The following is a 144179-nucleotide window of genomic DNA, read 5'->3' as shown; positions in this document are numbered from 1 at the left end:
GGCTGCAAAGTGAAGCATACAGCCAGCTCCCAACACATTAAAAGAATTGAAAAACACATAGCAGCAACTTACCTCCAACCCCACCCGAAGAGCTTGCCGGTCTGGTCTGGTCCCTCTCTCTCTCTCTCTCTCTCTCTCTCTCTCTCTCTCTCTCTCTCTCTCTCTCTCTCTCTCTCTCTCTCTCTCTCTCTCTCTCTCTCTCTGTGTGAACCAGGGAACGAGAATGGGACCGGACAAGAATAGGACCAGACAGCCTTCGGGCGGGTTTGGAGATAAGTTGCTGCTATGTGTTTTTCAATTCTTTCACTGTCTGGGCATCTGCTGCGCCGGTTTCCTTAACTATGGGAAGATTTTTCTGGAGAGGCCACATACGCTGGCCTAATCAGAACTGGAGTAACTCTCAGCTGGCCAAACTTCCCAAAATGGCCAGAAGTGGTGCAGGTGGCTGGTTACGCCCTCTTTGGCTGAAAAAAAACTGACTTAAAAAAATCGCTGAGTTACATTGATTGGGGAAACTGGTTTTTCAACTTGGGCCAAAAAGAGCAGCTTGCCCCAAGAAAACGGTGCCAATCACTGGGGAAAATTGAGCACAGTATTTTAAACATTTCAATCCTATCATCCCTTAATCTGCAATGGTCTAATGAAGATAAAGACCCATGGGTAGAAATTGGCCCCCGCCGGAAACGGAGCACCCACACCCTGTTTCAATGGTTCGTACCGCACCTGCGGTTCAGGTCACCCTTGAGCAACATTCGGCTCTTTGGTTTTTTTTTGATCCAGAAGTCGGTCTCAATGGGTGCGGTGACAACACCTGAGACGCAGAAACACGGTGGTGACAGCAACTGAGAGGCGGAAGTTGGGGGTGGTACAGAGTGACCGCCGCGATGACATCATCATCTCGCCACATCACCACCACTCTCCCTTCACTTAAAGGGAAGAGCCTCCGCGCATTTAAAACTTTGGTCCACTGGGCCACCAGGGAGGGTTCTGGCTGGGCAAGAGGGGGTGTCAGGCTGCCTGTTGGTGGCCCGGCCGAACCTGGGGGCATTAATGTCAGGCCGACATAGCAGTTGGGCGACAAAAAAAAACATGGCAGCAGCGGCAGTAGGCCCTGCCCTTTAAGGGAAGCTGCACCGCCGCTGCAGAAGGCCACAGCCTCACTGGACCACCCGGAAAAACAGGTTTTGGCACCGCTGGGCCGGCTGAAGATTTTCTGAGGGGAATGTCACCGTCGGGGGTTTTGACCGGCGGTGCGCACGGTGATGACGTGCTTACCGTGGATCGGCAGCAGCAGAGCGCTAAGGGGGACTTGGAGTTCCGCTGGGAAAACTCGGGAGGGTAATTGGGCTAGCAGTGGCCAGTCCAGAAAAATTGGCAGTCACTCCACTCCGCAGCGTGGCTGACGATTTTCGGAGATAACAGGCTTTAGGAAAGGGACAATTTCAGCCCCCCTATTTTCAAGCCTTTTCTCATATTTGTATTTACTCATGCCAGGCGACATCCCAATGAAACTGCATTGGACCTTCTATAAAGCCTCAATATCCTTACAATAGTGTGGATCCCAATACTGCATACAAGACTCTGAGGTCTCATTAAAGTTTTATATTGGCTCATCATTATCTCTTGACTTTTATATTCAACCTTTGAACAAACTTTGAATTTCATTAGCTTCTTTTATAGCCTGATCAACCTGAGGTGTTGCTTTTAATGTCCGATGAATTTCTGCCCCCAAATCCCTCTGAATTCCAGTTGCCACTTTTTAGCCCGTTGCTCCATCTTGTATAAATCTCTTTGCAGCTTTCTTTAGTTATCTGAAGAATTATCTATTCCTCCTAATTTGCTTTCATCTGCAAATTTGGATGCAACTCTCTTTCGGCCTATGTCCAAATTATTGATATGCACAATGAAGAGAAATAACACCAGAACTGAACCCTGTAGAAAGTCACGAGCAAATTTTAACCACTCTGAAAAACCGTTCATAACTCAGCATTGTCAAATGCTTTCCTAAAGTCCATGTACACTAAATCCTCCGCATTTCCCTCATCGACCATGCCTGCTACCTTCTCAAAGAATTCGAGGAGGTTTGTCAGCCATGTTAGCTTGTCTATAATTACCCGGATGGGATCGGGCTCCCTATTTAAACATTGGGTGCAGTCTGCACCGCTTACAGCGGGCGTGTTCGTGTGAATGTGATTTGCCTGGCATAAGCCATGGCCAGTATAGCACATGCACAGTCTATGGATCGTATGAGTGTCCCTGTGCCGGCAGCCTCGGGGCCCGCTGCTAATACCCGGCACCACACAGCCGGTCAGCACCACCCCGCTTCTCTCCTTCACTCACCTGTGTCCTACCCACCATTGAATTATGTAGTGTATGTCAAGATGGCCGCCGGGGTAGTAGGACCCTCGGAAGCTCCCCCGCTCCAAACAACTCCCAACAGATCTCGGCAACTTTCCCCCCCCCACAACCTCCCCCCCCTCCCGCTGTCTAAAACTCCCCTAACCAAATAGACCCTGATAGGGGGTCTAAGCACGTAAACCCAAACCTTTACCCCTTACCCTAGTCCCAATCCTGCGAGTCCCACCAGTTCAAGCCACTCGGACCTACCTCAGGCATCCTACCTAATCGCCGATCGACAAACTCCGACAACCTCCGGCAACACCCGACGACCTCCGGCGAGTCCCATGAGTTCGGGCCATTCGGGCCTACCGCAGGCTTCCCACCACATCACCCCTCGACGTTCCCCGACAACCTCCAACGACCACCGGCATCCCCCGGCGACCTCCGACAACCTCCTGCGTCCCCCGGCGACCTCCGATGACCTCCAGCATCTCCCGGCGACCTTCGACGTCCCCCGGCGACCTCCGGAAGCGGCGCCCTTGACCTGCACCTGGCTATCGGGCTTCCACCTCCCCCCCTCCAGTGACTGGAAAATCTCCAGCAGATGGGCCTCCTCGACGACGGCTGGACCTCCCGTGGCGACAGATGACCTTCTCAACGACAACCGGGTCCCCCTCTCCCACATCGGTGACTGGCCTCCCCTCCTTCTTCAGCGACGACCGGAGCTCTCCTTCCCCACCGGCAACTTGGCCTCTTCTCCTCCTCCAACACATGATGAGTTCCATGGCTGTGATCCCCCTGCCATCCCACCCTGAAACCCGGTGGGCCACTAACCCTCCCCAACTAGGCCTCGGATCACCTACCACCAAGGGTGCTACCAGTGGCGAACATCTCGTCGCAGGCAACCAGGCCCATATAGCAGTGCCTGGTCTCCAGTCATCTTGGACCCCCTTGCCAATGGATCAAGACCTCGCTCAGCTAAGCCCATGTGGTAACCAGTGTGCAACGACCACCCCACATTAAAAGAACTTGCGCACAGGCATCTTCCACTCCGTTAACATGAAGTTTGGGACCTGCAATGTCAGGACTCTCATGGACAACCCCAACAGTGACAGGCCGGAACGCCGCACCGCCATAGTTGCCCAGGAACTTAGACGCTTTGATATCGACATCGCCGCCCTAAGCGAGACCCGGCGGGCAGGGGAAGGCCAGCTCAAGGAACAAGGTGGAGGTTACACCTTCTTCTGGAAAGGGAAACCAGAAGAAGAACGCCACCTCCACGGAGTCGGCTTCGCCATCAAAAACGAGCTGGTGACCGCCTCAAAGACTCCCCCTGCAGGGCTAACAAATGCCTCATGACTCTTCGACTCACCCTATCGCAGAACCAGTGCACCACAGTCATCAGTGCGTACACCCCGACACTCGATGCAACAGAGGAGGCCAGAGAGCGTTTTTACTCCAACCTCGAAAAATCCCTGTCCTGCGTCCCCGCGGGCAACAAACTGATCCTCCTCGGTGACTTCAACGCCAGAGTTGGCAAGGACACAGACCTCTGGGGGGGGGTGTGATTGGCAGAGAGGGGGTAGGGAAAGACAACTCCAGTGGTACCCTACTCCGACAAAATGTCTAGAGCACGAACTTGTCATCGCCAAGACCTTGTTCCGCCAGAGAGACAAATACAAGGCATCGTGGTAACACCCTCGCTCCAAGCACTGGCACCTGCTCGACTATGTCATCGTCCGAGCCAGGGATTGCAAGGATGTGCGCATCACCCGCGCCATGACGGAAGCCGACGACTGCTGAACGGACCACCGCCTAATCCGATCCATCATCGACATCAACATAGCCCCAAAGCGGAGGGGGCAGCAGAAACAGTGTCCCAATAAAGTCAATGCCGGGGCACATAAGGACCCAGCTAAGAGAGCCCTATATCGCCAGCGCCTCACATCTAACCTGGCGTGCCTTGACAACCCCAAGACGCAGAATGCCCACAGCGCTTGGTCTGCCCTTCAGGTCTCCATAACCAGTGCCTGCGAAGAGACACTTGGTTACTCAATCAGGAAACACCAGGACTAGTTTGATGAGAATGATCAGGAGATCCATGAGCTAATAGATCACAAGCGCAGGGCATTTCTGAGCCATAAACAATAACCCAATGCGGGAGCAGCAAAACAGCATTAGAGATGGCTCAAGGCTGAGGTCCAACAAAAAACCCGGGACCTAAAGCACAGGTGGCAGTTGAAGAAAGCACAGGAGATACAGCAGCTGGCCGACAACCATGATGTGCGAGGATTCTGCATCGCAGTCAAGACCACCTACGCACCCAATACACAAGGCCCCACCTCAAGAACGGGGAAACACTCATCAAGGACGCCGAGGCAGTCAGGGCCCACTGGAAGGAGCACTTCGAAGATCGCCTCAATCGAGACTCTGCTTTTTACTCGAGTTTTCTCGACTCCATCCTGCAGCATGCTACCCGCCACCACCTCAGTGAGACCCCAACACTGCACGAGGTAGAAAAAGCCATAAGACAGCTCAAAAACAAGGCTACAGGTGCAGATGGAATCCCTGCTGAGGCATTGACGTGTGGCAGAGAGGCACTGCTGGCGCGAATACACAACCTCATCTCTCTCATCTGGAGGGAGGAGAGCATGCAGGGAGATCTCAGAGATGCAGTAATCGTGACCATCTTTAAAAAAGGGGACAAATCTGACTGCGGCAACTACAGAGGAATCTCCCTGCTATCAGTCACTGGGAAAGTTGTCACTGAGTCCTACTTAACCATCTTCTTTCCATGGCTGAAGAACTCGTCCCGGAGTCACAGTGCGGATTTTGTCCCCTCTGGCCGACAACAGACATGATTTTTGCAGCACAACAGCTAGAGGAAAAATGCAGGGAACAGCACCAGCCCTTATACATGGCCTTCTTCAAACTTACAAAGGCCTTTGACACTGTCACCGCGAGGGTCTATGGTGTGTCCTCCTCCGTTTTGGATGCCTCCAAAAGTTCATCACCATCCTCCACCTGCTCCACGACGACATGCAAGCCGTGATCCTTACCAACAGATCCATCACAGACCCAATCCATGTCCGGACTGGGGTCAAACAGGTCATTGCCCCAACCCTCTTCCCAATCTTTCTCGCCGCCATGCTCCACCTCATAGTCAATAAGCTCCCCACTGGAGTGGAACTAAACTACAGAACCAATGGAAAGCTGTTCAACATGCGACTTCTCCAGGCCAGATCAAAGACCACCCCGACCTCTTTCATCGAGCTACAGTACGCAGACGATGCCTGCGTCTGCGCACATACAGAGGCTGCACTACAGGACAGAGTCGACGTATTTACTGAGGCGTACGATAGCATAGTCCTTACGCTAAACATCCGTAAGACAAAGATCCTCCACCAGCCTGTCCTCATCGCACAGCACTGCCCACCAGTCATCAACATCCACGGCACGGCCCTGGACACCGTGGACCACTTCCCATATCTCATGAGTCTCCTATCAACAAGAGCAGGCATCGACGATGAGTGCACCAGTGCAGCCTTCGGTTGCCTGAGGAAAAGAGTGTTTGAAGACCAGGCCCTCAAAACTGCCACCAAGCTCATGGTCTACAGAGCTGTAGTAATACCTGACCTCCTGTATGGCTCACAGACATGGACCATATACAGTAGACATCTCAAGTTGCTGGAGAGATATCACCAACGATGTCTCCGCAAGATCCTATAAATCCCCTGGAAAGACAGGCGCACCAACATCAGCGTCCTTATTCAGGCTAACATCCCCAGCATTGAAGCACTGACCACACTCGATCAGCTCCGCTGGGCCGGCCACATAGTCCGCATGCCAGACACAAGACTCCGAAAGGAACTGCTCTACTCGGAGCTCCTTCATGGCAAACAAGCCAAAGGTGGGTAGCGGAAACGCTACAAGGACACACTCAAAGCTGTTGTATATCTGTAAAGCATGCACTCCCTTGTTCCACCACCAGAGAGCTCATCCACTGAAGTCCCAAGGGATCCCAGCATTCCTTGGGAGCACTCTACATAAGCCGGCCCCTAAGGCCTGTTCCTCACTCTGGAGTGTCTTATTAAAGACTGAGGCCACTGTTACTTTAACCTCCCTGTGTGCAGCCTCATCTGTGTTAGGAACACAATAACTGGCGACGAGAATACGAATCCAAAGCAAAGATGCAGCAAACTGTGGGCATCCTGGAGAAGTTCTCAGAGGGTGAGGACTGGGAATCCTATGTCGAACGGCTAGACCAGTACTTTGTAGCCAACGAGCTGGACGGAGAAGGAAGCACTGCAAAAAGGTGAGCGGTCCTCCTCATAGTCTGCGGGGCAACGACCTACAGCCTCATGAAGAATCTTCCGGCTCCAGTGAAATCCACAGATAAGCTGTATGAGGATCTGTGTACACTGGTTCGGGAGCATCTTAACCTGAGGGAGAGCGTGCTGATGGCGAGGTATCGGTTCTACACGTGCCAGCGATTTGAAGGTCAGGAAGTGGCGAGCTACGTCGGTGAGCTAAGGCGACTTGCAGGACAATGTGAATTTGATGGCTACCTGGAGCAAATGCCCAGAGACTTTTTTGTACTGGGCATTGGCCACGAGACCATCCACGAAAATCTTTGACTGCAGAGACACCGACCCTCAGTAAGGCCATTGCGAAAGCGCAGGCGTTTATGTCCATAAGGGATAACACCAAACAAATCTCTCAGCACACAAGTGCGAGCAATGTTCATAAATGAACTGGAACTGTGTTTGCAAACAGAAATGTACAGGGCAGAAACCACGAGTCTGCAACTGCCAGCAGGCCTCAGGTGACCCAGATGACTTGGAGTTCCAAACAAAGGATGAATGCAAGGCAATTCACACCTTGTTGGCGCTGTGGAGGCTTCCATTCAGCCTATTCATGCCGCTTCAAAGGGTATGTTTGCAAGAGCTGTGGAAAAATGGGGCACCTCCAATGAACTTGCAAACGAGCTGCAAGCTCTGCAAAACCTGCTAACCACCACGTGGCAGAGGAAGATCGGTCCATGGTAGACCAAAGCAATTTCAAGCCTCAGAGAGAGGAGGCAAATGCTGAAGTACATGGGGTGCACACATTTTCGATGAAATGTCCACCTATAATGCTGAACCTAAAATTGAATGGCTTACCCGTAGCCATGGAACTGGACACTGGCGCTAGCCAATCCATCATGAGTAAAAAGATGTTTCAGAGACTGTGGTGCAACAAGGCATTCAGACCTGCCCTGAGTCCCATTCACACAAAACTGAGAACGTACACCAAAGAGCTTAGCACTGTCCTGGGCAGCGCCATGGTCAAGGTCACCTACGAGGGCATGGTGCACGAACTGCCACTCTGGATTGTCCCAGGTGATGGCCCCACACTGGCTGGGAAAAATCTGCTGGAACTGGGATGACATCCGAGCACGATCACATGTCGATGAGGCCTCATGTACCCAGGTTCTTAACAAATTTCCATCCCTTTTTGAGCCAGGCATTGGAAACTTTTCCGGGGTGAAGGTGTGGATCCACTTGGTCCCAGAAGCACGACCCATTCACCACAAGGCTCGAGCGGTACCTCGCATGATGAGGGAGAGAGTGGAAATCAAGCTGGACAGGCTGCAATGCGAGGGCATCATCTCCCCAGTGGAATTCAGTGAGTGGGCCAGCCCGATTGTTCCAGTACTCAAAAGTGATAGCACGGTCAGGATTTGCGGCGATTTTAAAGTAATGATTAATCGTTGCTCTCTACAGGACCAATACCCGCTACCTAAGGCAGACGACCTATTTGCGACGCTGGCAGGAGGCAAGACGTTCAGCAAGTTCGACCTGACTTCGGCCTACATGACATAGGAGCTGGAGGAGTCTTCGAAGGGCCTCACCTGCATCAACACGCACAAGGGACTGTTCATCTACAACAGATGCCCATTTGGAACTTGGTCGGCTGCAGCGATCTTCCAGAGAAATATGGAGAGCCTACTCAAGTTGGTACCACATATGGTGGTCTTTCAGGACGACACATTGGTCATGGGCCGGGACACCGCCGAGCACCTACAAAACCTGGAGGAGGTCCTCCAGCGACTGGATCGTGTCGGGCTGTGGCTGAAGAGGTGGAAATGCGTCTTCATGGCAACAGAAGTGGAGTTTTTGGGGAGAAAGATCGCGGAGGACGGCATTCCGCCCAAAGACGCCAAGACAGAGGCTATCATGAACGCGTCCAGGCCACAGAATGTCATGGAGCTGCGGTCGTTCCTGGGACTCCTCAACTATTTTGGTAAGTTCCTACCAGCGTTAAGCACCCTTTTAGAATCCCTACATGTGTTATTGCGCAAAGGTGAGAAATGGATATGGGGAAAAAACAAGTAATTGCTTTTGAGAAAGCCAGAAACATTTTATGCTCCAACAAGCTGCTTGTATTGTATAACCCGTGTAAAAGACTTGTGCTAGTATGTGACGTGTCGTCGTACAGAGTCGGGTGTGTATTATAACAAACTAACGTTGCGTGGAAGTTGCAACCTGTCACCTATGTTTCCAGGAGCTTGTCTAAGGCAAGAGGGCCTACAGCATGATTGAGAATGAGGTATTAGCGTGTTTGTTCGGGGTAAAGAAAATGCATCAGTACCTGTTTGGCCTCAAATTTGAGCTGGAAACCGATCACAAACCCGTCACATCCCTGTTCGCTGAAAACAAGGGGTTAAATACTAATGCCTCAGCCCGCAGAGAAAGGTGGGCACTCGCGCTATCAGTGTATAACTATACCATCCGCCACAGGCCAGGCACCGAGAACTGTGCGGATGCTCACAGTCGGCTACCATTGCCCACCACGGGGGTGAAAATGGCGCAGCGTTTGAAAAAGATAAATCACCTGTCACGGCCTGCCAGATTAGGACTTGGACCAGCCAAGATCCTCTGCTGTCCCTTGTAAAAAACTGTGTACTGCATGGGAGCTGGGCCAGCATCCCCGTTGAAATGCAAAAGCCAATCAAGCCGTTCTAACGGCGAAAAGACGAGCTGTCCATTCAGGCAGACTGCCTGTTGTGGGGTAACCGCGTAGTGCTACCAAAAAAGGGCAGGGAGACGTTCATCTCGGATCTCCACAGCACACACCCGGGTATAGTAATGATGAAAGCGATAGCCAGATCCCACGTGTGGTGGCCCAGCATCGACTCTGACTTAGAGTCCTGTGTCCTGCACTGCAGCTTATGTGCTCAGTTCAGCAACGTTCCCAGAGAAGCACCACTAAGCTTGTGGTCCTGGCCCTCCAGACCATGGTCGAGGAGCCATGTCAACTATGTGGGCCCGTTTCTCGGTAAAATGTTCCTGGTAGTGGTGGATGCCTTTTCAAAATGGATTGAATGTGAAATAATGTCAGGAAGCACCGCCACCACCACCATTGAAAGCCTGAGGGCCATTTTAGCAACACACAGCCTGGCTGTCATACTGGTCATTGACAACGGGCCATGTTTCATCAGTGCCGAATTTAAAGAATTCATGAACGGCAATGGGATCAAGCGTGTCACCTCGGCCCCATTTAAACCAGCCTCCAATGGGCAGGTAGAGCGGGCAGTACAAACCATCAAACTGAGCCTTAAATAAGTCACAGAAGGCTCACTCCAAACCCGCCTGTCCCGAGTACTGCTCAGCTATCGCACGAGACCCCACTCGCTCACAGGGGTGCCCCCGGCTGAGCTACTCATGAAAAGGACACTTAAAACCAGACTCTCGCTGGTTCACCCCAATCTGCATGATCAGGTAGAGAGCAGGCGGCAGCAACAAAATGTAAACGATGGTCGTGCCACTGTGTCACGGGAAATTGATCTGAATGACCCTGTGTATGTGCTAAACTATGGACATGGTCCCAAGTGGATCGCGGGCACTGTGATAGCTAAAGAAGGGGATAGCGTTTTTGTAGTCAAACTAGACAATGGACAAATTTGCAAAAAGCCCTGGACCAAACGAGGCTGCGGTTCACAGACTGCCCTGAACAACCCACAGCAGACACCACCTTTTTCGAGCCCACAACACACACCCAAAGGATCAACGACACCACGCTGGACCAGGAAATCGAACCCATCACGCCTAACAGCCCAGCAAGGCCAGGCTCACCTAGCAGCCCTGCAACAGTACGCCAGCCCAGCGAGGGTACAGCCAACACACCAGAACAGACATTTGTACTGAGGCGATCCACCAGGGAAAGAAAGGCTCCCGTTCGCCTCATCATGTAAATAGTATTCACTTTGACTTTGGGGCGGGAGTGATGTTGTGTATCTGTAAAGCATGCACTCCCATGTTCCACCACCAGGGAGCTCATCCCCTGAAGTCCCAAGGGATCCAAGAATCGGCCCCTAATGCCTGCTCCTCACTCTGGAGGGTCTTATTAAAGACTGAGGTCACTGTTACTTTAACCTCACTGTATGCAGCCTCATCTGTCTTAGGAACACAATAAAAGCCTCCCTGATAAAGTGCTGCATCCCCACTGACATCTGGGAGTCCCTGGCCCAAGACCGCCCTAAGTGGAGGAAGTGCATCCAAGAGGGCGCTGAGCACCTCGAGTCTCAATGCCGAGAGCATGCAGAAATCAAGCACAGACAGTGGAAATAGCGTGCGGCAAATCAGTCCCACCCATCCCTTCCTTCAACGTCTATCTGTCCTACCTGTGACAGAGTCTGTGGCTCTCATATTGGACTGTTCAACCACCAAAGAACTCACTTCAGGAGTGGAAGCAAGTCTTCCTCGATTCCGAGGGACTGCCTATGATGATGAGGTATGTAGAATCCAGCCCATTGAATACTTTACTCGCTTCATTCCTCATTGAAGGTTGAATAAATGTCCCTGGACATTGACAGCAGATTACACGATTGCTACAAGAATTTCTCCCTGAGATAATACACTGCCTGATTTGTCCTTCAGTTTTTGGTGATTCGGTCAGCTTCTCCCAGTCAACTGTTTAAAAGCCAATACGTATTGTGCATGGTGTGTTCTTTTTGTTAAATATAAATATATTTAAATTAACATGCATCACTTTTTCATGCATACTTCATTCATACAATATCACAGGTGAGTAAGCATGGCAGTTTCTGCCGAAATAAACAAAGGATTTAAGAGGCTACAATTGGCAACTTTGGAATTGACATTAATGCAAATCACTGATGGTTATTGGGGTTTTGGCCAATATAAGCATTTGTCCACTTTAAACATGGATGTTTTAAGTCGGCCATTCAGCCCCAAGAGCCACGATTCAATTAGATCAGGTCTGATCTCTACTTCAACTCCATTTACCTGCCTTTTCTCCATCCCGCTGATAACCTAAGCTGACAAAAATCTATCAATCTCCTTTTGAAAACCTCAGTTGACCCCCAGTATCTGCAGCCTCTTGAGGAAGAGAATTCCAGAGTTCTCATACCCTTTGTGTGAAAAGGTGCTTCTTGATTTTATATCTAAATGGCCTAGCTCTAATTTTAAGATTATATCCCCTTGTTCTGTAATCTCTCACCAAAGGAAATAGCTTTTCTGTATCTACCCTATTGATTTCCTTTATCATTTTAAACACCTCAATTAGATCACCCTTCGACCTCTATACTCATGGGAATAGAAAGCCAAATTTATGCAAGATGTCCTGTTAATTGTGAGTGTTGTACAACTTTCTTGCTCTTTTCGCTTAGTTGCTTTAAACATGGAATTACACACACACTCAGTTGTAGTAAATGGCAGGATCAGGTCTTTTATTTAGACATTCATACTGTACAAACCAAGTATGAAAGTTACTGAGACACTTCACAAAGGCAGCTCTCTGCTTGTTCCGATATCCGTGGCTGCTTGTGATACATACAACTTCCGAGTTTCCAGTGCCTAATGTGTGGTGTCTCAAAGAGCCTTCCCTTCATCTTTAAACCAAAAAAGCCTTTGAACTCTCATTTCCTTGCATAGTACATACAGATAATTAACACAGACAATGCCATGAATTACTGTGCACAAACTAGATTGTTTATCACATAATAACAAATGGTACATTCAAATAATTAACATACAGACGATGTAGATTCAAATGGCATGGTCCTGAAATCACGACAAACTGCTTTCTGAATTACTACACAAACCAGATTGTTTCCTCACATAGTAACAAATGGTACATTCAAATACTTAACATACAGATGATGTCATGAATTACTGTACACAAATCAGATCGTTTCCTTGCATAGTAATCAGAAACAGAGGAGTTTCTTTGATTCCATGCACAGATACATTATCACCATCATAAGCAGTTCCTCGGAATCGATGAAGACTTGCTTCCACTCGAAAAATGAGCTCTTAGGTGGCTGAACATTCCAAGACGAGAAACACAGTCCCTTTCCCTCATTGAGGGAAAGGTTGGGTGGGACTGGTTTGTCGCATGCTCCTTCCGCTGCCTGTACTTGATTTCTGCATACTCTCGACGATAAGACGTGAGATGCTCAGCGCTCTCCCAGATGCACTTCCTCCACTTAGGGCTGTCTTTGGCCAGGGACTCCCAGGTGTTGGTGGGGATGTTGCACTTTATCAGGGAGGCTTTGAGGGTGTCCTTGAAACTTGTCCTCTGCCCACCTTTGGCTCGTTTGCCATGAAGGAGTTCCGAGTAGAGCGCTTGCTTTGGGAGTCTCATGTCAGGCATGCGATCAATGTGACCTGCCCAGCAGAGCTGATCGAGTGTAGTCAGTGCTTCAATGCTGGGGATGTTTGGCCTGGTCGACGATGCCAATGTTGGTGCATCTGTCCTCACAGGGGATTTGCAGGATCTTGCAGAGACATCGTTGGTGGTATTTCTCCAGCGACTTGAGGTGTCGACTGTACAAGGTCCATGTTTCTGAGCCATACAGGAGGGCGGATATTACTACAGCCCTGTAGATCATGAGCTCGGTGGCAGATTTGAGGGCCTGATTTTCAAACACTCTTTTCCTCAGGCAACCGAAGGCTGCACTGGCGCACTGGAGGCGGTGTTGAATCTTGTCGTCAATATCTGTTCTTGTTGATAAGAGGCTTCCGAGTTATGGGAAATGGTCTACATTGTCCAGGGTTGCGCATAGATACATACAGATAAATGACCAGCTACTCATTAACCTGAAGTCACATCTCACTGCCATAAATCGACTCCCACCATGAAGTACTGTAAACACACAGGTGATCAGAGAGACACATTTCAATGGCTGAATGGCTCCATATCGTGTAGCAGCCTGTTTTAATCCAAACTTCAATCTCCAACTTTTAACCCTTTCAATATCTCCAGATTGCGCTGAAACAAAGCGTTGCAGAAATGCGGGCTGACACTCCCACAGGAAGTATAGTTAATAATGAAGAAGACTACAACAAGATACAAGAAGATATTAATAACTTGCAGAATGGTCGTGTAATTGGCAAATTAATTTCAATATAGATAAGTATGAGGTGGTGCATTTTTGTAGGAAGAATAAGGAGGCAACAGACGCCTTTGAAAATAAGAGTCGAACTAAGACAGAGGAGCAAAGGGCTGTAGCCATACTGATACACACAACAGTAAAAGTAGTGACAGGTTAATGAGGCAAAAAAACAAAGCATTGGGGATCATTCTAAAATTGAAAAGCAGAGTAGTTATGTTGTAGTTGTATAGAGCCTTGGTTGGACCACCCTTAGAGAACTGTGCACAGTTCTAGTCTCCATATTATAAAACGGATATAGAGACACTTTGAGAAGATTATAGCTATCAGGAAAGATTGAACAGACTGAGGACTTTTCTCTAAAAAAGAGAAGGTTGAGGGATTCTCTTTAAGTTTGTGAAAGAGTATGATAGGGTAGACATAAAGAAGATGTTTCCACTTGTGGGGAGACCAAAACTAGGGGCCATAAATATAAGATAGTCACTAATAAATCAAATAGGGAATTTAAGAGAAACTTCTTGATCCAAAGAGTGGTTAGAATGTGGAACTCACTACCACAAGTAGTGATTGAGGCGAACAACATAGATACATTTAAGGAGACGCTAGATAAAGACATGAGGGAGAAAGGAATAGAAAGTTATGCTGATAGGGTTAGGTGAAAAGGGGTGAGAGGAGACTTATATGGAGCATAACCACTGGTGTGGACAAGTTGGGGCGAATGGAGGGTAGCTAATGTCACCCCATTTTTTTAAAAAGGAGGGAGAGAGAAAACAGAGAATTATAGACCAGTTAGCCTGACATCGGTGGTGGGAAAAATGCTGGAATCAATTATTAAAGATGTAATAGCAGCGCATCTGGAAAGCAGTGACAGGATCGATCCAAGTCAGCATGGATTTGTGAAAGGGAAATCATGTTTGACAAATCTTCTAGAGTTTTTTGAAGATGTAACTAGTAGAGTGGATAAGGGAGAACCAGTGGATGTGGTGTATTTGAACTTTCAAAAGGCTTTTGACAAGGTCCCACACAAGAGATATGTGTGCAAAATTAAGGCACATGGTATTAGGGGTAATCTACTGCTGTGGATAGAGAACTAGTTGGCAGACAGGAAGCAAAGAGTGGGAATAAACGGGTCCTTTTCAGAATGGCAGGCAGTGACTAGTGGGGTGCCACATGGCACATGGTTCTGTACTGGAACCCCAGCTATTTCCAATATGCATTAATAATTTAGATGAAGGAATTGAGTGTAATATCTCCAAGTTTGCAGATGATACTAAGTTGGGTGGCAGTGCCAGCTGTGAGGAGGATGCTAAGAGGCTGCAGGGGGACTTTGATAGGTTAGCTGAATGGGCAAATGCATGGCCGATGCAGTATAAAGTGGATCAATGTGAGGTTATCCACAAAAACAAGAAGGCAGATTATTATCTGAATGGTGACAGATTAGTAAAAGAGGAGGTGCAAAGAGACCTGGGTGTCATGGTACATCAGTCATTGAAGGTAGGCATGCAGGTACAGCAGGCAGTAAAGGAAGCAAATGGCATGCTGGCCTTCAGAGCAAGGGAATTTGCGTATAGGAGCAGGGAGGTCTTACTGCAGTTGTACAGGGTGTTGGTGAGACCACACCCTTGAGTACTGTGTGCAATTTTTGTCTCCTAATCTGAGGAAGAACGTGTTTGCTATTGCGGGAGTGTATCAAAGTTTCACCATACTGATTTCCAGGATGGCAGGACTGACATATGGGGAAAGACTGGATCGGCTCGGCTTATACTCACTGGAATTTAGAAGAATGAGAGGGGATCTCATAGAAACTTATAAAATTCAGACGGGACTGGACAGGTTAGATGCAGGTAGATTGTTCACGATGTTGGGGAAGTCCAGAACCAGGGGTCACAGTCTAAAGATAAGGGGTAAGCCACATAGGACCGAGATGAGGAGAAATGTTTTCACCCAGAGAGTTGTGAACCTGTGGAATTCTCTGCTGCAGAAAGTTGTTGAGTCTAGTTTGTTGAACATATTCAAAAGGGAGTTAGATGTGGCCCTTACGGCTAAAGGGATCAAGGGGTATGGAGAGAATGCACGGGTGGGGTACTGAGGTTGCATGATCAGCCATAATCTTATTGAATGGTGGTGCAGGCTCGAAGGGCCGAATGGCCTGCTCCTGCACCTATTTTCTATGTTTCTATGTTTCTGTGCTGGACATTCTATGTAATTCTATGTAACCATCTACTTCTTGGTATCATCCTAGTGGATTTGTGTTGTATATCGTCAAGGTCAATATATCGTTCCTGGTGCCCAAAACCATAGGCAGTACTCCAAATGAGATCTGACAAAGGCTCCATACAACAGAAGCATAACCTTCACTTATCCATTCCAATGCTCCTTGAGATAAAGGCCAACATTGCATTAATCTTTTTGATTACTTTTTGTACCTGTGCATTTCTTTTTGATCATGTTCTTCAATTTGACAATGCTCTCCTCTCAGGGATCCTGCCTCACTTCTTACTGATATATTTGTAAAATATTTTACTATTCCTTTTGTTGTCTTTTGAATTATTTTTTTTCATACTTCTTGGGCTGAATTTTTAGCTCATTTGCGCCCCATTTAGCACCTCGGCAGGACACAAAAACAATTTTTTGGGGTCATGAAACGAGGCGCACAAGATTTAGTGCCCGGGTGGAATTTTCACGAATGGTTTTGCGGTGGTGCTAAAATATAGCGCCCCACCACTGTTTTGACCGTTTGGATGATGTAAATCGTCGTGCGTTGCTGTGCTAGCGCCCCGGGCGGAACTTTCGAGCAATTCGCCCGATTTAGCATCCGCCCGAGAATCCTCCCAGAAAAAACTGTTGGTCCCAGGGTGCACCAGGCGCTAATGGCGCCATGTTGAAAATGGAGCAGAAAGTCGCTGTTGTGAGTGATTAAAAGGATTGGGAAAAGAACGCTGCGTTACTGCATACTTTTGATTGTGAAGTTTATGTGAGTTTCTAGTTTGTTTTATAAAGGACATTTAAGGACATTTTAAAGGATGGGGGCCATGCTAGGTCGGGAGCCAGTAATCCTGGCTGCTATATTCATACGGCTTCGTGCTGGAAGAAGGGTTATTGATGATCATTTGCAACGTAATCAAAGAGTTGCAGATGTATGGGGAGGAGGCCTTACCCCCCACGAGTTTACAGGGAACATCGCTCATACCTGCAGCGCTCTGAGGCACAGTGCGTTAGAAGGCAGCGCTTCCAAAAAGAACTGCTGACAGAGATATGCCAGGTCCTACAGGCAGAACTACAGCCAACCAACGGCAACAGGACTGCACTGCCCGTCAAGGTGAAGGTGACTGTGGCACTTGCATTCTATGCCTCTGTCTCCTTTCAGGCATATGCTCCATCTCGCAGCATGCTACACATTGCTGCATTCACCAGGTGACTAATGCATTGTACGCATGCAGAATGGATTTCATAAACTTTCCAATGACCAAGAAGACCCAAAATGAGAGGGCTGTAGGTTTTGGATGATTTGCTGGCTTTCCCAAGGTTCCGCATGCCCTTGACTGTATGCACATCGCCCTGCGAGCACCTTTGCAAAATGCTGAGGTTTTCTGAAACTGAAAGGGATTCCACTCCATGAACATACAGATCTGCGACCATTTTCAGCGCATCATGGCAGTCAATGTCCAATATCCAGGGAGCATCCATGATGCTTTCATCTTGTTTGAGAGCACTGTCTCAGGCATGCTCCAGCGTCAACCATAAGGCCAGAACTGGATGCTCGGGGACAAAGGTTACAGCCTCGCCACCTGGCTCATGAACCCCCTCCGGAACCCTCAGACAAAAGCTGAGCATCGCTATAAAGAACAGACAATTGGACTGCTCAAGCAGCGCTTCCAATGCCTGGACCACTCAGGAGGCTGCTTACATTGTGGTGTGCTGCATACTACACAACTTAGCCTTCATGAGGACACAGGAATTGTCAATGGGGATCGCAGGACCACCTCAGGAGAGAGGGGATCAGGAGGAGGAGGAAGATGAAGATGAGGAAGAGGAGCCTGGTGAGAAACCCATGCCACCACTATCACCACTCCCACCACAACTACAGGGGAGGCATCATGGAAATTTCACCGCTGCAAAAGCCTTATATCGACAGCTCATAATTGAACACTTTGCTTGAAGAGTGAACGGTTTGACCATTGCCTGGCCACTCGATCCCACCAGGTTGACTGAATATTCCCCCTCTTATTCTTCAAATATGACAATGCACAGGAATGGTTAAGGTGAACAGAAGAATTTATTAGACATTGTAACATTTGAAACTTTGTAATGAAACCTTCATTGTGAAACTTTAATAAAATAACATAAAATGATTAGCTGCATCCAGCAGTGTGATCATTCAACAACATTATCAATAACATAATCCAGAACATCATAATATGTGACATTAAACATACGATGCATCCAGCATCAACAACATAATGCTGCAACATAATATCCTGCCCCACTAATTTTTCCCACTGATTTTTGCCCTCCTTCCCCTTATCATCCTCTCTGCTGTTCTTAACCAAAGTGTCACCAAGATGGCGTGCAGCAAGTTTGCGAGAGCATTGCTGTGTTGGGGGGGGGGGGGGAGAGAGACAATGGAGACGGCGCCTGGGGACGCACTGGAGCAGCTCGTGGCATGGAAGGCCCGGCTTCTGGCTGGCGAGTCTCTTCATCGGTGTTGCCAGTCACAGGTGGTTTGGGTGTGACAGTGGGGAACACAGAGAGTATGGCAGGAGTGTTTATGGGCTGCATCACCTGCCCAAGCTGAAGTAGAACCTGTGCCTGTGATGCGCCATATTCCGCAAGGGTTCGCACTACATTCTCTGGGACTCCACTGTCAATGCTGGAGGCCACCAGCCTCGTGTGGGCACTGATGGCCTCGCAGGTATCATGGCTTGCACCGACAATCTGCGACCCTACCTCTGTATTGGTCACTTTGAGACTGTCGATGCTTGCAGGAATCCTACCCAAGACATCAAGGAGCTGACAGCTGACCTGGATGCTCTCCTTGGACATTCCTAATATGTCCACTTCCACGTCTGCCTGTCTGTCAGCAGACCGACTTTGCCGACTCACTCTCTGGAGCGATGGCATACGGGATTCGACCTCAGAACTGCGTTGCTGCACGCCACGAGTCCCATGAGCCCCGGAGTTCTCAAACCCCAAGAACGTCACGTCGTCCTCAGAGGTGAGTGCCGGTGGTAAAAGAGGGGTGCATTGCTGCTGCGCTGGAGTCAGCTCATCGGTATCCTCCTCCTCTTCCTCCTCCTCCAGACGATGGCCTGACGTGGACTGTTCCCTTGAGGGATGCTGGGCCTGTGACTGATCCTCTGGGAGTAGACAAATGGTTAGCAGCAGGGGTGAGGGCAGGGTGACATGAGGAAGGTCGCATAGCGCAGGCTCATTTGAAGGACCACGGCTACACCATTATATCTAGTCCAGAGACACTGTATCACATTGTCCCAACCCTAGTCCAGAGACACTGCATCACATTGTCCCAACCCTAGTCCACAGACACTGCATCACATTGCCCCAACCCAGCCCAGGGAGTGTGCAGGACTTACCCTCAGTTTCCGAGAGGGGATCAGCACCCCTACTTGCAGTTGCTCGACCTGAGACTCCGATGAGGCGAGCCACTGGCTCCTTGATGTCGGTGAGTGGCAGAGTCTGAGGCGGACCACCGCCTGTCCGCACCTGTTCGCGCCGATTGTGAGACTTCTTGGCCTGCAAAGATGGAAATGGAAATGGTTACAAGATTGTCCATCTGCTGTTGTGGCACACACATATAGCCTCCAAAGCACTTATACCATCATCATTATAGGCAGTCTCTCGGAATCGAGGAAGACTTGTTTCCACTCTTAAAATGAGTCCTTAGGTGACTCAACAGTCCAATATGAGAACCACAGTCCCTGTCACAGGTGGGACAGATAGTTGTTGAGGGAAAGGGTGGGTGGGACAGGTTTGCCGCACACTCCTTCCGCTGCCTACGCTTGATTTCTGCATGCTCTTGGCTATGAGACTCAAGATGCTCAGCGCCCTCCTGGACGCACTTCCTCCACTAAGGGCGGTCTTTGGCCAGGGACTCCCAGGTGTCGGTGGGGATGTTGCACTTTATCAGGGAGGCTTTGAGGGTGTCCTTGTAACGTTTCCTCTGCCCACCATTGGCATTTGCCATGAAGGAGTTCCGAGTGGAGCGCTTGCTTTGGGAGTCTCGTATCTGGCATGCGAACAATATGGCCTGCCCAGCGGAGCTGATCAAGTGTGGTCAGTGCTTCAATGCTGGGGATGTTGGCCTGGTTGAGGATACTAATGTTGGTGCGTCTGTCGTCACAGGGAATTTGTAGGATCTTGCGGAGACGTCGTTGGTGGTATTTCTCCAGCGACTTGAGGTGTCAACTAGACATGGTCCATGTCTCTGAGCTATGCAGGAGAGTGGGTATTACTACAGCCCTGTAGACCATGAGCTTGGTGGTAGAGTTGAGGGCCTGGTCTTCAAACACTCTTTTCGTCAGGCGGCCGAAGGCTGCACTGGCGCACTGGAGGCGGTGTTGAATTTCGTCGTCAATGTCTGCTCTTGTTGATAAGAGACTCCCGAGGTATGGGAAATGCTCCACATTGTCCAGGGCCATGCCATGGATCTTGATGACTGGAGAGCAGTGCTGTACGGTGAGGACAGGCTGGTGGAGGACCTTTGTCTTACGGATGTTTAGCGTAAGGCCCATGCTTTTGTTCGCCTCAGTAAATACGTTAACTATGTCCTGGAGTTCAGTCTCTGTATGTGCACAGACGCAGGCATCATCTGCATATTGTAGCTTGACGACAGAGGTTGGGATGGTCTTGGACCTGATCTGGAGACGACGAAGGTTGAACAGGTTCCCACTGATTTTGTAGTTCAACTCCAGCGGGCAGCTTGTTGACTGTGAGTTGGAGCATGGCAGCAAGGAAGATTGAGAAGAGGTTTGGGGCGATGAGCCTCGATGTCGATGAGTGGCAGGGTCGGAGTTGGACCGCCACCTGTCCGCACCTATTCGTGCCGATTGTGAGATTTCTTGGCCTGCAAAGATAAAAATGGGAATGGTTACAAGATTGTCCATCTGCTGTTGTAGCACACACACATAGCCTCCAAAGCATTTATACCATACTGTCTGAATGTAATACAGTCCTTTGTTTAATGGCCTTGGAAGTTGCATGTGGTCTTCAGGAAGACATCGAAGTGCGGAGCCATCTTATGAGATCTCAGAAAGCAATCTTAATAATGTGTAAAGATCATTCATGGCAAATAGACTGCCAAACTAAGCCTACCGATGTGTCATGCATTTTAGGAGGTAACCCACAAAGTGCTGAGAGGCACCAAAAGCTTGTGAACAAATAGTGTGTCAGATTTTATAATTGAATTAATAAAGGAGTGCATGAATTAAAATTGTACTCACTCTAATGACCCTTGAAAGATCATTAAACTTCTTTCAGCACTGTGTGCCAGTCCTGATCACAGTGTCTGAGGCAGAGACCTCCTCAGCGATTTCCCTCCAAATCCTTATAAAAATGGATGGCAGTGGTCTAGATACCCCCCCCCTATGTAGCAACTCCTGCCACCTTCTCTCCACAGCCCCCACTAGAGTTTCATTAGCATTCTGGCTGAATCGCCTGGCGCGCTGTCTAGAATCGTCATCCTCCATCATCAAAATACAAATGTAAAATGTCTGATTCAGCCCCGGGTGTACTGTGCATGTGCGCGTCCGCGTCCTGCATTAGTGTTTACGAACGGACAGCAGACCAGAAGCGCGGGAAGAAAAAAAAATTGCCGCATGAGCAGAATGGCTGAATTTTGTAGGGCCGGAGCTTTAGGCTCCGGTGCACAAATTGTGTGGTGCAACGCCAGAGTTAATGTTAACGCTCCTCGTGAACTTTCATTTGGCGAAATTTGCTCGCTCTGGCGCTAATGTTAATCCGGCGCTAAATTTTTGAATTCGCCACGAATTGTGCCCGACAACGGTCGAAAATGCAAAAAGCCGAAAATCCAGGCCCTTGTCTTTCCTTATCCCACTCAAACTCTTTTCTTATTTTCTCATTTTATCCATTCGTTTTTTCATCATTAATATTCTTATAGTCCTCACAGATTTGCTTCTTCACCTTCATTGGTATCTAAACTCTTCATTCCTGACATCCTAAAACTGCTGGTAGTTTCCTCCTTTTCTAATGGAATGTACTTTTCCGTCAACATTCATGATTAGATTGGATGGGTGGATGAAAGGAAAAGGGTGAAAGGGAGATTTACAAACTTCAATCAAAAAGGCTGATGGAATGTTGGCCTTTATCAAAAGGGAGGAAGTGATGCTTCAGTTGTACCGAGCCTTGATCAGATCCAACCTGGAGCACTGCGTTCCGTTCTGGGCACCGCCCCTCAGGAAGGAAATGCTGGCCTTGGAGCGGCTGCAGTGCAGATTAACCAGAATGATACTTATGGGGCTAAATTATTAGAGCAGGCTGCATAAGCCCGTCTCGTATTCCCTTGAGTATAGGAGATTGAGCGGTGATCTGATCGAGGTGTTTAAAATGTTAAAAGGATTTGCTAGGGTTGACATAGAGAAACTATTCCCTTTGGTGGGGGAATCAATAACAAGGGGATGTAATCTTACAATTAGAGTCGGGGTGGAGTGCGGGGGGGCGAAATTCAGTGTCGACAGAAAGCTGCTGCACTTACCACCTTTTTCTCGTGATTACTGCCACTGGTTGCGGCAGGCAGTGGATCGATTTTCACCTTTCAAATAAAAATGACCTCCGGCGTTAATTGCCCTTCCGAATTGGTATTTGCAGCAGTGTGGGGGGGTTGATTGGGTGCTATTCACATGGGGAAATTCACCCTTTTGGTGATTTGTAGCCAACGAGCCAGCCGTCCTTGGCCTTCTTACAGGCCAGGGTTTGCAGCTAGGCCCTGAGGAGGGAAGGTCGTGCAGTGAGGGTCATGGCTGGTGCTGCTGTGGGAAGGAGAGCAATGCCATTTTCCGATGCGGAGCTGGAAACCCTCATTCAGGGTATCGAGGGAAGGAGTCGAGTCCTGTATCTGTACTCGGGGAGACCAACTTACCAAGTCTTCAGTAATGCCTGGAGGGAGATGGCAGTAGATGTGTCCGGGACCTCCATCTGTAATCGGACGGCGATCCAATGCAGGAAAAGGCTGAACGACGTCAATCGTTTGATGAAAGTGAGTACCTGTTTCACCAACTGCTCACCTTCCATCTGCGAGCCTCTCCTTCATCCTTCTCTTATTTCCCACCTTCACTCTTTGGTCACTGAAGCAGCATTTTATTACTGATGCCTCTATTTTTATATGTGTGTGTTCTCGCAATTGACCCTTTCATCTCACAGTTACAGCTGCATGTCAGGGACACCCACTTGGGCTTTTATTTCTGATGCGTCTTGCAGGCCAAAGTAACTCATAATGGCCTGGAGCAAAGGAGGACGGGTGGTGGTGAGGCCAACATTCAAATCCTCACATCCTTCGACGCGAGGGTCGGGGCACTCGTCGGCAGACATGGTGCCTTCCCTGTGCCCACGGCACTGCCGATGCTGATTTGGGTAAGTGAAGGCCCTCCTTTAAAGCTATCTCTCCCTGAATACTCCAGCACCTACTGTGCCTTTCCCTCTGAAATTGTATTAGTTGTAGCCTCCATGTGTAAATTCCCCACCTCCCCCTCACGGCAACCCTTCTCCCATTTATGCTTGCAGATGAGCGGCCGAGTGGCAGCTGAGGCGAGGGAGAGGATCCTCCTGAATCACCGTCGCGAGGCCTGGAGGGGACCCTTGCTGACATTGATGGAGATCTACATCCTGGCAGCATTGATGACATTAAGGGACCCAGCATTGCTGACACCCTGGATCTCACTCCAGCTTTTGGGGACCTGTCCCATGAGGAAGAGGAAGAGGAGGAAACTGCTGGCAGCACCATGCCACACGCACCAGCTCAGATACTGGGAGTATCGGTCCTATCTAGTTCAGATAGTACAGGGCTCTGCACTGGGTGTTGCACTGGGGCCTAGCAGGCTGCAGCATGGTGACTGGGCGAGGCAACCTCAGGTGCCATCTCTCCGGGGAACAAGTTCGACCGGAGTTCTGCTGAGGAGGACTCAGACGAGCCCATCAATGTTGTGGCTTACGAGGGAAGGGTGGAGGCCATGCATTCCCAGATGTTGGGGGCAGTGACAAAGGTGCCAGAGAGGCTGTCGGAAGTGGTGTGGAACGTGGAGGAGTCCGCCTCCCGCATTGTCGACAGCTCTGCGCGTTCCATGGAGCCCATCATTACCAATGTGGAGGTGATGGTGGACTCCCAGAGAGACTGTGTGGATCCAGATGTGAGGCCGCAACTCGCAGATGATGTGGCAGCTGCCATTTCAGCACAGGCGCAAGGGAACAAACGTATCGGTGCTGGTTTGGAGAGGATGGCCGCGGCCCTGGAAGCTCAGAATGCTCGTATGTACTCTGTGCAACAGGCCGCGGAGCGTCTAAGTGCTGTCATATGTGGTGGCTTTGAGACTTTGGCTGCTCTCATGCAGTCTCAGCTGGATGCCACCCGACACCTCAGTGTTGCCAATGTGGCTGGGTCCATCACGGGCCACGGGGAACCTTCTGTTGTGGTGCCACAGCACCAACCTGAGCTCCCTCAGATTGGTGGTGGTGATTTCGTGCCGCCCCCGGTGAGTGAATCAGGCTCCTCGGACCAGGATAGGGATGATGTGCTCCCTCAGGATCACAGCATTCCTGGCCCCAGGTCTGTCACTCTGCCAATGTCTACACTCATGGCCTCGCCAGAGCCAAACCAGACTTAACCCTCCCAGGAGGGTGCTGACCAGTCTGCAGTCGAGCCTTCCAGGCCCAAAGCTGCTTGAGGGCGTCCTAAAAGGACATCTGGAGCTTCCACACAGGGAAAACAGCAGCCTTCCCAGACCCATGAGGCAGCCACAGGAGAGACACTGAGGCGCAGTGGTAGGGTAGGCATGTGTAAGAGGGGTTATAAGGAGTTGCACAAGGGTGAGAAATGATGCATAGATATTACTTTTCTGCACTGTTTTTTTTGTTGTGTTAGTTGTTTGGAGTGATTTTGATGATGTATTAAATCTTTATATTTTGCACCTATATCTGGGCAGGTGTATAATGTGACGGGGGCAATTTTGTATCAAGGCACTCATTGGGATAACCATAGAAAGTAGAAGCTGAGGCTCATGTGGGGATGAAGTTGTCTGAATCTAGCAGCAATCAGACATGTCTGCGCTTCCCTTGCAGGTTTGGGATGGCGACGAAACCTCCTGGGTGGCTCGCTACACGCATCCTAGTTCTCCTCCTCCTGCTCCTCCACCTCCTCCTCCTGCACTTCCTCTTGCTGCTGTGCATCCTCCTGTTGCTGTACCTCCTCCTGCGATGGTACTGCTGGATCAACCTCCAGCTGCTGTCCCCTCATGACAGCCAGATTATGCAGCATGCAGCAGACAACCACAAAGATGGAGACCCGTTCAGGCGAGTACTGCAATGCGCCACCAGAGCGGTCCAGGCAACGGAACCTTTATTTCAATATGCCAATGCAGTGTTCAATGATACACCTGGTGCCAGAATGAGCGTTGTTATAGGCATGCTCGACCGCAGTCCTGGGATTGAAAAGTAGAGTGAGCGGCCAAGTGGACAGAGGATATCCCTTATCCCCAGGCAGCCACCCACAATCCGGGTTTGGCCCAGTGAACAGGGCATGCACACTGCTCTGGCAAAGGATGAAGGCATCATGGGAGCTGCCTGGATACCTGGCATCAACTGCCAGGATCCTTTGCTGGTGGTCACACACCAGCTGCACATTGAGGGAGTGGTATCCCTTTCTGTTGATGAATATTTCTGGATGGTGCTGTGGCTCTCTCAGTCCGACGTGTATGCAGTCAATGGCCCCCTGCACTCTGGGGAACCCTGCAATCCAGACAAATCTGCCTGGCACTCCACCTGTTTCTCCCTAGTCATGGGGAAGGAGATATATTGGAGTCTTCTCTTGTACAGCGCATTGATGACCTGCAAAATATTCGAAATGTCTGTAGTTGCAGACTGGAACGAGCCGGTAGCGTAAAAGTTCAGAGCTATCGTCAGTTTTGTCTCTACGCTGAGAGCTGTCCTCCAGATCTGGCCGCAGGACATTGCACAGCTCGGTCAGGATGTCCTTCGTAAATTGCAGCCTCCTCACACATTGCTCGTTGCTGAGATGTCGGCAGTAGAACTGACGCTGGTAGGGCCTCCATTCCAGAGGTATGTACTGGGCCCCTCCTATGCCAGCTGGCTGAGCGCCTTCTCCCTCTTCCTGCTGATGTTGCTGAGCCTCTGCAGGCTGCTGCTGGCAAGGCTCCTCGCCACTATCTGGTGCGGGGGGTCAGCGTACCTCACACTCCTTCTCATGCCATCTCCCTCCTGGCCAGCCTCTTGAAGTTGAGGTCTGCGGCCATCTGCAGGCCCTTCTAGATGTTGGGCAGCCATGGCCTCCCTTGCCCAATGCCTCAGGATCCATTGGTGACAGTGACGCTGCCTCCTGCATGCCTCCCTGCCTCTGACAATGTGCAGCAGCCGTTCCCCTGCCAAAATTGATCCCATTATGGCTGCAGGCTCGACCCTCACTTGATGGTCTTTGTGGAGCAGAGAATGGCGCACACCGGTCACGACTAATGAGAGAGAAGGAAAAAAGATTTGCGCACTCAGCAAAAATTCTCTCAAGGCTGCTGCCATTTTTCCAAAGTTGCACGAACACCTTGCTCAATAACAATCCAATCGCAACACACCAGCTGACAGCCTCCAACAGTGCACCGAAGTGAAAAGCTGGTGGGGGCACAGTCACTAACCAGCCAGCCGTTTTATTGTTGAAAATAGGTTCGGGGGCAGCGTGGCAGCGGTGCACTTTGATTGCGTCATCACTTCCGCAAGCCCCATACCGCCACGGAAATTGACTGATCGGGGCGGAAGTGGACTACGCCCCAAAAACTCCCACGGTAAATTTTGGTCGTGGCGGCCACTGAATTCCGCCGAATGGCCGCCGCAAAACGGCGTTAACGGGCTTTATCGGGACACTGAATTTCAGCCCCAGGCCATTCTGGATTGAAATCAGGAAGCGTTTCTTCACACTGTCTGTAATGGAAATCTGGAACTCTTACCCCAAAAGACTATAAATGCTGGGTCAACTGAAGCGTTTAACACTGAGATCAATAGATTTTCGCTCGGTAAAGGTATCAAGGGATATGAAGCAAAGGCAGGTAAACGGGTTTGAGGTGCAGATCAGCCATGATCTAATTGAATGGCAGAGCAGGCTGGAGGGGCTGAATGACCTACTCCTGCTCCGAGTGTTCCTATCAGAGGCAAAGTCAGTATTTGTTTGGGACTGCTGCTTTTGAATATGTTTTTAATATTTACTGAATGTTTTTAGAAGTAAAGAGCACATACAGATCTGTATCAGTCCCACATGTGTATCCACAATGATGGGGCTTTGTTTGAAAGTTCCATTCCTAAATTGGACACCTTCTCCTAAACCATGCCCCAATTTTCTCCACAACTCTCTTTTTCAAATATGCTGCCTGTTCCTGGGGTATGAAATACATAGAAATACATTGAAGTTACAACCCAGAAACAGGCCATTCGGCCCAAACAGGCCATGTTGGCATTTACCCTCCATGTATGGACATAGGATCAGGAGTAGACCAGTCAGCACCTCGAGCCTGTTCTGCCACTAGCTTTTAGTGATTTTTATACACGGACACCTAAATCTCTTTGCTTCTCCAAAGATCCCAGTTTCTCAACATTTAGAAAATATTCGCATTTGTCTTTCTTGGATCCAAAGTGGATGACCTCACACATCCCCACATTGAACCCAGTTTTCCCCACTCACTTAATCTGTTTATGTCCCTTTCTAACTTTTAAGCTCCTGTCTGTATTACTTACTGTGCTTCGCACTTTAATATCATCCGAAATACAATTCTCATCCAGTCAGTGATATATATGGTGAAAAGCTGAGACCTCAGTACAGATCTCTGGGGACACCACTTGTCACATCCTGCTGATCAGAGTACGTTCCCTTTATCCCTACTTTCTGCCGCCTACCTTCCAAACCATTTCCAACCCATACTACAAGGATGTTTTCAGATCCGTACGTTTTCATTTTTGCGAATAATCTCTTGTACAGAACCTTATCAAATGACTAATGGAAGTCCATATAGATAACACCATGTTCGTGACCGCCTCAAAAAATTCAACTAAGCTAGTCAGCCATGACTGACTCTTCACAAATCCATGGACTCTCTGATCAGCTCAAAATTGTCCAAGTGCTCAGTTACTCTGACCCTAATGACAGATTCTTGTAATTTCCCCACAACTGACATTAAACTGGCAGATCTGTCGTTATCTGTCTTTTCCCCACCCTTCTTAAGTAATGGAGAGACTTTTGCAATTTCCAATCCAATGTCTCACTTCCCAAATCTAGGAAGTTTTTGGGAGATTATTCCTGACACATTTGCAATTTCCTCACCTACTTCTCCTAACAGCCTGGGGAGGAAACCATCAGGCCCTGGATGGTTTGTCAATCTTCAATCTCATTATTTCTCCATTACCATTTTTTACTTAGATTTAATCCAACAAGTTCTTCCCATAGATTTATTTTTAGTTTCCCTTGTACCTGCTGATGTTTTGTCCTCTTCATCTGCTGGGAAGAAGGATGCAAAGAACATATTTAACGAATCTGTCATTTCCTGATTATCGATTACAGTATCTCCTGCGTCTGTATTTAATGGGCCCGATTTTTCCTCAGCCACTCTCTTTTTCTTAATGCACTTATACAGGCTTTTACTGTTATCCCTCACATCCCTTTTATTGGTATTCCTTTTTGCAATTCTTAATACTTTCTTTGTATCTCCTTATTGCTTTCTATATTTCCCCCAGTCTGCTGGATTTCCACTTTGATTTGCATTTCCATCAGCCTCTTCTTTTACCTTTACATTGAATCTTACCCCATTTGTTGACTATGGTTTCCGACCTACACAAGTGGAACTTTAGCCTTTTATGGGTTTGTACAGGTTTTGTGTTGTACCAAATAATTCTTTGAATACATTAGAACATAAGAAATAGGAGCAGGAGTAGGCCATATGGCCCCTCGAGCCTGCTCTGCCATTTAATACGATCATGGCTGATCCGATCATGGACTCAGGTCCACTTCCCTGCCTGCTCCCCTTAACGGTTAATAAACTGTCTATCTCTGTTTTAAATTTATTCAATGACCCAGCTTCCACAGCTCTCTGAGGCTGTGAATTTCACAGATTTACAACCCTCTGAGAGAAGAAATTCCTCCTCATCTCAGTTTTAAATGGGTTGCCACTTATTCTAAGATTATGCCCCCTAGCTCTAGTCCCCTATCATTGGAAACATCCTCTCTGCATCCACTTTGTCAAGCGCATCATAATCTTATACGTTTCGATAAGATCACCTCTCATTCTTCTGAATTCCAATGAGTAGAGGCCCAACTTACTCAGCATTTCCTCATAAGTCAACCCCGTCATCAACGGAATCAACTTAGTGAACCTTCTCTGAACTGCCTCCAATGCAAGTATATAATTTCTTAAATATGGAAACCAAAACTGTTCGCAGTATTCCAGGTGTGGCCTCACCAATGCTCTGTATAACTGTAGCAAGACTTCCTTGCTTTTATACTCCATTCCCTTTGCAACAAAGGCCAAGATTCCATTGGCTTTGTTGATCACTTGCTGTACCTGCATACTAATCTTTTGTGTTTCATGCATCAGGTCCCGCTGTACTGCAGCACTTTGCAATTTTCCTCCTTTTAAATAATAACATGCACTTCGATTTTTTTTTTCTGCCAAAGTGCATAACCTCACACTTTTGAACATTATACTCCATCTGCCAAATTTTTGCCCACTCACTTAGCCTGTTTATGTCCTCTTGCAGGTTTTTTATGTCCTCCTTACACGTTGCTTTTCCTCCAATCTTTGTATCATCAGCAAACTTAGCTATGTTACACATGGTCCCTTCATCCAAATCATTAAAATCGATTGTAAATATTTGGGGTCCCAGCACTGATCCCTGCGGCACTCCTCTAGTTATTGATTGCCGATCCGAGAATGAACCATTTATCCCGACTCTCTATTTTCTGTTAGTTAGCCAATCTTCTATCCATGCTAAAATATTACCCCCAACCCCATGAACTTTTATCTTGTGCAGTAACCTTTTATGTGGCATCTTTCCAATCTGCTGGGACCATAAGACCGTAGGACGCAAGCCATCAGGTCCAGGAGATTTATCCGTCTTTAGTCTCATTATTTTACTGAGTACCACCTCCTTAATGATTGTGATTGTGTTAAGTTCCTCCCCTGCAATAGCCTCTTGACTATCCACTGTTGGGATATTTTTAGTGTCCTCTACTATAAGGACTGATACAAAATATTTGTTCAGAGTTTCTGCCATCTCCATGTTCCCCATCACAAATTTCCCGGTCTCGTCATCTAAGGGACCAACATTTACTTTAGCCACTCTTTTGCTTTTTATATACCTGTAGAAACTCTTGCCATCTGTTTTTACATTTTGTGCTGATTGACTTCCATGGGCCCAAATTTCCCCAATCCCTTTTTTCGGCGCACTCTCCAGTGATGCACCAAATTTGTGCGCTAGAAACGGTGCCGAAAAACTTAATCCCGATTCTGCCCACTCTGCTGTGTGTTCCGGGTCCTAGCGCGCCGCTCCTCGTGGAGTGGGAGGCGGAGCTACAGCCCTGCACCGAAAACAGTGCCGGCAGCTGCACGCATTCGCAGTGGAGTAGTCACGTGTGCGCAGTAGCTCCTTCCCATGATTATGATGATGATGACTGCAGAACACATCCCTCCCTTATCCCAGGTCAAATTGCCTGCTGAGGGCTGCAAGAAACAGGCTGGTGCGATTGAGTTTTGATCGGGGCAAGAGAGAAACGGGGAGAATTTGGTCGTCTTTGGCTGCAGTTTAGTGGTTTGGACCGAGGATAGCTTGTCATGTAGCAATGTTGCTTGCCATGCTGGGCTGGCTTTGCGTCCGTTTGGTTGGGTAGCAGTTTGACAAAGAGTCTCTGCGGTGCCGTGTTTTGCGCTGGACCTCGATGTCCTTCCACACGTGACCCGCCTGGCTCTAGCACACTTGCCGACCGCTGAGCGTGCTGCCAAGTCAGTCCCCGTACATCTTGTCACCATCGCTGCCTGCTTTTATCCTCCGACACTCCGCGCTGCCCAGCCACTGTTTCTTGCCTTTCTATCTCTCTCTCTCTCTCTCTCTCTCTCTCGCTCCGATGACGCCTGTCCCTCTGGCGCTCTCTTTCTCTCTCTGAATCAGGACTCTAGAATGGTGTGAGCCGAGCCCGGGCTCCAGCGCACTCGTGCACCCACCCCCGATCCGTCCGCCTGTACTAGGTTGGTCTTGAGGACAGCAGTGTGCGTGTTGATGTGCTGGAGATGCCGGCTGGCGCCAACAAAATACCTTTCTGCCTACGACCTACGAAACCAGGGCTGAACTCGGGTGTGTCGGCTGATCTCCAAACTCCTTTAGGGGCTAAATGGAGTCGTCTGGGGTCCTTCATGCGAGGGAACCAAAGCCCCATGCCTCTGCCAGGTTTCAGGCTGCCATTTTTAAAGCCTGACCAAAAACCCGAAAAATGGGCAAAAGGGGAAAAAATTCCCGGCTTAAAAGTCGGTGGGGCAGCAATCGTGTTCTCCCTCTCTGATCCCAAGCCGAAGGGACTCCCGCATGGCCAGCCGCTGCCAAGTTTAGTTTAAGGTAGGATTTAATTCAGTTCTTTATTTGTTAATTTAATTATTTACTTCAGTTCTTTATTTGTTAATTTAATTATTTAATTATTTAATTTAACTTCAGTTCTTTATTTTTTATTGAATGCTTATGACTTTTTATGCTTTGTTTGGTGCTTGGTGGTGCTTTAAATGTAGTTACTTGTGCCGATTCCTTAACTCGAGGAAAGGTTTTTCTGTACGTGCAGAAGTGGCAACATACGCTGGCCTAATTTAGTTTGGAGCAACTATTTACTGGCCAAACACCTAAAACAGGCGGAAATGTCTGGGAACACCCATTTTTGGAAAAAAAAACTGAACTTAAAAAAAAAAACCTAACTAACTCACTTACACAAATTAAATGGCCAGAATTGCAACTAAAAAGATCCCCAGAAAAATCAAATTGCTCCAAAAAAAACTGAGCAACTCCTGGGGAAATTTGGGCCCAAAGGTAGTAAATTTAAGTAAGGCTTATTTTGAGTCTATTTTTCCTTTCTTAATCATTTTTTTTAGTCATTCTTTGCTGGCTTTTAAAAGCTTCCCAATCTTCTGTCCTCCCACTAGTTTTGGCCACTTTATATGCCCTTGTTTTTAATTGGATACCATCCTTTATTTCTTTAGTTGGCCACGGATGGCTATCTTTTCTTTTACACCCTTTCCTCCTCACTGGAATATATTTTTGTTGAGAGTTATGAAATATCTCCTTAAATGGATACCACTGTACATCAACCGTCCTACACTTTAATCTATTTTCCAATTTCACTTTTGACAAATCTGCCCTCATATCTTTGTAGTTTCCTTTATTTAAACTTGGTACGCTGGTTAGAGATCCAGCTTTCTTACCCTCCATCTGAATTTGAAATTCCACCATGCTATGATCACTCATTCCAAGGGGATCCTTTACTAGGAGATTGTTTATTAATCATTTGTCGGTTTCCCCATTAACCATTAGCCCAGGTTAATGGGTCACTTTATGCCTCATTCTGTCAAAATAAGTCTTTCTTAAATTTACTACCTTAGTTTGTGACGCTCCCTTCTCCCCCTCAAACTTTATATCAAATTTGATCATGTTATGGTCACTGTTCACAAGATATTGCCTTACCATCAGATTATTTGCTAGGCCTGGCTCGCTAGTCATCACTAACTCCAGTATGGCCCATTCCCTTCTCGGTACTAAAATATATTATTCCAGAAATCTGTCCTGAATACCATCGAGAAATTCACTGCCTTTATGCCTTGTGCTGTGTTGCTTCTCCCAGTCTATGTAAAATTAGAATCTCCCATTATACCCGCTTTACTTTGGTTATAATCTTCTCTGATTTCTGTATCTCTAGTGTCAGGAGGTCTGTAAACAACTCCACCAGAGTCTTGCATCCTTTGCTGGTTCTTCATTTTCCCCAAAGTGTTTCTACTGCATGTTCACCCTTACTGATATCCCTTCCTCCAACTGCTGGAATAGTCTTTTTTCAATATTGCTACTCCTCCTCCTTCCCCAATTTCCCTGTCCTTTCTATAGACCTTACAGCCTGGGATGTTTAGCTCCCAGTCATACCCAGCTTGTAGTCAGGATTCTGTGATGGCTGCTACATCATACCCTTTGAGTTTCTAATTCGCTTGTTTTATTCCTTATGCTATGTGCATTTGTGTACAAAACTCTTAATTGGGTAACAGGGCGCACTCTGCCCATTTACCCTGATTAAGGGAGAAATGAAGGGGGAGGTTAGCTCAATATTTTTCATATTTTTATATTTTGGGAAAACACCAATTCTCCTTCTGGAGATGTACATGATATAAACACCAGCAATGCCCCTGCGATCAATGCCACCTGAGCAGAGGAGGCAGACAACACAACACCCCTGAAGCCTACAGTGGGAGATGACCAAGTCCAGTATGTCCACCCAATGACTTCATCTGCCCATTGATACACAACTGATGATTTATTCCAACATTCCCTCCCAGAATGCCACCCAATCACGCACAGCCTGTTTTTATGACTGAAATGTTAATTGATGTGAGAATAGTAAAGAGTGGCCCTGGATAATTACCCAGTCAGTACCCTGTACCTGTTGTCATAGGGATAAGAAATGAAATAATCAGTAATATTTACCAACCTCAAAAGATATGTTGCACGAGTCTTTATTTTAGAAGCATTTGTTGTAATATTTGTATTGTGTTTCTTTACAGGACATTTTTGACTTTGACTTTGGACAAAATGATGATCTAATTAAAGTTACAACATGGAGTAACTATTCCACTAATGTCAGTGTCACTGCACCAGAGGCACACATCCCTTGTGAAACATCCCTTGTGTAAGATAGAATTAACACATTTCACCTACAAGTGATTCGAATAACCTACTTCATTGAGAAATTATCTGATGTTGAAAATTTCTACTTTAGGAATCAACAACCACCAGTATCTCCTCTTCACCAGGTAAATAAATGTTTTTATTTAATCTCTCATTCAGTTCTGGAAAATGTAAATCTAAAGTAAAAGCAGTTTAAATAGACAACTTTCTATTGGTTTCAACAATAAAACTAATATCAGTGACCATAATGGAAATATTTCAGGGTACATGGCTGTGTTTACAGAGGCCCTTAATTGCCACACGTTGAGTTGTGCAGCATTTGTGTCAATGTGAGATGAGATGCACCAGAGATTTTGGCTCAGCTTACTTGCTCATCCATTGAAGGATTCATTGGTGTAAACCCCATTGAACCGGGAGCAATGAGCTGGGGTGCTTGGAAATGATAGTGCAGCCTTTAAAAAAACCGTTCTGGCTGAAGATTGCAGCAGGACGCTGGGGAGTAGCAGGTAAATTGCAGAGTGTTTGGCTCACTCAGTTCACTGTTAGCTAGCTTGATTTGGATGGGGTTGGATTCTCCTCTGAATTACCGGCTGTTTTGGAGCAGATTTGGGATGTGGATAATGTTACTGGACCAGTAATCCAGAGACGTGGGCTCCGATATTTACTGGGAGGTGGGGAGGGAGTGGGGTAATGTGGTAGTGGGGAGGAAACCTGGAAGTTCCGAGAACGTGACAGTCCTTCCAAAATTAACCTCCGAGCCTCATTATCATATTTTTATTCAGTTTCCCGCCCGGATGCCGACCGGAGTTCCAGGCTTGCTGGCTGCCTGGCAGCAAAGCCAGCGGCACAAGACCACAGCTGCAGACAGTTGCGGCAATCGGGAAAGTTCCCGGATTGAAGCTTGGAGGGGGGCGGGGGGGATCTTGGACCAGCAATCGGAAGAGAGGCAAAGATCACAGGGCAGAAGCAGGGGGGTTGGCAGATCATGGTACAGTAAGCTTGGGATCGTGGGTTTGGAGGGGTGGGGTCGGTCCGCGAGGAGAGGCCACAACCGGCAGAAGGTTTGATGAGGGGCCAGGGGAAGCACTCCTCCTCTCCCTGGTCGACAAGCAGTGCTATCAAAAGCACCCACCTGCTTGATCCGCCAGCTCCTGGGTTTCCCGAGCACTGTGAAACCTGGCCGGCCAGCGTTAGACTTAAATCCGGCTTCCAATTACACTGTGGGAGCCTGATTTAAATATTATAATGAGATGCCACTGTAAAGATGGCGGCAGGTATGTACGTGGCAGGTTGGCGATCGCATTTCACGATTTCACATTTTAATCCCTTCACCTGACTCTCTCCCGGGGTGTAATATCGACCCTGTGGACTAATAATCCGGAGAACCAGTTCAAACCCCACCTGGCTGTTTGAGAATTTTAAATCAGCTTGTTCAATAAGGATGCTTTGGTGTTGACCTCATTATAATACATCTCCAGTGTAGTACCAGGTTTCCTTATTGGTTACTTACGTCACAGCTATATGGGGTATAACTTGTCACCAATAAGCCATCCTTTTATTTAGATTTTGACAGTAAAAAGGGTAAAATGCATTGACAGAGAAAAGTCACTGTGAGCACTGTCGCTATTACACTCATAATGGGCTCAAGCTTCGGCTCGAGTTGCTCCTATTTTTTTGGAGCAACTAGTTTAGAATGGAGTATCTTAGAAATTGCAATTCTCGGCATTTAGTTTGCTCCAATTCTAGTGAGTTAGAATAGTTTCATTTTAGAACAATTTTTTTTCAAAAGGGGGCGTTACCAGCCACTTACGCTTGTTTTGCAAGTTTAGGCAGCGAAAACTTACTCCAAACTAACTTCGAATGGAGGAAGTGTAGATTTTTGTACGCTCAGAAAAACCTTGCCTAAATCAGGTGCAGGGAATGAGAGATGGGGGGTGAGGGGGGTTTACAAGCATTAAACATTTCACTTTTACAAATAAAGAGCCATCATCAATAATAAATGATAAACAAATCAATAAATCAACCAATAAATCAATCAAAAAAATTTAAAATTAAAAAAAAAAATCAATCAATAAATAAAAAATTAAGTTTCTACTCACCTACTGCAGCACCAGGAGCCCTCCAACAGCGTGCTGGGACGAGGCCCCCCTGAGTCTCTCTCTCTGTCTCTGTCAGTGTCTCTCTGTGTTTCTGACGGGGATGGGGGGGGAGAGAGGGGGGAGGAGAGGGGGGGGATGGAGGAGGGGGAGCGAGGAAAGAGGAGGGGGAGGAGGTGGAAGGGCTGAACAGGAAGTAGGGGGAGGCTGAACAGAAAGGAGGGAGGGAAGCTGAATGGGAGTGGGGGGTGGAAGCTGAACGGGAGGGAAGCGGGGGAAAGCTAAACGGGGGGAGCTGAACGGGAAGGAGAGAGGCAGGCTGAACGGGAGGGAGGGAGAGAGGGAGGCTGAACGGGAGGCGGGGTAGCTGAACGGGGGGGGGGAGCTGAATGGGAGGGAATGAGGGGAGGAGCTGAATGGGAGGGAGGGGGGAGCTGAACGGGAGGGGGGGAAGGCTGAACCGGAGGGGGTGGAGCTGAACGGGAGGGGGAGGGAGTGGAATGGGAGGGAGGGGGTGAGGAACTGAATGGGAGGGAGGGAGGGAGGAGGGAGAGGCTGAACTGCAGAGATTCGGGGGCGAGGAGCTACTGCACATGCGCGCGCACTCTACTGCGCATGTGCAGAGGTCCCGGCACTGTTTTCAGTGCTGGGACCTGGCTCCGCCTCCGAACCTTTGTGCTGTGCCACGCCAAGGCCGAAGATGTCCTGAGGAGCGGGGAGCATCACAAGGTCAATTTTCAGCGCCCTTTTTATTCCAGAAAGTCAGCACACTTCATGGAGGTGCGCCGTTTTTAGAGAGGGCGGAAACTTGGGCTCAATAAAGGGTGAGACTGAGTACTGTGTGTAATGAGCAAGGGTGACCTTGGCTCCTTTAATAAGATTCCAGAGTGCAGGTACCTCATGGGTGGCCTGCTTATATGCTGTGCTCCCAAGGGATGCTGGGATCCCTTGGGACTCCAGCAGGTGACCCTCTGGTGGTCAGGTTTCATGCAGGTTACAAAGGGTTAAATACATAACATTACTCCCCCATGAAGTCAACAGTCCACTTATTTACAAGGTGAGACGATCTGGTGCTTTACACTCCCTTGTCGATCGTCTCGGTACAAATGCAGGTGTGGGTGGGTTGGTCAGTTCTTCACTCGGCTGTTGGGCAGCCAGCCTCGCCGGCTGCTGGGGATGATGAGTTCGGTTTTGTGGTCAACCATGATGTCAGTTGCCACTTGTGTGTATGTGTTGGAGGGTTAAAGTTGGTGGTGTCCTCTTCGGATTGTTCGTAGCTGTTGGTGAACTGCAATTTGATTTGGTCCAAATGTTTTCTGTGCGTTTGTCCATTGGCCAATTTGACCTGAAACACCCTATTCCCCTCTTTGGGTGTGACCGTGCCAGCGAGCCATTTGGGACCATGTCCATAATTGAGCACAAACACAGGATCGTTGATCTCAATATCACGTGACAAATTTGCACGGTCATGGGACAAACTTTGTTGATGCCATTTGCCCTCCACGTGATCGTGGAGATCAGGGTGGGCAAGAGAGAGCCTTGCTGTAAGCGCCCTTTTCATGAACAGCTCGGCTGGGTGAACCCGGTGAGTGAGTGGGGTCTGGTGCAGTCGCTGAGCAGCACTCGGGGCAATCGGGTCTGCGGGGAGCCTTCTGACACACGTTTCAAGCTTTGCTTGATGGTCTAAATTGCCCGTTCTGCCTGGCCGTTGGATGCGGGCTTGAACGGGGCAGATGTGATGTGTTTTTTCCCGTTGTGGGTCATGAATTCCTTGAATTCAGTACGTGTGAAACAAGGCCCATTGTCGCTGACTAGGACATCAGACAAGCCATGCGTGGCAAACATGGCTCAAAGGCTTTCAATGGTGGCCATGGACGTGCTGACAGACATTATTGCACATTCATTCCATTTTGAGTAAGCGTCCACGACAACCAAAAATATTTTGCCGAGAAATGGGCCCGCATAGTCTACATAGATCCTCGACCACGGTTTGGAGGGCCACGACCACAAACTTAGCGGTGCCTCTCTGGGTGCATGGCTCAGCTGAGAGCAAGTGTTGCACTGGCGCACACATGACTCTAAATCTGAGTCGATGCCAGGCCCCCACACATGGGATCTGGCTATGGCTTTCATCATTACGATGCCTGGGTGGGTGCTGTATAGTTCGCATATGAATGTGTCTCTGCCTTTTTTGGGCAAGACCACGCGATTGCCCCACAATAGACAGTCAGCCTGCAGGGACAACTCGTTTTTGCTTCTATGCAATGACTTAATCACCTCCTGCATCTCCACTGGGAAACCGGACCAGCTCCTATGGAGAACACAATTTTTTACCAGGGACAGTAAAGGATCCTGGTGGGCCATAACGGGGAACTCCTCATTCTCAAATGCCTCCATGACCATGAACAAGTCCGCTGGCTGTGCCATTTCCACCCCAGTGGTGGGCAATGGCAGCCGACTGAGAGCATCTGCGCAGTTCGCTGTGCCCAGTCTGTGGCAGATTACATAGCTGTATGCTGACAGCGTGAGCGCCCAACTTTGGATGCGGGCAGAGGCATTGGTATTAATCCCTTTGCTCTGAGAGAATAGCAATATGCGCGGCTTGTGGTCAGTTTCAAGCTCAAACTTGAGGCCAAATAAGTACTGGTGCATTTTTTTTACCCCGTAATCACACGCTAGAGCCTCTCTTTCAACTATGCTGTAGGCCCTTTCAGCCTTGGACAAACTCCTGAACGCATAGGCGGCTGGTTGCAAAATCCCCGATTCATTAGCCTGTTGTAACACACACCCGACCCCTTTTGACAATGCATCGCAAGCGAGCACTATTCATTTACAAGGGTATACAGGACAAGCAGTTTGTTAGAACACAACAGATTTCTGGCTTTCTGAAAGGCAGCCTCTTGTGAATTCCCCCATACCCAGTCGTTTCCCTTGTGCAGTAGCGCATGTAGGGGTTCTAGCAAGGTGCTTAACCCAGGTAGGAAATGACCGAAATAGTTAAGGAGTCCCAGGAACGACTGCAGCTCCACCACTTTCTGTGGTCGCGGCGCGTTCTTGATGGCCTCCGTCTTGGCGTCAGTTGGTCTGATACCATCTGCTGCGATTCTCCTTCCAAAGAATTCGATGGCCTGTGCCAAGAAAACACACCTCGAGCGTTTCAACCTGAGCCCCACTCGATCCAACCGACTAAGACCCTCTTCCAGATTCTTCAAGTGCTCCATGGTGTCCCGTCCTGTAACCAATATGTCATCCTGGAAGACCACGGTGCAAGGAATTGACTTTAGCAGGCTCTCCAGGGGTTCCCCTGGAAGATCGCCGCGGCCGACCGAATCCCGAACGGGCACCGGTTGTAGATAAACAGACCTTTGTGCATGTTGATGCAGGTGAGGCCTTTCGAAGATTCCTCCAGCTCCTGTGTCATGTTGGCCGAGGTCAGGTCCAGCTTGGTGATTGTCTTCCCTCCAGTGAGGGTCACAAATAGGTCGTCTGCCTTGGGTAGCGGGTACTGGTCCGGTCGCGAAAAACGGTTAATCGTTATTTTATAGTCCCCACAAATTCTAACCGTGCCGTCCTCCTTGAGTACCAGGGCAATCGGACTGGCCCATTCATTGAATTCCACCGGCGCTATGATGCCTTCACGTTACAGCCTGTCCAGCTCAATTTCCACTTTTTCACGCATCATGTACGGTACCGCCCGAGCTTTGTGGTGGATGGGTCGCATACCAGGAACCAAATGGATCTGCACTTTCATCCCCGAGAAGCTTCCAATGCCTGACTCGAAAAACGATGCGATCTTGCTCAGAACCTGGATACATGAGGCGTCGTCGACGGACGAAAGCACTCGGATGTCGTCTCAGTTCCAGCAGATTTTTCCTAGCCAGCTTCTGCCAAACAACATGGGGCCATCCCCTGATACAATCCACAGCGGGAGTTCATGCATTGCTTCGTCGTAGGAGACTTTGACTTCTGTACTGCCAATTACATGCATTAGTTCCTTGGTGTAAGTCCTTAGTTTGGTGTGAATGGGGCTGAGCTTGGGCCTGTGTGCCTTATTTCCCCACAGCCTGTCGAAGGCCTTTTTACTCATTATGGACTGACTTGCCCCCGTGTCTAGTTCCATTGATACTGGAATGCCATTCAGTTCAACTTTCAACATTATTGGTGGACATTTCGTAGTGAACGTGTGTACCCCGTACAATTCTGCCTCCTCAATACGAGTCTCCAATTCAGCCTGATCCACTGTAGATCGATCTTCCTCTGCAACATGGTGGTTTGCAGGGTTTGTAGCTCACCACATTCGTTGCAGGTGTTCCATTGTTCTGCAACCATTGCACGCATAGTGCTTAACGCAGCATTGATGGGGCCGATGATCACCTCCACAGCGCCAACAGGGTGTTAATTGCCTTGCATTAACAGTTGATGGCGGACTCTGGGTCAATTGAGGTCGGGCCACAGCAGCCGGCATGTACATTCTGCCATGTACATTTCTGCTCAAAACCAATGCTACTTTATGCACAGTTGGCCGAAACTTTGTTCTGCGAAATCTGCTTGGTGTTGTCGCTGGTGGACATAAATGTCTGGGCTATTGTTATGGCTTTACTTAGATTTGGAGTTTCTACTGTCAACAGTTTGCGAAGGGTTGTCTCATGTCCAATGCCCAATACAAAAAAGTCTCTGAGCATTTGTTCTAGGAATCCCTCAAACTCACAATGTCCTGCGAGGCGCCTCAGTTCGGCGACATAGCTCGCCACTTGCTGGCCCTCCGATCGTTGACACATGTAGAACCGATATCTCACCATCAAAACGCTTTCCTTCGGATTTAGGTGCTCCCGGACCAGCGTACACAAGGCTTCATTGGATTTTTCTGTTGGTTTTGCCAGGACCAGGAGATTCTTCATGAGGCTGTAGGTTGTTGCCCCACAGAAAGTTAGGAGGATCGCCCTTCGTTTGGTAGCATTCTTGTCCCCTTCCAGCTCGTTGACCACGAAGTATTGGTCGAGTCCCTCCACGAAGGCCTCCCAATCGTCTCCTTCTGAGAACTTCTCCAGGAAGTTCTTTGCATTTTCGCACGGTTGTTCGCTACCTTGTCGCCAATTATTACACTCATAATAAAGGATAAGACTGAGTACTGTGTGTAATGAGCAAGGGTGACTTTAGCTCCTTTTAATAAGATTCCAGAGTGCAGGTACCTCGTGGGTGGCCTACTTATATGCTGTGCTCCCAAGAGATGCTGGGATCCCTTGGGACTCCAACAGGTGAGCCCTCTGGTGGTCAGGTGTCATGCAGGTTACAAATGGTTAAATATATAACAATCACGAAGACAATCTGCTGCCCGTGATCACAAACCATCCTTTGTTAATGGAATGAAATCCCATTATTAAACCAACAGATTGCAGTTGGAGCCCTCAGTGCCAATATGGGTGTAATCTGTGACTTTCTGCAGCCTGGGAGAGCCAGAAATAAAGCACTCTTCCTGTCCTGCTGATGCTTCTGTTCCAGTTGCTGCATGTTGCCATGCACCTAATTAACTCATCATCAAACCAGTTTTGGTATTTCCTGGTTGAGTGACCGAGCATCTCTTCGCAGGCACTGGTGATGGTGGCCGAAAGCATGCAGAAAACAAGCGCAGGCAGCGGAAGGAGCGTGTGGCAAACCAGACTCTCCACCCACTCTTTCCTCCAATGACTGTCTGACCCACCTGTGACAGAAACTGTAATTCCCGTATTGGACTGTTCAGTCACCTGAGAACTCACTTTTAAAATGGTAGCAAGTCTTCCTCGATTTCGAGGGACTGTCCATGATGATGATGAAACATAGAAACATAGAAAATAGGTGCAGGAGTAGGCCATTTGGCCCTTCGAGCCTGCACCGCCATTCAATAAGATCATGGCTGATCATTCCTTCAGTACCCCTTTCCTGCTTTCTCTCCATACCCCTTGATCCCCTTACCGTAAGAGCCATATCTAACTCCCTCTTGAATATCTCCAATGAACTGGCATCAACAACTCTCTGCGCAGGGAATTCCACAGGTTAACAACTCTGAGTGAAGAAGTTTCTCCTCATCTCAGTCCCAAATGGCCTATCCCTTATCCTAAGACTATGTCCCCTGGTTCTGGACTTCCCCAACATCAGGAACATTCTTCCCGCATCTAACCTGTCCAGTCCCATCAGAATCTTATACGTTTCTATGAGATTCCCTCTCATCCTTCTAAACTCCAGTGAATAAAGGCCCAGTTGATCCAGTCTCTCCTCATATGACAGTCCAACCATACCTAGAATCAGCCTGGTGAACCTTCGCTGCACTCCCTCAAGAGCAAGAACGTCCTTCCTCCGATTAGGAGATGAAAACGGTACACAATATTCCAGGTGAGGCCTCACTAAGGCCCTGTACAACTGCAGTAAAACCTCCCTGCTCCTATACTCAAATCCCCTAGCTATGAAGGCCAACATACCATTTGCCTTCTTCACCGCCTGCTGTACCTGCATGCCCACTTTCAGTGACTGATGAACCATGACACCCAGGTCTTGTTGCACCTCCCCTTTTCCTAATCTGCCGCCATAGATAATATTCTGCCTTCGTGTTTTTGCTCCCAAAATGGATAACCTCACATTTATCCACATTATACTGCATCTGCCATGAATTTGCCCACTCACCTCACCTGTCCAAGTCACCCTGCAGCCGCTTAGCATCCTCCTCACAGCTCACACCACCACCCACTTTAGTGTCATCCGCAAACTTGGAGATATTACACTCAATTCCTTCATCTAAATCGTTAATGTATATTGCAAAGAGCTGGGGTCGCAGCACTGAGCCTTGCGGCACTCCACTGGTCACTGCCTGCCATTCTGAAAAGGACCCGTTTATCCCGATTCTCTGCTTCCTGTCTGCCAACCAGTTCTCTATCCACTTCAGTACATTACCCCCAATACCATGCGCTTTTATTTTGCACGCCAATCTCTTGTGCGGGACCATGTCAAAAGCCTTTTGAAAGTCCAAATACATCACATACACTGGTTCTCCCTTGTCCACTCTGCTAGTTACAACCTCAAAAAATTCCAGAAGATTCGTCAAGCATGATCTCCCTTTCATAAATCAATGTTGACTTGGTCCGATCCTGTCACTGCTTTCCAAATGCGCTGCTATTTCATCCTTAATGATTGATTCCAACATTTTCCCCACTACCGATGTCACGCTAACCGGTCGATAATTACCCGTTTTCTCTCTCCTTTTTTTAAAATGTGGTGTTACATTAGCTACCTTCCAGTCCGTAGGAACTGATCCAGAGTCGATAGACTGTTGGAAAATGATCACCAATGCATCCACTAGTTCTAGGGCCACTTCCTGAATTAACACATTATAAGTTTTATAAAAGTGGTTAGTGAACGGTGTAATATGACCAATGTTGCCAGTGAGGGACTGGAATGACCCTGTTACATAAAAATTAAGAGCAATAATTTCCTTAGCTGCTACTGATGATGCTGCTTTATTGGTGTAACATGGCTGCTTGTAACAGGAGGTAGAGGTTAGTCATGCTCTCATGTACAAATTTACAAAGTACACGGCTGGATTGAGCCGCCATGTGCTGCAGTCACACACAAACTCATGGGAAGCACACAATGTTCTTAAAAATGAATCATAATTCATTGAATGAAAATAAAGACCCATCAGTGGATAAAGAGAGAATGAGACCCCAAAGTGTCCTGAACATGGAAATGAGACACAAACCTTGAAATGTGCCTGTGAAACTTCTTATGCTCCAATATTTGGGTGTGGCCATGTAGATCATAATATAAAATAGCACAAATGATACCTCTGGCAGGAAATGGAGTGCTCTCACTAACAGGCACTGTAAATGATTTTTAAAGTGTGTTAGAATATTTCACAAATTCCAATAATTATAGGAGAATGCATGTGATCCCCTCAGTAACAAGGTGGGATTGTTGCTCTGTGCATTACTTGTAGCAAGCTGATTAACGTGTCTGGTTGAAGTTCCTCTGTCCACGATTTGAATAAAGGCATCATTAATCCATTTAGTTTAAAACGGAAATTTCCCCCAAAATCATTAACCAATTTATTACAGAGCTGAGAAAGAAATTTCACTCCCAAAATATAATAGCCATGTGACGACCTTATTTACATTGGGGCCATGCTCTGGGGTGTTTGCTATAGCTTTTCAGTAAGGATTTCAATGGACTCGAGCTGATCTGTATTGACCTCTTCATTATATCCTCCCCTTCTCCATTTAGGTCTGAACCAGACTTCTTGTGATTTGCGGCACAGCCTGACTGTTAGTGATGGAAATGAACCACCTTTCGGTGCAGCTACAAAAGTGGCCAGTCTCAAACAGAGATGTTTTGGTCAAATTTCTAACATGTAGGTAACCATTCTTCTAGAATGCATTGCCAGTCTGAAAACACAATCAATTTCTGATATATAACAGAAATAAGCCATCTTTCTTGAATTGTCTATGTATCAAATAATGCCTGATGTTTTCCTGGCCTTCCACAAAATTGCCAGTCTGCTGCTGCGCTAGACTCCCAGTCTTAAGGAGATACCTGGCCTCCCTCTAATGTAATACATGAAAATACTTTTCCAACTCTCATAGTGACCGATATGAGAGAATTTCTATTTACAACAAATTAGTGTTTGTGCAGTATTTCTTATTTTGTCATGAGCGAATTCATCTAAAATTGATATAAAATGTTAAACTCGCAAGTTTCTGTATTGCATTAATGGAGCGGTCACTAAATGTTGCAAATACTCCGAAAATGGCTTCTATTCTATTTAATTGCATGCATGGCCAGAGCCCCCCTGTTAGATGTCTTAATTTCCAATGAAATACGAACTCCGATTGTAGTTTTAATTTCTTTATTTTTGGCAGAGAGCAACAACAAGCTTCTTGGCTTTAAGCCAGGTCTTTGTCCTTCTGAGACCACATGGTCAAAATGGCTGTACTTATACCTGGATCAATTTACAGAAAAGAACTCGCCGCCTTTGACCTTATTGGCTCAATTAATAGTCTTTTAACCTTTTAATTGGCTCGCTACCCAAGGTCCTAAAATGTCAAGTTGATTGATGACTTAATGCAACATGCTACCACTCACGACGTAGCATCTCTGACTTGTTGCCTGTGTATTTTCACAGCCTGTCTAAATGCAGCCTGTTTGAATTCTCTATCAATCCCCCTTTTGATTCTTTCACAAACGGAATCATAAAACATCAGGTATCACTGGTTAACCATTCTACAAAATAATTTCATACATGTTAATAGAGTTTCCTTCTAAAATGTGTTGATGTGTTTCACCACATGTCCGGACGAGTAGCTTCCACACAAATTTACACCAACCCGAGTTCCATCATGGCCACAATGGAAGTCTGGTTTTTAGTAGGTTAATTAACCTTATTCCAATTTAATCCAAATCAATATCTTAATTCAACCAGTAAACAACCTTCCCTTAAGCATAACATACCCCTGTGCCACGTACAGACGATCTGCTGGGACCTGCAAGATGTCTCACATGCGGGACAGCAGCTACAGTCGCCTGGTCGCAACAACATTTAATCAACATAAACAAACAATATAAAAGTAAAATAATTACAACAAATAGAATTAAACCTTCCACCAATGAAGTTCCTATTGAACCTAGCCATTCAGTGCCTCCACTCCACAAAATGAATGATGGAGGTTGCTTAAGTTTTTCTACCTCCTTTTGGATATGCTCCGCTAAGTGGGTAATTTCTTCGGTGCTATCTGGGATATATGTGCAACACGAGTGGGGTGCAAGTACCTCTCTTTTCAGCCAGGATGTAATCAAGGGCCAATCTATTCTGTAGGGCTACTGTGCGGATTGCTACCATTTCTGCATTGATTTTAACTAGGGCCTCTGGGGTATCATTGGCTACCCATTCCACAACAGATGCCATGTTAATGGATTCCCTTGCTAGTCTGATGGTCCCATACCCGGGGATCAGAATGGCAAAGAACCTCTCTGTTTCTGTGATAGCTCTCTTAGGACGGTGTAAATGTTCCGACAGTGACTTTATATGATGCATATAAGGCACAATGTAGGCTAAATAGCAGGATCCCATCCAATTCTGGGGCAGCCAAGGGTCGCCCTTGTGGCCACATACCCAATAGGTGTCATTATATGCAATGAATGTTAGCTGTTTCTTTGTCAGCAACACTCAGGGCCTGTCCAGGCTTTTCCATCTGTTTTATTCAGAATCCCCGTTACGTTAAAAATTGCCACATCGGCCCAGTTTGGACGGTTCCGTGGCTTGGTTATATTATAATTCCGGGAGCAGTTACTATACCCCATATTTTGGCCTCCTTTGATGTTTCTAATCAGACAGACCGATTCCCCCGGTCTTCCTATTCCCGTTGTATTAGTGATAACAAAAAATGGAGCCGTTTGGAATTATTGTAGCACGGTTGGTATCTCCCTTCAAAGGTAGTCAGATTTTAACCTGCTGACTTCCATTTACGTGCCCAGTTTTCCGTATCCTGAAACGCATTGCCTATTTTGTTTTGATTAATTATCCACTCAGCCATTTCCGAGATATTCAAGGGAACTGGCCTCAAGGGAATCCCTCCCTTTGAGTGAATAGGAATATGCACACATACCCAACAACTAGAAATGTTACCTTGTTTTGCATAAATGTATGACATATATAAAAAGGTATTTACATGTAATTCCCTTGCTACCCTACTATTTCCCTTTGGTGTGGAGGGTCGGCTAGTAAGAAGTAGGCCTATGCCTAGAATACCTACAATCAATAATACAGTAAATTTATACATTTTCGCAAAAAGTAATTGTCCTTATTAGATTTCAGCTTCAGTTACGGGTGCTCGTTTAACGTGTGAAGCGTGGATCCAGGCTTTCTTTCCTTGGACTTTAACAGCTGCCTGGGTGGTCAACAACACTTGATAAGGTCCCTCCCACTTGGCACCCAAAGGTTCTTTATGCAACTTTTTCACATACATCCAGACTCCCGGGATGATGTCGTGTCCTCCTTCGGGTGGATTAGCCCAAGCTGCCGATACCTGTCGGGAAACAGAACTAATAGCATTGGTTAAGTTCTGACAGTATGATAACAAAGTGTCAGTCATTAAGTGAACATCAGCTTTCCGTAAATCGATAGTTCCTGGCAGCGACATGGGTCTTCCTGTCAAATGGGCTTAGACCTGTAGTTCTGTTCGGGGTTGCCCTAATGCTACACAGCACTATTGGTAGTGCCTGGGGCCATGGTGTTCCTTCTTGGTGGTATTTGGCAAGCCGTTGTTTCAAAGTTCGATTCATTCGTTCCACTTGTCCTGATGATTGTGGATGATAAGGACAGTGTAAATCCTACAGACTTATTGGCAGACAGCACCTGTGAAGTGTGTTCCCTGATCTGAGTCAATGCTACTCGGGACTCCCCTTCGGGGAATGTAATCCTTACACAAGACCTTTGCAGTGTGATTGGCTGTGGCTCTTTTAGTTGGGACAGCTTCTACCCATCTAGAGAATCTGTCGACCATGACAAGAATGTTAGTGTATCCTTGGCATGAAGAAAGAGATATATAATCAACCTGCAGATGCTGGAATGGTCCGACAGGGGCAGGGGGCCTCAGTTGGGGCATTACCGTGATGGGTCCAGAATTATTTTTCTGGCAGACCACACAGCGGTCTGTTACCAGCTGGGCATGTTTTTTAAATCCCCGACCCCACCAGCTTTTCTGGAACCGTGCCATCATCTGTTGTGAGACCAAGTGTCCCCACAAGTGGATCTGTTGGGCTAAAAAAGGCATAAGAGTTTGTGGCCCGACTGGCTTGTCGGTAACTCTTTGTCTCCAGACACCATCTTCACATAGCTTAATTCCTGCCTCAATCCATGTCCATTTTTCCTCTCGGGAGCACTTGCCTTGCATTGTTTGAAGGTCTCGTGTCAGAGTCCTGAGTGCTTTCAATCTGCACATCTGTGTTGGTTCTTCTGGAGGAACGCCCTGTGAGGCGGCATCTTTAGCTGCCTGGTCGGCTAGGGCATTTCCCTGTGCTTCAGTGGTATTTTCCTTGGTATGGGCCTTACACTTCAGGATGGACACTTCCTGAGGTAATTGTATGGCCTCTAGTAAGTCTCGGACTTCTTTTCCATTTCGGATAGGTGTACCAGCAGCAGTGAGGAATCCTCTTTTCCGCCATAACAGACCAAGTCATGAGCGACTCCAAAAGCATGACAAGTAGACATCAGCTGTCTGTCCTTCTGCTATTTGACATGCTTCTGACAGGGCCCGTAACTCGGCCTGTTGTGCTGACGTTCCTGAGGGTAAACATCCTTTTGCCACTACCCCATATAAGGTTGTAACTGCCCATCCTGCTTTTCTGGTACCATTGTCAACAAAGGAGGAACCATCTGTAAACAGGATGAGGTCTGGGTTGTGCAGAGGCTCCACTGTTGCTAAGGCTGCTTCTTCTGTTTCTTTTAACATCTCCATGCAGTCATGCTCTTCACATTCTCCCCTCTCTTGCTCCCTCGATTCTGACATCGGGAGCATAGTTGCGGGATTAACCGGGCTGGCCCGGACGATATGGAGATTACGAGCTTCCAAAACGGCTGTCCAGCGGGTCCATCCGGCTGCTGTCACCTGAGACATTCTATTCATAGACAGCAAAGCGTGAACGGTGTGGGGACACTTGACAATCAGCTTTTGGTCGAGGACGAGACCCGCAGTGATCATTACCGCTCGACATGTAGCTTCCACAGCCCTTAGGCAACTTCCTCATCCGAGGGCTACCGCATCCAGTTTTGCCGAATAATAGCCAATAGGTCTTTGCCGATCCCTATATTCTTGTGTCAGTATAGCTGTCATATATTCTTCTTTCTCATGGACAAACAGGGTAAATGGCTTACCACTGTCGGGGATTCCCAGAGCCGGTGCCGAACACACAGCCTTTTTCAAACTCAGGAAGGCCTCTTGCTGTTCTTTAGTGAGGGTGATGGCTTCTTTTAAAATATCATTCAATGGCTGAGCAAGTTGTGTGAAGGAGTCAATCCAATTTCTGTTAAAGTTACACAATCTCAAAAAAGACCTTAGTTCCTGAATAGTGGTGGGTTTTTTAGCAGCCCGAATGGCTGCAGTTCTATCCTGGGTAAGTTCTCTCTTTCCTTGTGAAATCTTTTGTCCTAGGTATACAACCTCTTCTTGGGATATTTGTGCTTTGTCGATGCTGGCTTTATGTCCTTTCAGCGGAAGGTCGTCCAGCAAAGCTCGTAAATCTTGTTCATGCTGTTCCTCCGTGTTTGAAGCAAGCAAGATATCGTCTACATATTGGATGACTGTGGATGACAGGGGAGGTAATTCTCGCAAATGGCTTTGTAAAGCCATGTGGAATATCGTAGGGCTGTTGTTGGAAACCCTGCGGTAACCGGGTCCAAGTATACTGTTGTCCTTGGACAATGAAAGCAAACCACTATCGAACCTCCGGTGCCAGAGGCACCGACCAAAATCCGTTCGCCATATCTATAACCGAGAAATATTTATGTTCCGGTTTGAGGGCATTAAAAATGGTGGAGGGATCTGCGACCAAAGGAGCTTTTTGATCAATACACTGGTTAGTTTTCCTATAACCGACAGTCAAACGCCAAGTCTCATTAGATTTCTGTACCGGCCACACGGGGCTATTGGAAGAGCTATGCGTTTTAATAAGCACCCCTTGTTTCTCCAATTGCTGAATAACCGGTAAGATTCCCGCGATGGCAGTTGGACTGATGGGATACTGTTTAGTGCATGGAGGCTTGGTCCCGGTAAATGACGCAGGCTCCATCTGGAGTAGGCCACAATCGTTTTTATCTTTAGCCCATATCGGGTGTTCCTTCAATTCTTCTTTCTTCAAAGTTCTAATTGACCCTGTCACCCGAACATCCTCGAAATACAACGATGAATCTACTTGGATTCGAACGTCCATTCCCAAAAGGGGTTGATCTACTGGGCCTATCCAGACCGGCGTGGTTAGTTCATGAGGACCCAGCCCTATAAGTACCGGTGTTGTCCTTTTAATTTCCATTTTATGGCCCCCAACTCCATAGGCTGTACGTGCCCTACCATCCAACGGCAAAAAGTCTCCATATTGTAGGGGTAAGCATGTTAATTCCACCCCTGTGTCTAAAAGACAGTCCACATCCTTATCGCCCACCCTCACAGTTGTATATAGCCCATCTCCCCTTTGTTGTATTAGTGCGAGGAGGGGGGCCAGGGTGGGCTCGAACCGTTTTTTGCTATCCCAAGTAACTCCTTCTGTTGTTGTATTGTCAGTCGCTTAAATGCTTCTGTGAGGTCGTTATCATGTGACAAGCCTGGTTTATTGACTGAATTGTATCCCTGGCTGCGTCCTCTTCCCCAGCCAAGACCTTTCTGTTTTGCCCTGCACGTCTTGGCCCAGTGACCTTCTTTCCCACAATAATGACATTTTCCAGATAATTTTCCTAATGACTGTTTATTGGAATCCTGGGATGTCCATCCCATAGCCTGTACAGCTCGGACTTTAGCTCCCATATCCCGATCTAATTGGTTACATCGATCCACCAATGCTGCAAAGGTAGTTCCTCTACCTTCCCAGTCCGGTAACGCTACCTTCAGCATTTTGGACAGTTCTGGCTTTAGACCTGCCACGAAAGCTGCTTTCAGGGGTCCAAACACTTGTTCATCCATTTCCTCATCCGTATTATTCATACCCGAATGTTCTAGCCACGTGCATCTAAACCGCTCGTCATACACCAGGACCTCCTCTGTTCCTTTCTGTTGGCAGGCTGCAATTTTTCCCCAGTCTGTCTTAGCTGGACTGAAGGCATGCAGCCAGTGTTTAATCGCCTCCCATCCTGCATCTAAATCTTGCTCATCCTGCCCCAAAGCTTCTTCTACCTTGTCGTGCAATTTTCTTCCCTGTGTTTTTGGCACCATTATGGTCAAAATTTGCACTCCATCCCAGGGATGAAGTTGATATATATTTCTGAAGCGGTCCAATTGGTCCCACGTTTTTACTCCCCCTTTCTTTGGATTGGGCAATTCCTTGGACCATTTATCAATTTTCTCTGGGTCTGCCAGATCATGAAATAAGTATTCTGCATACACCCTTTTCCTCGTTTTTTTGGTTCCGTCCTCATCCGCAGTCTCTTCTGATTTGACTACAACACGTCTTTTTTTAAACGGGGCAAAGCGCACCCCTAATTCTTCATCCTCCGACACTGTATTGTCGGAGGATTCAGAATCCGTATCTATTCCTCGGTCGTGTCTTCGGGTTTGCGCTTTTAATTTATCCAAACATGGGTACCCTGGGAATTGACCAATACATTTTCCTTTTCCTATTACTGTCTCTTGACCTAATGATTTTTTCCATTCTTTAATTTCACTTTTAAGATCTTTAACTTCCGCTTCCAGCTTTTCAAGTTCAAGCTTTTTCTGTCGCAGCTGCGCACAAACTGCTTGCAATTGATCCTTTGTACTGGTCAGTTCTCGATCATGTTGGGAACGCATTATAATTTCATTCCGCTTTCGAATCTGGCCCATAACTGCTAGGGACCATCTCGTTCGCTCTTTATTTTTCATACGGGTTGTTTTTTCCCAGACCCTTTTAATCTCGTCCAAGGACCATTGTCCTTTGGAGGTTCCGTACTTTTGTTCGATCTTAATACAGGTTTTAGATAAGTTGAATTGTTGCCCTATGTATTCTTTCAACTGTTCGAGAATTAAATCTAGCGAAACTTCAGCTGGTGCTTGCCCACCTTTAACAGTTGTAGGCAATTCTTTGCTCTTATCTCCTGCTGCCATAATACTGATTTCTTTACTGGGGTCTCGAGTCGAAGGCTTTCTAGCCGATCAATAGGTCGGTGATTAATTAACTAACACACCGCCGAAGTTTAGACATCGATGGGACCTCGAGCCGACTACCAACCGGAGGGTTCGCAAACCGAAGGCTTTCGGAATCGCGTAGAAGGAGAGGCGAATTTAGACTTTTGACCGAGGACTTTTAAAAAGAGGTGTACTTATCTCAGTATGTAGGTCCGATGTCCAAAATTCAGTTTCTTTCCTTAGCGATCCTGTTCGTGACGCCAAAATTGTTAGATCTCTTAATTTCCAATGAAATACGAACTCCGATTGTAGTTTTAATTTCTTTATTTTTGGCAGAGAGCAACAACAAGCTTCTTGGCTTTAAGCCAGATCTTTGTTCTTCTGAGACCACATGGTCAAAATGGCTATACCTATACCTGGATCAATTTACAGAAAAGAACTCGCCTTCTTTGACCTTATTGGCTCAATTAATAGTCTTTTAACCTTTTAATTGGCTCGCTACCTAAGGGTCCTAAAATGTCAAGTTGATTGATGACTTAATGCAACATGCTACCACTCACGTAGCATCTCTGACTTGTTGCCTGTGTATTTTCACAGCCTGTCTGAATTCTCTATCACCCCCACACTTCAAGACAATGCTGCAAATGACACATATTCCTGAAATGGAACTATCACAACGCAAGCCTTTGGGTTGTTAAACCAGCATTTCCAATGTTTAAACCACTCTGGAGGTCCCTTGCCTAATGGCCTGATTGAGTTTGCAGAATAATTATCGTATGTTGCATGTTACACAACACTGCCATTTAAAGACACCTATGTAAGCTGACCAAAGAAGAACAGCTACACATCAAGGGGAAAATAAACCCCTTGGAGTACCGCAGCTGGTATGTGAAGCAACACAGCTGCTATGGGCACTGATCTATATTATTTTCGGTGGCGTGTGGGAAACCCGCTGCCGGCTCCATCCCACCCTCTTGAAGCAATCTTCCCTGGATTGGGCTTGTTCAGCCCGCCATACGAGGTTCCCAGACAATTAACAGGAAGCGGGTCTGATGATTCATTTGATGATGTGTCATCAGCTGGTTTCCTTAAAGGGACCATGTCCACATTGATTTTCACAATTCTTCGGTCAGTGTTCTGCCGCATTGAGGGAGTGTAAACACGGACCAGCACTGCACAGAGGTACATGGCTGCACCAGGCATTCACATCACTCCCTCCAGATGCTTAGGGAGGGAGTCACAGCACGCGAGGAGGTCCTCTTTCCTTCCAATGGGTGGAAGAGACCTCCCCAGGACACCAACGCAGCCTGGTTGAATATTGCACTGAAGGGCACAAGCAGGGATGTCATCAGGAGGACCTGGCTGCAGTTGGACCAAATCTTCAATGAGCTCAGTAGATCACGAAATGTTACTGCAAAGCCACACTCAGCGTCATCCTACTGTGCCACTCATCACATCCCCAACACTCTGCCTTCCCTACTCTACCCCTGCACATCCTTTCTCACACCAACCTACCTTGCTTAGTGAGGTGTAGGGAATGATGAGACATATGGGTTCCCCCTGCAAAGGTGATGAATGTGAAAGGAATGGCTTGGGCAATGCTGGGATGCTTTATGGAGCTGGTGTGGGGTGGTGCCAACCTAGTGCATCATGTGGCAACCAGGGCACACAGCATCAAGTGAAGTAAACGTGGTCATGGTGAGGCTATTGCTGGCCTCTCAAACAGTAATATAGTCGGCTGCTGATGCCCTGTGTCCGGTGCAGCATCAGCTGATTGCAGAGAAGGTTGTTGTTGTTGGAGATGCAGGTGTGTATAATGATGTTGGGGATGATCATGGTGGGATTCTGAGGACGAGGGTGAGAATTTTTCAAGGGCATCGATGCTGCTGGACGAGATCGCAGGTGAAGTTGAGATGACAGAAGCGATTTGTCAATGGTGAGAGGTTGCTCCAAGGAGGTGACAGTGAATACAGAGTTCACTGCAAACACTTCCAAACATCATACAGCTCAAAAGTTTATTCCAAATCCTGAAGGATTCAGCTTCTGATATTGGAAAGTGAACAGCTGTGAAATGGTAGCTTTTACACCACTTCTCCAGCTGTCAACCAGCCAAAGCAAAGGAGAGTCACTGAGAGCCCGGCACACTTACCTGGGGTGAAACTTGAGGGACAGGAAACAAGTCAAAAAGTTGGTAAAATTGTTAGTGCCTGCTTTTAATCCTCTTAAATAGCAATAAACTACCTGTAAAGTACGTTAATTAATTGGCCCGTCGCTTGGTGCCGGGTCTGCGATCCGCACGCGGACCTGACAGTTGAGAAACATATGAGGAGGCGGGTTTAGAGCAAGTTCCCGACCCACTGTCAATCTCGGCCATTTAGACAGCGGGCCCGCCTCCAAACCGGCACTCGCAGGACTGGGAATATTGTGGCCCAGGTGGCTACAGACCTGTCAGTTTAACATCAGTTGTGAGGAAGCTACTAGACTCTCTCATTGGATAGAGTGACTGAGCACTTGAAGAGTATTTGGTAAGGGTAAGACTAATCTAGTTGAATTTTTTCAGGAGGTCACTGATAAGGTAGATAAGGTCGATGGGTGTTATGTTCATGGACTTCCAGATAGCATTCAATAATGTGCCACATAAAAGATTGTTAGCATAACTGAGAACACAAGGAATTGTAGGTAGGCTTTTGACTTGGGTTGGAAATTGGTTGGGAGGTAGGAGACAGAGTGGGGATAAAGGATGTGTACTCTGATTAGCGCCATGTTTTTCTTATTCGTTCTTGGGATGTGGGCGGCACTGGCAAGGCCAGGATTTATTGCCCATCCCAATTACCCTTCAGAAGGTGGTGGTGAGCTGTGTTCTTGAACTGCTGCAGTCTGTGTGGTGAAGGTACGCCCACAGTGCTGTTATGGAGAGAGTTCCAGGATTTTGACCCAGCGACAATGAAGGAACGGCAAAGTACTTCCAAGTCAGGACGGTGTGCAACTTGGAGGAGAACTTGCCGGTAATGATGCTACCATGCGCCTGCTGCTCTGGTCCTTCTAGGCCCGAGAGGTCGCGGGTTTGGGAAGTGTTGCCAAAGAAGCCGGGGCGAGTTGCTGCAGTGCATCTTGTAGATGGTACACACTGCAGCCACAGTGCGCTGGTGGTGGAGGGAGTAAATGTTTAAGGAGGGAGTAAATGCTAAATGGATGAGGTGGCAATCAATCACTGCTTTGTCCTGGATGGTGTCGAGCTTCTTGAGTGTTGTTGGAGCTGCACTCATCCAGGCCAGTGGAGATTATTCCATCACACTCCTAACTTGTGCCTTGTAGATGGTAGATAGGCTTTGGGGAGTCAGGAGGTGAGACACTCACCACAGAATATCCTGCCTCTCACCTGCTCTTGTTGCCAAGGTACTTATGCAGCTGGTTCAGTTATGGTTCTGATCAATGATGATCCCTAAGATGTTGATGGTGGGTGATTCGGCAATGGTAATGCTGTTGAAAGTCAACGGGCAGTGGTTAGACTCTCGCTTGTTGAAAATAGACATTGCCTGGCAAATGTGTGGTGCAAATGTTACTTGCCACATGTCAGCCCAAGCCTGAATGCCATTCAGGTCTTGCTGCATTTGGGCATGGACCGCATCATTATCTGAGGAGTTGCAAATGGCACTGAACATAGTGCAGTCATCGGCAAACATCCCCACTTCTTCCCTTATGATGGAGGGAAGGTCATTGATGAAGCAGCTGAAGATGGTTGGGCTTTGGACACTGCTCTGAGGAACTCCTGCAGCGATGTCCTGAGGCTGTGATAATTGATCTCCAACAACCACAACCATCTTCCTTTCTGCTAGGTATGACTGCAGCCAGTGGAGAGTTTTCCCCCTGTTTCACATTTACTTCAGTATTATTAGGGCTCCTCAATGCCACACTCGGTCAAATGCTGCCTTGATGTCAAGGGCAGTCACTTTCACCTCGGCTCTGGAATTCAGCTCTTTTGTCCATGTTTGGACCAAGGCTGTAATGAGTTCTTGAGCTGAGTGGTCCTGGCGGAACCCAAACTGGGCATTGGTGAGCAGGTTATTGGTGAGTAAGTGCCGCTGGATAGCACTGTCAACGACAGCTTCCTTCACTTTGCTGATGATTGAGAGTAAACTGATTGGGTGGTATTGGACAGATTGGATTTGTCCTGCTTTTTGTGGACAGGACATAACTGAGAAGTTTTCCACATTGTCGGGGAGATACCAGTGTTATAGCTGTACATAAGAACATAAGAATTAGGAACAGGAGTAGGCCATCTAGCCCCTCGAGCCTGCTCCGCCATTCAACAAGATCATGGCTGATCTGGCCGTGGACTCAGCTCCACTTACCCGCCTGCTCCCCATAACCCTTAATTCCCTTATTGGTTAAAAATCTATCTATCTGTGACTTGAATACATTCAATGAGCTAGCCTCAACTGCTTCCTTGGGCAGAGAATTCCACAGATTCACAACCCTCTGGGAGAAATATTTGCTTCTCAACTCAGTTTTAAATTGGCTCCCCCGTATTTTGAGGCTGTGCCCCCGAGTTCTAGTCTCCCCGACCAGTGGAAACAACCTCTCCGCCTCGATCTTGTCTATCCCTTTCATTATTTTAAATGTTTCTAAAAGATCACCCCTCATCCTTCTGAACTCCAACGAGTAAAGACCCAGTCTACTCAATCTATCATCATAAGGTAACCCCCTCATCTCCGGAATCAGCCTAGTGAATCGTCTCTGTACCCCCTCCAAAGCTAGTATATCCTTCCTTAAGTAAGGTGACCAAAACTGCAAGAAGTACTCCAGGTGCGGCCTCACCTATACCCTATACAGTTGCGGAAGGATCTCCCTGCTTTTGTACTCCATCCCTCTCGCAATGAAGGCCAACATTCCATTTGCCTTCCTGATTACCAGCTGCACCTGCAAACTAACCTTTTGGGACTCATGCACAAGGACCAATTGTGGAGCAGTGGAGGCGTGTCCTGCTCAGTTGGCTGAGTGAGCAGTGAGGAGAGCAGCTCCTGGCTGGGCCTGTGAATCAGCCCAGGAAGAGAAGGAAGGAAGGGGCTTCACCACCAACTTTCACCCAGAGGGAGAGGAGGAAAGCAGAAAACTTTGAACAACTTCACCATTTCTACAAAGAGGGGGAAAGACCAACAACAACATCCAGTGTGGAAGGAGGGAGACTCTACCATTCTACAGGTGGGTGTATTGGTGCAGTCCCCAATAGACTTTGTTGTATCGGTGGGAGGAGAAAAGAAGACCACTGAGGGCCGGAACATCGCGGGGGGTGTGTGTGTGTGTGGAAGTGTGTGTGGGGGCCTTGCTTACAACTAGGCCCCACACACAATTGAAACACCCCTCACCCATTGCCTAGACTGGGATAGCTGGAGCTACCAGGCTGAAGATTTCTTTAATCACCTATTGAACATCGTTGGGAGTGTGTGCCTGGGTGACTCTAGCTGTCCCAGGTGAAGACATCTCCCCCCACCGGAAGACCAACCCAAAGACTGTGTTTTGTTTTTGCCATCTGGGGAGTGCACCCCAAGAAAAACACCCACCCATTGCTGTGAGGGGAGACCTGCCCTCGCAAGCCTCCCTCTTTCCCACACCCCCTCACTCTGTCTCTCTCTCTCTGTCTCTCCCCTCTCTCTCTGAGAGCCCTTCCTCCTAATTTTTTAAAAACAATTAAAACAACTGAGCAGAGGGAGCAAGGCCCCTCCCCAATTGCCAACTAGGGGAGAGGTGTGCCTCGTTAACAGCTCCTCTGCTCAGTCTATAAACGAGGCCAATTAAAGACCATTAGGGCCTGTGACTTTTGGGGTGGGTGTAGCCCTTAAAGGGACCCCGTGATGGCGACCCCATCCACGCCGGTGTCAGGGCCAGCTAGGACTTATGCGCAGGCGGCATCCACATCCACGGTGCCTCCTGCGCCACATGCTGCCCTGCCACCATTCAAACTAATAACTAAGAAACACGGGGTTAAGAGCTACACTCACCCCACAATGAGCATCGAGGAGTGCGTGCGGGCGATGGCTGGGGTAGTCGGCCCCTCGGCCATTGTCGCAGCCTCCAAGATGTCTGGGAAGGCCGTGTTCTTCCTGGGGTCGGAGTGGGCGGTGTCCCTGGCCCTCGAAAAGGGGTTCACGGTGGGCGGGACGTTCCTGCCGGTGGATCCTCTCGAGGCCACCGCGCAGAGGGTCATCATATCGAACGTCCCGCCCTTTGTTCCCGCTGAGCTCCTCCTCCCTCACCGACACCAACTGGGGGATGTAAGGTCGGGGATTAACCCCATACCGCTCGGCCTCAGAGAGAACAGCCTGCGCCACGTGTTCTCCTTCCGCCGCCAGCATTTTGTCCGGCTGGCGCGGGAGGACACGACGGAAAGGCATTTTAATGTGGTGCACGAGGGGACTGCCTACCGCGTCTTCTGGACGTCGGACGGCGTGCGGTGCCATGCCTGTAGGGAGGTGGGGCACGTCCGCAAGAACTGCCCCACCTCCAAGGCCGCCAAACCACCGAGGGCGGCCAAGGCTGGCGCCGCCGCCACCCTTCCCCCTAGTAGCGTCCGCGTGCCGGGAGCTGTGGGTGCGCGGGCATCGTCGGGGCCTTTGTTTTCACGGCCTCCGGCAGGGGGGAGGGAGAGCGTCCGGCCGGAAAGAAGGCAAAACATCCAGAGGCGGGTCCCCTCAGTGCGCCAGAAAATTTGACCACCGTGCTCAGCCCAACCCAGTCACCGGCGAGCGCGGGGTGCCCTGAGCCCGTGCCCGAGCCCTTGACCAATATCACAGAGGGGCACGGGCGCGGGCAAGAAAAGAAAAAGGGGGGGGTGGAGCGGGAGGCCTCGGCAGACATGGAGGTCTCCCTTCCTCCGCGCACCCCCAGGAACAAAAGGAGGCGTCGCTCCGATGAGGCGGAGGGGGAACAACATCCCTCCGCGGAGGAGTCGGTGCCCGCCGCGTGTCCCGCATCACCCACCAGCGGCCCCAAGCTGCACCGTAGGCGGGAGGAGTCTGTCCCCGGGGAGGGTGAGACAGTCGAGGCTGCCCAGCCTCTGCCTCCCGGGGATGGCGTGGAGGATCTGCCCGTCGTGGGGCCAGCGGAGGAATGCTTTGCCGCCGGGCCGGGCGTCCCGGGGACTGAGGCGGGCAGGGCCGAAAAGACCGAACCTGAGCCCGCCCAGCTATTATCCAACTTCCCCCGGGAGGCGCTCGACCCGGCAGAAACTGAAATTAATGATTTTAATGACACTGTAAATGCTGGGCCGGGGGGTGGCAGCGGGGAGGGGGAGGAACACCCACCCTCGCCCCCTACTTTGGAGCTGGAGCACTTGGAGGGCCTGGGGATTACCTATGGTCGGGTCTCTCCTTGTTCCCCGGTTCCTGGGGCGGAGGGGGAACCCCTTCCGCTATCATTTCCCGACCCAGCACCACTTTTAAAAGAGCCCAGTGGGGACTCCTCTGCCGACGATCCTGGGGGTGGGATCGGGGCAGAGCCAGGGCCGGTTGGAGCGGCTGGGTCATTTGCCGTACCTTGTGCGGTCGATGGGCCGGCTGCTGGCGGCCACCTCCCGGAGGAGGACGGGGACTCGGTGGGGGACGCGGGAGCAGAACTAGAAACCACCGCCAGGGAGGCGGTGGATCTGCTCGCCTCATTCCTGCAAAGGAACTCCGGGACTTTTTGGCCCAGAGCCGGGGTCGCTGCGACCGAGCCCAACTGGCCCTGGAAAAATGATCCGAGCCAGAGCTGATCAAGGGGTCCGTCCGCGCCGCCGCTAAAACCTTGGCCGCGGGCGGGCCCTTGACAAAGGCGCAACACCTTGAGCAGCGCGAGCTCGAGGGACTCCTCGCTGGGCTGCGGAGGGAGTGGAGTTCAACAAAAGACTCCGCTCCCCCCCCACAATAGGTTAAGGTAGAGGTTGCACTATGCTTTTGCCATGAAGGTAACCATAGCCAGCCTCAAAATCAACGGCGGCAGAGGGGCACGCCGTAGATTTGACAATTTTTCGCTCCTGCGGGAGGGGAAATATGCGGTGTGCTTCCTGCAAGAAACCCACACCGTTCCGGGAGACGAAGCCACGTGGCTCCTGGAATGGCAAGGAGAGGTCCGCATGAGCCAGCTCACCGCCACTTCTAGTGGGGTGGCCATCTTGCTGGGCCCGCATTTTCAGCCGGAGATCTTGGGGGTCGAGGAGCCCGTGCCAGGCCGCTTGCTGCACGTAACGGCTCGCCTGGGGGATGTGCCGCTCCATCTCGTGAACGTGTGCGCCCCTCAGCCCGGCCCGCAGCAAACGCGCTTCTTCGAAGAGGTGTCCGCTCTTCTTGGCTCCGTCGACGTCGGCGACTGCATTGTCCTCGGGGGGGATTTTAACTGCACCCTCGAGGCGAGGGACCGCTCCGGTGCCCCGCAGTGCATGACGGCGATGCAGAAGTTGAGGGACCTGGTCGGGTCCTTCGACTTGGTGGACGTCTGGCGAAAACTCCACCCCGACTCCAGCGCCTTTACTTGGGTGAGGCCTGGAGTAGGATGGTCCAAAGTCGACCGCCTTTACGTGTCTCGGGCGTACGTTTCCTGCGTCCCGGCGGCCTCCATGCGGCCGGTGCCGTGTTCGGACCACCACCTGGTGTGGGCGGAGCTCGCTTCGCTCCGCGTGAGGACGGGGTCCGCGTACTGGCACTTTAACAACCAGCTGCTGGAGGACATGCGGTTCCAGGACTTGTTCCGTCGATTCTGGGCCGACTGGAGAAGGAAGCAGGGGGGCTTCCTCTCCTTGAGGCTATGGTGGGACGTGGGCAAGGCTCACGTCCGCGTCTTCGGTCAAGAGTACGCGAGGGGGTCGACCAAGAGGCGGGCGGCCAGGGTCGGGCGCCTAGAAAAAGAGGTGCTCGACCTGGATTCCCGTCTCGGTCAAGTCGTCCAGGACCCGGCCCTGCGGACGGTGTACGAAGCGAAGAAGGCCGCGCTGAAGGAACTGCAGCTCGTCGGGTCCCGAGGCGCGTTCGTGAGGTCGCGGATCCGGTTCCTGCGGGATCTGGACCGCGGCTCCCCCTTCTTCTACTCGCTGGAAAAAAGGCAGAGTGTCCGTAAGCAGCTCTTGACGCTGCTGGCCGACGACGGCTCTCTCGTCTCGGATCCGGAGGGCGTCAACACCAGGGCCCGTGAATATTACGGGGCTCTGTTCTCTCTGGATTCGTCCAGCGAGGAAGCGCGTAGAGTTTTGTGGGAGGACCTGCCGAAGGTCAGCCCGGAGGGCGCCGAAAATCTGGAAGCTCCGCTAAGCCTGGCGGAGCTGACCGGTGCCCTCGACCGGCTCTCGAGGGGAAAATCCCCGGGGCTGGACGGGCTGACCGTGGAGTTGCACAGGGCGTTCTGGGACGTCCTGGGGGGCGACTACGCGCGGGTCCTGGGGGAAAGTCTGGCGACCGGGGAGATGCCCCTCTCTTGGCGCAGGGCAGTCATCGTCCTGCTGCCTAAGAAGGGCGATCTCCGCCTCCTTAAGAACTGGCGCCCAGTCTCCCTCCTCAGCACGGACTACAAAATCTTCGCCAGGGCGATGTCTGCTCGCCTTGGTGCCGTGCTGGACCACATGATCCAGTCCTACACGGTCCCGGGCCGGACAATCCACGACAACATCCATCTGGTCCGGGACCTCATCCATTATTCCCAGGAGGCTGGTCTGTCGGTCGCCTTCCTATCTCTCGACCAAGAGAAGGCGTTCGACAGGGTGGATCACGACTATCTGCTCGGAACTCTGCGCGCTTTCGGGTTCGGGACGCATTTCGTCGCCCGGATCCGACTTTTGTACGCCGCCGCGGAGTGTCTGATTAAGGTTAACGGGTCCTTGACGGCGCCCCTTCGCTTTAGGAGAGGGGTGCGCCAGGGATGCCCCATGTCCGGCCAGTTATATGCCATCTGCGTGGAGCCTTTCCTGCGCCTCTTGCGGACGAGGTTGACGGGACTGGCTCTGCAAGGGCTGGGCGTGGAGGTCGTCCTCTCGGCTTACGCCGATGACTTGCTCCGCGCGGTAGAGGATCCCGCTGACCTGCGGAGGATGTGTGAGTGCCAGGAGATTTACTCGGCCGCGTCCTCCGCCAGGATCAACTGAGAGAAATGTTCCGGACTCCTGGTGGGTCAGTGGCGGGTGGACTCCCTGCCGGAGGAGCTCAGGCCTTTTGCCTGGAGCACGACCCATCTCCTCTATCTGGGAGTCTACCTTAGCCCCGACGAGGGAGCCTGGCCGGCGAACTGGCAGGAGCTGGAGGCCAAGATCGCCGCTCGCCTAGGGCGCTGGACAGTACTGCTCCGAGTGCTGTCCTACAGGGGTCGAGCGCTAGTCATAAACCAGCTGGTGGCCGCGATGTTGTGGTACCGGCTGGTCACTTTGACCCCTCCCCCTGCGTTTGTCGCCAAGATACAGAAGAAGCTGGTGGACTTCTTCTGGAACAACAGGGAGCACTGGGTCTCTGCCGCGGTCTTGAGTCTCCCGCTTGAGGAGGGCGGTCAGTCGTTGGTGTGCGTCAGCGCCCAGCTCGCGACTTTCCGTCTTCAGACCCTGCAGAGATACCTTTACGTCGAGCCCGCTCCTCGGTGGTGTGCTCTGGCGAGGTATTTCTTCCGCCAGCAGCGCGACCTCAATTATGACACGCAGCTCCTGTTTGTGAACTTGGGGGGTGTCAGGACCGCTCTCCAGGAGCTGCCTGTCTTTTACAAGGAACTCATCAGGGTCTGGAACAAAGTCTCCACCAAGCGCAGCTCTCCGCCGGCTGGAGTGGCGGCCGTCCTGCAGGAGCCGCTGCTCGGGAATCCGTACCTCCACGGCCGAGGTTTTATGTGGCGGTCGGAAGAGAGGGCTGTGGCTGGTGAGGTGACCAGGGTCAGGGACCTGCTCGATGGCGGAGGAGCGGGCTGGATGGCGCCAGGCATGCTGGCGCGGCGCCTAAATTCTGCCAACGTCCGCCACGCGGCCGAAGCCATCGAGTCGCTAAAAACAGCTTTGGGCCCTGACTCCGTTAGGTGCATCGAGGAGGCTCAAGCACGTGGGGAGATCCCGTCCGAACTGACCCCCGTCCGGACGGAATTCCTCATCGGCGCCAAACCCCGGAACCTCCCTCGGGGGCCGGCGCCTCACAACTTGAGCCGCCTCGGGGAAATCCCCTCCGTGCCTTTCAGTTCCATGCGGAGGGGTTTTCTGTACGGGCTGCTCCTGCACACTCTCAACTTTGCCATCCTCGCCGGCCGTCCGGACACGCCATGGCGTACCATCTTGCCGTCCGGAGGATGCGGGGGTCCCCGATGGAGGGCACTCTATGCGGGAGTCCTCCCACTATTCATCGGGGACTTGGCCTGGAGGGTGGTGCACGGAGCAGTGCCGTGCAACAAATTTTTAAGCCGGTTCACGGACTCCCAGGCCGCCTGCAATTTCTGCGGTCTGGAGGAGTCCGTGTTCCATGTTTTTATTGAGTGCACGAGGTTGCAGCCCATTTCATTACTTAAAGGGGCTGCTCCTGAAATTCTGGCTGCACTTCAGTCCCACTCTCCTGATCTTTGGGCACCCTGTGCGGAGGGGAGCGGGTAGGTCCGAGGGCCTCCTCGTAGGACTGCTCCTGGGCACGGCCAAGGGTGCCATCAGCCGGTCCAGGCAGCGGGCGGTCGAGGAGGTCGTTCAACCTGACTGCCTGCCTCTCTTCCGCTCTTACATCCGGTCCAGGGTGTCCTTGGAGATGGAGCACGCGGTGTCCACTGGTACGCTCGCGGCCTTCCACGAGAGGTGGGCACCGGAGGGACTGGAGTGCATCATCACGCCCGGCAACCAAATTTTAATTTGATTTTACGTTTTAAAGTTTAAATTGTTTTCATTGCCGGTGCTTTCAGTGTCCCCCTCCCCTTTTATCGGGGGCACTGGAGGAAACAATTTGATTTTAGTGCCCCAAAAAAAACAAAAAAAAAACACAAAAAAAAAAAGGAAAAAAAGGGCATTGTAAATGTCTGGTGTGTCATCCAGGTCGGATGGCACGGATTTAATGTGTTATGTTTTTCAGATAAACTCCAAAAGAGTTTCATGCACAAGGACCCCCAGGTCCCTCTGCACCGCAGCATGTTTTAATTTCTCCCCATTCAAATAATATTCCCTTTTACTGTTTTTTTTTCCCAAGGTGGATGACCTCACACTTTCCGACATTGTATTCCACCTGCCAAACCTTAGCCCATTCGCTTAACCTATCTAAATCTCTTTGCAGCCTCTCTCTGTCCTCTACACAACCCGCTTTCCCACTAATCTTTGTCTCATCTGAAAATTTTGTTACACTACACTCTGTCCCATCTTCCAGGTCATCTATGTATATTGTAAACAGTTGTGGTCCCAGCACTGATCCCTGTGGCACACCACTAACCACCGATTTCCAACCCGAAAAGGACCCATTTATGTCGACTCTCTGCTTTCTGTTCGCCAGCCAATTCTCGATCCATGCTAATACATTTCCACTGACTCCGCATACCTTTATCTTCTGCAGTAACCTTTTGTGTGGCACCTTATCAAATGCCTTTTGAAAATCTAAATACACCACATCCGTCGGTACACCTCTATCCACCATGCTCATTATATCCTCAAAGAATTCCAGTAAATTAGTTAAACATGATGTCCCCTTCATGAATCCATGTTGCGTCTGCTTGATTGCACTATTCCTATCTAGATGTCCCGCTATTTCTTCCTTAATGATAGTTTCAAGCATTTTCCCCACTACAGACGTTAAACTAACTGGCCTATAGTTACCTGCCTTTTGTCTGCCCCCTTTTTTAAACAGAGGCGTTACATTAGCTGCTTTCCAATCTGCTGGTACCTCCCCAGAGTACAGAGAATTTTGGTCGATTATAATGAATGCATCTGCTATAACTTCCGCCATCTCTTTTAATGGGATGCATTTCATGGAACAGCTTGGCGAATGACGTGGCTAGTTCTGGAGCACAAGTCTTTAGCACGACAGCCGGGATGTCGGGGCTCATTGTCTTTGTGTGCTCAGACGTTTCTTGATATCATGTGGAGTGAATGGAATTGGCTGAGAACTGCCTCTGTGATGGTGGGGACGTCAGGAGGAGTTCGATATGGATCATCCATTCAGCACTTCTGTCTGAGATGGTTGCTGACACTTCAGCCGTCTTTTGCACTCATGTTTCTGGCTCTGCCATCATTGAGGATGAGGATATTCATGGAGCCTCCTGCTCCCGTTCCTTGTTTAATTGTTCACCAGCATTCATGACTGGATGTGGCAGGACTGCAGAGCTTTGATCTGTTGATTGTGGGATCGCTTAGCTCTGTCTATAGCGTGCTACTTCTGCTGTTTAGCATGCATATAGTCCTGTGTTGCAGATTCCCCAGGTTGTACCTCATTTTTAGGTAGACCTGGTACTGCTCCTGGCATACTCTTCAATCCTTATTGAACCAAGGTTGGTCCCCTGACTTGATAATGGCAAATGAATTTTAATGTGGCCAAGTGTGATGACATCCACTTTGGACCCAAGAATGATAAATCAGAGTATTTTCGAAGTCATGAGAAACTCGGAACTGTAGAGAAGCAAAGAGATTTGGGAATCCAAATTTACAAATCTCAATGATTTGATTGGGTAGATATGGAGGATTTATTTCTTGTGGTGGGGACTTAAAAATAAAGGACATCGTCTTTAAATTAGAGCTAGGCCAATCAGGAGTGATATCAGGAAGCACTTTTGCACACAAAGGGCCTTTGAAATCTGAAAATCTGTTCCCCAAAAGGCTGTGGATACTGGGACAAATGGAACTTTCTCGACTGAGATAGATTTTTGTTTCGCAAGGGAAGCAAGGCTATGGAGCAAAGGTAGTTAAATGGAATTGAAGTGTAGATCAGCCACGACGGGCTGAATGGCCGACTCGTGTTGCTAATGTTTCTATGCTCCTATACAGTCAGTTGTAAATACTTAACCATCGATCTTTCTCAGCTACAACTTTTCTGTTCCAATAATGCTGAGGTGTCCCGGATATCTTCCTTTTGTATTCCATTTTGCAATTGATACTGGATAAATCTGCTTTAACAATACACTTTTCTGAAACTGCTCAGGCGAACAGGTGTAACACCTCAATCACCTTGAACATCCAATTATCGCAATGTATGATAGTTGACAGTCATGTTGATAGATATATGTGAAGATAAGATAATTTAGCTACCCTCATTAATCACATTGGTGATCAACCCCACTATCTGCAATCCTTCCAAGTGCAGTGAGTGGGAGACATGTGTTCACCCTCTGCATAGTGCCATCCTACATTTGCTGAAGCTGCTGTTATCAGTGGGTGGCCTCCTCTGTAGGGATTGCCTCCTACAGTCTGCAATAATGTGGTGTCTTCTTGAATAAGTGGACTTTCTGAGATCTCCTTTCTCCTATTCAGAACTATACATTCCATCATTTCTGCACCTTTGGTTATGGTTAACAAGTGAGTAAATTTAATGGCTCTGACAAAGTCACCCAGTACCTGTGCACAAATGTGCTGATCGCACCAGCTAATTCCCGGTCAGTTCATTTACATAATTTTGTCGCAATCCAAGTGACTCTCGACATGCATGGAGTGCTTTATCGAGGAACAGTGCAGGCATGCTTTGCATCAGGCAATTGACTGGCTAACAGGAAGTGGGCAGATCCCGGGGTGTTTGGGCCAGCTGGCAGTAACTTGTGAGAATTTATTTTAATCGGGAATGTAGCCTCGCGTTCAGCATCTGTTCCTAATGAGTAACTGAAGCTCCAGCTGCATTATGGGTGCCTAATGAGCCTAGCGCCCAGCTTGTGCACGAGATTCAGCCTCTTTCCACTTGCACCTCCCCCACCCACCCCAACATTCCATTGACTCTGGATCAGTTCCTATGGAGTGGAGGGTAGCCAATGTAACCCCACTTTTTAAAAAAGGAGGGAGAGAGAAAACAGGGAATTACAGACCGGTCAGCCTGACATCGGTAGTGGGTAAAATGATGGAATCAATTATTAAGGATGTCATCGCAGTGCATTTGGAAAGAGGTAATATGATAGGTCCAAGTCAGCATGGATTTGTGAAAGGGAAATCATGCTTGACAAATCTTCTGGAATTTTTTGAGGATGTTTCCAGTAGAGTGGACAAGGGAGAACCAGTTGATGTGGTATATTTGGACTTACAGAAGGCTTTCGACAAGGTCCCACACAAGAGATTAATGTGCAAAGTTAAAGCACATGGGATTGGGGGTAGTGTGCTGACATGGATTGAGAACTGGTTGTCAGACAGGAAGCAAAGAGTAGGAGTAAATGGGTACTTTTCAGAATGGCAGGCAGTGACTAGTGGGGTACCGCAAGGTTCTGTGCTGGGGCCCCAGCTGTTTACACTGTACATTAATGATTTAGACGAGGGGATTAAATGTAGTATCTCCAAATTTGCGGATGACACTAAGTTGGGTGGCAGTGTGAGCTGCAAGGAGGATTCTATGAGGCTGCAGAGCGACTTGGATAGGTTAGGTGAGTGGGCAAATGCATGGCAGATGAAGTATAATGTGGATAAATGTGAGGTTATCCACTTTGGTGGTAAAAACAGAGAGACAGACTATTATCTGAATGGTGACAGATTAGGAAAAGGGCAGGTGCAACGAGACCTGGGTGTCATGGTACATCAGTCGTTGAAGGTTGGCATGCAGGTACAGCAGGCGGTTAAGAAAGCAAATGGCATGTTGGCCTTCATAGCGAGGGGATTTGAGTACAAGGGCAGGGAGGTGTTGCTACAATTGTACAGGGCCTTGGTGAGGCCACACCTGGATTATTGTGTACAGTTTTGGTCTCCTAACCTGAGGAAGGACATTCTTGTTATTGAGAGAATGCAACGAAGGTTCACCAGACTGATTCCCGGGATGGCGCGACTGACCTATCAAGAAAGACTGGATCAACTGGGCTTGTATTCACTGGAGTTCAGAAGAATGAGAGGGGACCTCATAGAAACGTTTAAAATTCTGACGGGGTTAGACAGGTTAGATGCAGGAAGAATGTTCCCAATGTTGGGGAAGTCCAGAACCAGGGGACACAGTCTAAGGATAAGGGGGAAGCCATTTAGGACCGAGATGAGGAGGAATTTCTTCACCCAGAGAGTGGTGAACCTGTGGAATTCTCTACCACAGAAAGTTGTTGAGGCCAATTCACTAAATATATTCAAAAAGGAGTTAGATGAAGTCCTTACTACTAGGGAAATCAAGGGGTATGGTGAGAAAGCAGGAATGGGGTACTGAAGTTGCATGTTCAGCCATGAACTCATTGAATGGCGGTGCAGGCTAGAAGGGCCGAATGGCCTACTCCTGCACCTATTTTCTATGTTTCTATGTTCAGGTACCCTTGGGTGCATTGTAGGCCTCAGGCCACTGCACCGTAAAACATCATTAACCCTGATTAACACACACTCAGCAAATTAACCCTTACACTCTATTGTTAGCTATTTCCCAGTCTGTAACATTCTTGCATTGTCGTTCTTTTATAGAACTTCAATCATCTCATATCTGGAAAATATATTCATGGAGATAGATTTTGAAGGGGAAAGTGAAGTTGGTGAAACAGAATATATAGCATTTTACATTCGAAAAATAAACACTGAAAATTTCCCAGGAGTCCAGTTTCCTAATCCAGATACAGTGAGTCTGTTGGGGATTCTTGTGGTGTCAGTTGGAAGTGTGGACAATGTCACTTGTGGCCCAGTTAGAGGACTTGTGGCAGGAGGAGTATCTGCCCGGCCATGCTGTGATGTATCTCTCTTCTCAGTACTGCAATTTCTTGCTTTTGTTATTGCTAATAATTTGAATGTTTGATGTTCACTTGCTTTCTGCTCCGTCCCCCCCTCCCCCCACCCACCCCCTCCCCCGCACATACACTTCTCTTTTCATTTCTTGTTAAGAAAATGAGTCATTGTCTGATCCTGAATTAACAGCCCTGATATTTACGGGGTGGGGTGGGGGTTGGTCGTAGCACTGGGAAACCCAGCAGATCAGCATCGATTTTACACACTTCAATAGAAAGTAAAATCCAGCGGCATGTAAAATGGGCGGCCCTGTTGCATCAGTTTCCCACTAGGCCAGTTCGGTTAAAATTCCCCCAGATATTTTCTCGTGTAGCACTGAACTTGAATCCTATTCCTAGCAGAGAAGAATTCCAGCAGTGAGTTCAATAGCTTTGGGGTGATCCCAACAATTATACTTCCGATGTTGTGACCCAACTTCCAATTATTGCTTAAGCTTTCCACTCTTCCTTATCCCGTGATTATTTATCTGGTCCCAGGCCCCTGTTACTATATTTTGATGTGGTGGTTACAACCAGTAGCAATAAATAACCCTCACAGCAAATGTCCAGATTTCCCAATAAAGGCAACCACTTTCACCCAACCAGACGCTTTGAGCATGTTACTCCTGAATATAAGAAGTGAAATGTCATTTCAGATTGCAACCAGATAACCAATTAATTTATATTTTTTTCTTAAACATAAAACGCAGAGGAATCTTTCTACCTTGGACCCAGCGATTAAGATGGAACTGCCACCAACACTCCTACACAACAGTAATAACCACTTTAATACAACTACATCTCGAATCAGTTTTATTATACACAAGAATACATCACTGTTCCAGGTAACGTAATTAGAATCACAGTTACTCTTTTCTAAATGGGAAATGGGAAGATAGATTTTATCAAATGGCAGTAAGAGTATTTAACCCTACTTATAATTATATCAATAATGATACCATTTTCTGCATTCTACTCATTGAGCACTTTAACTGGTAAGATATTTTTAGCTATTTGTGCACATTATTGTTTAACTCTTGCTGTGCCGATTTGATGGATTGACCATGGAATCACCGGTATTCTACAATTATAGAATCAGAGAAATTTACAGCATGGAAGGAGGACATTTGAGCCCATCGTGTCCATGCCGGCCGATAAAGTGCTATCCAGCCGAATCCCACTTTCCAGCTCTTGGTCCGTAGTGATGTAGGTTACGGCACTTCAAGTGCACATCCAAGCACTTTTTAAAAGTGGTGAGGGTTTCTGCCTCTACCATCATTTCAGGCAATGAGTCCCACCACCCTTTGGGGAAAAACTTCCCCTCAACTCCCCTCTAAACCTCCTACCAATTACTTTAAATCTATGCCCCCTGGTTGTTGACCCCTCTGCTAAGGGAAATAGGTCCTTCCTATCCACTATATCTAGGCCCCTCATAATTTTATACACCTCAATAAGGTCTCCCCTCAGCCTCCTCTGTTCCAAAGAAAACAGACCCAACCAATCCAATTGTTCCACATAGCTAAAATCCTCCAGTCCAGGCAACATCCTTGTAAATCTTCTTTGCATCCTCTCTCGTGCAATCACAAATTTCCTGAAATGTGGTGACCAGAACTGCACAAAGTACTCTAGCTGTGGCTATACAGTTCAAGCATAACCTCCCTGCTCTTGTATTCTCTGCATCGACTAATAAAGGCAAGTACAGGTGGAGCGTCCGAAATCCGGAAACCTCGGTGCCGAGGCCGTTCTAGATTCCGGATATTTCCGGATTTCTGAACGTCTTTCTGACATCCCGAATCCAGAAACGCCCAAGCCCAGGTTCGGGTATTTCCGGACTTCAGAATGTCTTTCCGACATCCCAAGTCCGGAAATGCCTGGGCCAAGGTAGGTAAGGTAGGGGAGGGCGGATCGGGCGGCCGAGCGGTGCTGGGGCAGGGTTGGCCCAAGGCGGGGCAAGGTCGGCAGCGGCCCGAAGGCGGGTAAGAGGTCAGCGGGGGAGAGGTCGACGGCCCAAGGGGGGTGAGTCCAGCGGCAGAGAGGAGGCTGGGGAGTGGGGAGGCGGGTCCGTATTCCGGAACATTTTCCGGATTCAGAACGGCCCTGCCACGGATGATTCCAGTGTCCGGATTCCGGAACTCCGGATTTTCGATGCTGTACCTGTACTTGTTTAATAAATCTACCACATTGCTGACTATTACAGTGTCACCAGTGTCTGTCTTTAATGTGCCCACAAATCCCTCAGCCTCTCTTGTTCTAAAGGTATTTAAAAAAACTTTTATTCTTAACTATTATATACTTGCAAGTTTTTTCCTATTCCCTTTTTGCAGTTCTTAATATTTTCCTTCTGTCGCTTTGTTACTTTCTATATTTTCCACTCTGCTGAATTATCATTGTTCTTGCCATTTGTGTAAACCATTTCCTTTTGTTTTACATTCCATCTTACCTCATATGTTGAACATAGTTACTTGCCTGTGCAAGTGGAATGTTTGCACTTTAGTGGTATGTATTGGTCGGGTATTATACTTAATATTTCTTTGAATACCTCCCACATTTTTCCTGTAGGTTTACCTGTTAACATCTCAGCTCATTCCTTGAAAGTCAGCCTTACTTCAGTTTAAAAATTGAACTTGGAATCACACTTGCACAGAGACAGACCTTTTTCTGGCTGCTTTCCTCAGCTTCTCCGTGTTAGGGCAGCGCTGGATCAGTTCTCAAGGGCATGTTTCAACCCAGCATGATGCAAATGTCATGGCCTTACAAAGGAAGGCACACACAGACACACACAGACACACACACGCACACAGACACACACAAGCACACACACCACACAGATACACACGCACCACACACACACCACGCACACACACACCACGCACACACACACAATGCACACGCTCACATACACACCATACACGCACACCATACACACACCACACAAACACACAGCATGTGCACACACACACACACAGAGCACGTGCACACAGACACACTCACAGGGCACGTGCGCACACACACACACACACACACACACACACACACACACACACACACACTCACACAGAGCACGTGTTCTCACAGACACACACGCACACACACACACAAGCCACTTTCAGCGCCGCTATGTGAGACTAAGCCTATCCTATAATCTGAAGCACATATGAGTCAAGTTGGGTGGCAGCCTGGCCAGGTGTCAAATCAAACCAGCAGCAACACAGAAGAGATTGAGCCATGTAGGATTTTGCTGATCTTCAAATCAGCTGTTTTCTGGATCCCTGCATCAACAACATGAATGAGAGCTGGAAAAGCTGATTTGTCCGCTCCAAAAGCAGTGACTGTAATAGAAAACCCAAAGGAAACTATGGGAGCAGCACGTTCCATGTCAGTTTCCCTCATCCTTTGCATCGTTTTGATTTTCAAACATAAATCTTTCTTACATGCTGGATTTCCATTTAAAGATTTTTCCACCACCGGCCAGTACATACCTACCAACTGTAACCAACCTCCACTTATACTGCGAAATATTGTGCATTTGCAAAATAATTGGGCAGCACAGTATTCTGGGGCACTTTTAACTAGCTGGGAAAATAGCTGAAGCTATTGCTCCTACGAGCAACTGGGGAATAGAAACACTGACCATCCATCTATGGCAATGCAAAACACTTTCCAGTTGTGTAACCTGATGTCAGGTCAATTAGATTACAGGTAGCTACAGAGTAAGTGTCCCTTTACTGTGTACCAAGATCAGGAGATCACTTCCAGCCACACAGCGGGAACTTTTCTGCTCCCCACATTCAGCATCCTGGATCAATAGTCTCCTATTAGAGAAAAGAGACTCTTATTTGATCAGTTAGATTGGATTGGAAACAAGGCCCTCAAAGGTGAAAGGCCAATGTACTAACCCAGTCTCAATCAGCTTTTTGTAATGTTGGTGAGGAGATTCCTACACATGCACCAAATATGTGTGTGCAAAACTCTGCTGCCTCTGTTTTGGTAGGGATGGGTAGCTTAACTATAGCTGCCCACTCACACCATTCAGAAATGCTTCAGATTCTGCCTTGTTTAGTGTAATACGACTAGGACAAAATTGTCCTGACTTTCTGTGGGCAATGCCATGGGAGCTTCACCGGCAGATACAAGAAATAACAAAGCAGAAGAATGGATTCTGACCAGCTTTGATGCAACTCATTGCTAATTTATTCCATGTGTAAAAAGTTTTCAAATTTATTCTTGCCTAAAGTAACCAACAATATTCCGTACTTGGTTTGAGAAATTTACATGATGTTTATGTTGTGTCTACAGGGTCACAATAACAGCACTGTATTAAGCAATCTTATCGTTGGAATAAAAGTTGTGAATGTCACTATTAAAAATCTCAAACACCCAGTGATCATTGAGTTTCAGAACGTATCATTGCCGGTAAGAAAAAAAAAACATTCATTCTTCATTATTCAACTTACTAAAATCAATTATTTACATGACTGACAGTTCTTGATTATTGTAAGTCAATTTCATTTTAGAATCAATCAGTTGGAAAATGTGTCTTTTGGGATTTCAAAACAAGTAGGAAATCATTTTATTAGTTATTTAATTAGTTCTGGAACTGATGAGTAAAGGAACAGCCGCTGACTTTGTAACTTTTCATTACAGGGAACACAAGTAGTGGTGATTGGAGTGAGGCTGGTTGTACGACAGAAACTGAATTTCATAACATCACCTGCAAGTGCGACCACTTGACCCATTTTGCTGTGTTACTGGTACGAATGATACTGTGCATTACTCTGTTTCATCTTATTCTGTATGGGTGGAAGCAGCTGTATTAATCTTTCACCACGTTGTGTGATCACTCGATCCTAATCAGTGTAGTTTGAGCACAGTGAAGTCAGCATTCACCATCTAATGAATTCCATCCTTGTGTGATCACAAGAGTGCCATTGATGATTATTAGAGATAGTTATGTTGTCAATACTACAACTTTGGTATGACGGGAAAAGTTTATAATGGGATGGCCAATTAGATGGCCTCCTGAGATTCCGAGTGGAGAAATGAGGTGCCTTAGTGGGCAGGTTGATGTGATGTGTTCCGTGGTCTGGGACTCATGGCCACAGTCACTCTTCGGGTTGTCCCTCATCTTCCACTTGTGAAGCAGGTGACTGCATCGTCCGTGCCCTGTGCGGATTGGGTTGAACGCCGTCCACTGTCTTCGAGAGAGGTTGAAGCCAGGGACCTCTGCTGTTGGGTCAGTGATGAGGTGTTGACAATATTCAAGATAGAGGCATTCCTAGTTCAAGTGATTTGTGCAGCTTGCCTTTAGCTAGTGCACCCTTGTTAAGATTTGGTCATACTTTGTCACATTTAATTTGCACCGCACACCAAGCAGAGTCGATTTTGCCCAGCCTCATGGCCATAGTGCACCTGTTTTAGGAGCTCAGAACGCAGGAAATTTGAGAATTTCACCTGTTGCCCCTCTGATGAATTTTCCTGCCTGCCTGCTCTTCACATGCAATTAGGAGTGGCTGAAATAAGCAGACATTTAAGTGACATGTAAATAAGGGTCATCTGATGTCACTCCTACATGTGACCAGCTTTCCTACATTCCTGCTGGTCACAGATCAGGAGCAGCCATAGAAACAGAGTGTCGGCTTTCTGCAGGGAATGTCCCTGCAGTGCAGCTCGGAGGAAGGTGAATGGCAATTGCCCAGAGAGTGCTGGGAATGCTTTCTGCTGATTTTGCAGCTAAAGGTTTTTGTTCCAGTTTGAAGACAAGCTCCTTAAAACCTGAATACAACCCGTGGGAGAGGCTTGCAGTTGAAGTCCCGAATGCGGGTACCTTTTGGAATCTTGGGCTCACTGCCGCCAAACATTCCTTGAAGTACATACGATAATTAGGAACACAATAGGCCATTCAGCCCCTTGAGCATGCTCCACCATTCAGTTAGATCATGGCTAATCTGCACCTCGTCTCCATTTTACTGTCTTGCACCATATCCCTTGATACCCTTACATGACAAAAATGTATCCATTTCGGTCTTGCAATTGATCCAACATCCAAAGCCTTTTGGACGAGAGAGTTCCAGATTTCTACTTCCTTTTTTGGAAAAAAGTGTTGATTTTGCTCCTGAAAGGCCGAGCTCTCGTTTTAAGATTATGGGCTGAATCTTGACAGGGGTGGGCTGAGTAGGCGGGGGTGGGTGGGTGGGTTTGTGTTGGGATACCCAGAAGTTCGGGTTTCTCCACATAGAAACATAGAAAATAGGCACAGGAGTAGCCATTCGGCCCTTTGAGCCTGCACCGCCATTCAATAAGATCATGGCTGATCATTCCCTCAGTACCCCTTTCCTGCTTTCTTGCCATACCCCTTGATCCCCTTAGCCGTAAGGGCATATCTAACTCCCTCATGAATATATCCAATGAACTGGCATCAACAACTCTCTGCGGCAGGGAATTCCACAGGTTAACAACTCTCTGAGTGAAGAAGTTTCTCCTCATCTCAGTCCTAAATGGCCTACCCCTTATCCGAAGACTATGTCCCCTGGCTCTGGACTTCCCCAACATCGGGAACATTCTTACCGCATCTAACCTGTCCAGTCCCTTCAGAATTTTATACGTTTCTATGAGATCCCCTCTCATCCTAAACTCCAGTGAATAAAGGCCCAGTTGATCCAGTCTCTCCTCATATGACAGTTCAGCCATCCCTGGAATCAGTCTAGAGAACCTTCGCTGCACTCCCTCAAGAGCAAGAACGTCCTTCCTCAGATTAGGAGACCAAAACTGTACACAATATTCCAGGTGAGGCCTCACTAAGGCCCTGTACAACTGCAGTAAGACCTCCCTGCTCCTATACTCAAATCCCCTAGCTATGAAGGCTAACATTCTATTTGCCTTCTTCGCGGCCTGCTGTACCTGCATGCCCACTTTCAGTAACTGATGAACCATGACACCCACGTCTCGTTGCACCTCCCCTTTTCCTCATCTGCTGCCATCCAGATAATATTCTGCCTTTGTGTTTTTGCCCCCAAAATGGATAACCTTTATCCACATTTAGTCACATTTATCCACATTATACTGCATCTGCCATGCATTTGCCCACTCACCTAACCTGTCCTGCAGAGGAGGACAAAGGGTTTGCAGAGGAGGACAAAGGGTTTGATTAGGACAGGGAAAATGGAGTACGAGAAGAAGCTTGCAGGGAACATTAAGACGGATTGCAAAAGTTTCTATAGATATGTAAAGAGAAAAAGGTTAGTAAAGACAAACGGAGATCCCCTGCAGTTAGAATCAGGGGAAGTCATAACGGGGAACAAAGAAATAGCAGACCAATTGAACAAGTACTTTGGTTCGGTATTCACTAAGGAGGACACAAACAACCTTCCGGATATAAAAGGGGTCAGAGGGTCTAGTAAGGAGGAGGAACTGAGGGAAATCTTTATTAATCGGGAAATTGTGTTGGGGAAATTGATGGGATTGAAGGCCGATAAATCCCCAGGGCCTGATGGACTGCATCCCAGAGTACTTAAGGAGGTGGCCTTGGAAATAGCGGATGCATTGACAGTCATTTTCCAACATTCCATTGACACTGGATCAGTTCCTATCGAGTGGAGGGTAGCCAATGCAACCCCACTTTTTAAAAAAGGAGGGAGAGAGAAAAGAGGGTATTATAGACCGGTCAGCCTGACCTCAGTAGTGGGTAAAATGATGGAATCAATTATTAAGGATGTCATAGCAGCGCATTTGGAAAGAGATGACATAATAGGTCCAAGTCAGCATGGATTTGTGAAAGGGAAATCATGCTTGATAAATCTTCTGGAATTTTTTGAGGATGTTTCCAGTAGAGTGGACAAGGGAGAACCAGTTGATGTGGTATATTTGGACTTTCAGAAGGCTTTCGACAAGGTCCCACACAAGAGATTAATGTGCAAAGTTAAAGCACATGGGATTGGGGGTAGTGTGCTGACGTGGATTGAGAACTGGTTGTCAGACAGGAAGCAAAGAGTAGGAGTAAATGGGTACTTTTCAGAATGGCAGGCAGTGACTAGTGGGGTTCCAGAAGGTTCTGTGCTGGGGCCCCAGCTGTTTGCACTGTACATTAATGATTTAGACGAGGGGATTAAATGTAGTATCTCCAAATTTGCGGATGACACTAAGTTGGGTGGCAGTGTGACCTGCGAGGAGGATGCTCTGAGGCTGCAGAGTGACTTGGATAGGTTCGGTGAGTGGGCAAATGCATGGCAGATGAAGTATAATGTGGATAAATGTGAGGTTATCCACTTTGGTGGTAAAAACAGAGAGACAGACTATTATCTGAATGGTGACAGATTAGGAAAAGGGGAGGTGCAACGAGACCTGGGTGTCATGGTACATCAGTCATTGAAGGTTGGCATGCAGGTACAGCAGGCGGTTAAGAAAGCAAATGGCATGTTGGCCTTCATAGCGAGGGGATTTGAGTACAGGGGCAGGGAGGTGTTGCTACAGTTGTACAGGGCCTTGGTGAGGCCACACCTGGAGTATTGTGTTCAGTTTTGGTCTCCTAACTTGAGGAAGGACATTCTTGCTATTGAGGGAGTGCAGCGAAGGTTCACCAGACTGATTCCCGGGATGGTGGGACTGACCTATCAAGAAAGACTGGATCAATTGGGCTTGTATTCACTGGAGTTCAGAAGAATGAGAGGGGACCTCATAGAAACGTTTAAAATTCTGACGGGTTTCGACAGGTTAGATGCAGGAAGAATGTTCCCAATGTTGGGGAAGTCCAGAACCAGGGGTCACAGTCTAAGGATAAGGGGTAAGCCATTTAGGACTGAGATGAGGAGAAACTTCTTCACCCAGAGAGTGGTGAACCTGTGGAATTCTCTACCACAGAAAGTTGTTGAGGCCAATTCACTAAATATATTCAAGAGGGAGTTAGATCAAGTCCTTACTACTAGGGGGATCAAGGGGTATAGCGAGAAAGCAGGAAGGGTGTACTGAAGTTGCATGTTCAGCCATGAACTCATTGAATGGTGGTGCAGGCTAGAAGGGCCGAATGGCCTACTCCTGCACCTATTTTCTATGTTTCTAAGTCACCCTGCAGTCTCTTAGCGTCCTCCTCACAGCTCACACCACCACCCAGTTTAGTATCATCTGCAAACTTGGAGATATTACACTGAATTCCTTCATCTAAATAATTAATGTTGGAGAGTTTTGACTCCACAGCGTGTGTAGTTTTGGTTTGACAGGTTTCCTGTCCGGACGTCAGCCTGATTGACAGGCTTGGCTTCCAGTCCGACGGGGAACACTTCAAAGCAGGCTGCAGCCATGGCCGCAGGTATGATGACTGCTGCTGTTAGTGGCCGCCTGTCGTATGGGGTTGTGGCGATCCACATAAGGAGATATTAGGGCAGATGACCAAAAGCTTGGCCAAAGAGGTAGCCTTGACCAAACAGGAATAGGACCCTCATTTACATATATTTATTAGGGGATGCTAAAACAATCTCACCTCAAAATGCCTTTGACCACAGTACTGTTGTACATCAAACAAGAAAGATCACAAAGCAGTTTGGAGGCCCAGTGCCAAATTTTTGAATGCGAAATAGGCAGCTGTAAGTAGGGGAGGTGGGGAAGTAGCAACTGGGCTATGAAATAACTTGGCTCACCAAATAAGGCGCTCTAAGGCCTGGACAGGCACAGTGCACCTCGGCTCTGCTGTGCCTGTGCAGTGCCCAGGCAAAATTGGGAGGAATATCGGGGCAGGTTTCTGCATGCAAAGGCTCCTATTCCCAAATAAACCTGGAACAGAAGACCCAGTGGCACCAATAATATATGCACATGCCAACATGTACTGTGGGAGGCTACATAAGAGTTCCCAGTCACCGTTTCCGGTGTTTTTATTGACAGTTGTTAGAAGAAAGCCTGTCAGGGTGATCAAAAGCCAGTGAATCCAGATTGGCAGCCTCTGCCATGATCCCACCATCTATATATGCAGGTTCTGGCACATCAACCTGTCGACAACCATGGGAAACTGTCTTCGTGAGTCATCAGCAAGCCAGGTGCAGAGCTCTGTCATCTGCTGAAAGACACCTGAAACTACAATGTAGTGCAAGAAACGTGCCTTCTCTATCTAGGCATGCTGCAATGCACTGTGCACTTAAGGAGACATCAAACGGGGATTGGTTGTTGGGCTGCTCTGTCATTTGTCTCAGACTCATGCCTCTATCTTATGTTTCCTATTCTTTCATTTTTGCCTGCCGTTGCTCAATCCCTTGTTCCTTCAGCCTTGGAATAATCTACTAATGGGCGGTGATGCCTTTTGAGCCTTACCAACACCTTTCAGGAGTTTTGTTAGCAGCCCTTTAAATTTGCCTTACATGAAATGTTCCACCCCACCAGTGGTGTGTCTGTTACACTGCCCAAATCTGCAGCTGGTACTGGGAATCATTTAGGATGGATTGGCATCAGCACTTCTTAATTAACTTTCACCAGGTGACAAAATTGGCCCTGCTATCTTTTTAATGCTTAAACTGGATAACAATTTTGTACAAATGCAAATTCCTTCAGAAAATGTTATCATAGATATCCACTCAATATGTCACATCTGCTAATTTAGTTGTTTCACTGGAGAATTCCAGAATTGTGGAGTGTAACGCAAAAGCCTGATTATGATCTAATGTACCCGGCGAGGACTGGGTGTGTTTGGGGGTAACATCTCGTTTACTCTCCACCCAATTTTACTTCAATGGAGCTGACTAGAACTTAAATGCTGCTTTGATCTGTTAACACTGAGTATTTTTTTCCCAAAGGATCATGGCAGTGACAGTACCTCGCCTTCAGCTTTAGCGACTCATTGTATTGCATTGATTGCCTGTGGAGCTTTTATCATTTTTGTTGTGGTTACGATTTACTGCAACAAGAGTATCAGGTAGGATAATCTGTTTCACCTGGGGCTGCAGCTCTCCTCTGAGTTTACCCCCCCCTGTGCGGAGGGGAGCGGGTAGGTCAGAGGGCCTCCTCGTAGGACTGCTCCTGGGCACGGCCAAGGGTGCCTTCAGCCGGTCCAGGCAGTGGGCGGTCGAGGGGGTCGTTCAACCTGACTGCCTGCCTCTCTTCCGTGCATACATCCATGCCAGGGTGTCCTTGGAGATGGAGCACGCGGTGTCCACCGGTACGCTCGCAGCCTTCCGCGAGAGGTGGGCACCGGAGGGACTGGAGTGCATCATCACGCCCGGCAACCAAATTTTAATTTAATTTTATGTTTTAAAGTTTAATTTCTTTTAATTGCCAGTGTTTTTAGTGTCCCCCTCCCCTTTTATAGGGGGCACTTGGAGAAAAAATATGATTTTAGTGCCCAAAAAAAAACACCAAAAAAAAAAGAGCCTTGTAAATGTTTGGTGCGTCCCCCAGATAGGGGGGCCACGATTTAATGTTTTCGTTTCCTCCCAAAAGAGTTCTGAGTGTACCCCGGCTGAAATTCTGTTCTGCTTTTAATTTCCACGCCACAGATTTACCTCTTCTGGTGAATGACCAATCATGTAAAGTGTATGGCCATATGCTGATACAGACTGGTTGGGCCAAATGAGATGTTTCATGTTTTAACTACTGTGTATTTCAATTCATCCTTTGACTAGCTCTAATTTCTTGATCTAATGGGTGGTATGAAAACTCCCAATCAACAAACAGCTAGCAATAAACAGTTGGTGAGGAGGAGAAGGAGATGCTTCAAAATACTTTTGACTACCATCTTACTTTGACAACAACCCCAGAATATAATACTAAATATTCCAATATGCTCATTGCAGAATTGTGCAATACCAGCCTGCAATTCTTCATCCATTGAAGTTAGCAGATGGAAAACCACAGACTGGGAGTAAGCAATGTTACGATATGGTCTCCCAGCACATGCCAGGAGCGAATGTATCAGGGTTTTTACACCTAAATCCTGAAATAATTCAAAACGGCAATCTTTAAGCTTATTCCAAAAATGTCCATTTATTGCTGAAAATCACTTAAATAGATTTGTCTTCAGAGTCGACCTTCTCCCAGGAGCTGGGGCTTGAGCTTTGCTCCTCTCCCGGAATATGCTTTTATCAGTTCACTCTTGTCTACTAATATTTTTGGGGCTTTCACGCGTGTGAGACAAATTAAATGTTGCCACTGTTAATGCTTTTTTATTTTGAAATTGTGACAAAAATAGTTGTGGGTTCAAGTTCCACTCCAGACACATGAGCACATAATCTAGGCTGACACCTCAGTGAAGTACTGAGAGAGTGCTGCACTGTCAGAGGTTCTGTCTTTCAGATGAGACGTTAAACCGAGAACCCATCTGCTCCCTCAGGTGGCATGAAAGATCCCATGGCACTCTTTTGAAGAAGAGCTGGGGAGTTATCCCTGGTGTCCTGGCCAATATTTATCTGGTGTTACTGCTTTGATGTCAGACTCTGAAATTGCTGGGTTTCCACTCCGTTGCAGGAACTGCAATCGGGTGTGAATTCCGGCTGCCAACTCTACAGGCTGCTGACACCATCTCAAATCCTGGGGATGGAGTCATTCTTTAATTTATTCATTCATGGGATGTGGTCGTCACTGGCAAGGCCAGCATTTATTGCCCATTCCTACTCCTCCTTGCGAAGGTGGTGGTGAGCCGCCTTATACAACTGAGTGACTTGCTAGGCCATTTCAGAGTCAACCACATTGCTGTGGGTCTGGAGTCAGGCTTTTCACAGACCAGGGAAGGGCAGCAGATTTCCTTCCCAAAAGGACAGGCATGAACCAGATGGGTTTTTATGATAATCTGGTAGTTTCATGGTCAATATAACTGAAACTAGCTTTCTATTCCAGATTTTTACAAATTTAATTCACTGAATTTAAATTACCCAGCTGCTGGGATTGTAGATCCAACTTAACTGAGGCGGAAATCATTAGTCTAGGCCTACTGGATTAATAGTCCAGTAACATAACCACTATGCTACCATACCCGAGGTTCATGTTAATAATAGAAGGAGGTGTCTAGCACCCGTCGAGGTGCTACAGAGGCACTCACCCCTCCCCCATGCGATAAATTGGAATGGTAGCCTGTCCCTTCAGAGGCCCTTAATGGGCTGAAGGGAACATTGAAAATAAAATTCCCTGAAGGGAAACCAGGGCCTGCACTTAGTGGATTGATTATTTTTGTACGTTGGTATTCGGTTGGCCCATTACAGAGGCTACACCTGCCTTTAGCAGGCATGGGATCTGCTGGACCTAAGAGTGAGGTGGTGGCCGGAATTCCCGGGCCAGCCTGTGACCACTCCCTGACATAGCCTCAAACTTCTGTCACTACGTAGGGGACGTGGCTGGAAGACGTAGCCATCTCCCTCCCAATCGGGATTTCAGATCCAACTTAACTGAGGCGTAAACCATTCCAAATTCCTGCCCCTCGCAGGAGATCCACCCAAGTTTTTCCATCCCTCACTCAATAATTTCGGGCCTCAAATGTTTGCCTTTATTGTCAGAAAATTGTCGCTTAAAGTCTAACGATATGAATAACGGTCCCACAGTGTTTGAAACTGATGGTGGGATTAAGCTAAATAAACCAGTTCACTCTGAAATAAATCATTGGTTGTTTCTCTTCTTTTATAAGATGGTTGGGTTTTTTTCAACAGAAAACTGTCTCAGCGTTCAGTGAAACAGGCCGCAGGCTCCAGATCGAACATAATGGAAACACAATGATCCCAGATTATGTCTCTGCATTGTCGTTACATTCTGGAGGCAGGGGACTTTTCAAATAGCTGAGGAATTTCCAAACCCTCTGCTAATAAAGAGACACAAGAACATTAGCTTGTATCTAGAGGTGATGCTCTGTGTGTAATAGTGCATCGTGAATATATGTAATAAAACCACAACTCCGTCAGTACTGAAGGAGCATCCTCCAGTTGCTTGCTTTCTAGTGAACCAGGCTTCCTTTTTAAATTGATTGTCGCTATTCTGATCTTGCTACAGCTCTTGCTTAACTTTGTGTGTGGGAGAAGAAAGAGGAGAAATCAAACCATTCCTCTATCTTAATATTGCACTGTGTTTCCCTTTTAAGAAGTGAAGGCTGGTTATCGATCTTGAATGAGGAATGCCCACTTCTTTCTATTCACGGTCTGCCCCCTTTTGTATCAAGATACATGACTGTGCTGCTCAAACAGCATTACTGAAATCCAAGAAGCAAACTGCTGTAATTTCAAAATGGGCAGCAAACTGGCCTAATGGCTTTCCGTAATGTAAATGAGGGTAATGTGAAAGATGGAAGTGGATCCCAGTAGGCATTCAGTTTTCATCATTGAAAGGCCTAAATGTCGCTGATTTTTTATTTTCACTCCCCGCACACCACCCTCACCCAGCCCCCGTGCCCCCCGCCCAGCCCCCTGCTCCCTCGCTGCTCCCCCCAATAATCTACCACGTAACTTTTAAATTCTGATATCAGATGGTCCCTCATTAAAGCTCAGTGTTACCAATGTTGTGACATTCTTCTTTCAACATGAACTTTTCCAGTTCTGTGATTTTTGAGTACAACAGATAATAAAAGGGACAGGGCTGAGAATTACTCTGTTAGCAGTGAGGTTTTTTTTGTGTATTCAGGAAATTAGACTTTAAATATAATCATTTTAATAGTTGTAGCAAGCTTAACCATCGGCGTGGACCAGTTGGGCCGAATGGCTTGATTCTGTGATGTAAAATTCTCTGTAATTCTATGTTTTGCTGTCAAAATATGTGCAGATGGATATCTGGATTGCCTTGTGCCTGCACAGTGAATGGCGACTGAGTGATTGTGGAAGTATTTCATGATGCGAACCTCTGAAATGGAATGCCATGACTTTCCATTATTTCTTGCTGAGCTGGTTTACAAAGACAGGAATGAAGGCATTCTGCTAGCATCTGCTATTTGACAGGCACAATGTAAACTTTCAGTACTCCGTGCTTTCTGCTACGTATCTTTGGTTAGGGTGAATGTGAAGTATTCTGTTTTGTTTGGTGGGTGTATTTTTTGCTCCCATTCTGTTACATGATTTCTCAATGTAGTGGTGGTGAATTTCTGCGGGGTTCCCCTGCATTTCGGCCATGTTTCTGGAGTTTCCACAGTTCCACAGAAAGTGACCCCCACAGAAAATAATACACATATAACCAAAGCATCCAGTCTACATAAATTGGAAAAGCTTCGATATTGTTGTCGTTCTTAATCGAGATGCTGAAGTTTTAGGGAGCTGCAGCAGCAGAATCCTTTGATTCAGTCTGGTGATAAATACAGTAAAGGGAATTCATGCCCATCTCTAATCCTGCCTCACCCACCCCACTACATTTTTGCAGACACAGGGCAGCACTACTCTATTTAGTGTGTTAAACAGCACGAGGGAAACCATTCTCCACTGTAGGGTATATATACATCCAACACCACAATTATTACTGGAAGCACAACCATTCCCAGAACAGGTGAGCCATTATCCTCCCCCACAAAATGTCTTCCTTGTCTCCTTAGTTATTATTTTGGATCATACTAGCCCATCTCATACAATAATACTTATAGAAACATAGAAATTTACAGCACAGAAGGAGGCCATTTTGGCCCATCGTGTCTGCGCCGGCTGACAAAGAGCCACACGGTCCTCGGTCAGCAGCCCTGAAGGTTACATATAAACCTATGAACAATGAACAATGGCAGACAGGTAAAGAGCATCCGGCCCAACCAGTCCATCACACACAACTGCGATACCCCATGTATCGCAACATTTTACACTCCACCCCACCAGGAGCCATGCGATCTCCTGAGTGAGGCAATAAAAGATAAAAACCCAGGCCAATTGGGGGAAAAAATATGGGAAAATTCCTCTCCAACCCATCCAGTGATCGAAACTCGTCCAGGAGATCACTCTGGCTGTATTAGATTTCATGATGTACTTACCATCGTGTCTGTGCCAGCCAACAAGAGGTTATCCAGTCTAATCCCACTTACCAGCTCTAGGTCTGTAACCCTGCAGGTTACAGCACTTCAAGTGCACATCCAAACACCTGTTAAATGTGGTGAGGGTTTCTGCCTCCATCACCCTTCCAGGCAGCGAGTTCCAGACCCCCCCAACCCTTTGCGTGAAGAAGCCCCCGTCAAATCCCCTCTAAACCTTCCACCAACCACCTTAAACCTATGCCCCCTCGTAATTGACCCCTCCACCAAGGGAAATAGGTCCTTGCTATCCAGTATATCCACGCCCCTCAAAATGTTATACACCTCAATGAGGTCTCCCCTCAGCCTCCTCTGTTCCAAGGAGAACAACCCCAGCCTATCCAATCTATCCTCATAGCTAAGATTCTCCATTCCAGGCAGCATCCTCGTAAATCTCCTCTGCATCATCTTGAGATTAAATTATTCTTCGCTATAATAATAGGTACGTTAGGATTTAATATTGTCTGCAAAAGTCTGTATGGGGTAATGAGTGAGTTAGCAAGGTTGTAGTCAGCAGTAGGGCATAGACAACGTGAGGAAGGAAGTGAGAGAAAGTTGTGGTTGAACGTGAATCTTGGGCAGATTGTTGGGTGCTGCACAGGATAGAAATTGATGGAAGTTAGATTATGTTTCTCCACATATGCTGCCTGACCTGCTGAGTGTTTGCAGCATTTCTCTTTTTATTTTAGAGTGGTTCGTGTTGATCTTGGTGCATTAACTTTCCTAGAAGTTCACTGTAGAAATCCACAGATCCCTCAGAGTGCACAAGAGGAATCCATGACTGCAGGATAAGGGTGAATTCAGACATTCTTCTTATTATACAGTCTCAATTATTACATTTCTTACAATCTCAAGATTTATGTCTTGTCTTAGCTCTTACACAGTGTTCAACCAATGTGGCATATTTCACCAGCAATCTGAAACTTAGTTTTAGTGGTTTGAAGTGATTTTAAGGTTTTATTTTAACATGTTTTTATCATTATACACCATAATTGTGATAAATATTACTGATGTGTTTTTCTACTTGACACAAGTACTTTTCTTTAGAAAATGTACTCAAAGCAAAATGGTGCAGTTTATAAAATTATTATAAAGCTTGTTTAGAGTTTGTGGCTAATGTGCTTTATTTTGATATTTTAGTTATTATACAACGGATATGTTATTGGGGTTGAGGGTGAGATTTTGCTTTATATTTAGACAGTTTGAAGTTATCGCGTCACCTGATGTACCACAAATATGTAAAACAAACATCACTGATCATTATTGTACTTGGTGAGAATTTATTTCCTTTGATAATGTACAGGACAATAATAAAATAAAATGGCTCCTGTAACAGTGTTATATCTGTCTGATTCTTTTCAGCAATCTTGGGAAACAATGATACAATAATGACAAAACTGGATGCCAACACAGCATATTTACTCAATTTAATTGAAAATCCCTCTCTCTTTGCCACTTGGGACACAATTACTCAATAAGGAACTCTGGAGAAACTTCTTTACCCAGAGAGAGGATAGAATGTGGAACTCGCTAACACATGAAGTAATTAAGGTGAATAACAAGGAAGCTGGATAAATACATGAGGGTGAAAGGAATACAAGGTTATGCTGAGAGGGTTGATGAAGTAGGGTGGGAGGAGGTTTGTGTGGAGTATAAACACCGACATAGACCTGTTGAGCCGAATGGCCTGTTTCTGTGCTGTAAATTCTGTGTAATCTATGTAATATTTTAAAACTTCTTTCTCACAGTAGTACCAAATAACTATTTATGCTGAGAATTAAAAAAAAAAATAAGTTATTGTTCTAAATTGCCTAATAGCAAAAAGGGGCCCGAAATTCAGTACCACTGGAAAGTTGTTGCTCCTTCCACCTTTTGTGGCCATTAGTGCCGACATTTTTTGTGGCTGGGCCACCCCATATTCAGCTCCAAAAGTGAACAAATGGGTTCCAGCGCTAATGAACCCTTCCAAAGTGGCTTTTTCAGCGGTGTGGCTGTCTTAATTTGAACGTTATCACCCCTGAGCAATTCAGCGTGTAGGTAAGGGTTTCTAATGAGCTAGCTTCTCCCTGGCCTTTTTAAAGGCCTGGGTTTGCAGCAAGGCCCTGAGGCGGGAAGGAGGGGGGAAGGATGGCTGGTGTAAGAGGTGCAAGGAGAGCCAACAGATTTACTTATATGGAGCTGGAGACACTGATGGACGGTGTGGAGGACAGAAGAAAAATACTGTTTCCTGATGTGGGGTGACCTGGCAGACCGCCAGTACATAACGCATGGTGGGAGATTGCAGGGGGGTGTCAGGAACCTCCATATTGGTAAGGATGCACCCTCCCACGAGGGTGCTGGCTAGTCTGCACCCAGCCCTTCCAGGGTGGCGCTGGGTTGAGGTCTCATAGTTCTGGTGCGGTGGGGATGCTCCTCCTCCCCCTGCACCTCCTCCTATTCCTCCTCCTCCTCAGGTGGTGCTGCTGGCTCGAACTCCGACGGCTGTCCCCTCAGGTTTTGCAGCATGCAGCAGACCACGACAATGATGGAGACCCATTGAGGAGAGTACTGCAAGGTGCCACCAGAGCGGGCCAGGCACCAGAACCTCTGTTTAAGGATTCCTATGCACTGCTCGACGATGCACCTGGTGGCACAATGAGCGTCATTGTATGCATGCTCTGGCGCTGTGCTGGGGTCCCGCAGTGGAGTGAGCAGCCAAATGGACAGGGGATATCCCTTGTCCCCAAACACAATCCTGATGAAGGCGGCGGGCTCACTGGTCTGGCGAAGAATGAATGATCATGGCTGCTGCCTCCCTTGCCCTATGCCTCGCTTCATGGTGATGACGACGATACCTTCTCCTGCGTGCCGCCCTGCTTCTGAGCAGGTGTACCAGGTGTCGCCCTCCCAACACTCCTCCCATCCTCCCATCCTCAGGGGGATCCCTGCCAAGCAGGTCTCTGCAGCCCACAGGCCTCCACGAAAGAGTTAGACCTGAAAGTTGTACAAAAGTATGTGCAAACCTCTGAGCAGCACTCAGCAGGTTGAATGTAGCCAAAGCAATTAATAAAACTATTAAAATATAAATATAGTGGCTATTGTAATCTTAAATAAAAACACTAATAATTAATAAAACTATTAAAATATAAATACAGTGGATGCTGTCATCTTAAATAAAAACACTAATAATTAATAAAACTATTATAATATAAATACAGTGGATGCTGTAATCTTAAATTAAAATACTAAAATTAATAAAACTATTATAATATAAATACAATGGATGTTGTAATAAATTAAAATACTAAAATTAATAAAACTATTTCCCCACCAAAGTTCCCCAATCGCAGCAACACTCCAGCAGTGTCCTGTTCGAGCACCGACTCGAATACCTCGCGGGGAAATGTTTTACCTTTTTGCAGCTGGAAATCCCTGTCCTGATCGTTTTCCAGCGGCCCGCACGCTGCAGAGCTCACCGCTGGAATGTCTCCTTTACAGTAGCTTCACCGCGCCGTTTCTGCCGGAAGTATACACTGCTCAAATCCTCCCCGAGCTGGATATGGCTCAGGGAGGGAAAATCATCCGATCGTGGCGACCGATCGATTTTTTCGGTCGACCGCCCAAACTCCACGGTAGCTGTCCCTTCTGGGACGGTGAATTTCGGGCCCAGGGAATTTAAACCCTGCCTGAATGGACCATGAGATCATTCCAATCCCCTGGCTTCCAACAGTGGTTTGTTTTTTAAATAAAACATTTAAAAAATAAAATTCTATTTCTTAAAAAAGACATTATTTAAAAACAAAATAACTTTTTAAATTCCCTCTGCTGCCTTTTGAGAAACATTGGGCACCATGTTGGCTCCCTTATTCCAACTAACTGCGGTTTTGCCCATGCTCTTCCAGTCCCCTTCCTTTAAACTGTGGTTTCCTTAACATCGTTCATCTGTCCTGGTTTCACCTTGTTATTATCAATCCACAATCCCACATCCCTCCCGCCCCTGCCCCATGGGAACCTTCTTCCACTTTGCTCTTTAATTCTGACCTCACCTCCCAGATTTGCTGGTGCACTTTCTTTATGAACTGTTGCTATTCTCTCCAATTATTTCTCTCTATCAGATTACACCTTATCGCTATTTCTCTCTCCATCAGGATTCTCTTCACCCCACTTTATGCCATTTAAATGTTGTCTGCTTACAAAGTTCCATTCCTTTCTTCACCCAGTCGGTGCAGCAGCACGTCATGTGGCAGCAAAAGAATTACAAGCATAAAGGACAACTCCAAAAAGATTTGAAATATCGGCTATTCATTCACAAATGTGTACAAGTGGACAAAGGGTTCAAGTGTTGATGTCAACATGAATGTGGGCCTTAGCCCTGTTACTCCTTACACTGAAGCTTTGTTATAGCCCGTTCTCTGAAACAGTTCAAGGCCAGCCAGAAGCTGGAAGCTTGAATCCAATGTTCAGGTGTCATGTCGGAGGAAGGAACACTACTCCCCGCATACAACACTCGCAGAAATGTCACCTGCTGTGCCTGATATCAGGCCACACACAGCTGAAGGGCCTCCTATGCACCCAGTTCTATGGACACTTTTCTGGAGGCACTGGCACTTTCCCCTAAATGGAAGACTTTCATATTGGAACCAGGAGAGTGCGCTGATAGCTGAGTAAACAGAGCACCCTCTGAAACTTTGGTGACCCAACAGAGAATTTCAGGCTGGACACTACCATTCTTCCGAATAACCCTTGTGGCAGTAGCCCACAAACAAAATGATAATTGAAATGGCACAAAAATTTGATTGGCAGAGAGATCTCCGTGGTTACTCTGGTGGTTGAATAAAACAACATAGGAATTGTTAAGTACAGAGAACAAACATGTCTCTTTTCAGAGATAAATCCCACGTTTGAATCACTTTCCCCAATCTCTTTCCTCAACAGGAACACACCTAATTCCCTCTTAAACCCATTAATACGACCCAGTTCAAGGGCCTTCCATAGTGACGTATTCCACCGCTTTATTACTCTTTGAGTGAAAAAGGTCCAACCCAATTTCTCACTCTAACTTACAATCTTTTAACTTGTTTTTGAACCCTTCAGCATAGTGGACAATTGGCCTTGACAATATTATAACAGATTGACTATTTGCGCTTGGTTTTTGAGCCTCCTTCTGCGCCTGCATGCTCTGGACTCTGCCCCTGACACATACACATGCGTACATCCGTCTCTTGCCCATGCACAGACTCCTCTAACCCGGAACTGGAAGTGGGGCCTGTAACAACCGTGTTGTTCTGAATGCATTGACCGAGCTGGGAGCTGTCCTGCTGATCTTCTGACCCTTCTGACCGCATTGACCGAGATTCCTGTGCTGTTCCGACTGCGTTGTTCTGACCGCGTTGAAGCTGGGAGCTGTGCTGCTGATCTGATCTTGGCCTCAACTCCACTTTCCTGCCCGCTCCCCATAACTCTTGACTCCCCTGGGGTAAATACCTGTCTATCTCCAACTTAAATATATTCAATAAACCAGCCTCCACGGTCCTCTCGGGTGGAGCATTCCAAACATTCACAATCCTCTGAGAGAAGAAATTCCTCCTCATCTCCATTTTAAATGGGTGACCCCTTATTCTGAAACTATGCCCCCGAGTTCTAAATTCCCCCACAAAGGGAAACATCCTCTCTGCATCTACTCTGTCAAACCCCCTCAAAATCTTATATGTTTCAATAAGATCACCTCTTATTCATCTAAACTCCAAAGGGTATCGGCCCAATCAACTCAACCTTTCTTCATAAGACAACCTCTTCATCTCAGGAATCAACCTAGTGAACCTTCTCTGAACTGTCTCCAATGCAAGTATATCCCAACTTAAATAAGGGGACCAAAATTGCATGCAGAACTCCATGTGTGGTCTCAACAAAGCCTTGTAGAGTTTCAGCAAGACTTCCCTACTTTTATACTCCATCCCCCTTGCAATGAAGGCCAACATTCCGTTTGCCTTCCTAATTCCTTGCTGTACCTGCATGCTAACTTTTTGTGTTTCATGTACGAGAAGCCCCAGATCCCTCTGTACCGCAGCATTTTGTACCCTCCATTTAAATAATAATTTGCTTTTTTATTCTTCATACCAAAGTGGATAGATAACCTTACATTTTCCCACATAATTCCACATCTGCCAAATTTTTGCCCACACATTTAACCTATCTATAGCCCTTTATAGATTATTTGTGGCCTCTTCACAATTTGCTTTCACACTCATCTTTGAATCATCAGCAAATTTAGCTACAGTACACTCACTCCCTTCATCCAAGTCATTAAAATAGATTGTAATTATTTGAGGCAACAGCACTGATTACTGTGGCAAACACTAGTTACAGTTTGCCAAACTGAAAATGACCCATTTATCCCGACTCTCTATTTTCTATTAGTTAGCCAATCCTCTAAACAAGCTAATATATTATCCCCAGCCCCATGAGCTCTTATCCTGTGCAGTAACCTTTTATGTGGCACCTTATCAAATGCCTTCTAGAAATCCGAATACACTACATCTACTGGTTCCCCTTTATCCACCCTGCTCATTACATCCTCAAAGAACTCCACTAAATTTGTCAAATACAATTTCCCTTTCATGAAACCATATTGACTCTGCTTGATTGTATTGGCATAGAAATTCCAGGCTCATGGGTCCGCACGGAGTTTCTACGGACCCGGGAAGGTAAGAGAAAAGTCACTTTTCAGTGCACAATGCGCCTGCGCTGAAAACCGGCTTTTCTGATCTGTCAAGCTGGAAATTGGCAGATCCTCCGAATGCGCGAGAGAACTATTCGCCCAATATTCACCATTTTAGAGAGGTTCTGCCCAGAATCTAGGCACGAAAGCTCTGCGATTGATGAAACCAAGCATACAGCCTGCATTCTGTGTGTAGAGCTGCAGGAGGAAGAAGCAAAACGAGGTCATTAGAGGATATTTACAACGGGAAGTTTTTATTTTACTTTTTAAAGCCTGGTTTAAGCCTTTTAGCAAAAGGCATGTCTAATTTCCATGTTTAAAAACAAAATTCCTCTCACACAACTGTAAAATTAAATGCAGGTTCTTTAATTAGATTGAGGAAATGCATGAACAGCTAGAAAGTTTAAGAAAACTAATTCAGCTGTTGGTAGCTCTGAGAGAAGTAAAATATGGGTTAAATATGGATAAAAACTCTGTCCTGGCCTGGAAATGGAAATGGAAGTTTATTGGAAGGATTATTTTTTTGACAGTGATGAACTAACATGAGAAAGTTTTCTGTTAAAAGTAAGGGCTTTTTGATAAGAACAGTAACTGCAATAATTTCAAGCAGATTTCATTAGAGCCCAATGTGAATTTCTACCTACTGACTTTAAAAATGAGTTCGACAAGTATTTCCTTCTTTGCATCTATGTGTACAGCATCTATCTGTGAGGGAGAAACATGCCTGCTTATGATGTTACCATACATATCTGTGACATTCTGGAGCAGAGAAACATACATTGCAGGGAACAACTAAGAAGATTGGTGAACCATGAACGCCGCCTCATCAGAAGGAATAACTACCCACCAGAGACAGTTTACAGGGAAAGGCTACCTTGTGAAATGCTGTCGGAGAAGTTATGTGCGAGGAGGCTGCACTTCAGCAAAGAAGCAATCAGATGACTGTGTGACATGTTGAGAGACGACCTTCAAACACGCTCCACGACCCGCATTGCTTTGTCTGTGTCCATGAAGGTAACCACCGCACTGACCTTCTTTGCATCAGGGTCATTTCAGACAGGCACCAGTGACATTTCAAACATAAGCCAGTTTGCTGCAAGGTCCTGCATTCATCAGGTAACGAATGGCATATTACGTAGTGGCGATGAGTTTATACATTTTGACTTGTCTGCTCCGCAGCAAAGGGAGAGTGCCCTTGCTTTTTATAGAATTGCTGGCTTCCCAAAAGTGTTTGCGGCAGTTGATGGAACCCGCATTGCATTGAAGGCACCGATTGGTAATGCTGTGAGATTCATCAACAGGAAGGGGTATCATTCATTAAAAGTAATGATTGTCTGTGATGCGCAACTCAGGATCCTAAGCATGAATGCAGGTCACTGTGGAAGTAGTCATGACTCCTTTGTCCTCCAACATGCCATCTTATATGACTGTCTCAATTAATTGCCTCCAGGATCCACATGGATATTGGGCGACAAGAGCTACCCGCTAAAAACGTGGTTGATGACACCATACCACAGGACCAATAATGAGGCACGGGAGAGATACAACCAAGCACATGTGGGGACACATCAAGTTGTCAAGAGGACAATCATGGTTTTAAAATCAAGCTTCCGGTGCCTGGACAGATCAGGGAGTACATTGCAGTATAGTCCTGCAAAAGTCGCAAGGCTTGTGGTGACCTGTTGCGCTTTGCACAACTTTGCCCTGAAAGAAGGACTAACTCTTAACCCTTTAGATGAACTCCCTGCTGAAATGAAAGATCTTGAAAATGTCCCTGTGGGGAGGCGTGAAGGGGAGGAGCAAGCTGCTGCCGAAAGCAGAACTGTCAGGGAACAGCTAGTCGCCAACATGTTTACGAGGTGATGATACTGTCGCCTCCTCCCTCCCCCATGCCCCAGCCCAGCAAGGCACAGAAAAGATGAAACAGAATTTAAAGTGAAAAATTAAAATTTTATTGCTTCAAAGTTTTTCATCTTTGTTAGATAACGTTTTGCTACTTTACAAACATTTTTCAAAGTCTTTGATAAAAACATGTAAACAGTTTAAAGTGATTTATTTGGTTTCCCATTGTAATAAAGACACAACAATAAGATGTAAACTTATTTGCTACTTTTCAAACAGTTGTACCATTTGATTGGTTGTTAATAAAAATGTTGAATCAAAATTTCAAGTGACTACAGACTATAAATATTAAATAAAATAGTGAAATATAAAATAACACAACACCTTAGCACAGACAAGCTCCTGTCTCTCTTGGAGACACACAAATGTTGACTTTTTACAACTTAGAAGCAGTTCAATGATAAATGTAAACAAGTTGTTTCACAGCCATAAAATTTCACAGTGAGCTCAGATAACCAGATGATTAGGCAAGTTAACAATGGACTTTGAAATAGGTTCCGATGGTCTATAGCAGGCCGGGGGGCACGCAGACTGTTGGGCTAGGTTGTCGTCACTGCTGTAATGTGGGAAACGTGACAGCCAATTTGCGCACAGCAAGCTCCCACAAACATCCATGTGATAATGACCAGAAAATCTGGTTTTGTTACGTTGACTGAGGGTTAATTATTAGCCAGGACACCGGGGATAACGCCCCTGCTCTTCTTCGAAATAGTGCCGAAGCAGCGGAAGGAGCAGCGTGGCAGCCTAGGCCAGCAGTCTGCGTGGGCCCCGGCCTGCGAGCACCATCGGAGCAGGCCGGGGAGCGGGAGGAGCAGCGTGGAAGTATACCACTCCAGGGAGCAGCACGTGTTGGAGCAGGAGAGCAACGACATTGAAAAGGGACATCACCACGGTCCAGGTCAGTGATTGGAACGTGGGCAAGTACTGCAGCAGCAGCGAGGTCGGGGCGAAGGAGTGGCGAGAGATTGTAGAGGGAAGTGATCGTGGCCCAGGAGAGGCGAGAGCCCAAGAGAGGCATGGGGTAGCACGGGCCAGCCCACACTGCGATATGTGTGCGCACTAGGTCCGTGCAGCAGAGCAGGTCTCCAGTCGTCTTGGTTAATCCTTGCTACTGGACAAAGACCTAGCTCTGTCAAGCCCGTGTGGTGGCTGGTGTGCAACGGTCACCACACGTTAAAAAAATCCAAGCACAGGCATCTTCCACCCTTCAAGATTTAGTTCGGACCTGGAATTTTAGGTCCATCATTGAAACACCTGGGAACTTTTTGACGTGGAAGCAAGTCATCCTCGATTGGAGGGACTGCCTATGATGATGATTGAAATAGGTTAAAAACATTTGAAATTTCTTATAACTATAGAAACCTTTGCAGATCACAACAAATCATTTAATTTCTTGCGGCATTGTTCTGCTGTCCGTAGAACGGTGGAGTTGGCGCTAACAACCATCGCAATTTCATTCCATGCTGCCATTTGTCCTTTCTGCGGTGGTTTCAACTTTGCGTTCCCAATGAGCTGGAGGCGTTTCGCCGCAACCTCATTGACGAGTGTTGTCAGATCACCGTCAGAGAAATTCTGAGCCATTTTCCTGACGGCAACATTAAATACATCCATTTTACTCATCTGTTTAATGATAATTAATACAAATTATTTAAAGGATTTTAACAGTCTTTACATTGCTTTAATTTCCTTTTGAAGTGTTTAAAACTATTAAAATATTTAAAATAAATTAGACAATCTTTAAATTATTCTAAAAGATTAAAAAGTCTTTAAAAAATCTTACCTTTCAAAGCCTTGCAGTGATTTCTAAAGCTGCTGCAGGACTGAAGTCTAAAAAAAACCGGGGGCGTGGCCTATTTAAATGAGCTCCTTTTGACAGCTCCTGTGGGCGGGGACAGTCTCCAAAGGGAGCCACAGGCTGCGCGCGCAGCATTCCTGGGCGGCGTGACATCATACACTGCCCGGGAATCTTCAACAGAGAAACGGAAACGCAGGAGAAAATGTAACGTGCACATTTATTTCTTTAATTTATCCGATTGCCCGCGGGAAGGCTGTGACAGGGATTTCTCGGCCATTATGATTTTCTAAATGTCCTGCTACTACTTCCTTAATAATGGATTCCAGCATTTTCCCAATGACAGATGTTAGGCTAACTGGCCTATAGGGTCCTGCTTTATATCTCCCTCTTTTGTGGAATAGAGGTATAACATTTGCGGTTTTCCAATCCACTGAGACCTCTCCAGAATTCAGGGAATTTTGATATATTACAACCAATGCATCCACTGTCTCTGCAGCCCCTTCTTTTAAGACCCTACGATGCAAGCCATCAGGTCCAGGAGACTTTTCTGCCTTTAGTCCCATTAGCTTGCCTAGTACTTTTTCTCCAGTGATAGTGATTGTTTTTAAGTTCCTCCCTCCCTATAGCCACTTGCTGATCTGCTATTACTGGGATGCTTTTATTGTCTTCTACCCTGATACAAAATATTTGTTCAAAGTATCTGCCATTTCTCTGTTTCCCATTATTAATTCCCCAGTCTCATCCTCTAAGGGACTAATGTCTACTTTAGCTACTCTCTTCCTTTTTATACACCTGTAGAAGCTCTTACTGTCTGTTGTTATACTTCTTGCTAGTTTACTCTCATTATCTATCTTCACTCTCTATCACTTTTTATGCATTCTTTGCTGGTTTCTAAACATTTTCCAATCCTCTGGCCTACCACTAATATTCGCAACATTGTATGCCTTGTCTTTCAATTTGATACCATCCTTAACTTCCTTAGTTAGCCATGGATGGTCCATCCTTCTCATAGAGTCTTTGGGTCGGATATTGGTGGCCTTACCGCCCACTGCCACCTGCTGCCACTGATTGCCGCCGAGTTTTGGCTCCGGTTGTCTCTCTCTCCAGTTTCCACTTGGGCTGGAGTAGCTGGGAGGGGAACACCACCAGGAACTGCCTGCTGCCGCCGGTGATTGCCGCCGAGTTTTGGCTCCGGTTGTCTCTCTCTCCCAGTTTCCACTTGGGCTGGAGTGGCTGGGAGGGGAACACCACCAGGAACTGCCTGCTGCCGTCCTCCGGCGGCCAAGTAGTGCAAGTGGCCTCCCGCCCACTGAGATATCAGATTGGAGTGGGTGGGAGTCGGCGTTAGCAGGGGGAAGGACCGCTGAGCGGAGGCAGGACTAAACCCGATAGTAGGTATGAAGAACGGGAAAAAAGGTCAGTGAACATATTTAAAATTTTATTTTCACAGCGACTTACCTGGATGGGGTCCCCTGAAGGTGTTCCGTTATTTTTTTTTGTAATGTTTTTTATTTGCAGGTCTTCCACCCTTCCTGGGCCTTTGCTGCTAAGATTGAGAGCTCCCGCCCGCTGCCGTCCAGATTGACTGTGTAAGCCATTATTTTGCTGCCAGTCAGTACTGCCACCTCTTTTAGAGGAATGTTCCTCGTAAAGTAGCGCCCGGTCCCTCGGCAGCCATCGGTGGTACTTTGGGCGGCACTTGGATGGGCCGTGACCTTCATCAATTTCGGGCCCTTTCTTTCTCACTGGAATATATCTTTGCTGAGAGTTATGAAATATCTCCTTAAATGTCTGCCACTGCTTATCTACCGTCTTACCCTTTCGTCTATTTTCTTCGTAATTGCCTTTATTTAGGTTTTGGACACTAGTTTCCGACCCATGTTTCGCACCCTCAAACTGAATTTGAAATTCGAACATGCTAAGATCACTCTCCCCAAGAGGATCCTTTACTATGAGATCATTAATTCTAAAAGAGACTGCTCCCTGGCTGGTTGTACAAAGTATTGGAGCCAGAAGGGAAGCTATTGCTAGATATACTCTGGCTACGATCGGATAGGCAAGAGTGGAACAATGTGAGGCCAATCCCACTGAGTTGGACAACAGAAGAAAGGAATTGAAGGAGGATGGTGTGGTTGACTGTATCAATAGCTGCATAGACATGAAGCTGGATGAGGGATAATGCACTGCGATCACAATCACCGAGAATGTAATCAATCACATTGGATAGAACCCTTTTAGTGCTGTGGTAGGGACGGAAAACCAATTGGACAGATTCAACCATGGAGTTGTGGGAAAGACGGGCAAAAATTAAGCAGGCAACAACACATTCAAGAAACTTGGAGAGGAAAGGGAGGTTGGAGTTGAAATGGTAGTTTGCAATGACGGAGGATTCACGGGTGTGTTTATTGAGGAGCGGTTGATGATGGCAGTTTTGAAAGCAAGAGAGACATAACGTGAGGAGCGGAGACAATTTGCAATGTCAGCGTGCATGGGGCCCAGCAAGGGACGTTGGGTGGTTTGGGGTTTCGTGGGAATGATGTCAAGGGAGCTGGAGGGGAGTCACATGGGTAAGGTGAGCTTGGGGCAGGAAGGGAAAATTGGAGAGAAACTGGAGAAAGACACAGGTTCATACTTAGGGGAGAAGGTGTTGTGTATCTGTAAAGCATGCACTCCCATGTTCCGCCACCAGGGAGCTCATCCCCTGAAGTCCCAAGGGATCTCAGCATCCCTTGGAAGCACCATATATATGCCAGCCCCTAAGGCCTGTTCCTCACTCTGGAGTGTCTTATTAAAGATTGAGGTCACTTTACTTTTACCTCCATGTGTGCAGCCTCATCTGTGTTAAGAACACAATAACTGGTGATGAGAATACGAATCCAACGCAAAGATGCAGCAAACTGTGGGCATCCTGGAGAAGTTCTCGGAGGGTGAGGACTGGGAAGCTTATGTCGAACGGCTAGACCAGTACTTTGTAGCCAACGAGCTGGACGGAGAAGGAAGCACTGCAAAAAGGAGAGCAGTCCTCCTCACAGTCTGCGGGGCACCGACCTACAGCCTCATGAAGAAACTCACAGATAAGTCGTGTGAGGAGCTGTGTACACTGGTTTGGGAGCATCTTAACCCAAGATAGAGCGTGTTGATGGCGAGGTATCGGTTCTACACATGCCAGCGATCTGAAGGTCAGGAAGTGGCGAGCTACGTCGCCAAGCTAAGGCGATTTGCAAGACAATGTGAGTTTGATGGCTACCTGGAGCAAAGGCTCAGAGACTTTTTTGTACTGGGCATTGGCCACGAGACCATCCTACGAAAACTTTTGACTGTAGAGACACCGACCCTCAGTAAGGCCTTTGCGATAGCACAGGCGTTTATGTCCACCAGTAATAACACCAAACAAATCTCTCAGCACATAAGTGCTAGCAATGTTCATAAATTAACTGGAACTGTGTTTGCGAGCAGAAATGTACAGGGCAGAACCCACGAGTCTGCAAATGCCAGCAGGCCTCAGGTGACCCAGATGACTCAGAGTCCCCAACAAAGGATGAATGCAAGACAATTCACACCTTGTTGGCATTGTGAAGGCTTCCATTCAGCCTATTCATGCCACTTCAAAGGGTATGTTTGCAAGAGCTGTGGAACAATGGGTCACCTCCAGCGAGCTTGCAAACGAGCTGCAAGCTCTGCAAAACCTGCTAACCACCACGTGGCAGAGGAAGATCGGTCCATGGTGGATCAAAGCAATTTCGAGCCTCAGAGAGATGAGGCAGATGCTGAAGTACACAGGGTGCACACATTTTCGATGAAATGTCCACTTATAATGCTAAACGTAAAATTGAATGGCTTACCCGTAGCCATGGAACTGGACACTGGCGCTAGCCAATCCATCATGAGTAAAAAGATGTTTGAGAGACTGTGGTGCAACAAGGTATTCAGACCAGCCCTGAGCCCCATCCACACGAAACTGAGAACGTACACCAAAGAGCTTATCACTGTCCTGGGCAGCGCGATGGTCAAGGTCACCTATAAGGGCACGGTGCACGAACTGCCACTCTGGATTGTCCCGGGCGATGGCCCCACACTGTTTGGAAGGAGCTGGCTGGGCAAAATCTGTTGGAACTGGGATGACATCCGAGTGCTATCACATGTCAATGAGGCCTCATGTACCCAGGTTCTGAACAAATTTCCTTACCTTTTTGAGCCAGGCATTGGAAACTTTTCCGGGGTGAAGGTGCGGATCCACTTGGTCCCAGAGGAACAACCCATTCACCACAAGGCGTGAGCGGTACCTTACATGATGAGGGAGAGAGTGGAAATCGAGCTGGACAGGCTGCAATGCGAGGGCATCATCTTCCCAGTGGAATTCAGTGAGTGGGCCAGCCCGATTGTTCCAGTACTCAAAAGTGATGGCACGGTCAGGATTTGCGGGGATTATCAATTAACTATTAATCGTTTTTCACTACAGGACCAATACCCGCTAGCTAAGGCAGGCGACCTATTTGCGACGCTGGCAGGAGGCAAGACGTTCACCAAGCTCGACCTGACTTCGGCCTACATGACGCAGGAGCTGGAGGATTCTTCGAAGGGCCTCACCTGCATCAACATGCACAAGGAACTGTTCATCTACAACAGATGCCCATTTGGAATTCGGTCGGCTGCAGCGATCTTCCAGAGAAACGTGGAGAGCCTACTCAAGTCGGAACTACACACGGTGGTCTTTCAGGACGACATATTGGTCACGGCTTGGGACACCAAAACCTGGAGGAGGTCCTCCAGCGACTGGATCGCGTAGGGCTGTGGCTGAAGAGGTCAAAATGCGTCTTCATGGCAACAGAAATGGAGTTTTGGGGATAAAGATCGCAGCGGATGGCATTCGGCAAACAGACGCCAAGACAGAGGCTATCAGGAACACACCCAGGTCACAGAACATCACGGAGCTGCGGTCATTCCTGGGACTCCTCAACTAATTTGGTAAATTCTTACCGGGGTTAAGCACCCATTTAGAGCCCCTACATGTGTTATTGCGCAAAGCTGAGAACTGGGTATGGGGGAAAAAACCAAGTAATTGCTTTTGAGAAAGCCAGAAACATTTTATGCTCCAACAAGCTGCTTGTATTGTATAACCCGTGTAAAAGACTTGTGCTAGCATGTGACGCGTCGTCATACGGAGTCGGGTGTGTATTACAACAAGCTAATGTTGCGGGAAAGTTGCAATCTGTCGCCTATGCTTCCAGGAGCTTGTCTAAGGCCGAGAGGGCCTACAGCATGATTGAGAACGAGGCATTAGCGTGTGTGTTCGGGGTAAAGAAAATGCATCAGTACCTGTTTGGCCTCAAATTTGAGCTGGAAACCGATCACAAGCCCCTCACATCCTTGTTCGCTGAAAACAAGGGGACAAATACTAATGCCTCTGCCCACATACAAAGATGGGCACTCGTGCTATCAGCGTATAACTATACCATCTGCCACAGGCCAGGCATCGAGAACTGTGCGGATGCTCTCAGTTGGCTACCATTGCCCACCACGGGGGTGGAAATGGCGCAGCCTGCAAACTTGTTGATGGTGGCGCAGCCCGCAGACTTGTTGATGGCCATGGAAGCATTTGAAAATGATAAATCACCAGTCACAGCCTGCCAGATTAGGACTTGGACCAGCCAAGATCCTATGCTGTCCTTGTAAAAAACTGTGTACTGCATGGGAGCTGGGCCAGCATCCCCGTTAAAATGCAAGAGCCAATCAAGCCGTTCTAGCGGCGAAAGGACGAGCTGTCCATTCAGGCAGACTGCCTGTTGTGGGGTAACCACATAGTGTTACCAAAAAATGGCAGGGAGATGTTCATCTCGGATCTCCACAGCACACACCCGGGTATAGTAATGATGAAAGCGATAGCCAGATCCCACGTGTGGTGGCCCGGTATCGACTCTGACTTAGAGTCCTGTGTACGGCAATGCAGCGTATGTGCTCAGTTGAGCAACGTGCCCAGAGAGGCACCACTAAGTTTGTGGTCCTCGCCCTGCAGACCATGGTCGAGGATCCATGTCAACTATGTGGGCCCGTTTCTCGGTAAAATGTTCCTGGTGGTGGTGGATGCCTTTTCAAAATGGATTGAATGTGAAATATTGTCAGGAAGCACCGCCACCGCCACCATTGAAAGTCTGAGGGTCTTGTTTGCCACCCACGGCCTGGCTGACATACTGGTCAATGACAACGGGCCATGTTTTACCAGTGCCGAATTTAAAGAATTCATGACCCGAAATGGGATCAAGCATGTCACCTCGGCCCCGTTTCAACCAGCCTCCAATGAGCAGGCAGAGCGGGCAGTACAAATCATCAAACAGAGCATTAAACGAGTCACAGAAGGCTCACTCCAAACCCACCTGTCCCGAGTACTGCTCAGCTGCCGCATGAGACCCCACTCGCTCACAGGGGTGCCCCCGGCTGAGCTACTCATGAAAAGGACACTTAAAACCAGACTCTTGCTGGTTCACCCCAACCTGCATGATCAGGTAGAGAGCAGGCGGCAGCAACAAAATGTAAACGATGGTCGTGCCACTGTGTCACGGGAAATTGATCTGAATGACCCTGTGTATGTGCTAAACTATGGACATGGTCCCAAGTGGATCGCGGGCACGGTGATAGTTAAGGAAGGGAATAGGGTGTTTGTAGTCAAACTAGACAATGGACAAATTTGCAGGAAGCATCTGGACCAAACGAGGTTGTGGTTCACTGATTGCCCTGAACAACGCACAGCAGACACCATCTTTTTCGAGCCCACAACACACACCCAAAGGATCAATGACACCACGCCAGACCAGGAAATCGAACCCAGCACGGCCAGGCTCACCTAGCAGCCCTGCAGGGCCAACAACACGCCAGCCCAGCAAGGGCACAGCCAACACACCAGAACAGACATTTGTACCGAGGCGGTCCACCAGGGAAAGAAAGGCTCCCGACGGCCTCACCTTGTAAATAGTTTTCACTTTGACTTTGGCGGGGGAGTGATGTTGTGTATCTGTAAAGCATGCACTCCCATGTTCCAACACCAAGGAGCTCATCCCCTGAATTCCCAAAGGATCCCAGCATCCCTTGGGAGCACTGTATATAAACCAGCCCCTAAGGCCTGTTCCTCACTCTGGAGTGTCTTATTAAAGACTGAGGTCACTGTTACTTTAATCTCCCTGTGTGCAGCCTCATCTGTGTAAGGAACACAATAGAAGGAGTCCTGGCTTTCTGGGCTAAAGGAGGGGGACGGGTGAAGCAGCAGATGCAGGTGAACAAATGGTCTCAATCTTTATGATAAAGATTTCCAAGAGCTCAACATACTCTTGTTAGAAGTGAGGGTGGAGGAGTGGTGGGGGGGGGGGAGCATGAAGGGTTTGAGGAGAAGGTTGGGAGTGGAGAAAAGAAGCTGGTAATCTTTGCTTTCCTGGATGACCCTGGAATAGTGTGTGGTTTTGCTGGAGGAGAAGTAGAAGCTGTTCCTCGCCCTTTTTGAACTTACCTCTTCACCTCCTCAACCCCAGCCTCCAGTCACTGGTCACTCTCTCCGACACGTCTGCTCCATTTTCCAGCTCTTCTTCCAATTCATGACTGGAGGGTTGCACATTTGTTTAATGTTACCACTCGCGGTTAAGAACAGGGAGCATATTAATGCAAAGGAGATAAAAGAGGCTGAAAAATGGAAAAGGTGCACAAAGAACTGCAGTAGAGTAGGCAAGGTAACATACAAAAGACCAACCTGAGATGAAGGAGCTGACTTATGAAGAAAGGTTGAGTAGATTGGGCCTATACTCATTGGAGTTTAGAAGAATGAGAGGTGACCTTATTGAAACATATAAGATACTGAGGGGGCTCGACAAAGTAGATGCAAGGAGAATGTTTCCCCTCGTGGGGGAATCTAGAACTAGGACCATAGTTTCAGAATAAGGGGTCGCCCATTTAGAACTGAGATGAGGAGGAATTTTTTCTCTCACAGGGTCGTAAATCTGTGGAATTCTCTGCCCCAGAGAGCTGTGGAGGCTGGGTCACTGAATATATTTAAGGTGGAGATAAACAGATTTTTGAGCGGTAAGGGAGTCAAGGATTATGGGGGACAGGCAGGGAAGTGGAGCTGAGCCCAGGATCAGATCAGCCATGATCAGGCTCGAGGGGCCAGATGGCCTACTCCTGCTTGTTTTTCTTATGTTCTTAACAACAGCAGTGAGAAATGGACCAAGTGAGAGCAAAGAAAGGAATAAAGTAATGAATGGGAAGACACTTTTTTCTTAAAAAAAGGACTCGGCCCTCATCAGTGCCTTTGTTATCTCTAGACCCTGCTCTCCTGTCTGGCCTCCCATTTTCCACCCTGCATAAACTGGAACTCATCCAAATCTCCACTGCCTGTATCCGAACAAACACCAAAGGCTAGAACCTCCTCTTTGTTTGCTTCATGCCCACTTAATGCCCATTTTACCGCTGAAATTATGTATAATGCCCATATAGCGCCCATTTTAGCACAAAATAGAAACTGGCGGGCATTGTTCGAAAACTTATAACCGAGCGTTATTTTCCTCATGTGCTTAATGTGGGAAAAAGTATTACTGCCCGCCCATTTTTTTTGGTGGAATCATCAGAATGGGCGAAATCATAGCTGTAAGACTCTTACGCGAGGAGCTGATATCTGAACGATTTGCCTGAAAGAGCATTGATGTGAGTGACAACGCTGACATACTTCTGTGTGTGTGCAGCTCAGACATCAATGGTGCCCATCAGCTTGGTGCCAGTTAAAGTTTACATTAATTGAAGTTAAGTTTTATTTAATGAATCACCAGTGTATAACTGTGCAGCTATCTGACACTGTGCAACAAGGTTATGATCAATAAAAAAAAAATTATTCCAACATTGGTCTGAAATCATAAGTATCACAGGCAATAACACCGAACTCCCTCCCACACACCACTTTTTCCACCATTGACAGCAATCAAATGTTCAACATGTCCAGCAACACAGAATACAAAGGCAAAGCAGTGGAGTGGTCCCCAGCCCCCATACATTATAACAAATTGCATACACTAAGATGGAGATATAATACAGCCATTACCTGCAGACATGCACCTCACTTTCCTTCCCCCCTCCCCTTCTTCTCCCGACCTTTACCCCTTCCCCTCCTCACTCCACACTGCCTGGCTGAGAAGCTCCTCAGGCAGTGCCTCATTGTGGGGGGGATGAAGGCAGAGGTGGTAGTTGCATGGGTATGGGAGCAGGGGCTGCCGAGGGGGCAACATTATCTGATGCAGAAGCAGGATCTTGGTCCTTGCTCTCATCTGTCATTCGCAGTGGTGGTGCGGAACCTAGGGGTGGAGTGCCATGCTCGGGGACTACTGGGAGGCCTGTGCCAGAAGTGTTTCTGGCTATCTCATCCAGGGCCTCCGCCATCCGCGAAATGTATTCGGTCATGGTGGCCAGCTGTCGGGATATGCCCCCCAATGCTTCGATGAGCTGGACACCAATGTCTACAGTCCTCCTGGACAATTGTACCATCTCTCCGCTGTCATGTGGCACTCGTGGAACAGACCTGCCGTGTCCATGATACCTCCGCAGGGTCGGCGCCATCCTGGGGAAAAAATGGGTTGCCCTGTGGCGAGGGGCCGGTATCTCCAGAGTGGAGGTGGGAATGACCGGAGGACCACAAGATGGCCTTGGGATGGAATTGCTTCTGGAGCGTGGTGATGCAGGTTCCTCAAAATCCGCGCTCTCATCCGTGGAGAACAGACCCAGTGGATTGATGGGCGAAAATCGGAGCTCCTCAGCACCAGATCGTCTGGAGAATCAGACCCTGCACCCCCACCTTCTGGCCTCTGTGGTCTTTCCTTGGGACGCGCTGCTGGCTGAGCTGCAAAACACAAATGAGGTTATTGGAGGAGAAGGGGGTGCTAGGGTCACAAGGTGAGTCCAGCGCTACACACAGCATATGCACGGCAAAAGCACCAACGCTCTCAAAATCATTGCAGACATCACCATCATGACCATCAACACACTTGCATTGCAATGATTTTCATTGGGCCATCATTATTTCTAAGACAATTTTAGAATTCCTCTATCATATATGATTGGCCAGATATGAGTGGATGTGGCATCTATTGACTTCACATCACGCAATGGTGCAAGCTTTACTTACATGGCATCACTTCTGGGCCTGCAGATGTGTCCGTGGCTGTCCGGAGGGTGCTTCCCCAAGACTGCTAGCATTCGCTCCTCCATCTCAGTGATGTCACTGGGGACTGGTGGCTGCCTACCCGTTCGCCTCTGCATGGACCTCATCGTCGATAGCTTCTTCTGTAAAAGGTTGACAGGGCAACATGGCATGAGATCATTGTGTGATATCATTGTTAGGTTCTGTCACAGAGACTGATACAACACATAACTGTCAGATGTAATCATGATTATTATGAAAATTATCATTCTTTACCTAAAGACATACACCGTGACCGCAGGCTTTGAGTAAAGCATTCCCGTTTTAAGTGAAATTCCTCACATCTGACGATAGTCACTCATGACTGTTACAAATCAAATTATGTAAATACTTCAGTACATGTAAATCAATGTAATACTTACTCTTGCGAATCCCACAAGGTCGTTCCATCGTTTGCAGCATTGGTTGCCCTCACGAACCTCGTTGGTCGCCGACGAGACCACCTCTGCTATCTCGGTCCATATCTCTGGTAGACCTTTGGGGTGGGCTTCCTACACCCTCCATGTGTCAAATCACCCCAGCGTAACTCGACCTCCAGCAGGAGGGAGGCATTTTCCTCGTCCAAGAACCTCCTGGCTCTTTTGTGCCCACCAAAGTGCTCCTCTCCCACCTCACTGCACTCTCCAGCATCAGTTTCCACAGCGTGCTGTGATGCCTCCTCCTCTCTCTCCATTATAGGCCAAATTCGGGCAAATAATTGGCTGGTAACAGCTAATTTTTGTTTGCCTACTTGCCGTGAAGCTCTAAAGTTTCCCTCCTTCCTCCCAAAGCAGCCACACCACACCCAGCCACGCCTTCAGTCCCTCTGAGCTCCCTCTCTCTCTGTCTTCACTTCTGCGCATGTCATTGTCATGTATCTCACATTACTGCATATAACTGTATCTTACCATGCTATACATGGCTGTAAATGGATATGACCTGTAACAATAAGCATACCTTACCACCAGGGGTGCACTTGCAGGAGACACACCATACCTGTCCCGCTGAAGTATATAAAGGGAGGTCTCAGGCAAGTGCGGCACTGGAGAGCTGGAATTAAAGGTGCAGGTCCTGAGTGACCTTGACTTCAGCATGTGTCTCGTGTAAGTCAGTACATTAGAGTCAGGACTTAACAGTGGCGACGAGTTACAGGATCACAGAATCCACAGAATGGCTACCAACAGCTCAGATGAGAAATACAATGCTGGAGACAATTGGGATGACTTTATAGAAAGGCTCCAGCAAAGCTTTGTGACCAAAGACTGGCTGGGCGACGATAAGGCAGACAAGAGAAGAACTCATCTCTTGACCAGCTGTGGCTCGAAAACATACGCTTTAATGAAAGAGCTGCTGGCAGCCGAGAAACCAGCAAGCAAGTCGTTTGAGGAGTTGACCACTCTGGTGAGAGACCACCTGAAGCCAGCGAGCAGCCTACACATGGCCAGACACAGGTTCTACAACTACAGACGCTGTGTGGGCCAAAGCATACCTGACTTCGTGGCGGAACTTCGGAGGCTGGCTCGTTCATGTGAGTTCCCCGAAGAACTAAAGAGAGAAGTACTGAGAGACTTTTTTTATTGAAGGAATAGGTCACGCAGGCATATTCCAAAAGCTTATAGAGACTAAGAACTTGACTCTAGAGGCAGCAGCACTGGTCGCACAGACGTTCTTGGCAGGCGAAGAAGAAACGAGGCTGATCTATACTTCGGGTACGACAACCAACGAGGAATCGGAACAAGGGGTTCACATTGTGAAACAAGCTGCTACCCCCACACACAGACAAAGGCAGGAGAGCAGGCCTTCAACAGCAGACCATGGCGTCAGAAGCCATTAAAATCAAGGGCCACATGAACGACCGATCACACCTCATCAACCCACAATGCGAGCAATCAACAACAGATTGAGAGAAGCTCAAGGGAGATCGGCCAGACGCAGTTCATCCTTCAGAAACAATGGAAACGATCTGTGTTGGAGATGTGGGGGAAGGCACTCAACCAGGGTGTGTTGATTTCAGCATGCCGTTTGCAGAAACTGCAACTACACAAGGCATCTGGCTCGCATGTGCAGAAAAACAGCAGCTTGGCTGGTTTACGAATCGGAAGGGTCGGAAAGCGAACCAGAAGACGGTTGGAACAGTGCACGGGACGCCGAGGTACAGCGGGTTAACACGATCAATGTCCACTGTTCTTACACCAAGACGCCTCCAATTATGATGAGGGTTCTACTCAACGGGATACTCGTCAACATGGAACTGGACACGGGGGCCAGTCAATCCCTCATGAGCGTTCAACAATTTGAACAGCTGTGGCCGCACAAAAGCAACAGACCAAAACTCACAAAGATCGACACCAAACTAAGGACCTATACTAAAGAAATCATCCCAGTCCTTGGCAGCGCCATGCTCTCAGTCACACACAAAGGGATGGTGCACCAACTTTCCCTGTGGATTGTCCCCGAGGATCTCCCAGCCCTATTGCGGAGAAGTTGGCTAGCAGAACTTAATTGGAAATTGGATGATGTTCACGCCATGTCGTCAGAGGAACGGACCTTCTGCTCAACAATTCTAAGCCGTTTTGAACATCTCTTTCAGCCAGGTGTGGGCACCTTCAAAGGAGCTAAAGTTAGAATCTACATCACAGAGAATGCCAGACCAGTCCATCACAAGGCTAGAGCTGTGCCTCATGTGATGAGGGAAAAGATTGAAAACGAACTGGACCGGCTTCTGCGGGAAGGCATAATTTCTCCCGTGGAATTCAGCGACTGGGCAAGCCCCATCGTCCCCGTCATGAAGCCTGATGGATCCGTGCGAATCTGTGGGGATTACAAGTCCAACATAAGCAGAGTCTCCCTACAGGACCAATAACCGCTGCCCAGAGAGGAGGACGTATTTGCCACGTTGGCTGGAGGAAAACTTTTCTCGAAACTTGACCTCACATCTGCGTATATGACACAAGAACTGACCGAAGAGTCTAAGCTACTCACCACCATCAACACACATCGAGGCCTTTTTGTGTTCAATCGATGCCCATTCGGCATCAGGTCAGCAGCTGCTATATTCCAGCGCAACATGGAGAGTCTGCTCAAGTCTATCCCGGGGACGGTTGTGTTTCAAGATGACATACTCATCACGGGCAGGGACACCGACTCTCATCTCCGCAATCTTGAGGAAGTACTAAGTAGATTGGATCGGGTAGGCCTAAGAGTTAAGAAATCCAAGTGTCTGCTTCTCGCACCTGAGGTTGAATTTTTGGGCAGAAGGATTGCCGCTGATGGAATCCGCCCAAACAAATCCAAAACTGAAGCGATTCGCATGGCACCCAAGCCCCGGAATGTCTTGGAACTGCGTGCCTTTCTCGGGCTACTCAATTACTTTGGGAACTTTATGCAGAACTTGAGCACACTGCTGGAGTACTCCGAAAGGGGTGCGATTGGTTTTGAGGGGGCGCCCAAGAACGCGCCTTCAATAAGGCACGCAACCTTCTATGTTCCAAGAGTGTTTTAGCCTTTTTTTACCCAGGTAAAAAGTTAGTCCTTACGTGTGATGCGTCAGCGTACGGGGTCGGGTGCGTTTTACAGCACGTCAATGATGCGGGTAAATTGCAGCCCATTGCTTATGCCTCCAGGTCACTTTCACGGGCGGAGCGCGGGTACGGTATGGTTGAGAAGGAGGCGCTCGCATGCATGTACGGTGTCAAAAAGATGCACCAATACCTTTTCGGGGCTAAGTTCGCGTTAGAAACTGACCACAAACCCCTCACGTCCCTACTATCCGAGTGCAAGGCAATCAACGCCAACACCTCGGTGCGCCTTCAGTGGTGGGCACTCATGCTGGTGACTTACGACCACACGAAAAGGCACAGACCAGGCACAGACAACTGTGCCGACACGCTTATCAGGCTACCCCTGGCGACCACAGAAGGGTCCGACGAACAGGACTGTGAGATGGTCATGGCAATCAATGCTTTTGAATTCACAGGTTTGCCCATGATGGCTCGCCAAATCAGAGCCTGGACAACCAACGACCCCACGTTATCTCTAGTTAAAAGATGCGTTTTAACCGGTGACTGGGCAGAGGCTCGCGATGCCTGCCCCAAGGAGGTCAAACCCTTCCATAGGTGCATGCATGAACTTTCACTACAGGCAGACTGCCTGATGTGGGGCAGCCGAGTAGTTATGCCCTTACGAGGCAGGGAGGCATTTGTCCGGGAACTCCATCGCGAGCACCCGGGGATCGTCCTTATGAAGGCAATAGCCAGATCTCATGTCTGGTGGCCTGGCATTGATGCGGACTTGGAGCTCTCCGTCCGTCGGTGCACCATTTGTGCCCAACTCAGTAATGCCCCAGGGAGACCCCCCTAATCCCCTGGCCCTGGCCCACCAAACCGTGGTCGCAGGTGCACGTAGACCATGCCGGCCCATTCATGGGCAAAATGTTCCTCGTAGTTGTTGATGCATTTTCAAAATGGATCGAGTGCGCCATTTTAAACTCGAGCACCACCTCCACCACTGTGGAGAGCCTTAGAACAATGTTTGCAATGCACGGCATTCCTGACATATTGGTCAGTGATAATGGTCCGTGCTTCACCAGTGCAGAATTTCATGATTTTATAGTGGACCATGATATAAATCACGTTAAGACGGCACCTTTCAAGCCGGCCTCCAATGGCCAGGCAGAGCGACCAGTGCAGATCATTAAACAAGGCATGCTCAGAATCCAAGGTCCCACACTGCAGAGCCACCTGTCGCGGCTGCTGCTGGCATACAGATCTCGTCCGCATTCATTGACTGGGGAGCCTCCTGCACAATTAATGATGAAACGAACGTTAAAGACCAGGCTCTCATTAATCCTCCCAGACATGCATGAAATTGTTGAGGCTAAGCGTCAAAAACTAACTGAGTACCATGACCAAAATTCGATGGGAGGTGGAATGAGATAGGGGACAAAGTGTTTGTGCTAAACTATGTCCGGGGTCCCAAATGGCTTGCAGGGACAGTAAAAGACAAAGAGGGAAACAGGCTACTAGTTGCACAAATGGACAATGACCAAACCTGCCGGAGGCATGTAGACCAAGTAAAAAGTAGATTCACTGATAGCACTGAAGAACCAGAGGCAGACTACAATGTGGACCTCATACCACACCTGGTGGACAGCCAGGTGGAACAACCTGAGGAAAGGGCAGTCTCAACAGACAGCCCTGGCGAGATACCAGCAATCACACCGAACGAAACAGACTGCCCAGGCGAGATACCAGCAATCACACCGAACGAAAAACAGGCACCAAGGCAAACAACTGAACCACAACTAAGATGCTTCACGTGAGAGTGCAGACCACCTGAGAGACTGAATCTATAAAGGCAATAAGACCTTCGGGGAGGGTGATGTCATGTATCTCACATTACTGTATATAACTGTATCTTACTATGCTATACATGACTGTAACTGGATATGACCTGCAACAATAAGCATACCTTACCACCAGGGGTACACTTGCAGGAGACACTCCATACCTGTCCCACTGAGGTATATAAAGGGAGGTCTCAGGCAAGTGCGGCACTGGAGAGCTGGAATTAAAGGTGCAGGTCCTGAGTGACCTTGACTTCAGCATGTGTCTCGTGTAAGTCAGTACATTAGAGTCAGGACTTAACAGTCACGATGACCTTTGACCTCCTGGATCTCAGGAATCGAGCATTGTCATGTCGTTGCTAAGGATGGCTACACTTTACGGCAGAAGGTCAGCGAGATTTAATGCTACCGCCCATTTCATATCGCTCGCGGTAACGGCCATTTTCAAAAATGGAGACTAGGTGCTTTGAGAATGGGCGAGAAGCCGACGATCTGAAAACCCTTTTTTACTGCCCATGCCAGAAATAACACCCATTTTTGGGCGATAACCACAAAAGTGGAGGCTGTAGCCCCAAGTCCCATTCACCCATCACCCCTGTGTTCACTGACTAACTTTGGCTCCCAGTCCAACAATGCCTCAATTTAAAACTTCTCAACCTTGTTTTCAAATCCCTTAATGGCCTTGCCCATCTCTAACTCTATAAAATTTTCCAGTTGTACACCCCTCCTAGATCTCTGCTCTCCTCCAATTTTGGCCTCTTGCACATTACAGATCTTAATCGCTCCACTATTGGAAGCTATGCCTTCAGCTGACTTAGCCTTAGGCTCTGGAATTCCCTCCCTAAGCCTCTCTGCCTCTCTACTTCTCTACTTCTCTCTCCTCCTTTAAGACTCTTAATAAAATCTACCATTTTAACCAACCATTTGGTCACCTGTCCCAATATCTCCTTCTGTGCCTCGGGGTCAAATTTTGTTTGATAATGCTCCTTGAAGCACATTGGGACATTTTAAAGGCGCTATATAAATGCAAGTTGTTGCTGTTGCATCAGCTGTTTACAAAGTCTGAAAGATCTTGGTATACACCAGCCTGCCACCTTGCCCACCTTCATGAGAACTGCAAGTGTAGCAGGAGTCAGGCAGTCTGTAGCTGTGAGGAAAGCACACAAACCGCAGCCTCCAATTAAATAATTCATTGGTTTATCTTTGATTCCTTGGAGATGTGCAGTTAGGCAGGTGCTGATACTAAAAATTGTTCCAAGTGCAACCATAGTTTAAATGCCTTTGGTATCTCTGCACTGCTTCAACACTTTTTTCAGATAGGAATGCTAGAATATGATAGGCTGAGACAGTTTCCCAGGTTTTGCTCAGACATCTATCTCCATCTTCCAAGACCCAACACTACACATCAACCAATCAGGAGCAAACAGAATTAGCAATAGATGTTAGCATTGTCAACTCTGGTTGGACATATTGTTGGAAGTCTTATCAGATGACCTCTTGCCTCCAACCGCCCCCACAGTCCTGCCATTGGTCACCCGACATGTCCATCCTCATAGTGCACCACCTTCCTACACCAATTAGAAAGTAGTTATACTTTTCCCCATCAGATAGGGTGATTCACCACCATCAGTCAACAGCCTTTTTCCCATGTCCGATATTTTTATAACTAATAAATGGAACTGTTTAAAGAAAATGCCCCAGTGATTTTTTTCTCCTGGGTTATACTAATAACATAATAAGAAACAGGAGTGGGAGTAGGCCATTGTTCAGCCATGAACTCATTGAATGGCGGTGCAGGCTAGAAGGGCCGAATGGCCTACTCCTGCACCTATTTTCTATGTTTCTATGTTTCTATTTGAATCCTCGAGCCTGCTCCGCCATTCAATAAGATCATGACTGATCTGATCTTGGCCTCAACTCCACTTTCCTGCCCGCTCCCTATAACCCTTGACTCCCTTATCATTCAAAAATCTGTCTAACTCTACCTTAAATATATTCAATGACCCAGCCTCCACAGCTCTCTGGGAAAGAGTATTCCAAAGATTCACGACTCTCTGAGAGAAGAAATTCCTCCTCATTTCTGTTTTAAATGGGTGACCCTTATTGTGAAATGATGCCCCTAGTTCTAGATTTCCCCACGAGGTTGCTCACAACAGTGTCCTGGAGACGAGTCTTTAGTTCCTGGAGACTCCAGGGCAATCCCGGAGGGTTGGCAACCTTGTAGATGTCGACTTTAATTTCCTAAAACTTGCCTAAACATTATTTACTTCGATAATTACACCGAAGCAGAACATCGCAGCAAGAGACTCACAGAATAATATCTGATTAATTACATAAACCCAATCAAAACAGTAAAAGTGTTGAATTTTTAGAAATTAATTTCAATAATTGTGAACAGCATCTCTTAGAAAACATTACTTAATTTTAAAAACCACACAGCCCTTTTCACTACCTTAACATGGAAACAGTCAAAACAGGAAACTAGAGTTCACAGTGATGTCCCCCAGGCGTTGGTATTAGGACCACTGCACTTTTTGATTTATATTAATGACCGGAACTTGGCTGTACACGGTATAATTTCAAACTCTGCGGATGACAAGAAACTCAGAAACGTACAAAACAGTGAAGAGGGTAGTAATAGCCCTCAGGGAGACATAGGCAGATAGGTGAAATGGGCAGACACAAGGCAGATGACATTTAATCCAGAGAAGTGTGAAGTGATTCATTTTGGTAGTAAGAATGAGGAGAGGCAATATAAACTTAATTGTATCATTTCAAAGTGGGTGAAGGAACAGAGCGACCTTGGGGTGTATGTACATCAATCTTTGAAGGTGGCAGGACAAGTTGAGAAGGCTGCTAAAAGGCATAAGAGACCCTTGGCTCTATAACTAGAGCCTGGGGGGAATGTTAATGTGGGTGAGCTCGTGGGTTTGGGTGCAGTTGGGGGCTGAAAGCCCAAAAAATGCGACCACATCGGTAAGCCGGTTCCAACCCGCCGATTTCCGCATTTAACTACAGCACGTTAGGCTGCGTGTGAGCAAGCCCCATGGGGGATGCGGGTTATCAAGTTCAATATGTTAGTTGCTCAATTGCAGGGATATTAACGTGGGTTTTGGAGTTTAACTTTGGCTGCACAGGTTTCCTGGGCTTCCTGGAGCTCGCCAGTGGAAGGAAGACAAGAAGAAAGTGACACTTGAGGGAGCTGAATCCATGACAGGAAAATAGACCAATCAGGACTGAGTAATCACTGCTGCATTCTTTTTTTTTGCAAAGGCACTAGAACCCACAAAGTAACAATTTAAAACTTTCACGAAAACCTCAAATCAAATTAGAATTTGGTTGCCGGGGGTGATGATGCACTCCAGTCCCTCCGATGTACACCTCTTCACAGCTGGTGACTTACCTGCTTGTGTGAAAGGGTTTGTTCACAGTACTTGTGCTGAGAAGTTACTTTACACAATTTGGAGATGTCAGGCTGGATTTTCGGCTTTTGGTGATTTTGCCCGTTTCCGGCGCAAATCACGGCAAAATCAAAATTTTATCGCCGGGTTAGTGTTCGGGCCAGAGCACGCAACTTTCGCCAAATAAAAGTTCACGAGGAGCGTTAGCGCTAACTCTGGCGTTCCACCACAGAATTTGCACGCAAATTTTTTTTCATCCCGCTCTTCTGGTCTGCTGTCCAATCGCAAACGCTAATGCAGGACGTAGCCACACACAGGCGCAGTACACCCGGGCTGAATCAAACATTTTATAATTCAATTTTGATCATGGAGGAGGAGGAGGATAGCAGACAGCTGCTAGGAAATTTACTCAAGAGGCTAATGAAGCTCTTGTGGGGGCTGTGGGGAGAAGTTGGCAGGAATTATATCGGAAGGGTGGATCTCGACCCCAGCCAGCTATTTTTAATGGAATATGGAGGGAAATTGCTGAGGAGGTCTCTGCCTCAGATACTGTGTCTAGGAGTGGGAAACAATGCTGAAATAGTTCAATGATCTTTGTCGGGTCGTTGGAGTGAGTACAATTTTAATTGATGCACTCCTTCATTACTTCAATTATAAATCTGACACATTATTTGCTTTCATGCTTTTGGTGCCTGTCAGCAGTCTGTGGGTGTTCTCATGCTATCTCTCAACACTCTGTGGGTTGTCTCCTAAAATGCTTGACACATAGATAGGCTTAGTTTGGCACCCTATTTGCCATGAATGATTTTTACACATTATTAAGATTGCTTTCTGAGATCTCATAAGATGTTTCCGCACTTCGATATCCTCCTGATGAACTACTTGCAACTTCCAAGGCCATTAAACAGAGGACTCTATTACATTCCGACAGTATGGTATAAGTGCTTTGGTGGCTATCTGTGTGTGCCACAAGAACAGATGGACCCTCTGGTAACCATGCCCATTTTCATCTTTGCAGGCCAAGAAGTTCCATAACTGCCATGAGCAGGTGAGGACAGGCGGCGGCCCACCTCAGACCCTGCCACTCACCGACCTCGAGGTGCGAGTGCTAGGCCTCATCGGCGTCTCAGGTCAGGCAACTGCCACTGGGGGTGTTGGCCCCTGCTTGGATACTGAGGGTAAGTCCTGCACACTTCCTGGGCTGGGTTGGGGCAATGTGATGCAGTGTTTGTGGACTAAGGTTGGGGCAACGTGATGCAGTGTCTGTGGACTAGGGTTGGGGCAATGTGATGCAGTGTCTGTGGACTAGGGTTGGGACAATGTGATGCAGTGTTTGTGGACTTCGGTTGGGACAATGTGATGCAGTGTCTGTGGACTAGGGTTGGGGCAGTGTGATGGAGTGTCTGTGGATTAGATATAATGGAGTAGCCATGGTCCTTCAAAGAAACCTGTTCTATGTGACCTTCCTCATGTCACCCTTCCCCCTGCCCTGCTGCTAACCACTCGTCTGTTGCTTTCTACTTCCAGATGACCAGTCACAAGCACAGCTTTTTTGCTGCTAAACTTCCAGAACAAGTGCTGTATAGGTGCATGCAAAATAAGGACTGTGTGTTTTGAAAAATCAGAGTGTCAATTCAATACAGCAATGGAACAACATCCACCAAGAACAAAGAATTTCTTGCATGAGGAAGTGGAGATATTTGTTAACGTCATTGAGCAGAGATGGCAGGTGTTGGATACCAGCAACAGAGGTCACATAAAAGTGCCACCTAAAGAAATGAAGAAACGCTGGAACCAAGTTGCAGAAGATTACTGCGCAGTGGTGCATACCAGGAGATCTGGAAGCCAGTGTAAAAAGAAATGGCACGACCTTGGTCAAGTAGTTAGTGTAAGTAATATTTTCATTTTTCAATGGAATCGTAGTTGTAAATGTGACTAGCTGTATATGTCCCAGCCTGCAGAAAGACGCTCTCTGTAAAAAGTTATATATTAATCTTTGCAGAAGAAATTGGCCCACAACAAAAGGGAAACAGCTCGAACAGGGGGAGGCGTGCCAAATCTGCATCCACTGACACCCTTGGAACAGAGGGTAGCTGCTATGATGAGTCGTACATGGAGAAAAGCAATCAGTACAGCACAAGCTGGGCCCACACGCGAGGGAGAGGGTAAGTCCTGAAAATGAATCGTGGCTCTTCAAATCAACCTGATGCCTGGCCTGCTATTTGTGAGAGTACTCATGTCACCTATCCTGCCCTCTCCTCTGCTGCTAAACATTTGACTGTTCTGATATATTTTGCAGAAGATGATGATGCCAACCCTGAAGATCCTGAAGATCCAGAACAAGAACCAGAAGAACCAGATGCAGTCGATCCATACCAAGGTTGGCTGCAGACGGCGATAACTGAAATGTCTTCGGGGAGACCTTCCAACTTAATATATATCGGCCCACATTAGCAGACACCAGAGTTTCAACCCCTTGCATAGGTTCTGGTTCCACCTTACATGGTTTTGATTCCGATGTTGCGGGTTCCAATGGTGCTGGTGATATAATGATGCAGTTTACACCCACTGTCCCACCATTCCAGCCCATGGTTCGCAGTGGAGTGATGCCGGAAGCAAGACCCAGGGCTGCAACGTCCCAGCCCGCGCATCCCACTCTAGTGCTGCCATTTGGAACACCGAGCATCCCACCATCCCAGCCTGCGGCTCCCACTTGAGTGCTGCCATTTGGAACACCGAGCGTCCCACCATCCCAGCCCGCGGCTCCCAGTGGAGTGGTGCCACGAAGCAGATCTGGCAGAGGAGAAGGAGATTGGAAACACGCTCTCCTGAGTTGCAGCGTGCAAAAGATGCGGTTCAGGTTGTGGCATTGGGTGTGGAGACCAATGACCTTACCTGATCACTCATGGGCAGCGTCTGTGCAGTGGGTGAAGAGGTAACGGTACTGACGGGAGAAATAGCAGTATTGACACGGGAAATCAGGGAGGGAATGTCCGAGGTCATGCAAGTGACGGCACAGGCCATCAGGGAGAGCCTGGGTGAGGTAGCTGCTGCAGGGCACACAGCCCGGCCAATCAAATGACACCCCCATGAAGAAGTGAACATTCACCGAGATGTGGATGAGAGATGGTTCAGCCTTTTTTTGCTGCTTTTGTTCTTGTTCTTGATGTAACTGTAGTAACGTTTTTCAAATTGAAATTATTTTGTAAGTTTTGTAACTGTACAACTTATAAGTGATCTTAGAGTTTTTAAATGATCTCATAGTGTAAATGCTCTCACATTTTGTAACTTATTTAATTTTGCACCTAAAAAGTGATCTTGAAGTTTAAGTGATCTTAAGAGTGTAAGATTTTTCACATTGAAATTGTTCTGTAACTTTTGTAACTTTACAAGTTTATAAGTGATCTTAAAGTTTTTAAGTGATCTTAAAGAGTCATATTAAAAAGTAAAGTTTGATACAACAAATATTTGATTACACTAACATTAACTTTTCAGTAAAATATTTTTTCATTAAACTGAATCATGTTCCATTAACACAACACAGCGTAGGAACAACTCCAAAAAATAAACATGTCCATGCTCAACAGTTGTCGCAGAGCCCTCAGGCATCAGTAATTGAAGTGTTCTCGGATGAGCTGTTGGCACAGGGCTCGAGCAATCGTTAAAGGAGCACGATGGACTGCCCTCCTCCGACCTCGTGCTCCGTCATCAGGCACTTGCATGCTTTCCTGATCATCACCATCATCCTCATCCTGCTCTTCCGTAATACTATCATCATGCACTGGACCCTCACGTGGGTCTTCTGGTTCCACTACCAGCTCCTGCTGCCTCATGCTGGCTAAGTTATGCAGCATGCAGCAGACAACAGTGAACTGACCGACAATCTTAGGAGAGTATTGCAAGTGGCCTCCGGAATGATCAGGCATCGGAAACGCTGTTTCAAATGCCAATGGTCCTCTCTATGATGCTGCGCATCGCAATGTGCGCCATGTTATATTGATGTTCAGCTTCTGTCCGAGTTACACATAGGGGCGTCATGAGCAGGTGGCCAGGCTGTACCCTTTGTCTCCCAGTAGCCACCTCTGCCCTTCTGGCTACTGCAAAAACATGTCAGATATAACACTGTTGCATCGGATGAACGCATCATGGGTGCTGCCAGGGTATCTCGCATCGACTGACATTATGTGCTGCTTGTCGTCACACACGAGCTGCACATTAATGGAGTGGAAACCTTTTCTGTTCCTGTACTTCCCGGAATCCTCCACAGGTGCTCCCAAGGTGAATTGGGTACAATCAAGGCAGCCATGTACCTTTGGGAAGCCAGCAATCCTGGAGAAGCCAACAGCCTTGTCATGCATTGCTTGGCCGGTCATTGGGAACTTGATGAAGTAATTCCTCCATGCATACAGTGCAGCCGTGACCTGGTAAACGCAGGCATGTATTGCATGTTGAGAGATGGTGCACACATCTCCAGTTGTAGCTTGAAATGATCCCGAGGCATAGAAGGCAAGTGCAGCTGTTACCTTCACTTCAACAGACAAGGCAGTCGGCATTCTGCTTCTGGACTGCAAATCTCTCAGCATATCACAGATCTCAACGACAACTTCTCTGTCGAAACGCAGCCTTTTGACACAATCAGCCTCGCTCATGTCCAGGTACGAACGCCTGGCTCGATATTGCCGACGTGGGTAAGGTCTCCTGCCCATCAGCCTACGGGCTATGACGTTCCTGGTGCGGTGAGCTCTAATCAATTCTCTCCTATGCAGTGAATTGATGGAGAACCATGGCATAATCCGTGGTGTTGATAATGCAGCACCCAGACTTGAAGTACAAATTAAACTTTTAAACTTGCTGGCTGGCTGGCTGGCTCTCCCTCCAAGTGCTTTGTATGCCACCCCTGTCCCCTGGCCGAAAGGTCTGTCTGAATCTTCGCAGTTGGAAGGCTGCTGCTGGTGTCTGTGTGTGGCCTGCCTGACACCGCCCACCCTTGTTACCTGGCCGAAAGGTCTGTCTGAATCTTCGCAGTTGGAAGGCTGCTGCTGGTGTCTGTGTGTGGCCTGCCTGACACCGCCCACCCCTGTTACCTGGCCGAACGGCCTGCCTGCAAGATTCCTCGCAGCTCGGAAGGCTGCTGCCGGAGTCGCTGTGTGTGACCTGCCAGACACCTCCCGCCCCTGTCCCCTGGCCGAACGGCCTGCCTGCCAGATTCTTTGCAGCTCGGAAGGCTGCTGCTGCTGCTGCTTCAGACAGGTACAAAATACTATGGAGTTTTTATTTGCTTTATTTATCATTTATTACTCAGGATGGCTCTTTAGTTGTGGAAGTGAAACTGTTAAATGCATGTAAAATTCAATTACTTCCCTTCCCCCTGCCCATCTCTCGTTCCCTACCCTTGATTTGTAAGTGTAGGCAAGGTTTTTCTGATTGTACAAAAATCTAGACTTACTTCATTCTGTTAGTTTAGAGTAAGTTTTCACTGCCTAAACTTGCGAAACAGGCGTAAGTGGCTGGACACACCCCCTTTTGAAAAAAAATCTGTTCGACAATGTAACTTTTCTAACTCACTAGAACTGGAACAAACTAAATGCCGAGAATTGCAATTTATAAGATTTCCATTCTAAACTAGTTGCTCCAAAAAAAATAGGACCTACTCAGGCCGAAACTTGAGCCCATGGAGTGGAATCCCTTTCAGTTTCGGTAAACCTCTGGATGCTGCAGGGCGATGTGCGTACAGTCAGGGCACCCTGAACCTTGGGGAAGCCAGCAAATCATCCAAAACCTACAGCCCTCTCATTCTGGGTCTCCTTGGTTATTGGGAATTTCATTAAGTCCATCCTGTGTGTGTACAGTGTAGTAGTCACCTGGTGAATGCAGCAATGTGTAGCGTGCTGCGAGATGGAGCATATGTCCCCCGTTAATGCCTGAAAGGAGCCGGAGGCATAGAAGACAAGTGCCTTCACCTTCACCTCGACGGGCAGTGCAGTCCTGTTGCCGCTGGTAGGCTGTAGTTCTGCCTGTATGAGCTGGCATGTCTCTGTGACCACCTCTTTTCAGAAGCGCAGCTTTCTAACGCCTCAGAGAACTGCAGGTATGAGCGATGTTCCCTGTAAACTTGTGGGTTAAAGCCTCCTCCCCATATGTCTGCGATCTCCTCAATTATGTTGACAATGATCAAAAATAAGCCTTCTTCCAGCACATCACCGTGTAAATATAGCAGCCAGGATTAATGGTTGACATAGTATGGCCCTCATCTTTTAAAATGTCCTTAAATGTGCTTTAAAACAAACTATAAACTCACGTAAACTTCACAATCAAAAGTATGCAGTAACACAACGTTCTTCTCCCAATGCTTTCAATCACTCAGAACTCCGAATTTCTCCTCCATTTCCAAGATGGCGCCATTAGTGCCAGGTGTGCCCGGGGTGTGACAGATTTTTGCCGGTGGGTTCTCGGGCGGATGCTAAATCGGCCGATATGCTCGAAAGTTCTACCCGGGGCACGAGCGCAGCGATGCACGATGATTTACGTCATCCAAACAGTGAAAACAGTGGGCGGGGGCTAAGTTTTAGCTTTGCCGCAAAACATTGCTCAAACCGGCGAGCAGCATACACATGGCTCGACACAGATTCTACACCCACCGAAGTCGTGAAGGAGAAAGCATACCGGACTTTGTCGCGGACCTCTGGCGTTTGGCCAGCCTCTATAAGTTCACAGACACCTGCAGGGGGGAGATGCTAAGGGACTTCTTCACTGAGGGTATCGGTCATGCGGGAATTTTTCACAAGTTAATTGAGACCAAGGACTTGACCTTGGAAGCGGCAGCGTTGTTAGTTCAAACTTTCATGGCGGGGGAGGAAGAGAAGATGATTTACGCACGCAATTCTGCCTCTAATGCGGCGATGGATCAGGGAGTCAACATCATAAATGTTACTCAGAGCCCCACAGGGAGACAGGGGCAGTCCGACATTTACCAGGCAGCAACAGATCCCAGAGCAGGATCTCAACAGAGACAATGGCAGGCTGAACGGACGTTTACGCCATCACAGTGGACAATGCGGCCCAGGATGGGGCCATTGACAGCCACTAATAGGGTACTTAAGAGTAGTCAAAGGGACAGTCAGAGCGGAATTCATGGTCACAGTCCCTTTGTCCCCACCAATGAAACTTTAACTCATGCTGGAGGTGTGGGGGAAAACACTCAGCCAGATCTTGCAGATTCCAACATTTTGTTTGCAGAAACTGCAATCTCAGTAGCCATTTAGCTCGAATGTGCAGAAAACCTGCAACCAAACTGATATGAGACAGATGGACCAGAAGAGGTTTCTGTGAAGCAGGATGACTTTTGGGGCAAATCGATGGACGTCGAGGTTCAGCGGGTCCATGCGATGAATATTCACAGTTCATACACCAAAACGCCACCAATGATGATGAGGGTTTTGTTGAACGGCATCCCAGTACGCATGGAGCTGGTCACTGGGGCCAGCCAGTCATTCATGGGCGTTCAGCAATTCGAGAAGCTATGGCCACTCAAAGCCAGTAGACCCAAATTAGAACGTATTGAGACACAATTACGGACTTACACCAAGGAAATCATTCCGGTGCTAGGCAGTGCAATGATGGCTGTCACACATAATGGATTAGTGAACCGGCTGCCAATCTGCATTGTCCTGGGCAACGGTCCCACTCTGTTGGGGAGGAGCTGGTTAGCCGAGGTGAACTGGAAATGGGGGGATGTTCACGCAATGTCCTCGGTGGAGCAAAGTTCGTACTCACAAGTCCTACAAAAATTCGATTCACTATTTCAACCGGCCATCGGGACTTTCAAAGGCACTAAAGTAAAGATACACATCACCCCGGACACCAGGCCAGTGCATCACAAAGCCAGAATGGTGCCATATGTGATGCGGGAGAAAATCGAGAGCGAATTGGACCGGCTGTTGCGAGAGGGCATCATCTCGCCTGTTGAATTCAGCGACTGGGCGAGCCCCATCGTTCCCATTCTAAAAGCAGATGGCTCTGTCAGGATCTATGGCGACTACAAGGCCACCATCAATCGGTGTCTCTGCAAGACCAATGCCTGCTCCCAAGAGCGGAGGACCTCTTCGCCACGCTGGCAGGCGGCAAGCTGTTCACCAAGTTGGGCCTCACTTCAGCCTATACGAGCCAGGAACTGGCCGACGAATCCAAACTACTGACCACCATCACCATGCACAAAGGACTGTTTGCGTATAACAGGTGCCCGTTTGGCATTCGATCAGCGGCCGCGATTTTTCAACACAACATGGAAAGCCTGCTTAAATCCATTCCTGGAACGATCGTATTCCAGGACAACATCCTCACCACGGGTCGAGATACCGAGGAACACCTCCACAACCTGGGGGAGGTGCTACGCCGAATGAACCGGGTAGGCCTGCGACTCAAGAAGTCTAAATGTGTGGTTTTAGCTCCTGAGGTTGAGTTTCTGGGCAGAAAGGTTGCTGCAGATGGGATTCGGCCCACCGAATCCAAAACACAGGCGATTCGATGAGCGCCCAGGAGCTGCGTTCATTCCTGGGACTGTTGAACTATTTCGGGAACTTTCTGCCGAACTTGAGCACATTGTTGGAGCCGTTACACGTGCTCCTGCGTAAGGGTTGTGATTGGTTTTGGGGGGACTGTCAGGAACGGGCTTTTGATCAGGCGTGAAACCTACTTTGTTCAAACAAGTTGTTGACCCGGTACGACCCCTGTAAACGTTTAGTTCTGACTTGTGATGCATCGTCCTATGGGTGCGTGTTGCAGCAGGGTAATGTTGAGGGTCAGCTATAACCTGTGGCTTATGCCTCCAGGTCGCTCTCTCAAGCAGAACGGGGATATGGCATGGTCCAGAAGGAAGCGCTTGCGTGTGTCTATGGTGTAAAAAATATGCATCAGTACCTCTTCGGTAGGAAGTTTGAATTAGAGACTGACCACAAGCCACTCATATCCCTGTTGTCAGACAGCAAGGTTGTCAATGCCAATGCATCATCTCGCATACAGCGGTGGGCCCTCACGCTAGCTGCTTATGACTACTCCATCCGGCACCGGCCCGGCACTGAAAACTGCGCTGACACACTCAGCAGGCTCCCACTGGCCACCACCGAGGGGGCAGCTGAGCAAAGCGCTGAGATGGTCATGGCTGTCGATGCCTTTGACAGCGCAGGCTCCCCCATCACAGCCCACCAGATCAAAATCTGGACAAACAGAGATCCCCTCCTATCCTTGATTAAGAAACGTGTCCTGACTGGGGATTGGGCGTCCGCACACAGAGCATGGCCTGAGGAGGTCAGACCGTTCCACAGGCGGATGGATGAGCTCTCCATCCAAGCCGACTGTCTACTATGGGGCAACTGGGTAGTCATGCCCCAGAAGATCAGGGAGGCATTCATCAGGGAACTCTACTGCGAGCACCCAGGCATTGTGATGATGAAGGCCATTGCCCGGTCACGAGTTTGGTGACCTGGAATTGATGCAGACCTGGAACACTGTGTTCGCAGGTGCACGACCTGTGCCCAGCTGTGCAATGCCCCCAGGGAGGCCCCGCTCAGCCTGTGGCCCTGGCCCACCAAGCCATGGTCACGCATTCACGTTGACTAGGCGGGCCCATTCATGGGGAAGATGTTCCTCATTGTAGTAGATGCATACTCGAAATGGATCGAGTGCATCATCCTGAATTCATGCATGTCATTCAGCACTGTGGAAAGCCTACGTGTGATCTTTGCAACCCATGGCTTGCCAGACATCCTGGTTAGTGACAATGGCCCGTGTTTCATGAGCTATTAATTCCAGGAGTTTATGTCGGGGAATGGCATCAACCACGTCAGGACTGCGCTGTTCAAGCCGGCCTCCAATGGCCCGGCGGAACGGGCAGTCCAAATCATTAAGCAAGGTATGCTCAGGATTCAAGGACCCTCCCTACAATGCCGCCTATCGTGCCTCCTGCTGGCCTATAGATCCGGCCCGCACTCGCTCACGGGGGTCCTGCCCGCAGAGCTACTCATGAAACGGACACTCAAAACTCAGTTGTCCCTCAACCACCCAGTCCTGACCGACATAGTTGAGGGCAAGCGCAAGTCACATAATGAGTAACATGACCGTAATTCAAGGGGGAGATGTATAGAAACAAACTATCCTGTATTCATCCTCAATCATGCCATGGGGCCCAAATGGCTTGAGGGTACTGTATTTGGCAAAGAGGGGAATAGGATCATCATGGTAAAACTCAACAATGGCCAGATATGCCGTAAGCATGTGGACCAAGTTAAAAAAAGGTTCAGCATGGACACGGAGGAACCTGAAGAAGACCATGAGATGGAGCTCACACTACCGCCAGCGAACGTGCAACAAGAGCAATCGGAAGAATGCACAGTCCCTGAGGTCAGCTCGGACAGGCCGGAATCATCACAGGTGACAGACATTCACATCAGTGTCCAACAACCAGAGCCCCAACTGCGGCACTCCACGAGGGAGCGTAGACCACCTGAAAGACTGAACCTATGATCTCAGTAAGACTTTGTGGGGGGCAGGTGATGTCATGTTTGTAACCACAATGTAACACCAATGTATTACTGTATACACTCAACTTAGATACACACCTTGACCACAGGGGATGAACTTGTGGGAGACACTCCTTACCTGGTCACAAAGGTATATAAAGGGAGGTCCCACGCAGGGTCATCACTTCTGGAGTCCTGTAATAAAGAGCTAAGGTCACAGAGTGGCCTTGTCCCTGGAATGTGCCTCGTGTGGTTTCATGCTGTAGAGTAAGGACTTTACAATAAGTAAAATATTTCCATTGTTTATATTTTGCTTTGCCAACTGTCTCTCCTCTCAGCCCATCCTTTCCTTTCCTGAAGGAATTGATTCCCTTGCTGGAGTATGGCTCTATGGGCACCTGCTAAATGACTTTATTCATGTGTGAGCCGTGACAGTGAGTGTGGGCAGACTTTGACGTCACTGTGTTATTCCACCAACTCAAACCCCATCACCCCATCACATTGCCTGTCCTCAAATGATATCCATTCCTGTGTATTTCTAGTGAGTCATTGAGGAAAAGGTACATTAGCCCATTTTTCTCCTAACCAATGGGCATCAAGACCAACTGTAGTGCCCTTTCACCCACCCAGTTTTAGATCAACTAACTCAATGCAGACAATGGATTAAACCCAGGCTCTTCTTATTTTTATTTCTTCCTGGGATGTGGGCATCGCTGGCAAGGCCAGCATTTATTGCCCATCCCTAATTGCCCTTGAGAAGGTGGTGGTGAGCCGCCTTCTTGAACCGCTGCAGTCCTTGTGGTAAAGGTTCTCCCACAGTGCTGTTAGGGAGGGAGTTCCAGAATTTTGACACAGCGACGATGAAGGAACAGCGATATACTTCCAAGTCAGAATGGTGTGTGAAATCCATAAAATCACACATGAATAATGGTCACTAGGCAGGTGCCCATAGAGCCATACTCCAGCAAGGGAATCAATTCTTTCAGGAAAGGAAAGGCTGGGCTGAGAGGAGAGAAAATTGGCAAAAGCAAAATATAAACAATGGAAATATTTTACTTATTGTAAAGTCCTTACTCGACAGCATTTATATTTAACAAGTTTACGAATAAACATCCCTGTTACTTTCTATCTTGAGTAATTGTTGCAGAAGTGATCCTATCACTTTAAAAGCTAATGTTTAACACAGATCACCACAAACAGTGTTTGGTGTCTTTATTCAATTCTTTGTTTATGTCTCCCTCCTCCCAGTAACAAATCTGATTTGTCAGTCTATTGACGAGGGGAAGCAAGAAGGTGCCTATCACCAGGATGGTGGAAAAGCAACACATCCTTTGGCTTATCTGTATGATCCACATCACACGAGAAAATGGCAAGAATTTTTAACAATACACTTTTAAGTAAAGATTTTGTAAAAACATCAGAAAGCAATTTTCCCCAGGACCACTGGGTGACAGAAATGTAAAAGTGACCAGATTCCTAGTTCTATCCATGTATGAATGTCAGATTACATCGGGATTGGCCTCAATAACATGGCCTGTTGACATTCACTGTATAAGCTCACAACTGAAGAGTGGCTGTATGGGTGGAGTGCCAGCAGGTTACCACCGACTGTTGCACTGTACCCAGTACAAGTTAGTGCCTTCAGGAGATGGCGAGAGAAAATTGGGGGAAGGGAAAGAGCATGTATTATAAGAGAATTTCAAAGAACATAAGAAATAGGAGCGGGAGTAGGCCATTTGGCCCCTCGAGCCTGTTCCCCATTTAATAAGATCATGGCTGATCTGATCATGGACTCAGCTTCACTTTCCTGCCCGCTCCCCATAACCTTTTATTCATTTATCACTCAAACATCTGTCTATCTCCACCTAAAAAATTCAAAGACCCAGTCTCCACAGCTCTCTGGGGAAGAGAATTCTATAGATTTACAACCATCTGAGTGAAGAAATTCCTCCTCATCGAAGTTTTAAATAGGCGGCCCCTTATTCTGAGACTATGTCCCCTAGTTTTAGTTTCCCGTATGAGTGGAAATATCCTCTCTGCATCTACCTTGTCAAGCCCCGTTATTATCTTATATATTTCAATAAGATCACCTCTCATACTTCTGATCTCCAATGAGTATAGCCCAACCTACTCAACCTATCTTCATAAGTCAAACGCCTCATCTGCAAAATCAACCAAGTGAACCTACTCTGAACAGCCTCCAATGCAAGTATATACTTCCTTCAATACTGTACTCAGTACTTTAGGGGGCCGGAATTGGTTGACACACCACCCCCTACTGCCCGCGTACTGCCAACATAACCCCCAAAAATGTGATTTTGGACAAAAAAACACCTACATACCGCTGACATACCGCTCGGCGGAATATTCATCACTGACATACCGCTGAGCGGTGTGCACACCGTCCGCTGTGTAGGACCATCCACATACCGCTCAAAATGTCCGATTTTCATTGCATAGCGCCGACATACCACCAGCGCTGCATACCCTGCTGGAAAAGGTGTTTTTACGCGATAGTAAGTGGGCGGGAATGGGCGGAGTGCATGGATCCGCCATTTTGGAAATCGGGAACTGTCAGCTAAAGCAGCACCTCTGTATCTCTGAGGTGAACAGTGATTTTAGAGTGTGATTGGAAAAGGTACATTTACTATTACTGAGCAACTTATTAAGATAGAAAGGCATTTTAATTATATTTTTTTAATTGGAATTTATTGTGGAGATTTAAAAAGAATGAGGCCTGTTTTATCCCAGCCTTTATTGCTGACAACCTGTCTATTGAAGGAACCAGATGTGAGGAAGTTTATTGAGCAGAGTTATAAGGGTAATGGAAGAGGTCACAGAATGATGAGGAGCAGGAGGAGGCCTTACCCGCAAAGGATCTTCAGGGAAAAATTTGACACTGTACAAGAATGCTTAAATTCAATTCAAACATTTATGTAAAAATTTTAAAAATATACAACTTTAATAACAACTTTAACAAAACTTTTGCAACCTTAATAAACTTTTACAAATGAAACTTCAATTACAACAAATACTTGTTCCCAATACAGTTCCCGATTTCCAAATGGCGGATCCGTGTACTCCGCCCATTCCCGCCCACTTACTATCGCGTAAAACCACCTTTTCCAGGACGGTATGCAGCTGTATGTCAATGATGAGGTATTTTCCCCGCTCACACCCTCTTCCCCTTTCACGTCCGTGTGCTACACCACGCTTGGGACGATTCCTCCCTTTCTTACTCCCGCCCTTCCCTTTCCCAGTTACTGCGGGCATGGACCTCCCCATGTTGATACCAAGCCGGCGTCCAGCTCCACACCCCAAGTGACATTGCTGGTGTTGGGGGTCGGGGGTATGCGGGGGTAGACAGCAGACATTACAGGCACAATAACTGGGGCCTCAGGAGAAGCTCGCGATGTGGAAGGCGGGGCTTCAGGGCTGGGAGATGATGTCAACTCCCCATCGGCAGGTGCTGTCAACCTGACTATTATGGCACGGGCGGGGGGATGTTCCACACCATGTCCCGATCCTGTCGATTGCCGTACAGCTTCGACGGCATTGGTGGTTCGATCCATCGCGGTGATCATACGCAACCTTTCCTCAGACTGCTGCTCTGATAGAGCCGCGATGTTTGTGGCTATTGTAGTCATGGCCTTGAGCAGCTCTCAACCTATGTCGACGCTGGCCTGTGACTGACGCACCATGTCCTGGTACATGCCCACAGCAACCGACCTTTCCTGCACCAACCTCCATCGCTGCGGCAAAGACTCTGCAACACTGGGGGTACCTTGCTGCACACAGCTTGGTCCGGCAGAATCAGAGGAGCTGTGGGGGAATCCCCTGAATACTGACTCCGTGGTGAAGGATGGTCCAACTGTCCCACATGGAGCTGGTGTATCTTTCTCCGTCTCCATCCCCAGCTCCACCTACACTGGCTGCCGGATCAGCGGCTGTTCTTGTTCCTCTTCCTCCTCGTCTTCCTCGTCAGCAGAGGGCGGGGGACGCCAGAGGTGGAGGCAGTGGGTCTGTCGGCTGTGTTGCTGAGTTCTGAATCATCTGTGTCTGGAAGTACAAAACAGCATTTAAAAAAGCTTGTCACCAGGGGAGGGGTCAGGGTTACATTAGTACATAGTACAGTGACTTACCGCAGTCTTACTTAAATGTCCATCACTGCTGCAGTACTGCATTACATATCGCAGACAGAATACAGATATGCATTGCGTTAATGCCTCCAACATTGCAGTACATCACATGGGGACAATATTACAGTGCAATAAACTTACATTATATTACATCAGGCCAACATTACAGTTCCAGTTACATTACATGACATGAGTGAACCATGACACAGACTGCATTTTATTCAACTTACCATCTTGTGTGAGTGGGCCAGCTCCAATGCCGGTGGTGGCCTGGTTGCTATCCCCAACCAGGGTCAGGGCACAGATCTCAATATCAGTAAGAGGCTCCTGGGTTGTGGGTCCCCCCCCGTGCGACGCTGATTGGTTGCTATTGCAGATGTCTTCTTCTGCAAAAAGTAAGTAAATCAAAGTAAAAATCTTCAATCCATTTAACATCGCACAGACACACACACACACACACACATACACACACACACACACACACATACACACACACAGACACACACATACACATACACACACACATAAAAAAAGCACTGCGTTGATCCTCTTGACATTGCCTGAAAAGCACGAATACATCACCGTAATCTTAAGATACATAACATCATCCATGTGACACTGAACTGACATTTACATGGTTCATAGCACATGGGGGGGGGGGGGGGGGGGGCGGGTGCATACATAAAATCATTACTTACTATTGCTACCCTCACCGGGTCGTTCCACTTCTTATAGCACCTTCCCCCAGTGCATAACATCGTACTTTTAGACGACACAGCCTCCCCGATTTCGTCCCTTATTCGGTTGTACTCTTTTGGGGGTGGGGGAGCTTTCCATGACCACCCTTGGTTAGCTTGGAGTACCTGCCTGTTATGAGCTCCAGAAGGGCAGGTAACTCCATCTCATCGAAGGCAGGCGCCGTCAACCACCCCTCCTTCTCGATGTTCCTGCGCTTTGATGTCTTTTTTAACATTGCCATAATCTTTTTACTGGAATTAATTTTGGTTTGGTAAATATCTCTTCTTGTGTTCAAAGCGAAGAATTATTCGTTGTTAGCAGTATATTTGCATTGTGCTATGTATTTTTAAACTCACTGCCCGTCAACTACCTTGCCGCTCCTTCTCACTCTCTCTGTCTGCTCAACTCACTGCGCATGCGCGAGTGACCTTTGACCCCTGAAACCACGGGTAAAATGCTTGTGTAAAAAAAAGAGAAAAAAAAATTCCGTGCTACACCGCCCATCGAACAGAAAGTCGATGTAGATTGACATACCACCTGATGCAGACCACAGACATACTCCCGAAAGAATTTTGACCAATTTTGTCCTATTCGGTCTCAGTGGTATGCCGGCGGTGTGAAACGACATGTTGCCGGCATACCGCCAAGAAATGGGCGGACCTTACGTATCTACCAATTTCGGGGCCCCCCGAGTGTGGCCTCACCAATACCCTGTACAGTTGTGGCAGGACTTCTCTGCTTTTATACTCTAGCCCCCTTGCAATAAAGGTCAACATCCATTTGCCTTCCTGATTATTGCTGTACCTGCATACTCACTTTTTGTGTTTCATGCACACGGACCCCCAGGTCCCTCTGTACTGCAACACTTTGCAATTTTTCTCCATTTAAATTGTAATTTGCTTTTCTATTTTTTCTTCCAAAGTGGATAACCTCACATTTTCCCACATTATACTCCATCTGCCAAATGTTTGCTCTTCACTTAGCCTGTATCCCTTTGCAGATTTTTTGTGTCCTCCACACAATTTGCTTTCCCACCAATTTTTGTATCATCGGCAAACATGGCTACATTGCACTCGGTCCCTTCATCCAAGTCATTAAAATAGCACCCAGCATTAAAAGTACTTGTCATTGTGGGCTGACCCATTAAGCAAATTAAGCAAAAACATTTTCACTGTCAAGTCCAAGAATGGATAGTTGCTATGATAGGGCAGGAAGTCTGGCAGAGGAGAAGGTTCCTCTTCACAAGTGAGCATTGAAGGGTCCTGGAAGTTGAGTTGTAAATTTACGACACTGTCGGTGGTGGTTGACTAGTGAACGACATGAGAAATATGTAGACGGGACTGTTAGTACAATGAGCAGCTTTTCACATAAGGTCTCCTGTATGTTGGCCCTTACTGCATCTCCATATCTTCCTCCTCCAGAGCCTGCATGATAATAATTGTTGCAGGGCGAAGTTATGCAGCAAGCAGCAGAGTAGTATGAACTTGGACACTTCAGCTAGGCTGTATTGTAGGTTAGACCCAGACCTGTAGAAGTACCTGGACTGTTGCTTCAATATTCCAATGGTGTGCTCTATAATTATCCTAGTGGAAGCATGCTCCTCATTATTCCTACTTGCACCTGATGTCTTTGGATGCCACAAAAGTTAAGTGATCATGGCCTCAGAGAGCAGACTTGATTGCCCAGAAGCCACCTACCACTTGCTTTTGTGGGTCAAATATTGGTGGGATGGGGGACTGCCTTAAAATTAGGGCTTCATGACTTCACCCTAGGAAGCAAAAACTGATTTGCATAATCCTATGATGATCATCACAAAACAAACTGAGCATTCATAGAATGGAAACTTTTCCTATTCATGTAGGACATTGAAAGAAAGAAGAAAGACTTGCATTTGTATAGCACCTCAGGACGCAAAGCACTTTACAACCAATGAAGTACTTTTATCAGTGTAGTCCGAGTAATGTAGGAAACGCGGCAGCCAATTTGCACACAGCAAACTCCCATAAACAGCAACAAAATAAATGACCCGTTCATCCTTTATAGATGTTGGTCGAGGAACAAATGTTTGCCTGGATACCAGGAGAAATGTCCCTCCTCTTCTTCAAATAGTGCCATGAGATCTTTTATATCCACCCATGAGGGCAGACAGGGCCTCGGTTTAACTTCAAATCTGAAAGACAACTCCTGTGTCAGGACAGCACTCCCTCAGTACTGCACTGAAGTGTCAGTTTAGATTACGTGCTCAAGTCTCTGGAGTGGGACCTGAACCCACATCTTTCCAACTCAAGAGTGCTTCCACTGAGCCACAGCTGACACATTGGAACACATAGGACTCCTGCTACTAAACCTTTACAGCCATTTCATGCTGCTTCCGGGTGTCATGGGGAACGACATGAAATTCCTCGCTCAAGCAAACCAAATATCCATCACTTGCCTTCGACATCTATGTATTGCCAATCGACTAATATTACCAGTGGCACCTTACAATGATCGCGAGGCAGAGAGGGAAGGGCTGTTCTGATCTTCACAGCCACTGTTAGTGCTGTACCTGTGAATGAGTTTGGTTGTAGGTCATTTTGGAGCATATCACTCAACTCAGTCACAACCTCCCTTGTGAACTGCAGCCTGAGCAAGGACTGGTCCTCTATTATATCAGGATGCATGCAGCTCATGCTATAAATGCAGGTGCGAAGGTTCCAATCCATGCACGCAGAGAGCCTCTGGTCCAGCCTGAACTGCTCCGACCTCCTCATCCTCAGAAAAAGACAAATACAGAGGGATTCCCACCGGGAAAACCTATTATGCTAATTTTAATGAACTTGGGATAAAAATGGTAACAGCCCAACAATTTCCATAAAGGTCTCAACAGCTTAGTGACAACAAGACCAATTACATTCAAGATAGGATTCTTTAAAAGCACTTGTATCAACAACTCAGATCCTCGAGAATCAGCAATATTCTGGCAAGAAATGACATGAAGCATGTTAGTATGACATTAGGCCCTTATTTAAATATCAACATTGTCAAACTGGCGAGCAACACCAGCACCAGAAAGAAATGTCAGTTGAAACGTGCACGGCTGCTAAATGGGCAAAGCATGCTGGTTCTCCACCACTATTTAAAGCCTATTTTTCCAGCAAAACCAATCGAATAATTGCCCACAGCATAATCATCTGACATTGATGAACAAGTCGGGACATGGAAATAGCACGGCATCATTCCAGGAATTTTGGCTTGGAAGCACACCGAATTTTGATCTGGGTTAAAAAGATTGTCAGGTTGGAAACAGCAGCAACATACCACACCCTGACATTTGTAGCTGTTGATAAATTCTATGCTGGGTAATTCAGTGTAAAAGTAGTTTTCCACATCACAGCCACCAAATGTTTTTACCATTGAATTACAAGGAGGAGGTTTGGAGTTGTCATAGGAACATTTTATTTAGTGCATGCTTGGTAATACCAGCTTGTGTGATCCTTAAAACAATTTGAAAATCCAATGACTTCTCTGCAAAATTTGACTCCCTTTGTTGAGTTCCTTTGTCTCTATCTTTACTGCACCCATAAACTTCTCCAGCATTGCCTCACCTCCCTTTCTTTGTCCTCTTTCCCTAACTCTCATTTATTCCAACTGCAACCCATCTTCCCTCTGCTCACTCCACTCCTCCAGAGCGATTGGTATTCAGCTTTTATACCTGAGCGTTACCTTCTCCACAGTCGCCTTTGCTCAGTTTCTCTTTGGCTCCGTTTCTTCCCCAGCCAACACATTTCCAAACTCACAATCATTCGCGATAATCCCAGGATGTTGACCTCTAACCTCAGAAGTCCCACTGATGCCCTTCAGTGAGAACACATTCAATTGACAGCTTCAAAATTGAACTTAAGATTTTCACTGCCCCACATGGTAGCTGCAGGGTCAAAGACCCCGTTATTCACTGGGCCGGGTTTTCGGAGCGGGTGGGGGGAGGGGAAGGGGGAGTTATGGTCGTGATACCTGGAAGTCGGGGTTTCCCCAAACACCATGGCGTTAAACCTCCATGGCACGCATTTTATTTTAAACACCCAAAGCCAGCCTGATTGACAGGCTTCGCTGCATTTTGAGCGGGGAAATCCTGCAGTACGAGAGCGCAGCCCAGGAGCAGGTTAGTGATTGTTGGGGGTAGGGATCGTGGGGAGAGCGGGGTGGGTCAAGCAGAGCTAGGAGGGTCAGGGGTGGTTACAGGGTGGTTGAAGATCGCAGAGGCTCGGGGAGAGATTGAGGGGGAGTTGGAGATTGCGAGGCGAGATGACGGGTTGTGGGGGGAGAGTCCGAGATCGCACAGGAGATCGGGGATCAGTAATGGGGTGGGTCTGTGAGGGGGTGTTGGGGGGGGCGGGTCGGTGAGGGGGGCCTGTGAGGGGTTGTCCGGGAGGGGATTGGTGAGAGGGGTCGGTGATGGAGGATCGGTGGCGGGGGGATGGTGATGGGGGTTCGGTGATCACGGGGTGGTCGGGGAGGGGGGATCGGTGAAGGGGGTCGGTATAGGGGGACGGTGACAGGGGGATGGTGACGGGGGGTCAGTGAGGGGGTTCGGTGAGGGGTGTCGGTGACGGGGGGATGGTGATGGGAGTGTCGGTGAGGGGGTTAGGTGATCACAGGGTGGTCGGGGAAGGGAGAGTCAGTGATCAGGGATGGTCGAGGAGGGGGGATCGGGGAGGGGGTGTCGGTAATCGTGGGGGCGGTTGGGGATGGGGTGTGTCGGGGGACGATCATGATAAAGGGGAGAGCGTGTTGGGCCTGGAGGAACCACTTCTGCTCCTCCTGGCTCACAAGCAGTGCTGTAAAGGATCCGCCCCTTCTCGCCTCCTTTTACCTGCCAGGTTTCCCGAGGCCCAGGAAACCTGGGCAATGTGGGTTAGAAATAGAAACCTTGCTAAAATAGAGGCACACAGTCTTCAAAGAGTTCAATGACCGACCTATCTCGTGCCAGCAGATTGGTCATCCGCCCCTCATCTTGCTTCTGCTAAAACTGGAAGTGGGCAGGTTCGACGTGGGTTGGGTTCCGATTTCATATTTTTAACATTTTAACTTCCCACCCAATGCAAACCCATCTGTTTTAGGGGGGTGGGGGGTTAAAATTAACCCCGCAGTGTCGAACAGCTTCTGGGAACAGCAATTCTAGTCCTCATTAAAGGAGTCCTGGAAATTGGATTTTTGGCTGTTGCATGCCAGTCCTAATTTTTCCACAATATTTTTACTTGAGGAAAAAGCATTTCTACAGTGTCCGACAATCAGCAATTTAGAAAATTAATGCGGATGTATCCAATCAACTTCAGACTGTCATGATTTTCTGCTGGAACTGCAGCCTTCCATCATGTGTGAAATTAAGTACCGGATATACGGCAATCCTTCAATATAGTTTACACATCAGTGCAGAAAGCTTAGCCCATCGCTTGAATTCATCGCTCTGGGGATGATTAAAAGTTTTCAGATTTTCTCAATGAAGTGATCAGCTGTTTGCTAAACCTAAGAAGGCATGCATACATGTCTTTCAACGCATCGCAATTGCATCCTTCCATGGTTGATGGTTGAAGTGATACAAGATAAAATACATACCACCGAACATATCTGCAGGCTCGGGCACATTGAAGAATTATGCTGCAGTCCAGAGTTACGGATTGTGGGGATTAGTTGCCTACAACGATCAAAGTTTGTTTTTCAACACAATAGTCGATGGGATACAATGTTATTGGGATAGTGATCATGGCAGTTCCATTGTAGTGATCGCTTTGATGCCAGTTCTCCAACTGGTGAAACGCAGCTACCTCAGTTAAACAATTGCTAATCTGTTAGCAAGTTTAAAACTGTTTTATGTGCTGGAGGTGATGGAGTGTGATTCCTTTTTCAAAAATAAGGCTTTGCATCCTAAATAGTTGAACTTCTTTGTGCCTGTGTGTGTGTTTTGAAAAAAAAATCTCTTTAATAAAAAGAAATAAAAGATACTGAGGCCAATTTTAATTTGAGATGCTAAAACAGGCGATTGTCAGAAAGAGTGTCAACTATTATTACCACCTTGGGGCCCGAGCCCTTGGGGCTGGCTTCAAGTACCGCTGCCTGGCACATACAACAACAACTTGTATTTATATAGCACCTTTAATGTAGTAAAACACCCCAAGGCGCTTCACAGGAGTGTTATAAGACAAAAAAAATACATTTGACACCGAGCCACATAAGAAGAAATAACGGCAGATGACAAAAAGCTTGGTCAAAGAAGTAGGTTTTAAGGAGCGCCTTAAAGGAGGAAAGAAAGGTAGAAAGGTTTAGGGAGGGAATTTCAGAGCTTGGGGCCAAGGCAGCTGAAGGCACGGCCACCAATGGATGAGCAGTTATAATCAGGGATGCTCAAGAGGACAGAACATGAGAATCGCAGATATCTCGTGGGGTTGTGGGACTGAAGGAGATTACGGAAATAGGGAGGGGCGAGGCCATGGAGGGATTTGTAAACAAGGATGAGAATTTTGAACTCAAGGCGTTGTTTAACCAGGAGCCAATGTAGGTCAGCGAACACAAGCGTAATGGGTGAGTGGGACTTGGTGCGAGTTAGGACACGGGCTGCCGAGTTTTGGGTCACCTCTAGTTTACGTAGGGCTGCAGTGACCTGAAAATAGCGCGGGACCATTTACTCTGGTGCACCGTCTTGGAGAGGGTCCTGATATTGGCGGCCAGATCACACCCCCCACTCACCGCCGTTTCTGGAGGCAGGTCACTTGTAATATTCAAATCTGGATCACATGACATCCTTGGGACCCGATTGCAATTTTGAGGGACCAATGGGTGGACTGTGGAGGCTGCTAAGAAAATGGCCAATATCTTTTGTTAAACTTGTTTGTTTTTGTGGGTCCACAAGGAGCAGGATTGCTCCCCCAAGGTCCACAGAGAAACACTCAGTGTGCTGCCATGTAAAACCCTACCCCACTGGGGATCACCCCAGGCTCTCACTGCATTCAGGCTGGAGCCCGATGAGTTCGCTCCCTCCCTCCCTGACTGGCGAGCCGTGTCTCACAGAGCTCATTTGCTGCTCACACCTCACCGGTTACATGTAAATGAGGCCCTGCTCTCAAAATGGTGCGAATAGCGGTCTGGCACGCTCCGCCTGCTGACCGCCTCTGGTGCGCCTCAAATTCAGATCTGCCACACTTGGAGGCCCGGACCTCATTTATGTGCAGCCGCCGAGCTACCAAACCGGGGCAACTGACGGGTTGGGGAGGGCGGGGAATCAGCCCGCTGCTACGTGGAGCTGCTGACAGTCAGAGCCTGGGAAGGGGGAATCAATCCCAGGATGGGCGGGCCGAGCGGGTCAGCAGTGAGCTGCAGGTTTTTTGTGAGCCCAGGAAGAATGCTCCTGCTGCTCCTGGCCCGACAAAAATAAATGTTTAAAAGGTCTGTTTTCTGAGCTGTCTCCAGTCGTCCCTTTAAGGTCGACTGGTTCGGCCGCTCAATGCCGGTGGAACTGTGCGGAGTCTGCGCGGCACACGCTCCCCACATTTATACCTCAAACTGCACTCAGCATTCTATGGACGTCACAGGGCCCCGATTTATAGGTTACATGGGGCTTCCTGCCTGAATCAGGCAGCTGTTCAGCCACCCCTCCCAGGATCACCACCCAAGATGGCAGTGCTCAGACACCATCTTCAGGCTGGGAGGAGACATTACAATCGGCCCCATTTAGTGCAACATTAAAAGGGGTCCATAATCCATGTTGTGTGTCTGTGTAGGATGGAAACAACAGCCAGCTTCTGGCTGATACAGTGATTGGAGTCACAGGGGAAACCGAAGTATTACAAATCTCAGAAACCCCGTGATTGTTAAAGTCAGATATAAAGAGCCGATGGAAAGAAAATAACTCTGCCTTTACGGACTTGAGTAATATAAGCTGCAAAAGAAAATACAGCATTAAACATATTCAATTAATTGTTTCTGCTTTCAGGGCAATTTAACATGGAAAGGTATCTTCTGGGATATTGGCCAAATGGTAATTAAAAGACTTTTAAAAATCCATTCCTCATTTTTTTTAGACATCATTACTGTCTGTGTCATGTTGTAAAATGAATTTTAATTTCAGATAACACAAGCAGGTTGTTGGTTGTATAACAGAAACAGAGGGCAGTCAAACAGTCTGTAAATGCAACCACCTGCACTACTTTGCTGTGTTACTGGTATGAGCAGCAGACGTATCGGTATTTTCATGTTGGAGACGTTTTTTCCACCTGTTTTGCACTATCAAGGAATTCTCGCTCAGCTAGAATATGAGTTAGATGAAGCAATCTTTGCATGGTCCAAAAACTGAAATTTATACAGCATCTTTCATAACTTCAGGATGACCCAAAGCGCTTTACAGCCAATTAAGTACTTTTAAAGGGTCGTCACTGTTGTAATGTAGGAAAAGCAGCAGCCAATATGCGCACAGCAAATGTGATGCCGATTGAGGGATAAATATTGTCCAACAAACCAGGGATAACTCCATTGCTCTTCTTCAAAGTAGTGTCATGGGATATTTTACGTCGACCTGAGAGGGCAGACGGGGTTTCGGTTAAACACCTCATCTGAAAGACGGCACCTCCAACAGTGCAGCACTCCCTCAGCACTGCACTAGAGTGTCAGCCAAGATTTTGTATTCAAGTCCCTGGAGTGGGACTTGAACCCACAACCTTCTGACTCAGAGGCAAAAGTGCTACCCACTGAGCCACAGCTGACAGTGCAGGATCAAACAATCTGCATGGCCCAAACACTGCAGGGTAAAGCAATCTCTGCACTCCACAAATATTATGCCTTGAGCCTCACCAACTGCACCCGTATGATATTTTTCTATTTGCCACAACTATGTTGTTGCCTCTCTGAATGAGTGCTGGATAATGGCCTGGTCTGTGCTGTGGACTGGCCACCACTAGGAAATAGATAAAACTCCACTTTCTTATTTCACCCTGCAGCCAATGGAAATAGCAAACGTTCATCCAATCAGTGGGGGTTGTGTGTGTACCTAGTCCCAGAGTGAAAGGTCAATGGCCCTGAAATTGCAGCATCCGTGACTGCCTGCTCTCAGAGGTCGCCATCGTAATCCCTTTGAAATGCCTCGCACATTCCGGATTTCCAGAGTACGCGTTGGCAGGCCATCCACGGGGGCTACAAAAAAGCAATGGCTGGCGCAGAGACGGGCGATTTGCCCAGCGACTGGCCACCAATTGCCCAAGTAAGCCTTAGTTTGATGCAAGTTGGGTCAGGTCTGCTCGCATCAGCGTAAGGAGATATCGAAGCTACAAATTAAACATTTACATATCCAAAATTATGCACGTAAACTTTATTAAATGAGTTCATGCAAATATTGTGTTGGATTACTGTTTTAAAATTATGTTTAAAATTATCAATAAATTACATTTTATTGAGGTTGTTGCAATGAAGGTACTTATGAGTAAAATTCCATTTCTGTAAATTGTATAATTATTTGGGGATTCCATTGCATATCATTAGGGGATTCCCTTCATAAAGGATTTTAGTGGAATTCTCCTTTGCCATTGGAGGACCGGGCCCACAAAATCCCAGTGACGTTTGTGAACTGCCTTCACCCTGGGATCCCTGGGCCTTCACACTGCCATACACCTGGAGGGCCGAGACCACAAAAATTCACAGCCTGCCTCTCTGTCTTTGTTGAGCATCTCTCCATTCTTAGCCCTCAGCGGGATAGGACCTTGGGTGCTTGGGCCGTAGGTGGTCTTGACTGCGCTAATAAAATCCACGCACATCGTGGCTCCCAGCTAGTTGCTGGTTCTCCTGTGCTCCTTCCACCTGCCATCTGTTCTTTAGGTCACAAGTTTTTTCTTGGACCTCGGCCTTCAGTTGTCTGTATACCTGCATTCTTGCTCTCTAGTTGTGATGTTCTTTCCAATTCAAGAATGCCTTGTGTTTGTGGTTTATTAGCTCCTGGATCTCCTGGTCGCTCTCATCGAACCAGTCTTGGTGTTTTCTGTAGAGTAGCCAAGAGTCTCTTCGCAGGTGCTGATTATGGTTGACTTAAGGGCAGACCTGGCACTGTGGACAATCTGTGGCTCCGGTTCACTGGAGGTCCTCAGGTTGTCAGTGAGGCATTAACTGAATAGGGCTTTCTTGGCAGAGTCTTTGAGTGCTTCAGCGTTGATTTTCCTGTGGCAGTATTTCTGTTGCTGCCACTGTTTTGAGGCTACATTGATGGAGATAACATTAGGCGGTGGTCAGTCCAGCAGTCGTGAGCTCCTATCATGGCGCAGGTGGTGCAGATGTCCTTGCGGTCCCTTGCTCGGACAATAACGTAGTCTAACAGATGCCAGTGCCTGGAGCGAGGGTGTTGCCATGAGGCCTTGTATTTGTTTCACTGACAAAACAAAGTGTTGGTTATGACAAGAACATGTTCTAATCATTTCATCAGGCGATGGGTATCATTGGAATTGGTTTTCCCTACCCACTCTCTGACAATCACACCTCTCTGTGTCCTTTCCAAATCTGGCATTAAAGTTGCCAAGGATTCAGGACAGGGATTATTCAAGACTGGAGTAGAATTCCTCTTTGGTCTCATCCATAGCTTCCAGGGTTGGGGCGTACGCATTGATGACCGCAGTATATTGGTTCCGGGTCAGGGTGAGCCGCAGGGTCATGAGGCGTTCATTTATCCAACACCGCCTTCAGTGTGCCAGTGCAGCCTTCGGTCGCCTGAGGAAGAGAGTGTTTGAAGATCAGGATCTCAAACCCAGCACCAAGCACATGGTCTAAAGAACAGTAGTGATACCCGCCCTTCTATATGCCTCAGAGACATGGACTATTTACAGTCGGCATCTTAAAGCACAGGTGAAGTACTAGCAATGTTACCACCGCAAAATCCTGCAAATCCATTAGCAGGATAGGTGCACCAACATCAGTGTTCTCGCTCAGGCCAACATCCCCAGCATCGAGTCATTGACCACGCTCAACCACATCTGGTGGGCGGGCCACATCGTCTGCATGCCCCATGCTAGACTCCCGAAACAAGCATTCCACTCTGAGCTACATCATGGCAGGCGAGTCCCAGGAGGGCAGAGAAAATGCTTCAAGGACATCCTCAAATCCTCGTTGAAAAAGTGCAACATTCCCACCGACACTTGGGAATCCCTTGCCGAAGACCGCTCAAAGTGAAGAAGAAGCATTTGAGAAGGTGCCAAACACTTTGAGTCTCTTCGCCAGGAGCACACGGAAGCCAAGTACAAGCAGCGGAAGGAGTGTACGACAAATCAGGCACCTCACCCACCCGTCCCTTCAACCACCACCTGCCCCGCCTGTGACAGGGACTGTAGATCCCGCATTGGTCTCATCAGTCACCTTAGAACTCATTCTAGTGTGAAACCAAGTCATCCTCGACTCCGGGGAACGGCCTAAGAGAAGAAGAATCAACAACCATAAGATAATTTCATCAGAAATACAGTTTATGTAAATAAAAAATGTAATCCTTTCTCATCCATTTTCATTCAGATTATTTTCTGCTTTAAAAAATCTGAGGATGTTTCAAATGCTTCATCTTCTGTAATTTTTATTTCCTCTGGAATAGAAATTCGACTGTAAAGAAGAAATAGATATCCATATATCAATCATATCTCATATATCCATACATCAATCAACTGGTCAGGTGGGCAGAACAGTGACAAATGGAATTTAATCCAGGGAAGTGTGAGGTAATGCATTTGGGGAGGGCTAACAAGGCAAGGGAATACACATTAAATGGTAGGACACTGAGAAGTATAGAGGAACAAAGGGACCTTGGAGTGCATGTACACAGATCCCTGAAGGTAGCAGATCAGGAGATAAGGTGATTAAGAAGGCATACGGAATGCTTGTCTTTATTAGCCAAGGCATAGAATACAAGAGAAGGGGGGTTATGCTTGAACTGTATAAAACACTGGTTAGGCCACAGCTGAAGTACTGCATGCAGTTCTGGTCACCGCATTACAGGAAGGACGTGATTGCACTGGAGAGGGTAGAGAGGAGCTTTACAAGGATGTTGCTGGGAGTGGAGAATCTTAGCTATGAAGACAGATTGGATAGGCTGGATTTGTTTTCCTTGGAACAGAGGAGGCTGAGAGGAGACCTCATTGAGGTATGTAAAATTATGAGGCTAGAAAGGGCCCATTTCCCTTAGCAGAGGGGTCAACAACCAGGGGCATAAATTTAAAGTAATTGGTAGAAGCTTTAGAGGGTATTTGAGAGGTAATTTATTCTCCCAGAGGGTTGTGGAGGTCTGGAACTCACTGCCTGAAAGGGTGGTAGAGGCAGAAACTCTCACCACATTTAAAAAGTACTTGGATGTGCACTTGAAATGCCGTAACCTGCAGGGTTACAGACCAAGAGCTGGAAACTGGGATGAGGCTGGATAGCCTCTTATTGGCCGATCCCGACACGATGGGCCGAAATGGCCTCCTTCCATGCTGTAAACTTCTATGATTCTATATAAAAGGTCACATGCTTTTCCTGATCATTCTCTATTTCTTGAAAACCCTTGGTCCCACTGGGGTACAGGTCCATGGACTGCCAACCGTCTGGAACCTCAACAAGTGACCATTCTCCATGGGTCAGTGGGCCATTCAACCATGGGGAGCTCACATAGTAGGGAATGTGGGGGGCACACATGGGGGTACACATGGGGGGGCACATGTGGGGGGCTCACATGGGGACACACACATGGAGAGCGCACATGGGGAACACACATGGGAGACACACACGGGAGGCACATATGAGGGGCACACATGGGGGACACATGGAGGACACACATGGGGGACACATGGGGGGCACACATGAGGGGCTCACATGCCCACTTTGCAGCAGCGGGTCACGATCAGGAGCAGGAACCCTGGCCGATTTTCCTCTATTTAGCTCAAGGGCACAGAGGGCCAATCACATCACCATCCCAGCTGAGATCAGGCATTGAACCCATCCCCTTCTTGATCGGTGTGGCTCAGTGTTACTGATGCACTGCCTTTATCAACTGCATTCTCTTTATAAAGTTTGTGTTTCACTCAATCAATCTAACTTGGTGCTAAAGCTTAGAAACTGTTTCATTGTCACTTCATAAGTGCAGAAGTCCAGTTTTAAAATTCCACAATACTGACTCCACGCTGGTAATTAAGAAACTATATTCTAGCCCTGGATGGAAATGGTAAATGTAGATGCAGATCCAATAACTGACATCAACGGGCAAGATTCAGCAATGGCTCACCTCATTGGAGCAGAGGCTTTTGCCCATTAATAATCCACTGCAAGGGACGGTACAAAATGGCTGTGAAAGCTTTCTTATTTTGGATAAATATAATTTGTAAAGCTATAACCAAACCATATTAATTGGCATTCCGGGCCATTAAGGTAAAAAGTTAAATTGCCCGTCAGATACAGGAGAGACCATGGTGCAGATTTTTAAATTGCCACCCGGGAATAAATCTGGTGTCACACATCGGCTGCCAGTTATAGAACCGCTCCCTCCATGATTGGGCAATAGTTCCCTCAGGTCTGTCCTTTTCCCCAGGAAACTCCCATGTGCTGGCACTGCATGTCAGAAATCCCAATTCTCCCCCAATGACTTTCTCCAATTATTCAAACACACTCAGAAAAATGTCTGTAATGTATTTGCTTCATGGGTTCTTTGCTTAGTGTGCCTTACTTCAGTGTGCCTCCAGTGTGCCAGTGCAGCCTTCGGACGTCTGAGGAAAAGAGTGTTTGAAGACCAGACCCTCAAATCTACCACCAAGCTCATGGTCTACAGGGCTGTAATAATACCTGCCCTCATGTATGGCTCAGAGACATGGATGATGTATCGAGGGCACCTCAGGTCGCTGGAGATTTATCACCAACGATGTCTCTGCAAGATCCTGCAAATCCTGTAAAGGACAAGCGCACCAACATCAGTGTCCTTGATCAGGCGAACATCCCCAGTATTGAAGCACTGACCATACTCGATCAGCTTCACTGGGCAGGCCACATAGTTCGCATGCCAGATACGAGACTCCCGAAGCAAATGCTTTATGCGGAGCTCCTTCGTGGTAAATGAGCCAAAGGAATTTATTTGTGTCTGTGGGGATCCACTCGCGTGTGTTCAGAGGGGGTCTCCATTGCTTTCTATAGGTGGTGGCAGGATGTCGGGGATAGGTATGGGATCGCAGTGGGGAGGCGTGTGTGACCCCCAATCCCCGGGTACCAATAAACGCCACCGAACTAGTAGTTCGGGAAAGAAAACCCCCACCCACGGCCAAGCCCACCGTCCCACACGGGTGCCCGACAACAACCAGGGGGCCGGGGAATGGTTTAGTGTTGGTCCCTACCGAGAAACTACTTTATCAGGGGGTACACTACGCGGTGGCATCAGTGGTGCTAAATCTGACAGAAGTCCGCCTACCTACGTAGTGTCCCCGGGAAACCGAGCTGTTGCACCAGGCTCTGCTGCGGGAGATGTTCCGGAAGTTCTATGAACTGGACTTTGGGGATGTCAAAGTGACAGACTTGTATAAACAGTGGGATAGGGCTGAACAGGGCAGGCAGAGGCGAGGGACTTTAAATGACATTTTCACCGGGTTTAACACCGGGGCGTCCGCCATAAACAGTTTGGATAACATGCAGCTGGCCCTACAGATAAATGGGTTAAAGAATCAGCTGCGCAAAATCCTGGAGGCCGAGAATACCGTAGTGGGATCCGCGCTCCACGAAGAGGTGGCAATGACAGTTCACTTAAAGGAGATTATCTCTCAATTGGAGGCACAGGCAAGGGCTGTAAACGCCTTGATTCAGGAGGATAGAAACGTCTCCGATCAAGCCGCCCAAAATGAGGTGTGCGTGCTCTATGGGGCCTGGTTGCTGGGAGAGGGACGGAGTAACCTCGAGGTTCTGAGACAGG

General features: G+C 47.6%; 3 long non-coding RNA genes across 4 annotated transcripts; all 3 read left to right on the top strand.

Annotated features, from left to right (window-relative positions):
• Positions 1 to 33894: 33894 nt before the first annotated feature.
• On the top strand, positions 33895 to 69377 carry LOC139278058 (uncharacterized). Its single transcript, XR_011596213.1, has 3 exons — positions 33895 to 34014; positions 44233 to 44359; positions 69323 to 69377. It is a non-coding gene; the product is annotated as an uncharacterized lncRNA (long non-coding RNA).
• A 4-nt stretch (positions 69378 to 69381) lies between these two features.
• Positions 69382 to 83005, top strand: LOC139278057 (uncharacterized). 2 transcript variants are annotated; one of them, XR_011596211.1, is made up of 5 exons: positions 69382 to 69457; positions 72909 to 73025; positions 73127 to 73363; positions 79382 to 79500; positions 82220 to 83005. It is a non-coding gene; the product is annotated as an uncharacterized lncRNA (long non-coding RNA). The 2 variants fall into 2 exon arrangements; XR_011596212.1 differs by having other exon boundaries at positions 69384 to 69457; positions 73257 to 73363; positions 82220 to 82973.
• A 12088-nt stretch (positions 83006 to 95093) lies between these two features.
• LOC139278055 (uncharacterized) lies at positions 95094 to 117160 on the top strand. Its single transcript, XR_011596210.1, has 3 exons — positions 95094 to 95132; positions 114896 to 115055; positions 115405 to 117160. It is a non-coding gene; the product is annotated as an uncharacterized lncRNA (long non-coding RNA).
• The last annotated feature ends 27019 nt before the right edge of the window (positions 117161 to 144179 follow it).

This window comes from Pristiophorus japonicus, chromosome 13 (genome assembly GCF_044704955.1).
Source record: "Pristiophorus japonicus isolate sPriJap1 chromosome 13, sPriJap1.hap1, whole genome shotgun sequence".
Taxonomy (NCBI): Eukaryota; Metazoa; Chordata; class Chondrichthyes; family Pristiophoridae; genus Pristiophorus; species Pristiophorus japonicus.
This window is presented reverse-complemented; position numbering and strand designations above follow the sequence as displayed.